This window comes from Necator americanus, chromosome X (genome assembly GCF_031761385.1).
Source record: "Necator americanus strain Aroian chromosome X, whole genome shotgun sequence".
Classification (NCBI taxonomy): Eukaryota; Metazoa; Nematoda; class Chromadorea; order Rhabditida; family Ancylostomatidae; genus Necator; species Necator americanus.
Genome location: NC_087376.1, coordinates 29,627,840 through 29,772,018, shown reverse-complemented (window position 1 = coordinate 29,772,018; position 144,179 = coordinate 29,627,840). Strand labels below are relative to the sequence as shown.

At 36.1% G+C, this 144,179-nt stretch overlaps 18 protein-coding genes across 24 annotated transcripts; 11 read left to right on the top strand and 7 right to left on the bottom strand.

Moving 5' to 3' along the window:
* Positions 1-25,963: 25,963 nt before the first annotated feature.
* On the top strand, positions 25,964-48,256 carry RB195_025887 (uncharacterized protein; the record flags this gene model as incomplete). 2 transcript variants are annotated; one of them, XM_013454070.2, is made up of 11 exons in its annotated part: positions 25,964-26,047; positions 27,233-27,443; positions 28,427-28,620; positions 28,703-28,802; positions 28,888-29,083; positions 30,118-30,247; positions 31,003-31,148; positions 32,110-32,194; positions 32,279-32,382; positions 33,948-34,038; positions 36,814-37,077. In XM_013454070.2, 11 exons carry the CDS (start codon positions 25,964-25,966, stop codon positions 37,075-37,077), a joined length of 1,605 nt encoding a protein of 534 aa, XP_013309524.2. The 2 variants fall into 2 exon arrangements, with proteins under 2 accessions (XP_013309524.2, XP_064070095.1); XM_064214214.1 differs by lacking the exons at positions 25,964-26,047; positions 27,233-27,443; positions 28,427-28,620; positions 28,703-28,802 and adding exons at positions 46,186-46,295; positions 48,239-48,256 and having other exon boundaries at positions 29,007-29,083; positions 36,814-36,967.
* On the top strand, positions 38,889-60,136 carry RB195_025886 (uncharacterized protein; the record flags this gene model as incomplete). Of its 2 annotated transcripts, XM_064214212.1 has the most annotated exons (30): positions 38,889-38,947; positions 48,239-48,356; positions 48,558-48,716; positions 49,553-49,633; positions 49,723-49,836; positions 49,902-49,973; positions 50,029-50,160; positions 50,713-50,846; positions 50,940-51,033; positions 51,381-51,497; positions 52,922-53,095; positions 53,414-53,551; positions 53,613-53,729; positions 53,915-54,024; positions 54,266-54,446; positions 55,236-55,319; positions 55,402-55,521; positions 55,603-55,673; positions 55,802-55,952; positions 56,358-56,417; positions 56,495-56,581; positions 56,641-56,798; positions 56,860-56,971; positions 57,412-57,528; positions 57,611-57,709; positions 57,824-57,948; positions 58,372-58,568; positions 58,683-58,867; positions 59,328-59,393; positions 60,080-60,136. In XM_064214212.1, 30 exons carry the CDS (start codon positions 38,889-38,891, stop codon positions 60,134-60,136), a joined length of 3,489 nt encoding a protein of 1,162 aa, XP_064070093.1. The 2 variants fall into 2 exon arrangements, with proteins under 2 accessions (XP_064070093.1, XP_064070094.1); XM_064214213.1 differs by lacking the exon at positions 38,889-38,947 and having other exon boundaries at positions 48,267-48,356.
* Positions 60,137-61,140: 1,004 nt separating this feature from the next.
* On the bottom strand, positions 61,141-72,035 carry RB195_025885 (uncharacterized protein; the record flags this gene model as incomplete). Of its 2 annotated transcripts, none has more annotated exons than XM_064214210.1 (30): positions 61,141-61,264; positions 61,892-62,020; positions 62,080-62,216; positions 62,802-62,888; positions 63,074-63,200; positions 63,258-63,427; positions 63,650-63,808; positions 63,974-64,055; positions 64,248-64,343; positions 64,406-64,479; positions 64,552-64,607; positions 64,665-64,761; positions 65,323-65,445; positions 65,510-65,664; positions 66,293-66,386; positions 66,471-66,572; positions 66,650-66,778; positions 66,845-66,922; positions 66,995-67,087; positions 67,587-67,675; positions 67,731-67,851; positions 68,029-68,176; positions 68,345-68,551; positions 68,609-68,727; positions 68,879-69,008; positions 69,199-69,313; positions 69,479-69,654; positions 69,724-69,837; positions 71,824-71,927; positions 72,012-72,035. In XM_064214210.1, the coding sequence occupies 30 exons, from the start codon at positions 72,033-72,035 to the stop codon at positions 61,141-61,143; spliced, it is 3,459 nt and encodes a 1,152-aa protein (XP_064070091.1). The 2 variants fall into 2 exon arrangements, with proteins under 2 accessions (XP_064070091.1, XP_064070092.1); XM_064214211.1 differs by having other exon boundaries at positions 69,509-69,654.
* A 3,072-nt stretch (positions 72,036-75,107) lies between these two features.
* RB195_025884 (uncharacterized protein) lies at positions 75,108-78,983 on the top strand (the record flags this gene model as incomplete). Of its 2 annotated transcripts, none has more annotated exons than XM_064214208.1 (7): positions 75,108-75,242; positions 75,319-75,490; positions 75,568-75,644; positions 75,996-76,081; positions 76,326-76,425; positions 78,027-78,116; positions 78,885-78,983. In XM_064214208.1, 7 exons carry the CDS (start codon positions 75,108-75,110, stop codon positions 78,981-78,983), a joined length of 759 nt encoding a protein of 252 aa, XP_064070089.1. The 2 variants fall into 2 exon arrangements, with proteins under 2 accessions (XP_064070089.1, XP_064070090.1); XM_064214209.1 differs by lacking the exon at positions 78,885-78,983 and adding an exon at positions 78,758-78,865.
* An 8,210-nt stretch (positions 78,984-87,193) lies between these two features.
* RB195_025883 (uncharacterized protein) lies at positions 87,194-88,142 on the top strand (the record flags this gene model as incomplete). The annotated part of the gene is made up of 2 exons (XM_064214207.1): positions 87,194-87,247; positions 87,984-88,142. The coding sequence occupies 2 exons, from the start codon at positions 87,194-87,196 to the stop codon at positions 88,140-88,142; spliced, it is 213 nt and encodes a 70-aa protein (XP_064070088.1).
* Positions 88,143-89,024: 882 nt separating this feature from the next.
* Positions 89,025-94,310, bottom strand: RB195_025882 (uncharacterized protein; the record flags this gene model as incomplete). Its single annotated transcript, XM_064214206.1, has 6 exons — positions 89,025-89,096; positions 89,166-89,292; positions 89,370-89,535; positions 90,205-90,341; positions 91,000-91,117; positions 94,277-94,310. 6 exons carry the CDS (start codon positions 94,308-94,310, stop codon positions 89,025-89,027), a joined length of 654 nt encoding a protein of 217 aa, XP_064070087.1.
* A 7,147-nt stretch (positions 94,311-101,457) lies between these two features.
* On the bottom strand, positions 101,458-101,841 carry RB195_025881 (uncharacterized protein; the record flags this gene model as incomplete). The annotated part of the gene is made up of 1 exon (XM_013454067.2): positions 101,458-101,841. One exon carries the CDS (start codon positions 101,839-101,841, stop codon positions 101,458-101,460), a length of 384 nt encoding a protein of 127 aa, XP_013309521.1.
* Positions 101,842-102,031: 190 nt separating this feature from the next.
* RB195_025880 (uncharacterized protein) lies at positions 102,032-102,403 on the top strand (the record flags this gene model as incomplete). The annotated part of the gene is made up of 1 exon (XM_013454066.2): positions 102,032-102,403. The coding sequence occupies one exon, from the start codon at positions 102,032-102,034 to the stop codon at positions 102,401-102,403; it is 372 nt and encodes a 123-aa protein (XP_013309520.1).
* Positions 102,404-104,037: 1,634 nt separating this feature from the next.
* On the top strand, positions 104,038-104,349 carry RB195_025879 (uncharacterized protein; the record flags this gene model as incomplete). Its single annotated transcript, XM_064214205.1, has 1 exon — positions 104,038-104,349. The coding sequence occupies one exon, from the start codon at positions 104,038-104,040 to the stop codon at positions 104,347-104,349; it is 312 nt and encodes a 103-aa protein (XP_064070086.1).
* Positions 104,350-106,312: 1,963 nt separating this feature from the next.
* RB195_025878 (uncharacterized protein) lies at positions 106,313-106,684 on the bottom strand (the record flags this gene model as incomplete). Its single annotated transcript, XM_013454065.2, has 1 exon — positions 106,313-106,684. One exon carries the CDS (start codon positions 106,682-106,684, stop codon positions 106,313-106,315), a length of 372 nt encoding a protein of 123 aa, XP_013309519.2.
* Positions 106,685-106,874: 190 nt separating this feature from the next.
* RB195_025877 (uncharacterized protein) lies at positions 106,875-107,258 on the top strand (the record flags this gene model as incomplete). The annotated part of the gene is made up of 1 exon (XM_064214204.1): positions 106,875-107,258. The coding sequence occupies one exon, from the start codon at positions 106,875-106,877 to the stop codon at positions 107,256-107,258; it is 384 nt and encodes a 127-aa protein (XP_064070085.1).
* A 1,825-nt stretch (positions 107,259-109,083) lies between these two features.
* Positions 109,084-109,494, top strand: RB195_025876 (uncharacterized protein; the record flags this gene model as incomplete). The annotated part of the gene is made up of 1 exon (XM_064214203.1): positions 109,084-109,494. One exon carries the CDS (start codon positions 109,084-109,086, stop codon positions 109,492-109,494), a length of 411 nt encoding a protein of 136 aa, XP_064070084.1.
* A 2,509-nt stretch (positions 109,495-112,003) lies between these two features.
* Positions 112,004-112,315, top strand: RB195_025875 (uncharacterized protein; the record flags this gene model as incomplete). The annotated part of the gene is made up of 1 exon (XM_064214202.1): positions 112,004-112,315. The coding sequence occupies one exon, from the start codon at positions 112,004-112,006 to the stop codon at positions 112,313-112,315; it is 312 nt and encodes a 103-aa protein (XP_064070083.1).
* A 5,247-nt stretch (positions 112,316-117,562) lies between these two features.
* Positions 117,563-118,312, bottom strand: RB195_025874 (uncharacterized protein; the record flags this gene model as incomplete). Of its 2 annotated transcripts, XM_064214201.1 has the most annotated exons (2): positions 117,563-117,734; positions 117,906-118,312. In XM_064214201.1, the coding sequence occupies 2 exons, from the start codon at positions 118,310-118,312 to the stop codon at positions 117,563-117,565; spliced, it is 579 nt and encodes a 192-aa protein (XP_064070082.1). The 2 variants fall into 2 exon arrangements, with proteins under 2 accessions (XP_064070082.1, XP_013291140.1); XM_013435686.2 differs by lacking the exon at positions 117,563-117,734 and having other exon boundaries at positions 117,902-118,312.
* Positions 118,313-120,937: 2,625 nt separating this feature from the next.
* On the bottom strand, positions 120,938-121,321 carry RB195_025873 (uncharacterized protein; the record flags this gene model as incomplete). The annotated part of the gene is made up of 1 exon (XM_064214200.1): positions 120,938-121,321. One exon carries the CDS (start codon positions 121,319-121,321, stop codon positions 120,938-120,940), a length of 384 nt encoding a protein of 127 aa, XP_064070081.1.
* A 190-nt stretch (positions 121,322-121,511) lies between these two features.
* RB195_025872 (uncharacterized protein) lies at positions 121,512-121,883 on the top strand (the record flags this gene model as incomplete). The annotated part of the gene is made up of 1 exon (XM_013454063.2): positions 121,512-121,883. One exon carries the CDS (start codon positions 121,512-121,514, stop codon positions 121,881-121,883), a length of 372 nt encoding a protein of 123 aa, XP_013309517.1.
* Positions 121,884-123,528: 1,645 nt separating this feature from the next.
* Positions 123,529-128,962, bottom strand: RB195_025871 (uncharacterized protein; the record flags this gene model as incomplete). Of its 2 annotated transcripts, XM_064214198.1 has the most annotated exons (14): positions 123,529-123,699; positions 123,875-123,979; positions 124,036-124,123; positions 124,188-124,298; positions 124,389-124,508; positions 124,568-124,742; positions 125,167-125,314; positions 125,371-125,439; positions 125,511-125,588; positions 125,650-125,743; positions 125,894-126,012; positions 126,433-126,541; positions 127,378-127,512; positions 128,949-128,962. In XM_064214198.1, the coding sequence occupies 14 exons, from the start codon at positions 128,960-128,962 to the stop codon at positions 123,529-123,531; spliced, it is 1,536 nt and encodes a 511-aa protein (XP_064070079.1). The 2 variants fall into 2 exon arrangements, with proteins under 2 accessions (XP_064070079.1, XP_064070080.1); XM_064214199.1 differs by lacking the exons at positions 125,894-126,012; positions 128,949-128,962 and having other exon boundaries at positions 126,467-126,541; positions 127,378-127,448.
* Positions 128,963-133,582: 4,620 nt separating this feature from the next.
* Positions 133,583-137,966, top strand: RB195_025870 (uncharacterized protein; the record flags this gene model as incomplete). Its single annotated transcript, XM_013454061.2, has 8 exons — positions 133,583-133,693; positions 134,837-134,959; positions 135,403-135,496; positions 135,703-135,832; positions 136,339-136,413; positions 136,532-136,661; positions 137,087-137,173; positions 137,859-137,966. The coding sequence occupies 8 exons, from the start codon at positions 133,583-133,585 to the stop codon at positions 137,964-137,966; spliced, it is 858 nt and encodes a 285-aa protein (XP_013309515.1).
* Positions 137,967-144,179: the final 6,213 nt, after the last annotated feature.

The window sequence follows — 144,179 nt, the reverse complement described above, 5'->3', positions numbered from 1 at the left end:
TACTCTATTGGTGAAATAGTTGGGAAAAATAGTTGATTCTTTAAATTAATAGACAAAGTGTTGATTCCGAAGGAGATTCCCGCACTCCGAAATTTCGTGGATCTGCTCGTCGGGTATTCATATCTTTTTTAAATGATATTTAAATATGGGCAGGTGTAGCGCAGTCGGTTAGAAGTTCCGCTGCCTACACGATCGATCAGAGTTTTGAATCCGCCCTAGTGCTCACCAAGCCTTTCTTCCCTCCGGGGTCGATAAATTGGTACTGGACTTGTCTGAGAAGATAGAAACGTTGATCTGACACATCGGCTAACGCATGCAAGTCACCGTACACGCCAGTTACACGTTCGTGAACCTCAAACGATTCTGAATTGAAGTGGACGTGGGGGCGCATCCCAAGCGGATTGATTAATGCTAAACACTTTATCTTTTGTCCTTTTATTTAAAAAAAATTTGGCCTGGAGTGCGTTTTTCAAATTCTCCGTTATAAAGCTATGTTTGATTTTCTTCGGTCCATCTATTCCTTGATCAAATACTTTGAAAATCAGTTACAGTTACTTTCAATTACACGTTGTTGTATTCTTTGTACGTTATGAAAAATAAATACATATTTGTGTATATATTATTTATACATATTTATGGCAAACAACGATTCGTTTCCCGAAATGGAAAATGGTTCCTGTAGTAGTTAATTTTCGTCAGCAACGTTTCGTTTACGACAAAAATCCTTTTTGATCGTTATTGCTGTCAGAATACAAAGATCACCCGCTGCAATAATCCGCTCGATCCTACTTCCACCTGCCGTATTCGTATTGGAATTTGTTTGAGGCAATCAGAAAATAAATCCCCGTTGCAACTCCTCTACAACATCTGCATATATAATCCGTATTTATAAGGCAATCATGTGATGTGGAAATGTTCCTTTTTGTACCACGTCGACATCACATATTTAGCATGTACCTATGTAATAACATCCTCTTAAGACTTCCATACCTCTTTCACTCAAATATAACTTATTCTATGTGCGTGGAGTCCTGTTCGTTGTATGTTTACTAGTTTTTTTTTCTTCTTTGGTTACGTAAACTATTCCCATTGTATCATTGAGTCACATTACCGCTGCTGATAAACTAAGAAAAAAAAAAAGGCAATGAAATGAACAAGTAAGCGTTGTTATTAGAATGAAATGCAAATAAATTCTGGTCTTTTAGCTAAAACATTAAACAGCGTGAGTGCAAAGATCCGAAAATGTAGCACTACAACTGAGAGATCAGTTTTACGTCTCTTACGCGAGAAGCACTGCCCTACTCATAGAAGAACAGTTTGTGGAAATATCTGAGAGTAGACTAAGAAGTATGTCCACCGGAGAAACTGCCTAGCAGTTTCTAGGCGAATAAATTTTTCGAAAATTTGATAATTTGTAACAGGGCAATTAACCACTTGAACGAGAAAATGTAGGAAAAATTACGACACACCTCAGCTCAATGAAATAGGGCGTGAAGGCTGGAGAAATCAGGTGAAGGATTGGAATCAGTCTCTTACGTACCTCTCCATTTCCAGCGCAATGTTTTAGTGCAATGGTACGGTAAGGATAACGATTGGGATATCCACATAATGTTTGATAGTGGAATGATCAGGTGTTAACACTTTCCTCATACGATTCAGTGCGTTTTTAATTTTTTTTTATTCAAAGAGTTCCATTAATATCAAAGAAAAGAAAGAAAGAAAAAGATGAAATCGCCTTCTTGAGTAGAAGGTGTTCCTAATTTTTTAAATTCAGCATTGTTTGTTTATTAAATTTAGAAGTTTCTCGTACTAGAATATACTTGGCGATATCAGATAGAGTTACAAGATAATTTTGACATTTTTGAAATCCCAAGGGGCAACGGTATTTACAAAAACAATACACATATTAATAACAATCTCATTCAGTGTGACTTATGTTTTGTCGCTTGCAATGCTCTTTTTGACTCTTTTTTCATTTCCAAATGTGGGGAGATCCACAATAAACTTTCTAAAATCAAACGTACTGAAAGAGCATTTTTGTCTGATCACTGTGCAAAGTTAGCAAGTATCCATCACTATTTTTTTTTGAAGAATTTTCTCTTGTAGGATTTTTACCCCTCTCAATTCTTCCTGAATTATTTGAAATTTTCTAAGTTTTTTACTCCAATATCTGTCTCTGCTTAAGTTAATAAGCTGAACACTAACGACCATTAATGAGTAGAGTGCTCTTTACATCGGTGGATAAAAAAAAGTATTCTTCCGTCTTTCACCACTTCTAAAAGTGCGTCCCTTTTATTTTTGCTGCCTAATATTTCTTCCTTGAAACTCGCATGTATCTTTCAGAGGAATGCACTAGAAATTCATAAACTTTGAAATGTTCTATCATCACGTGCCTTCGTTGAATGCATGCTAAATGAGCTGAAATTAAAACACTTTTGCTCTTTTTTTTCTAACGTTATCCATTACAAAATTAGCGAAAATTTTCAAGAATTGTTTCTAGAATACAGTAGAGGAAGGAACTGATTCTAGAATTGAAATCATATAGGATCATATTCGTATTCTCACATAAAAAAGGTTTAAGACATTCATATGACTCTCCAATTTTATTTTCATAAACGTCGTCACCAACTGGCACGATTTTTTAAGGATTTTATTCGAACGTTTTGCACAAACTATAAACATATGTGGTTTTTATTATATACGCAAGTTATCCATATGCACGGCAGACTTTTTAGAGCGTTTTTAATAAAATTATGGGGAACAATACCTTAAAAAAGATTGGGAAAGGTATTCAAATCCGACCATAGTGGTCATTTATAGTTCATTCTTCCAAATTTGTATGAACACTTAATTTAAAGACAGTGAAGAGTTTTTGAATGGTTGAAATTGTCAAAAAAAAACTTGTATCCAGCCAAAGAAAAGATCTATTCATTTTGTTTTCGGCTGCATAATTTCGCCTTACAATGTACGGGACCACTTCTCCAGCTCTCTTATGTATGAAAAATATGTTGCGTATTCCACAACACAATTTCATTTTCTCTTTTTGAGCGATTCGAAGAAAATGTTGCAATGAGTTCTCAGAAGCGACATTTTTTCCCGATTTTTCCAGCCATAACTATAAACCTGAGTGTAAGCTCTTTTTTGACATAGAAAAGAGACAGAATATGTATTTTTTTCTTTTCTAAACCGAATATAATGTATAGCACAAATACATTCAACCTTTATTTAACAAGAAATTCTCAAATGTAAAATAACAAGAATTTCTTTTTTGCTTTTCGAAAAGAAAACTAATCAACTAACTGTCATATGAACCATTTCTTCATGACAACATGACATCTTTCGTGTTCTCTGCAGCAACTTTTTTTCTAGAATTTATTTCTGAAAAATAGAGTGTCCCTTTTTCAAAGTCTCTCTTCAGACACATGTGTTGCGGCTGGCCAGATCGAAACATTTCCAATAACTGCATATAAGCTGTAATTGCAAGCTGCACCGAGAATTGAGAATTTGATGCATCCTGCTTCTAATTCCAGGAAGTCCATTTGCATGTTTGCTAGGTCATTTTTTGTTGTTCCACGCCAATTTTGATCCTCATTATCTATACACAGAGTTACATTCCGTAAATGGAGTAGAAGATAAAATTATTTCTGCATTTGATTCCTGTACTTTTTCTTCCCGACCTATTCGAAACAGATGTTCATTTCATAGGTTCCTGGCTGCAAAAGAATGAGTGCCTTGACGAGGAGCTCTCAAGATCAAAGTCTTTAGAGGCAGAAAAAGTGGAATACACTTAACAGAAATGGATAAACACTTTCAAAACTCTTTTACAGAACGAGGTTTGGGAATTGCAATCAAATAAGAAAATTTAAAAATTTGAAAAAAAGGTCTGATTTTGAGCTTTTCGTGTAGTACTTTACTGGTGGTTCTTTTTTTTTCTCTGGAAGCCAACAGCACTAGAGATATCGACAACGTTCCAGAAACGTTGTGGAATTTTCTTGAAACTCACATACCAACTCTTTAGTTAATTGTTTAAGGAGCAGTTTTTAAGTGCACCAACTCTTCCGTTCATGTAAATCAGCAGTCACGAGCTATGCAAAGACATTTGTTGAGTGAAACTCGACAAATTTTGACTAAAAAAAAGGAAAAAAAGCATCCATCGCATTAGACGGCACATTGATGCAATTTTGTGCAGTAAAATGCTTAACGCAATGCAAATATTTCCTCAGTTTTGAATATCCTCGTTATAATCATGTGGTTAATGAGAGAGATCCTAGTAAAGTTGGTTGATGATGTATTTTTTGCTTTGCATTTTTGCTGTCTTCGGATGCGAGAATATGTGGTAGTCTCTAAAATAAGTTTTTATTATTTCCCTTCATGTGGTCTCGCATGGTCTTCGACAGCATCCACTGTTAACTCTTTATCATACACCGTACGAAAACTCCAATATATCTTGTATATTACAGCAAATTCAATATTTACTTTTGTCATTTCCTTTGATGGTAAATTTATTTTATCCTCGATGAATTCCTTTACTGAGTTTTTAAATTCAAAAATGATACATTAGCGATTTTTCGCTTTACAGGTAACGTTGTTAGGGAACACGTTGTCCTGTTCGTATCCCTCTTATGTTTGCATGAAAAGCATGAAGTGTTTCTCTGGATTGGTCGATGGCAAAAGAACTTTTCTCGAAGTCTGCGTCCAAACGCATCAATCTCTTCGTGCCCTCTTTAAGAAGTGAAAGTCACGGCAGCACAAAAAAGGAGCACTTTTGCATCTTTCACACGATACTCTTTTCATTTTTTTCCGGAAGAAAACAAAGAAACTATCATTTTACGCTTAATCCTTCAAAAGAGGTTCTGTATCAACGGCGGATTGTGTGAGTATGAAGAGCCTTCGAGGCAAGGGTTTCTTCTGATCATAGAGAGAAGTTAAACCACCTAAGAAAATAACTTTCATGGAATTTGTCTAGAGGATGTAGAGTGGATAATGTTTACTGTACCATAATACATTTAAAAAAAATTAAAGTGCCAAAGAGTTTGAGGAAACAGTTTGAAACCCTGAGCAACAGGTTCTCTCTGTGAAAATCGGGACGAACGTCGGCCTTTGCTCGAGGCACTAGTAGGGATGCTAATGTGAATGTTTGGGTAGTTGCGTTCTAGTGAAGTGCATACACTCCAGAATTACACCAGTGTCATGGAGTCAGGATATCTTCGGGTTCTGAAGTGGGAAAAAGCTCAGCAGGCAGTAGATCTCTGCAGTCTTTGCCCGGTTAAAACGTAACGGATTTCGTTTTGTAGTCAGCAATGATGACGATATCTTCACAAATCCATGTAGACCGCACAAAGAGACACAATAATGATGTCCTCCAAGTGTCAGTTGTCCCATCCTACTAGAACTCTTCTAATAGAGATCAGCTCCAATAGGATCTGCATCCTTTCAGGAATATATTATGAATCAATTATAAGAAAAAGTATCATTTCACTACTTAGCTTCCTAAACTTGTGATTGGATCAAATAGCATTTTCCATTATTTCTAGCGGAACGTATTTTATTAACGGGCTGTGCAAATGCACATTTCACCTAGTGCAAACATTTGTACTGATGTGGTGCACAAAATGAATTGTCCACACGTAGCAAGGACAATTTATCGTCAACGACTGAACTTATTTTGCTCCTCAATAGTGCAAATAACAAATACAAATTTGCGAGGAACAATGGCAGTTTTCAAGGAAAATTGCCAAAAGGATATCGAAAGAAATCAATGCTGACGTGTAGCACATGTTTGCTGCTCAATTACCTACTGCTTGTGCAACAAGTCTGGATACTTCATGATTCAAGGATGTTGTGAAGTCGTCTATTCAATAGAAATGTGAGGTGGATTTCTCAAAAGTTTCAACTAAACCTTCGCCAACATCAAATAAAAGTTTAGTTTTGTTTTGAGGTTTTGAAGAGGATGAAAATCTCAGTGAAGTCCTCTGATTTTTTTAAATTCAATTCAACTGAATTTCAGTACTGTCATTTATTCCATTTGCATGATATTGCTTTCAATTTCAAATTTCTCGTAGAATTTTTATGTGAAATCGTTAGTACATCTCCTTCATCTCCATTCTCATGAATTTCTTCTTTTAAAACAAGGAAATCCCAACACACCTCATTAGAATATCCTTAATAATCGATTTACACATGAATTTATTTGGCTGTGTTTACAATACCTCATCAAGAACAGCATGCCCTTGTTTACCTCATCCACCAACGCGTTTGTACAACTGTTCCATTGCTACTGTCCGCTTCTTTACCTTAACCCTTTAAATGTAACTATCACGGATCTAAAGAAAACTTGTTCTCTCACTTCTAAACTATTTTAGGACCTATTTGGTTTTTTCGGATATGATCGGTTTCACGAAATTAGCCTTAATATTCGAAGGGATCTTATTAATTCAGCATGGATTTTCTGCCCGACATTGATCGGTTTATTTTGGAAAATTCTATGATCCAGTAGAGCTCTTTTGAAAAAAAATTTTCTTGCTTCCATCGTTCGTGTTTTGATTGCATCGCTCTAAAGTGGTGTATTCATCGCTATAGCACTCCTCGGATCAATTCTCCACACATCCCTATGTGCCGCTTCAATTATGAACTACTGCTCTTCTTGTTGTAGAACGCAAGATTCATTACATCCCCCATCTACCTCATAGCACACCATCGGTCAACATCATTTAACGTCATTGTCAAATATTTCGATCATTTCGTGGATTTATAGCCAGTTATAAGGGACGAGTTTATAGGCAAAACAAAACTTGATTTTGTGCTTTTTTTCTCGTTAATCGTATTCATTACGTCAATGAAAAGAGATGTGAATGTTTGCTGACGGTGCACTTTTCTGTGATGATATTTGCCGAGATTTCCTATATCCTAAAAAAAATAAGGTACGATAGAAATCCCGAACATAGCAATAACATTGCTCGTGGACAACAATTTCATTGCCTATGGTTTCTTAATTTAGCAACACCAAAAAATGATTTACAAAAATTTATTAATCCTGAAGACAATTACAAAAAATTGTCAAGCATATTATTTGTAGTGCTACAGTGTTATTTTTCTGAATCTACTGAAAAAATCTACCACTGCTGGTATGTGATAACTGATAAGAATTTCCGGCAACTGCACGAAATCCTAATCGTGTCATCGCATGTTCATTTGATTCCGGTATTCCTCTACTGCCACAATGATCCAGTAAATTTAGCAAAAATTTAGATTTATCCACCACTGTAAAATTTCGAGTAGTTCTGTTTGTGAAAGAAATAAAGAATTTGGTGGATTATTCGCAAATCGCTGCATATTTCTGTTAACGAAAATGTTCTGGACTGGTACACGTCATGATTTTTCCATGGATGTATGAAGATCATGACTTCATGATTTTAAATGGTATGGAAGTCCTTTAATATGTTTATTGTCAATATAAGAAGTCTAGCTGGGAAAGTATTTTTTTTCACACGAACCTCTTCGATCCTTCTTTAATGAAATGTCCAAGAGCGAACGGAAGAGATTGTCTCGAAAAAGTATCATCACGTTTTTTTTCGCAACGAACAACGTGAAGCAAAGATTTAATCGTGTTCCGAGCGTGGTGTCCACGTCAAAAAGAATTTTGATACAAAAATAGAATTTTGACACGATATTGAAGCAGGCGTGCAGGTGTATGAACAAGATTTTTCAGCACCTAAAGGGTGGTGTTCTAAAATGTTTACGGTGCCTAACTGTCGTAAATGATGTCTAATGTGAAGGTGAACCCTATTACAGTATATGAAAAAAAAAACTTAGACTTAAAAGTTAAGAGCTCTACTGCCTCTTTTTACATTTAAATTTCTCAGTAAAAAAAAAGACACTAAAACGACTGAAACGTATTTGACGACTCAACAGTTATCGTGTATGAGAACACTTATTGTCGCGGCAAGAATTGATTCCAATCAAAATTTCAACCAAAAAAAACATCAATTATGGGAGATTGTTTATGACTAAGGTGCTATGGCGTGTTTTTCTCAACATAAATATTATGGTATTCGGATTATTTTTTTTTTCACAACAACAAAACCTACCTATTCAGTATTTATTCATAAAATCAATGTCTCGCTCTATTTTGAATACTTGAAATATGCTGCAGAAGCATATAGATGCCATATCCGGAAAACATCCGCTCGAATATGCGAACGATCGCTGGTGTTGTTCGACTAGAGCGCTACCTTCTAGAATCCAGCTACATTCATTTCTATAACAGCTCTAAGTCTTCATAGTGTTAAAAGAAAAGAAAGAAGCGAGTTTCCAAAGGGTATGACTTTATTTTCCTTCACTTAGAGTCCCAAAATATTCTCTTTTTTCGATAGAAGTCGTATAATTTCAAGGAATGGTTAACTGTCCACCTTTTACGGAATGAAACTGTGGACGTGTCTTGATATTGGCCTAATTTTACGTACTATTTGTAGATGTCACGCAATTTTGTTGCAAATTTTAAGATGAAGTTAGGCAGCTGCACTTATTATTGTGTCTTTGCATGTCTTTTTTTCCCACTTTTGATTTTGTTTCTGTATTCTGAGATTGTCAACGGCTTCTGTTCCGGGAGCTGCTGTAAGGTAATCACACAATCACCGCCAACCTCCAAATGAATCAACTTCAGAAGCTGACCGATGCGATAAGCGAAAAACACTCAGAACCTCTCCAACTCGCATTGCTGCATGACAATGCGGGACCTCCCTCACATGGCAAACACGGAAGCTTCTGGAGGGGCCTGGGCTGGACGATCGTGCCCCACTCCCCTTATAGCCCAGTTATCCTGAGGCAACATTAGCGCGAAAAGTGTTCGACGACCTCATAAATATACTCAACTAGTTTTTGCCATCCCAGCCCTTCTCCTTCTGGAAGATGGGCACTGAGACTTTGCCCATTTAAGTGACTAGATGTCGCTGACAATATAGGTAATTATACTACAGATCCTCGACTTGTGCCTATAAAATAGAAGGCATTTATTTTCTTCAAAACTGGGGGAAAATGATATGCGAATATTTTCATTCAAATTCATTGCACTTCGCTTTGCCTATCCAGAGTAGAACACACTTTTGTACTTATTCCAAAGTTTTAATTGAGATCTTACTGCTGCAAGGAAAATTTTGGAAATTATGCCTAAAAAATTCGCTCTGCTCACTGGTCGAAATGATTTGTTATCTTCTTCCTCTGCCCTTAGACCTTTTGCGTCCATTTTTCCTAAATCGGAGGAAAATCCTGTATATCATAGAAACAGCTACAGAATATTTCACGTTGCTTCACTAAGAAAAAAGCAATATTTAGGGTCAATGTTTATTCTAAAGCACCTATTTGTTATTGCTGAGATAAATATACTGTAATAGAATAAAGCAAAAGCTTTAGTGAAGAAAAAATGTTACCTGTCAAGAACGTGAACCCTGAAGGGGGGTTGAGGAGTCACATAGATCCTGAAACTGTGGACCACTTCAAGCTGCAAAAAAGTATTTGTAATTGTTGGATTCCACCGCGTATGCTCATAGTTTTTTTTTTTCGTTACAAATTTCGATCAAAAAACATTAAACATGATTTTCAAAGACTAAAACTTGTCCGTGTTAAATTTCGGATTCTTACAGTTCCACTAAATACGGCTATTCAGTAATATCTCACCGATTATTTCGACGTATGATGGAATTATTTTGTTGAAATGAAGATCTTTGAACAAGGGTTGAACTTTCGATGTCATCGGTTAGATTATTAGCATTATTTCCGAGCAGAGATTTAAGCAGACAATTGCTTTTTTTCCTTAGTTTGGATTATTTATGAAATCGGAAACGAAATGTTGCAACATATTTCTATAATATTGAAATTAGTACTTTTGTGTTCGCCTATTCTTCTGGAAAACTAATACTCACTGGGAAGAATATGTATTTCTGCAATGATCTTTGATACGAGTTGTTCGCTGTTTTATTGCGAATCTGTTTTATCCAATAGCTCGTAAGAATATTGGTGAACTCGTACGGATGTAATTGGTTTAGTTTTCGCGGATGGGAGATATTCGTCAACGCATATTGGATAGGTACAAACTACAAAGATGCGAGTCTCAGTTCCCTTTTCACATTTATAGTAGTTATTTTTTTTTTGTTAATCTTTTTTCTTCCTGAAATGTTAATGAGTCCTTTTTTTGTTTGTTGGTGTTTGTCTGAAATGATCGAGATTTCGCCGAACTCTGGCTAATGCAGTGTTGGATGTTGGATTTCGCCTAATGACGTCTTGCAAGTTCCACGGAAACACACACACACACATATCCGTCTAGGGTACGTGCCATCAATTTTCGTAAAAGTTCCCTTCTTTTATTTATAAGTATTCGAGTCGATATAACTCTCATGGAATTTGAAAAAGGTCATTATTTTACTTTTATGTAGGTCATTCAAATAGTAAATGATCTGAAATAACAGGACAAAGTTGTTAATAAATATTGTAATTTCTTAAATTTGTACATATAAAAGGAAAAAAGTTGTGTTTTGATCAAAGGCTGGTGGCACTGGATTGGAATACCTAGAGAAATATTTTTACTTATTTCTTCTAGTGCAAAATTAAGAGTCTCTGGAATTGGAGATCCTTTTGAATGTATGAAATTAAAAAAAAATGAATAAACGAACAGCTTCAGTAAATCAACTCATTCACACCGTTCTCTTCTCAGAGATTATTGTAATTTACAAAAGAAAAAACACATCCAGTACACTTATTCTTTATTTACAAAACTGGAAAAATTTAAGGTTAAAGTGAAAAAAAGCTCTAAAATCCTTTTTTATGGTTGCTTATAAAATTGAGGCTTTGACAGTTCGTTTTGTTTTAAAACAAATCCGTACCTTTTTTCATTCAGACTTGATCTATATCAGTCCCACATACGCTTCCTTTAATAATGATTGGTAAAATGATGGCCAATCGGATATCCGAACGAGTTTTGTCAAATCAATAAAGATTAGGTAACTTTTTTTGAGAAGAAATCTCGCATTACCTTGTAATTCTACGCATTGAAAGAGAAAATTTATTTGGACTCAAAGAGTCATCCTATATGTTTCCGTGAGCGAGGAGGAAGTCTACTAAAAATTCTCCAATTTATTCCACTACTGCAAATATAGTAAGTGTTATTCTTGAAATTTTTTCCACAAAACTCTCCTGTTGCTTTTCTTGTGTCAGGAAATTTATGTTATTTTTTTAGTCTCATAGCAACGGTGTACGTAAATTGAATTTGTTCAACTAGTGGCTGTCTCTTGATGATTTTCTGCATAATTTCACTTACATGCTTTCAATTAAATGCCATTGGATCCTAAAATCTGGAAATGGAAGTTCCGCTCATCTCAACATATCTTAAAACTACGTGCACCGTTTTGCACCAGTGCTAACTTTCTTTCAAAAGGTTTTTTTTTTCTAAGATTACCGCTCTTGAATGTATTTGGTTTTGCTCCATAATCTTTGCTAAGAACACAATTTATTCGCGAGAAATTCTTGAAGACACCATAATTGAGAAGATTGTGTCCTGAGTGCAAAAATTTATCTTATGCGCCTCTCGAACCTCACACTTTTCACTGTGAGAGGACGTTTTTCATTTTTTTGTTGGTGTAATTAAGTACTTCTGAGGAGCTTTTCTTTTCAAAAAACCGGTTGTTCAAATCTATTGCAATTTTTCAGAAGAAGTGGCAGTCTTTTTGAAACATCATCAATAGGGGCAAATGTTTTTTCACATTTCACAAGAAAATCCAACAAAAACTGCAAGAGAATTGAAAATTCTCGATTCTATGAAACAAAAATATTATCACAAGAAAATCCAACAAAAACTGCAAGAGAATTGAAAATTCTCGATTCTATGAAATAAAAATATTATCGGTGAGCTGTGTGCGATACGTAATCAGCATGGATTTTTTAAAATTCCAAGTGAGTGTTGGTTGTGAAAGTGAAAAATACGGATTGTACTATCCATAACCTTTAAGGAAATTGATTGGGAAGTGATAAAAATGTTCTACGTAGTTAACAGCGCCTCTTTTTGAAACATCATTAATAAAGGCAATTTCTTCGCATCTCACAAGAAAATCTAACGAAAACTAGTAGAGAATGGATGATTCTGAATCCTGAGAAAAAAAAATATTATCGGCTGGCTATAGTGGATTTAGTCTGGAGCAAACTCCAGTAACTCCCTGTTGAAATAACTAAAACATATTGCTATTCCTGAGTTAATAATCCAAGTTTTCTCTTGAAATTTTCTTTGATATTCCATATAACACTATATAGACAGCCATTCCTTTTCACCTAAGTGATAAGGTGACAGTTTTGCTCTTCAAGAAAATTCCTACTTTAAACTAGGACACATATCATGAGGATATATTAGTGTACCGAACTGGAGTATAAAAAAGGCTATGAAAATTTTTTTTGATTCGTCCAGAGAAGGCATATTAAGCATATTAAGCATATTTATCACAGTCTGTATGAATAGCAAGATCATCGACATATTCTCACCGTATGAATATGATTTTTACGCACCGAAATTCAACAGTAACAAAATCCCTCGATAATAACTTAATGGAAAAATATTTACACTATTTATTTTAATCAGTTGTTTATTTTGTTTTTGACCCGACAAATGTTTGTTAGTGGTGTATTGGCAGCTCTAAAATCTTTTAGCAAATGAATGAAGCGGCACTTTGAACGAACTTCGTTGTCGGACATTGCTCGGTCTCATTAAACCCTCACCTTTTCAATCTATACATCACTTTTTCGAACTTTTCCATTCAACTCCACATCGCTTCAAAACTCTTTCTATTTATTCAAATTACTTCAGCAATTTTAAGGGAAAAAAGTTGGAGCGCTTGGATATGAAGAAGAACTCTAATCAAATATGTTTGGAAAATTTCAATAGACTTCGAAACTTATTATCATAATCGCATATTTTGAAATTTCAAATTTTAGTTTTGCGGTTAGCTGTCACAATTCAGTCCGCTCTGAAATTTTTCCTTCAACCCCTTCTTTTTTCAATTTTATTTTATTTCTTCCAATAACGCGGTGTTATGTGCAAGGAATTTCATGTATTCATTCAGTAGTCGATACACATTCTCCATCGTATCCTTAACTTCAACGCTAAGAATCCACAAAAAGTTGTATCTTGTTTTACTTCTTTAAACTTCAACACTGTAAATTCCATAAAGTTGTTCTGGAGGATCTTTTCACTCAAAGCACTTAAGAGTTGAAATTTGTTCTTTGTCTTCATTGTAAAATTATCCAACATCTTCAACATTCTTCTGGTATACGGTATCATTTGTTGTCGTCGGTTTAGACATTATTTCATCAATTCACATAAGATATTTCCATTATTTACTGAAAAAACAATCGCCCGTTCAGCTTCTTTAAAACTAGAAACATGGATTCTTCAATCCGGATTGCTTATTGAATTGAACTGCAGTCTCAAACGCACACATTCCTTAGGCGCAGGGATTTTTAGTCAGTCGTGCCTTTCACAGCCAGGTATGGGTGGAGCTCTGATAGTTTCTTTTGTTATGAGGATTTCCGGATAATTCATTCTACCATTTGGGCTGCTGGCTCATGGCTTCTTACTTTACTTTGACTCTGGATTACGGTTATTCCCGGATTGTGAACTTTCTCAAGAATCTGTTTCGCAGCTGATTATACGTCATAGTTAATCCAAATAGATGCATTGCTATCATCTCATATCCCATATTGTCTTTCTCTTTCGAGTTTACGGAGACTTCTACGGAAGGGTTTTCCGGAATTTCCAATGTTCAATCCGAGACGAAGTTTCCAAGTATCACTTAACAAAACAAGCGAAACGAAAAACGAAATACACTCAACAAATTTAGAAATAAGAGTTATCGGAGATATCGGTGTCATATGCTTATCCAAGGATAGAACTCAGTGCACTCATAGGATTGAGGAAAAAACCACTTTACGCGGATATCATTAATATCATTACTCGTATAAATGTGAGGATTTGCCTTGTCTGATAATCTCACAGCTGTTACACATAACGCCTTTTCATTCTTTCAATCGTAAAAGCGTAAAGAGTTATATCGTCGGATGAGCTAATGCATCTGAGTGCTAATTTTATAGAGAGTTTCCCATGTCTTCTCTGATATTTACAAATCTACTTACTACTCGAAACAGCTAAGCATTGAAGATTCTTCTGAATACTGCCTATGAACGTTCGTCTTTCTGTAGTTCATGACTTCAATGGCACACTGAAAATACCATTTGAAAAAAGGATGTCCTGAAACGTTTGCTCTCACCATGACCTCATTGCTATGATTCGCTCCCTTCCGTGAAGATGCCTTCCGTTAGTGCCTGTAGGAAACTAAACACAAGAGCGTTCTTTTTTTTAAAATATTTTTTTCTTCAGATAAACGTTGGTGCTTTATCTCACTCTTATATCAATTTTCTTTTGTTTTTGTTCTTTCATTTTCTTTGCATTTATTTCCAACAAAGTAATTTTTTACTAATAAAGCAAGAAGATTAATCGTTGTGACTGTAAATACAGTAACAGTTTCGGCATATTCAGGACATATGGCATTCTCTTTGGTACATCGTTGAGTTATGGTTGATAAATATGACAAAAAAATCGGTTATGACATTCTAGGATGCATCAGCTTTTCCGCATCCACAAAAGCACACATCAATGGTTTTGTGTGATCTGTAATCCATTACTATCGTTTCTCCGAATACTCTCCATTCTAGGAACTTTCTAAAAGTAGCGTGAGAAGTTTTCCGAGGCTACAAGGATGACAAGGTCATTGATTCTCTTAGAAGCTCATAACACATTGGATTTTCTTGGCTAAATGATAATGATTAAATGAGATATTTATTTCAATAGATAAACTACTCCTAGTTCGCAATAAGACAAGAAGCATCATATGGAGACGATGAAATTGGTTTTTCTCAGTTTTTTTTATAGACTGACTAACTAAGAAAATTAATAAAACAATTAATAAAATTAGTTTAATTGGACATCTGTCTAAAAAAAAATCCATTCATCATCAATTCTTCAAAAAGTGCATCTATTCCTTCATGCGACTGCAACTTGGTAACGTCACCTCATCGAGCAGGTGTAATTACCGCCAGAGTCCATATATCCGTAATATTTGGAGTGCACTTTCACATATTCTCTATTCTATTCCTTCCTGCTTAGAATAGTGGCCGTGGATAATTTGACGAGTATGCTTCTGGAAAAATATTCCCATCTCTTACGTTTGTGTTAAATTAGGCACAAGTTCGGTCTAATCTTGCTTTTCGCTATTCTTATGGCGTCGTTTTACGTCTAGCTAACTGTTAGGTATTCATTAATTTTTGTTTTTTTATTCCGTCTAATGTTTTTGCTACACATCAGAATAGTTGCCATCCTTACACATCATTGATCATCTGTCTGGTGAATCCAGAGAAAGCCCGTGTACCATTTTATCGGTTGCAAGATGGATATAGAGTTTATATTTCCCTCTAATTTTTCCACCTTTCTACCCAGGATTTTCTATTTTTTACTTCCAAAAAAAAGCCAATATTTTCTCGTGTCATGGTATTTCTATGAGGCTAGTACTATTGAAAAAGAACATTTCGATCCGTACATGTATCGTGTTGAAGATTTTAGATGTTTTCGAAAAATTTTGTGTCTCTGGTTTAATTCTCATCACAGCTCTTACGTTTTCCCGGACACCACAGCATGTTGTCGAATCCTTCAAGGTCTCTGTCCTTTTCTTTCTGTAAAGGACAATTAATACATGATGAATGCAGCAGCGGTTATACATATTAAAACATTTCCAGAACAAACGGCAACGTTCTCTTGTCTTAGTGTTTCTTTGCCTGCTTAAAAATTTCCCCATTTTTTATATATAAGTTTCATTCCATCCAAAAAAAACTTTCATTGTGTAGTTATATTAACTTTTCCATCAAACGAGCATTTTTAAAATATTCGCTGGAAATATTGCGTGCTTCAATTTTCTTCAAAATTGCTGACTCTTAGGTTTCTAGAAGGAATTTGTAATATAATCAAGGTTTTTCGCAACTAGAATATTTTAAAATCTTATTCAAGCTGAGTTGTCGCAAAAATCACAATATTTTTTTAAATGGAAACATGTGTATGTTTTCATTACTACTCCCTAAAAAACATCCTGTGAGATGCTCGATCAGGAAGTACTGTTATTATTTTTGTGTAACTGGATGTTTTTCGTTTGGACATGTTGGCACAACTTCGATAATTTCATCTTCTAAGGCATGTTGATAATTATCTTAACCAGCTCCAAGAATCAACCCATTCGATTTCTTCTCTTCGGTACTATCTCCTATTTAGTATGCTCTGAAAAAAGAATTGTGGATTACCTGGATAACTTTGGATGACTCGCTGTTCCCTACTTAAGCTCTTTTATTCTCAAATAGCACTTGCCCTTTTTCTTGAGCTTGCAATATCAATATCAAAGACATTTAGAAACGGAAGCCTATAGTGTATAAATGTGGCTGCTAATCTCCGCACGGTATTTTGCAGTTCTTTCAAAAAAAAAAGATCTACTGAAATAGCTTTTTTTTCAAATGTTTTCTTTTCAGATTCACTCGCCATACCATCAAACTGAGCAAATTTCCCTCGCTTCCGATTAGACCTCAAAATTTATGCGGTAAGCGACGTTTTCTTAGAACATTTCCTACCACATTTACAGGGGAAACATTTTTCAAATTAAAGCATTTTTGTACTCAAATGTCGAACAATCTCAACATTTGAGTGTCACTACTATTAGTCAAACTTGGGGATCCTAATAATTGATAAACGATGATAAAACTGAGAAAAAACACACAAAAAACAAAAAGCACAAAAAATAGATTATCCTGAAAGTCGTCAATAAGTCATAAAAAAGGGATTTAAAGAAAGAGAAATATGATATTCACATTAAGCAGTTGCATAAATATAGATGCGATTTTTCCCCCTCAGGGAATACCTCCCTCTTCATCAATTCGCTCAGAGGTAGCCGAGCTCAATAATACTTTTGTAGATGACTTTTCTAGTTTAGAACATTTAAGATGGGAATTCTGTAAGAAAACATTTTATTTTGTTGTCGGTCTGGTGAAATTTTCTTTGTTCGAGTATATTTGTGATCTGTTTTTGATCAACATTTATTTATAGACTGCCACTATGTTGATGACAAAGTTTGTTTCAAGAACATTTTTCAAATACAGCGATTTAATACCTTTTCCATTTTTTAAATATTTGTGTATATAAGCAGTGTAATCGTTACATCATATTTAACTGGTAATGAGAGTTGTTCTCAAGAGCAGCCCTCACATAACACACCAAACAAATTGCATGGATATGCTTTTGAAAAATATCCCTCCGGGAAAATGAGCTTAACATGAGACTCCCGGCTTCATCAATCACGATGATAAATTTTTGGAGACAGTACAGTGAACTACATTGCTCCGAGCTGGAGCCCTTCCTAGCGGAACACTTTGCAGGGTTTCCCTAGGATTTTCCTAACTTAACGTTCTCATCTAAAAAAATCCTAAAATCTTCTGTAATAAATCAAACTAACTATTAGAGTTAAAAATTATTCTTGTTCTTCTCGTATCCAAACAACTTCTGCTTGTAGCTTGAAAAACAAAAACATCCAGAAACTTTTGGAGATCCTTATGCCATTTCGATTTGATGTAGCAATTAGAAGACAAGCACTTCTGTCAAACTCTCTGGTGTTTTGTTTTTTTTTTACGAAAAAGCCCATAAGTGAAAAACAAGTTCACCGCTCTCACCACATTTCTTGAGGTTCAAGTACCGCAAATTATCGTAATTTAGCAAAATATAAGATCAATATTATAAGATCAATATTATATGTACGTTAATACAACATATGAGATCAATGTTCAATAATCCAAATATACTCTCATATGTGGGGGTGAATGGGAATCGGAAAACTGGATATTTGAGAAGTTCGCACTCTCACCACGACACCAATGTGCTACTTTTTTTTCCAAGTAAACACTCGAACGGTCTCTTTCCAGGCTTCTCATTTCCACTGACATTGATACTAGTACTTTTTCATATTTAGTTCTTTTTCATTTACAACTTGTACAACTTTTTTTATGACTATTGTTAGTGAGCTGGGGTAAAGTGAAGGGGATGTAAATCGACAGTAGGATTAGAGAAGTGTCAATGAGTTTTGTGGGCCCGATTGTCATATTGTTCTCTATTTGAACAAAATTAAAAATATGAGACAGTATAATCGTTTGTTAAGTCCATAAAATACAATTTGTGGGCTGGTTTCCAAATCCAGACATTAATGTGGGATTATGGCATGAATATAGGGCAATGGAGAGTTTCGAGTCTATCATTGTAGTATAGGAATAAGCGATTAGTGTTTTTTAGAACTTGTATTTCGCTCAAAAATGTTTCATATTTAAGTTAACAATGCTACTGTAAAAATTTAAAAATTTCCACATTCACACAGCTAGATGTGCATTAAGCAAAATAGTAAGTCCATGATCTAAATATTTCCAGCTTTTTCAGCGAAAATTTTGAAAAAAAAATTAAAAAATCCATCAATATAGCAAAGCAAATGGTTTGGTTTTCCTTTTTAGGTTTTTTTTTTCACATCACAAAACTGAATGTAGAGCGATTATTAGTGGATTTCTGGAATTCCCTTTGACGGAAAACAAATAGTAAATGGAAATTTAGGAAAAACTGCCTGCATACTAGGTTATTCATTTACCAGCCTGAACGTCCGGCTAAAGCCGGACTTCAGGCTTTTTTTGATGTTCGTTCCGCTCGCCTTCACCAAACAAAAAGAAATAACAGTAGTGACATTTTTTGTAAGATTAGAATTGGTTTTTTCTATCAACGCTTACCCGTCGCACCCCATTTTAGTGCTCTCTGGCTCCGGGGCACGAATTCGACGCCGTAGTACCCGTCTCACCCAATTTTACCGCGTTGAGGCTCCAGCGTACCAAACCAACGCCATAGTATCCGTGTCCCTCTCTTTTTGGAATTTCTTGACTGAGACACACACACACACATACACAGACGCACATACCTGACAGAATAAGCCCGTTATTATACAGCATGATAGTTTGCAAATTTGGGAGTATACATTCACATAAAATTTTATTTACCCTCACTAACATATGAGAGAAACTAACTTGCCTTATGAAAGCCAACATACATCTCGACATAGCTTTGCACAATGGATAAAAAGTAGAGTGCTCGTCTATCAGGTGCATTGCGATGGTTCGGCACCTCGCCGGTGCAGAGTTTTGCATCATTATGAAGTATTTTCGTGACACACAGACAAACACACACACACACGGACTAAGCGCGTTATTATATAGCATGATGTTTATGTACACACTGAAATTTTTTATTTTAAAATGAAAATTCATGGAGATTTAATTAATGAAGTTGTAGTGGAGATGAAAATGTGTAAAAACTATTCTTTAGGGCGATGACGTCATCTTTTGGTTTATATTAAGGCACATAATTAGTTGCAGTAAGGAGATTTACGCCTGATTTGAGATGCTATCCTAAAGCACCGCAGGCGGTAGGATTTCCTAACAATGTTACCGAACCACATTGAATGCACATAGCGACTGATGTCTGCCGGACTTTCCAGCTACTGGTAAGAGTTTTTTTTTAATGCAAATAACATCATATTTTTTTCAATAAATGATTGTTTGTTATTTTTCGCTGTGATAGCAAAAATAAGTTTGTAAAATATTTCAAATAGTTTTGATTTCCAATAGTTGAAATTCCGTTTTAATAAAAGCACCATTTATTTCCTATCGACGTGGTTGGCTTTGTTTTGAATATTGAAGCATACCCCAGAAACGTTTCAAAATCAGCGTGTTTATGTTTTTACAGTATATTTACAGTATGCTGCATGTTTACGTGTGCATATGGGTTGCTGACGTTTTCTAATTGTTCAGAATATTTGTCCTAGACTAGATGATTACGAATATTTTTATTAGGAGCGAACTCATCTAATTATTGATATCCATTCAGAAAGAATAATTTCTGGAAAAAAATTCTTCACAGATCATATTTGAATCACATTTATACTGCACTGTTCCACAGAACAACAAAATCTTTGTGCATATAACGTCTACTTGGAAACAAAATATTCTCTTCTTTATTTTTTTTTTTGAAGACTCTATGGATGAGTTCTGGAACGCACATATTTGCTCTTCCACTCCACAGCATTCCTCTTCCGCTTCCCACTCATTGCTATATTTAGGGAGCACTGGAAAGATTGTTTTCGATGCAGACCCACATCTTACTATATGATGCAGAAGCAACTACTCTAATAATTTTAAAAAATAAAATAAAACAAGTTTTAATTTAGGTATAATTTCATAGTCAAAATAATCATAAATGTCAGACTTTGACTATAACAGTAATAATTAAAATAACGATAACATTTATTTCTTATCAATAATTTGGTACTATGAATATAATAACTGTTTTAATAAGAAGAGCACTAATATACTACTTATTATTCGCTTCATTTCGTTCCATTAATGCAAATTTTGTCAAGAACCTATCCTAATTTTTCCCCTTCTTCCTTCATTTTTGTGTGATTTTAGGAGGATCGAATCTTCTGGTATTTTGTTTTTTATCATCTCATGCCACTCGTTTTTAAAAGAGTATACAAATACAAATACGAAAATTTCCCGTGATGTAGGTTAAATCATGCGAACAAACTTTTGTTGAACTAATTTGTATTAGCACAGAATCTGAAGCACATTCTCACTGTTTATTTTTCTTCTCTCAAAAAAAGCAACGTTTCACATTGTCCTCATAAATACATTTATGAAGGACAAAAGGATATGGATAAGCCTACCATAACCACTCTTCCACTTTTTCATCCACAAAAGCTCCATGCTCCTTAAATGGACGAAAGCTTCATGCTTAGGAATACTGCCATATCCTACGGCTGATTGATTTCATTCAAAAAATATGGTCCTTTTACTGGATGGAGTGTGAGCACTTCTCATCACTTCAAAACTATTTTTCCTCATGGATGACCTTTAAAGAATAGAAATTACATGCCTGCTACTGTTAGGAACAGTTTCCAATATAAGTTGATATGTTTTTTTTTTTTTGCAGAAGAGAGGCAGTATTTAATTTATAAAGAAAAGGACATGGCCTCACTGAATACTTCATAACGATAACATTTCAAAAATCATTCAGAAATGAAAAAATCAAATTCAAAAATCATTTAAAAGTCATTCCAATTGTTTACAACAAAGAGATTCAATTCGTTGTACAGGAATTTTGTGGAACATTTTGCTTTTCATTCGCTTACCATTGAAAAATTACCAGATCTACGACCCACTGCTGGCCGATAAACGATGTTTTGATGGCAAAGCAATCACTACATGTCAAAGTGTTTTTTTTTTTCTGCTTTGACAACAATGAGATTCTTGTTGCCTTAAGCAACATGTTTATGTTGTTTATGTGGACGAGGAAACCTTCTCGCAATTGAGCAAATCACTTTATTAGAAGGATTTCCATATACAAACAAGAGGAACAGATTGTTCTAATAAATGGAATGGATATGTATTTGGATCCATGTCCAGCTTATAACGAATACGCCAATATAACAAGTAGTATTCTTTAGTTGCCCCATTTAAGTCCACCAGCCGGGTGCGACAATGTCAGTAATGATTTTTTTGATGAAACAACCTTATTCTTTTTTAAACCACGTTTCCTAATTATCCTATCATTTTGACAAAAATTTTGCCGTTTCTTTTTCTGCATTTTTTTTATTTCAAAAAGAAAATCATTTTCTTCAAATCACTGTCTCTTTACAATTTTAGAAACAAAAACATTCTCGAAGAAATAGGCCGAACTGTATCACTGCGCATAAAGGGGCCAGATAGGTCCCAGTGTTGTTTAAAAAAAAACTTTGAATTGAAAGCATTTTACTCTTGTCCGAATACTAGTTTTGGTTAAACAGCTCGTGAAATCGTGAAATATTTACCATCCTAAGAACCCGTGCCTGAAAATTGGACAAGAGTTATTTGCATTTATCTTTTAACGCTAGGCCATTGAGACAATTCTGTGTGGATTTTCATGAAAGTTCTTCATTCGTGGATTTATTCGAATCCATTAAGAGCGGAAATTGAGATTATGGAAGAATATTTTCTCTGTTTGTATTTGAATCTCATATTGTTGCAAATCTAATATATAATCATCAAGTAGATTTATTTTTCGTTAAAATCAAGAAAAAACTGAGTGCTGCTGTATGGTCATAAAGCACCATTCGAACACTCGAAATAGTTCAAAATTGTGAATTATCTTTTTTTGAGTGCCGTGCTCTCTCCTGATTAAGTTCAACTTGCAAAACTGAACGGATTAACGGATATTACATGTTGCGTTTTTTTTATTGTTGGCTTATTTTAACAGTGAACGAAGTAAGAAGAAAGAATGAGCGAAGTTTCAGCTCTCTTATACATCTAGCTTTGACTACAGTATTCCATTACCGTATTATACTAATTTTTTTTTAAATGAAAGCGTAAAGAAAAAACAAATTTGCTTACTGTAGTCGAGTACATTTCCTGCTTTTACGGATTATGGCTGTACTGAGAGTACTCTAGAATTGAGAATTGAAAAAAAATTTTACTTCCAGTAATTTAATCTGAGTTTTTCTGAGTTTCACATTTTCTATACATTTAACATACATTTATATATGTTATACATTCATTATATTATGCTATTATTACATTATTATTTTACAAATAATTATGTATTAATAGCATAGTATAATGTGTACATATATACAATAGCATAATATAATGTATACATAATTATTTTACAAATAATTATGTACATTTTCCGTACAGTTGCTTGTTTTTTCTACAAAAATTTCATCGTTGTTACTATTAGATAGAAATTTTAATGGAGGGATATTTCTCAGATGAAAAGACCGAATTCATGGTTCGTTGGTTATACTTTGAGTGAAATAGATTCAAAAATTATTTTTTGGCTTCTAATTATCTTGGGTTACGTTTGAGTGTATTCGAATTAATAAACAAATAAATAAACTACTCATTCAACACATCACGAAATCCACACCAATTCAATCAACACTTACAGCATTTCCATATTTTTGATGTCGTTGTTTTTTTCTAGTGTATACCTGGTGTCACACGATTGTTTTTCCCGAAACTGGTAAGTAATCATGAGTTTTTTTTTGTGGCAACAAACGATTAATTTAGTTATTCCACTTTGCAAACATTTTTTGTGCGTGTTTAGATAAAAGTGCAGAGAACGGTAATCACTTTTTTCTGCATTAATATTTAAATGCAAAACTGGAAAATTAATTTGGTGGATTTGGAAAGTTTTTAGGTAGCTGTTGCTCAGCTATAATTAATTACTTTATGAAATGAAATGTTTGAATTTATTTGCTAACATTTCTGTTTTTTTTTCAAAGTATTAAATTCCTTATCTAGACCACGGAACTTCTATTATTCTATTCTATCTACTAAAATTCAAAAAATCACTTTGATTCAAAAATTAATTTAACACTCTTCAAATAAGTATGGCCTTATTGCCATGCGACTTTTGCTTAAATTTATTAAAATAAGAAAATTAAGGTTTTATATTTGTTCTCTCACTCTCAGAAAGTTTTCTAGTCCAAAGATTTATTAACCGCCCGAAGTTCGAGTCAAAACAGCTCCTTGAAGGAAGAGGAGGTAAGTACATCCATTCATACATCATTATTCCAGCAATAAACCATTTTGGAATTCCGCATAAATCTCTAAGTCTCACCGACTGGAATTTTCATCAGTCGTTATCAGCTCCACTTAGCTACTAAGAAATCTTGATTCAATACAAAAATTCGTTATAAATATATAAAATAAATTTTTTGCTAATTGTCAGCAAGCTTAGAATTCACATCTAACCAACTAAAATCTTATCTTTCCTAGACAAATAGGTTTTATTTGAGAATAGTGCAGCGTTGTTAAGTGACGTTCAGTAAATGAGAAAGTGTGAATCTTTTGATAATTTAGCAGATTGTGAATAACGTAAAAAAAAATTCTCTCATCCCATTTTAATCTCGAGACCTTATTTCTTAAGAATACAGTGGATTACAATTTTCAACAAGATTATAACATTGATCAAATTTATAAAACAATCTATATTTTATTCGTTATAAAAAAAGAATGAAAGTAGATTGTGCGCAATACTCGGATCCATTGACAATTTTCGGATACTCAGAGTGGGCTCTTTCTTGTCCAAGCATTTCCCTGAGGGTTTCATCATGTGCGGTGGGCTGTTCACCTGAGACATTTCTCCCTTAAAAATAAATGTCTCTACTTTTAAAACAGTCTAATTATTTTCTAAAAACATTTTGTCGACTATATTGTCTCATATTTTACCCTTTGGAAATTAATTTCTATTCGCTTTCGTTGACCCTTTCCAATTTCACACTATGGCGATAGAATAACGAATTTTTCATTCATAAAATAAGGAGAGAATCGGTACTAATCGATGCATACAGTAGTGAATTAAGAAGTGTTAGAAATATTTTGATGTAAGAACGCTTTAGAAATTTTTACGAATTGGCAAAGCTCCAATATGTCGCTTTCAAGTGATCTACTTCCGCAAATATGTCATAATGAGCTTCCGAAGCCTCTTGAGCAGCTGAATATGAGCGAATAACAACCGAATACTTCTAAAGAGTCATTTTTCCTATGTCTAGACCTTCTAAATTAAAGAACTCCATCAAAATAAGCAATGTTCGACTGCTCTGACCACGTAATTAACAGATCCGAAGTTCTGATTCCAAATTATGGTTTCACCGCTGTCTTTTTAAGGATTTTTCTGTGTGTTTGTTTTTGCTTTCAGAATAAATTCATCTTAGGTAATATAGATATTCGAAACTTGAATATGAGAATCACGAACGTTTATGCAAGCAGAGGTAGTGCATGAATAAGATATTCCTGCTAACCGATATCCGAAGGAATATGCTATTGCTCGCGAACTAAGAATTTTGTATCCCTATCTCCATCCAAGGTAATTTTATTCTTCATATTTTCATTTTTTCTGCTTCTTATTTACAGTTTATATGCTCGATAAAGATGAAACCTTACTTCTCTACAGTTCTGAACTATTACTTCAGATGTATTAATTTGTGATTTCATTTACGAATTTTTCATTGTAGCATTATTTTTTTTTTTTTTGCAATGAGAGACTTTTTTATGCATACACCTCAAAAAAACCTTTATCGATTGCAAAAAAAACGAATATTCCTTGTCCCTAGTTCACCACATCCACATGTTCCTCCGTTCGAATAATGATAGTGGAACGTCATGGTCCCGCCCTCATTCCCTCCTAATCCCCGTTCTCCTTTCTCCACCGTTTCCCTTGTTAAGCGCTGCCCACGAAGCTATGGATGGGGTGAGGGAAAGAGGTGGAATTCATGGAATCATAATACTGATTCCGGCAGAAAGTACATGACTATTTATTAACGAATTTTATCCTCAAGCTATGTGTCCTTGTTTTTTTCCTCTTTTGATGTACCTTGAAGATTTCCAGTGCTTTCATCGAAGTTCACTCAGTATATCCAATGTTTACAAGTAGATTTTCTTCACGTATCCGCAAATACTATCGATATCCTCGAGTCCTCCTAAGTTGCACTTTTTCCTTCGTCAAATCTTGTTCTTGCTCGTTATTTTTCGTGCCTTTCATATCTTTCTCGTTCAATATTTGTACGAGCCTCTTTAGTCAAAAAAAGGGAATGACTATATTTAGAAGTTGCACGACAACATAAGAAGAAAACTATCGGGTGCTCATCTCCTCATCGAGGATTGTGGATCGCCCCCTAAGTACGTCCAAGGCTGTCGTATTCACATTACATGAGCGTCTATACAGATTCACTATTTGCTATGAATTCAAAATAAATAAACTTTTTAGATTTTGTGCTAGATGTCCTACAAATCATATGCTCGGATGGATCAACCATCTTGTATATACGATCGATCTTGTCGTATTGTGAGCATACCGTCACAGGTAATTGATTTTAGCACATTTCTTCTTTCTTTTATTTCTCTTTTTTTCACTTTATCTCTGTTCGTTTCCGTAAACGTTTTTTGGTTCTATGGTGTGGTTTTTTTTCAAAACTACTTCATTCGTTCTTGGCACAAATTACATGGTTAACATTGTATTTTAATCAGTATTTTTGGATTTTTTTTCGACATTTTTTGACATCCACCAATTCACTGCAATAGTTTTTACGTAGATAACCAACATTTTAAGCAGTTCCTGGATATTTATCCCAACGTTTCTAGGATCGATTATATGACTGACACAGACTATGTCTACTGTCTTCCTAGAAGTCTTTCCCCGTCGTCGTTCATAGTACCATAATTTTTGATCACCACGCTATTTCTAGTGTCGTGAGGGAACTATAAAGGATTCATGAGGATGCTGTATACCTCAATGTACCTCACGTAACATACATATGTAATCATAACCCAACGCTATCCTAAAGCAACATGACGATCATAAATGCGAAGAGGGTGACTTGAATGTGAAAATACGCGATGTCATATGGGACTTCCAATAGTAGCCTGGATAATTTTTAATAGTTCTGATGTTTTCGGTGGTGTCTGGCTCGCTAACTGAATTTCATGCAACATCAAATTCTATTTATTTACACGTTCCGGGTCTGACACACACCATAAGCAAAAAAAAACCCTTTTGGTATCCTCGGAAAAAAACGCTGACACGAGACGATTGTGCAAAGATATTTCAGCTTTTTTAAGACTTTTTTGAGTGTTTATAGAACATTCTCCAACAACGATATATTTGAGACTACTGTATGCGTAATTATTCATACAATGAACTAAACGTACACTTTGTACTAGCGTGCATTTACGAACGTGAAAAATGTTATGCTTTAGAAAATCGATAAAATGATAGAAGTTTTTTTCTGGATTTTTGATCTTTAGCGCTTTTTTGTGGATAAGAATCGTTTGCTGATTTTATATACAGTTTTTTTTTCGCATTTTTAAATGATCCAAAAGTTTTAAGAACACTCATATCGTGCTGCAATATTGTTGCAGAAATAATAGCTCTATGCTTACGCGCAATAATATTAACTTCCAGAAAAACTTCTCAAATCGATGGATCTCCCTACAAAATGATGAAATATTGAATTAGACATTATTGAACTCATTTTTTTACTTGATTCAGGTACCAATGCACTGGGCGATACCACTATATGGTTATGTGATGCCAGTAATTGTTATGTTAACATTGGCAACAAATTCTTTTATAGTAATAGTATTATCACATAAATATCTACGTACTCCAACAAATTATGTGCTATTAGCAATGGCGGTCTCGGAATTGTTAACAGGACTATGTGTTATGCCATGGTTTATGTATTATTTCACATTGTCAGGTGAGATCATATTTCAGAATTCTCGAAAGAAAAAATTAGGCGAGAATCTTCTCAAGCACGATCAGTCAACATCGTTTTATTTGCACAACGTAGCTGAGTTTCAAACTGTTTCAAATTTCTCAATAACTGCAATTTTTCGACTAACGACTTATTTCATGCAGTCTTTTGCTGTATCCTAATTCCCTACTGTCATGAAATTGAAGTTGAACTTTCTTTGTCGTGCTAAAAGTGCATGGAACTAAAAACATTCGCTTTTTTTGGCCCTATGTTGATTCCAAAAATGAAAGGAGACCTACAGTAGTTCCATTTACAATGAATGCACCGCAAGAAACTCCCTTAAATCATACGATTTACTTATAAATGAGTTTTGCATAATTTTTACAACGTGACTTTCACAATTTTAGAAATAGTAGCAGAGTTTAGAACAGTACTGACTTTACCAAAATCAAAGATGAAAAATGAATCTGTAGTTTTTTTTTCTATCATTCTTTTATACATCACTGAAAGTTGAATTATTGATGAATTTGCTAAATACTGAATGATTTTATTATTTAATTCATCCATTTGAAAAAAATATACATCTATCTTTGCTGGCTCCCCTTCATTTCCTTAATTTCTGCTAACCTTTCTGATATCCTTGCCATCCAAGAGATTATCGAGGATGATTACATGGCAATCAGAATAAATTATACCGCTGTCATAACCTATAATTTCCTATTCAGTTAATAACATAGTTTATCACATTATTTTTTCACTAAGAGTTGTTTATCGCGTTTAAAAAGTTTACATTTACGTTTCTAATCAGGTAATTTAGAATTGTGTAGACAGCGGGCGTTCTTTGATAATCCAAAGAACCCGCTCTATAGAGATGGTTTAGAGATCAACATATTAAACTTTCTACCCCAATTAGATATTTAATAAATCCAACAATTGATTCAGTGGTGCTATTTCCAGGCTTCCAGGATCTGTGTTCATACTTTTAGGATTTGAAGCGGACATTAAATACGGTCTATCTTCATTTTGGTGTAATGCTGCACCGTATATGGCTGCTGTATTACCGTCAATATTTCATACAACAGCAATTTGGTTAACTGTTTATTTGGCTATACAACGATATATTTATATTTGTGTACCAACGCTTGTTCGTCGATTTTGTACGATTCATCGCAGTAAACAAGTAAGTAATGAGTTATCAATTATTAATAATTGGATTTCGTTGCTTTGTTGCGTTTTTCCCCCCCACAATTCGAAATATTTAGGTGATATTTATTATTTGTATAGCAGCTGTTTTTATGTATATTCCTGATGTATTAGCATTTGAAAATGAATCGCTTGATGTAATGGATTATAGAAAAAATGGTATTTACCTTTTAGGAATTACTTATTAATTACTTATTACTCCTTTTGTACTTTTATTATTAGAGTACGTATTTCCTTATTTCAGTGACAAGACGTATGTGTTATCGACGACAAACGTGGTTATTACGAGCAATTGGTCTCGATGTATTCTATAATCTTACATTTTGTGCACAAACTGTATTTGTACATTTAATACCGTGTGCAATGCTTGTGGTATTCACATGGAAACTCATCCGAGCGATTCAATTAGCCGACAAACGACATGCTAGCCTTCTTTCTAAGTACGTCTTACTACATAGAACTGGAACTCCTTTTAATGACTCTTTTTTTATGGAAAAACTTTTTTATTCTTAGAAGATCTGCATGAGTGATTTGCTTTAAGAGTATGCCTTTGTCTGGATATATAAGCAAAATATGCTCCAGGAGAAGACAAACCACATTGATTTTAGAGCATAGAGAGGAAGGAGAGGCTACACATATAGAAGGAGAAGATTCCAGAATTTCTATGATGAGAAAATCCTTTTAGAGCATCGACAACGCTTTGCGTGAAGAAAAATCAAGTATCCTCGTTGTGTAGAACGCAATATTTCTCAGGATTCGCTACGAATTCATCCCGTTACCTTTGTCCACAAAATTCACCGTCCTCGTATCACACATTCAACAATATTCAACTCTGTACCCACTGCTATACTGGTATACATCTATTCAATCAAGCGGATTGTTATGAGTAGAAAAACCAACAACTCCACTGAGCGTATACACTCATTCCACGGCTACGAACAATAGATGTAGAGTATTTTTGAGTATGAACGACGCGACCACCGGAAATTTCCCCCATCATTTCGACCCACAAAAAAACGCATAAACGTAAACACTCATGAAAGAGAAGTGGTGTGAAGGATTCACATTTTTTTTCTCTGAATATGGGATCCTACCTCTTATTCTTCTCAAGTGATCATTCGAGAGGCAGAAGTGGATGTGAAGAAGTGTGAACGTTTACGTGTATTTCTATGATGTTTGTGTGCTCATTCGAATTTTCTCGCCTCTGCGATGAGTAACTTAGACGCTGGCTGTTTGTGGATTTGCCACAAATGAGGAACTTGCATAGCCATCCTCCGTATTGAGTGTGAGTTGGGATTGTATATCAGCGATACGTGTTCATTCAGCGGTAAAATGACAAGGATGGATTTCGAGTTGGTATCCAGTGAAAGAAACAACAGTTGTTGAAAAATAATAAAGATACGGATAGATAAAGGAATTTACATATTTTTCTGAATCTTTGATCCTTTATCTGCTTTAAGGATACATATTACAGATCAGCTCGTCGAAGATTCTCTGAACCACCACCGTCGACGGATTCCTTGACACATGAAAAGAACTTTCCAAAACTTCTAAAAACACAAGAAAGCGTTACTGAGCCGAAACGAGCTCAAGGATTGAAGCAGGTGATCCGAAATTATACTCACTTTTATATCTGAGTTTGAAGTCTGCTCTGCATTATCAGAACTTACTTTGAAAGTTAACCGCTCGCATTGTTTTATTTGTTGCTAAATCAGCTTTGTATTTCTTTCATAAAACGGTGAAATGTTTTATCCTCAAAAAGCAAAGGGAACAGATTGAAAAATACTAGTAATCATACGCAAAATTGCTCATGAAAATTCATTTGTTATTTGTCAAGGATCAGTCAATGAGGAAAAAAAACATATAGAGAAAGAAATTAAACTTGAATACTAATTATTTGTGACCGTTCTGTTCAATAAAAGTGCACCTCTCTCTCTTTTTTTTTGTCTCTTCCTTCCCAATCCTTAACTATTTTTCCTTTATGTCATCAATTGCTTCTTATGGTTATTCTTTTTTGTGGAGTGAAGAGTCCCATGCTCATCTCAATTAGGAAAATTTTGTTCTTGCTGAAAGGAGTTGTTTAGTTTTTGTGACTGCAAAGAAATTTTCATAATTATTCCTATGTCTCATGAGGTCTATATTTTCTAGAGTTTTCTTTCACTTTCATTTGCTCGCTACCTCAATGAGGACCAACCAAGCCTTATTTTCTTTTTGAACCACTTCAATAATAGGATGAAACGTCTAATGATTTCGTTATACGAGGGAATATGTACTCTGAGTTGGCGATAACTCAATTCTAAACATTAAAATTGGTCTTGTTTATTATGTGGACGATTTTACTAATATGATTTTCTTTCAGAATACTCGAATGCTTATCGTGGTTATCGTATTATTTCTGGTGACGGAAATTCCTGCGGCATTGATATTTATTATCCACGTTTTGTCAGTATCGTTAAAGTCCTACGTGATCAATTATCAACTTCTAAACGTTCTACTAATTGTGAGGTGAGCTTATAATGATAGGAATTACTGTAAACATAGTAAACTTCTGGAAAAAAAAGAACATAAACAATCGTTTGATTGTTTTCACCGCCAATGGCGTGGAATCGTAGAGGGAGGAAAAAGGAAATGGATTGTGGGAAAATAGGCTTCACATCCAAAGGCACGCCATCAATTTCCCAGATGTACGTTTGATTGCAGAGAGGAGTGAGTGAGAAAGTAGTTACTCATACTTAGGGCTCAATGAGAGGGAAGAATAAAAAATGTTAGAAAAGAGGATCTAAAACTAAAACGCAAAATTTTGAACTTTTTCGCAGCTTCAACGCGGCTTTTTCATTTTTTTAAGCTAGCGTTTTTCCTTGAATATATGAAAAGTCGACTATATTTCTAGAATCCCAAAAATTATGTTTTTTACTAGCGTTATATCCTAGAAAATGTACAATTTCCCTCGTTAGCAAAAGCCTAACAAGGAAGTACATTAGATATTCCGAAATTTTAACCGGAACAACAAATTTTAATGCGTTAAAAATTCTGGTAAAAAAAGATGGAAATTAGATATGAAAAACGTTCTGGATTATTCTTTTCTTCACACATCACTAATAGCTTTCGTCTACATATCTTTGTTACTTGCATTCTAAATTTACAAGTCGTTCACGAAAATATGTCAATTCATTGTGATGTAAGCAAATTTTTAATCTATATTATGTTTACGTGTTCAACTCCGAGACAAATTTCCGATATTCCTAGGCTCAAATCTCTTCATCGTTACTCCTAAAATAAATGAATATGCGTTGATCCACAAGAGAGATCAGGAGATATGCGTGCTTTTTCTCAGGAAATTAGGAAGAAATTCCACAAAATTCGTTTGTTGAACCCATCACCTTCAGCCTGTTTCGTTCCAATAAAAAAAAGAATTCATTTAATGAAAATAGTAATGAACATCAGCTAGATAGCTTCTCTGCTTCAGGAATGTGCTCATTGTTATCTCGTATCCATTCCGTTTTGCAATCTACTGTGGAATGTCGCAACAATTTCGCGATGTGGTTAGACAGGTGAATAAATTTGAATCCATGAAATTTAAAAATCTCCAAAAATTCCCCGTATAAAGTAATGTCGTGTTAGCGTAGTAAATTTAGATGTTTACTGGAAAATTATTGCCAAGAATTGTACATGACAAGGATAATTCTACAACAATAGCATTGGTCCATACAACGATCGACAAAGAAAGTGATGAGAGACGGTGAGATCATTAGATATTGATTTATGGTGAAATATATGTATTTTTACATACGTTACAAATGATAAAAAATAAAATAAATGAAAAAAATATAAAATAATAAAATGAATGATAAAAAATTGCATTGGAAAAGTAGCAAAAGAGAGTCTGGAGAGACAGTAACTGTACAGTATCATACGACTTCCTTTGCTGTGTGTATAAATATGCGCTAAATAGTTTTTATAGTTATGAATATTGTCGATTTTGGATGTCTTAGTGAATTTTGACAAGGACTAAGTGGCAGAGATAAAATTACGTAAAGATTCTGAGATAAAATAAATAAATTATAAAGATAAGATAATAAGATAAAGTAAAATATGTTTGATATATGTAAAAAGGACAATTGAGAGGAATATACTTTCAAAATTAAGATTTTTTTGGGAGGACTAATTAGAAATCAAGGGATTCAAGATTTCTCATTTTTTAGTGTTGAAAAAAATTGTAATAGTTTTTTATATTCTTTGAAATACACATATTTGGTGGCGCAGGAGCAAATTTACGAGGTGAAATCTGAGGCATTGTACTCTTGGTAAAAGTACATAATTTAAAAATATTCCTATGTACTATTATTTTAGTAAAAATCACTAGAATATTTCTCTTCTAAACCCCTTTAATATTTAGGTCTAGTGTTCGTGTCGATTAAATTTTAATTGCTAATTTTTTTTGTCAGATAGAAAATGAAAGCATAGAATTAATATTGAACACTTGACAAGATTCCTTGTTCACTGCACTTTTCCACAACCATACTCACAATTTTTTATGGAATTTCAAAATGTTCCTCTGTAATTTTGAATTAGCGAATTTTGAAGCAGATTTGAGTGATTTTGTGATTGGCGCACGTCCAGAAACACATTAGAACAATCGTATTCCAGAAATCCTTTACCATATCTTTGCGGTTCATAGCTATAGCGATTCTTTTTCTTTCTGGAACTTTTTTTTGAAGCCGAACGGAGAAAGTCTATTATAAAGTTTTACTTCTATTCTATGTTCTGGAACTAGGAAATGAAATTTTATTCCTCATCAGAGGGAATTTATAGAAACAAAATTATCCCACGCAAACATGATGAATGAACTTAAACGAAACTTTGCAAAAAGACAGAACTCATATACTTTTAGTACATCGACAGAAATAAGTTGGAACTTAAAAACGAACTATACAAATATTGTTTAAAGTGCTTAAAATATTAACAAATCAATATTTACGTAAATTACAATCTATCATTCCGTTATAAGGTATTTATAAATTGAAATATTGGCGACCTTTTCAGCCAATACGATAGCGTACGCCCACTCGATGCATTGACAACGAAATAACTAGACGTTAATTACTTTGTAAGAAATACATGTCTTATTTTATCGAGTTTGGCTGCTTTTCGTGCTTTTTCTAGCTTTTTTTGGACAAGTTTTCCTTTGAATTTCTGATCCAGAACGCAAATACTGCAAACTGCATGAGCTTAATGATACTATGGCATGAATAACAAGTTCAACAATTATCCATGCACAAATGGATAAATATCTTTTTTTTACAGCAATTCTTCTGCTATTCTTTGCTCAAATGGATTGATGTCGACATCTTTATCTGCTTTTCCTATCAGAAATATGATAAAAATTAGCGAAAAAGTAAGTTTTAATTAAACTTTTAGCGGGGATTTAGCGTCTTTAGCGCGTGGAATTGTTTGAAATTAAATCCTGATGACGTCGTTGTGTTATCCGTTGATTGTTCAAATACGATTATGTAAAGAAGTTGCTAAGAATGAGAGTTTGTTTGAAAAAAAAAAACCTACGCCTAATCACATTGAGATTGTGGACGTAGAGAAACGTGCGGTTTGTTTAGGTATCTAATTGAGAAGGCGAGTTAGCAAAGGCGTGTAAACAAGCAGACATCTTTCAAACTGCTTTTTTTCCTGTCTACGATCCGTATTTGAAGGGAATAGTCGGAAAATTTTTGCATTTTTATCTTGAATTCTACTCAACTATAAACATAAATGAGAATGAAATGACATCCTTCAAAGAAAGTTCAACAAATGACGTTCGAGTCTCAAAAGTTCTCTTCTTAACATTTTCATTTCTAAATCCACAATATGCTGTGAAATATCGCTATGTAAACGAGGTTTAGGTAATTCGATAGTTAGATAATTAGATACTCTTATCCACAAACAATATTGTCACTATTTTCTGGATTTCGGATGTTGATGTTTGGGTGGTACATTGAGGATTGTAATGACCGGGTGCGATTGCAATACATATGAAATTATTGCAATCATAGTAAATAGATTAGTATAAATAATCTAACTATCCCTAAGGATGCTAATTTCCACGTTCTGTAAAAAGACTGAGCTGGATAGTTTGTAAACAATTTTATAGAGTCAAAATTACAGAATTTATTTCTCTTATAAGCACTATAATATTAGGTTGCGCAGTGATTCATAAGAATTTCTTTTCCAAATTGAAAAGTACAAGTAGAATTCAAAAGTAAAGGGTAAAATACATAGCGTTGTTCAATCCACATGAAGGTGCACTTGCGCGTTCGACCTCAATTAAGAATCGTTTGAGGACAACGAACGCCTTTATAGCCTTACAATGAGTTACGGGGACGAGCCGATGTGTCAAATCAGTGTTCTTATCCTTTGAAACAAGTCTGGTACTAATTTATCGATCCCTTAAAGAAGGATGAAAGGTTTGATTGGCACTGGAGCGGATTTGAGCTATCGATCATGCTGTCACAGCCGAACCTCTTACCAAATGCGCTACATCAACCAGAGTTTATAAACATTTCAGAAATATTTTATATAACTAATCGAAAAATAATCTCCCACTCTACAAGAACGTTCTATTCTAGAATTTCATTTAATTAATTTTCTAGACGATTAAGGTTGGGGTGTCTTTCTAGACGATTAAGGTTGGAGTGCCAGGAGGAGAAAATGGAGGATTTTCGACACCACTGGTTTTTTTTTGCATTTAATCGAGACGATAAGGCATTTGATGCTGAAATTACCTGCTGTGTATGAAGAGGGAGCAATTTTTGAAAATAGCGCTCATCATTAAGAAATGATTCTCGCTTCAAAATTAAGGATTTTAACTTTGTAAACGGATCACCAGTTGATCCTATTGTCATAAGTCGAGCAAAAAATCTTTTTTTTTCTTTTTTTTTGCGAGAAAAAAAAACAACTACTGCAAATTAGTTGAAAATATGATGCACTACACTGTTGTTGCTCGCATCGTTCAATAGTTTTTCTATGCCAACTATTGGTTTTTTTTTTTTTCTAATTTTTCTTTTGGGTTCTCCAAGCCTTTTTTGTTCTGCTGTGGATTTTCCATAATCTCATCGGATGACGTTCATATGCAACATAAATCTCTCGAGCAGCTTCTGCGGTCTTATCACCTCGATATGTTGCAAAAAATTGAGGATGTCAAAAATAGCTGCCTTTTTTCAACTTATCACTACATTTTAAGGATCTGAGTAAACAAGGATCAATAACGAAGAAAAAATTACAGCAGGAAAATATTGTAGATTAAAGAAATTCCTAACCTAATGATAAATAATATTTTAGAATTACTTTTCTGAAGTTTTTATGTGCATTTTTCGCGCTGAAGAAAAAAACGCTTACAACCTACATACACCTCTACGCAATAGTTACAGAAATATTTATCTGGAAATATTACAAAAACCGTTTCTGCGTCAGATGTGTTTTAGTACATATGTTTACCGTATTCCTATAATATCATCCAACATTTTTTTTTTGCCTCCTTCATGGTGACGTTGATTTGAAATATCTTAATTTAACTCTTTAATTTGAGAGGTTTTACATATTGGTTGTTAGCTTTTCTTAGAATTATCATCATTATTATTATTTTCTTAGAATTTCTTGTATACTCAACCATTTAATTACTCTAAATTGTTAATGAGGAGGAATTCATTCAAAGTTATCCAAAATCATTATTTCGCTGCCACGACATGAATTCGTGCACGATAAATTATCAGAAATACCTTTTTTAATTACTACTCCCCGTTTCAGATGATCGTAAAGATTGGATTTTTGGTCACTGGCTAAGCGTTCTAGATGTTTTCTTAGTGTTGGTAATCTCGGGAGCGGCACCTATGCATCGGTTAAGCATAGATAATTAACTTCATTCTGTAGAATAAATATTATAATAGCAGAAAAGAATATGTAAGTATGTAGTAAAGGTTATAAAATGGTAAAAGATTTGTCTAGGAGGAGAAAAACAGTGACCCGACACGTCAGCTCGCCCACGCAATTCATCGTGAAAGAATGAAAACGTGTTCGTAAACCACAAAATAATAACACTGTGAATGATATAAAGCTAATTTTAAGCCGCTGTAGTCACTTTATAAAATCCTTTTCCTGAACAACAATAATCTATGAATTATTCTAGGGTATTCAATGCGGATCGTCTGCCCTCGAGACTCCAATACCTGCTGTTGACTCATGTACGAGGGAATTTTGCTTGTGTGATAATAACGATGCAGCGGAACGTCGTCATCAGAAGTTAACAAGCAAATACGAATTATGTGATCGTTCAACACAGTGTAATATCCGTATGGATTCATTCACGCCGGAACGTAAAACTTCTATTATACGTACAGATCTCGGAGAGAAAACGATCATTTGTGAAGCTATGTTCTCACGAATTGTTTAAAAAAATTTTTCCCATTTTTATCGAATTTTTTTTTAAATCCAAAACATGTACTATTAACACTCGCATTCCTTGTTTGAAACTCTATTCTACCAATCAATCCATACGGGATCTCTTGTCGGGAAGAACAGTGTTATGATATGATTTTACTTCATACTCGAATCTTTGATTGTGTAGCTATTTAAAAGAGTCAAATGACTATGATGAGGTAACGAGTGCAGTGAGTATTTCTTTGTATAACTTTAAGAGAACGCCATCTATGCCTGTTATCCTCAAACCTCACCAAAAACCTAATAATATTTATGCAGTTTTTTTTCCCGTGATCAATCACATGACGCGATGAGATCTCTAACCACATAAATCTGCATATCTCTATCAGTTCAGGCAATAAGTTAGACAAGATATACGCGCTACTACAAAAGTATAAACGCTGTTTTAGAATTAACACAAGTTTAGAAGCTTAGCTTCAAACTGAGCGGATTTTTCGTGTAATAACGGTCTCGTAGATAAAGTTTTGGCGTCTAGATGAAAATTGTGGATATGAGAACAATATTTTAATTCTGCACCGAAATCCTGAATCTTAAAACCAATCATATTAATGTGAAATGGGTACGAATGCTTTTTTTGTTTATTTCGGGTATCCATGATCGTCACAATAAATCATATCAGAAATTAACACACTCGTGAAAAAACTCTTCTCTTTTTATTTTCATCTCTGTTTATTCGCTTTTTCTCTTGTAGAGATACAAAGAAAATTCGTGATGTGCATTGATCTACTTAAATTTTCCTATCGCATAATGAAAATATGCAAATAGTATGTCCTCAATGAGGAACACTAATCATCCTATATCTGTCATCCTGTATTTTTTATCATGTTTTCCAGGGTTTTAACTGTGATTTGTAGTACAATTTTGTTTGATTTCACTATGAAATGAAGATTTCTAAGAAAAAAAAAATATTCGATTGTTGTTGATGAAAAACAAAAGTACATCTAAATATCATTTTGTTGACTAGTATTGAAGGTCTCCACCCTCTTTAAGAATATGAAGAATATCAAAAATATTAATACGATATTTTAATTCAACATGTACAAACAGTAACTACAGTAGCTACTTCATTTGACTTATGTTGCTGAGAAAGAATGTTATTCTTCGTGGATTCGCTACGTTACAGATTAAGATATATTTTAAATCTGTTGCCTGAGGCTTATCTTTGTCAGCCTTCCAGAAGAAATTTTTGTAAATTCACATTTCCGGCATGGATATTCAGTGACTATAGTTTTACGACAACGATTTTCCGTCATTTTTAGAATTCAAATTTCAAAAAAAAAATAAATAAAAAAAATTCAATTCTCATATTCAAATTGTTTGAGTTTTACGGGAGCATCTAGAGATTTCTGAGCATTCATTCTCCCAGATGTCTTTAAAACATTTTCATATCCGAGCAAGCGATCATAACTTTAATTATCAAAATTATGATTAAAGTGAACAGGATTGAACTGTAGGTTAAAATTTTTACATTTTCATTAATAACAAACTTCTGGACATCTTTATTTTTATGAGATATTGGAAAGGAAAAAAATAACGAAGTTTTACCCTTATAAACGGCGAAGACTATGTGCTAGTCTGGCGTTCATTATAGATCCCGAGAATTTTTTTCCAGAGACCACCACGTGCTATGAGTGTGATCCGGTAGATCACGTACAACGGAGGTTTTGACCTGTAGTCAATTGATAATTTGTGACCGTGACGCATTCAGCACTAGTGCTGTCCATTTCTGGACATTTGACATTTATCCAGAACTATTCCAGTGCTATGGACGCCATACTCTCAGAATCATACGGCAAGATTGTAACTCCTGTCGACTATCCTCAGTGAGTCTGTGGTGATTTCCAAGAAAAGTAGGAAGTTTTGACTTGATCGGCCTGCTCAATGATCTATTGACCGAACAGACAAAGTGGTGGCCCTCAATTCCGGAATTGACATGGAAATGAGTGGGCGTTTTGAAGAATAAGTCGTTGACATATTCAGCATTACAATCTCTGGAAAAAAAAGAGGAGGAAACAGGAAACGAGGGAAATGAGGAAACATTAATTGTTGATAGATATCGATAGAAATCCTGGTCTACAGCTCACCGCACTCGCTGAGGGAGTTTATCAGCAGTCATCATATTGAGGGCAATCAAGGATAGACATTATTGATTGACATGTGATGCAAATCTAATTAAAATGGTCCTGAAACGATGATATATAAATATAAATTATAATAAATGAAATATAGGATATTATAAAAATAAATGTTTAATATATTTATTGTATAATATATGTGATATATGTGATAAAAATAGAATCCCCCACTAATATGCTTATATGAATCTTTGCGATTCACAAAAATCTCACACGTTTTGCCTCTTTAAGGGAAATCATTAGTCCTTAAAGTTCGTTAATGAGCATCCGAAGAATTTGAAATTGAATTGCAGCTGTTCATAATGGTTCTACTTTGAAAAGACACTTAATAACATTAAATTATTAAGTGAAAAGTTTATAGAAAGATGCTTTTTGCAATTTTCGACACGATCTTCTCATAAATGCAGCATAGACCTCTCGCCTAATGTAAAGTTTTCAAAAACGAGGGGGAAATTTGTTCACATCGTTCCCAGATTTTTTTTAGTTATGGCGCTATTTTTGGTGAAAATCAAGCTCTATTCAATATGTTCAGTAATTCCATTTTGTTAGTGGAATATCTGGATAAATCCATAAAATTGTCATCTGAATTTACATATTTTACTTGAAAACTATGATATGTTTATCAATTTCTAGGGATGTTTTCACCTAACGAGAAATGATCGTATTAATGAAGTAAGCATTATCGGAATCCATTCCATTTATTTCAGGAAAGTATTATACGGTACTAATTGCTGACTACAAGATGTTTCCCTGATTCTTTCGCTCTATTTTCTCTTTATGTTATTGGGAAACTTCTACACAAATATTTTGATTTTTGAGGTATCCTAAAGGTGATTGGATTAATCCTTAGCCAGCTACAGAATGCAAGGATTTCTTACATTAAGGGTTCCCTGCTGTTCTTTCTATAATGTTTTGTGGTGAAGACCAGCACAAAGTATCTCAGCGAAACTTTGAAGGGAATTTTTAACATTTTAATACATTATCTAAATGCTAACACTCTATTTTTTTTTACTAATGACACGAAGATTTATGGTAAATATCCTAAGTGACAAGGCAATCCGTAATAATTTATAATGGTCATACTGACACGGAACCCTTCAGTATCCAGAATGTTAGTTTGATTTGGAAAACCAATTTATAATGGTTATAACGACACGGATATCACTGGCTAAGATGTAATTCACAAGCTATTAGATTTCTGGAGAATCAAACACATCCAATGGAATTTTGTGGCGTGCGGTGAACTTGTAACCGTTCGAGAAACAAGAGAAATCCTCACGTGATAAGGATGCATCTAATAACTCCAAATTACGTGTATGAAAATTTTCGTTGAAACGGAACATTGCAACCTTCAAAAGTGACGGAAATGAGGATTTTCGTTATCCTCTGTAAACACCAAGCTTTTTTTGTGGACTAGTTTATTTCCGGACAGAGGGACTTTCTGTATCTCTGGACTCCTAGAAATTACAGGTAGAAAAAAGACTTTTAACTTACTTACTTACTTTTAACTACATTGTTCTTTAATTTATTCAATAATTTCGACAAATCACTCTACTATTCCTCTACATATTTCCTTATAACTGCGTAGTTTTTTTTCTCTACAGCCTGAAAAACATCTTAGACGGCGTCTGCATCTTTATGGACAACTGGAGCATGCACCTCGTCGAGGTATGTTAGCGTATCCCTCGGGGTATCCGCTGGACACGTAATGTCTCGGAGGCATTCGCGGAGAATCCACTGGGACCTCCTTTACCGTTCCCCGTGCAATCAACCAAAGCACATAGCTCACCACTTTGTTTTTTTTTTTTTTACTTACAACAATTCTGAAATGGTTACCACGAAAAATTCAGGAAGAATGCCAGTAAAGTGGAAATAACTAGCGAGCAAGTTCTCGCGATTCTTCAACATTACATCGAGAATCGTCAATTCCTTTATTTTTTTTCAAAGCCTTCATTTTCCATCTTTTTAATCGTTTACATCAGTTGACAATTTTTATGCTTCAGCAAACAACATTCACTTAAAAGCTTTCCGTAAAATTGCTCTGGACGCATAGGAATCCATGGCGTTTTTCCGTTCTTTTAAAAAGCACAAGTCAATTGAGTAAGGTTTGTAAAGCAGTGTCCTGTGGGAAAATTTATTTTTAAAGGAGTTATTTTGCGAAGAAAAGAAGAAAAAAAGTAGAAATTTTTTCAGAAAGTTCAACACTTTTCTAAATGTACAAGAAATAATGACAACACGATTTGAGGCAGCCTTAACCGCAATATCCGCAATACCGTGAACGCCCTGGTGACGGTCCGTACCCGGGAATAAACTTCTTCCAGAGGTTCAAAGAATTTTGATGCATCCGGGAAATTTTCAGGGCTTTAATCTTGCGATAGACCATGAATTTGTCTCATGATTTTGTGCACAAATGTGGAAGAATAAATAAATAATGGTAAATAATAACAATTTATGTGATAAAATAAAGATCAGTTAGAAATAAAACAAATTTCCTTAAGTAGTGGAAGCAGAAGCCTTCGTTATTCCCGAGAATTCTCACGGGTTTCAGGAACGGAAACCATATCATATATATTTCATTACGGAAATCTCTTCTCTTCTCGAGTAGCGTGAGTAGAATTTGGAATTCCGCGCCCTAATTACTCACTATATACGATATTTTAAGGAACTGAGAAAAGATTCATCCAGAAAAAGTGTTTGAAAGGCAGAAATTCCTAGAAACACTAGGTATATAAGGAGAATAGTCCATGAATCTTGAGGAGCTGAGAATAAATTTGATCCATATTGTGTTTATCTCTATTCCAAGGAAGTATTGGAGTATATGGATAACTTTTTCGTTCATAGACACTCAGGTGAGACGATCAGATACCGCTAATCGCGTCACTCCAATTAGATACAATGTCATTGGAATACCGACAATCCAGACAAGACATATATAGAAAGATAGAGAAAGAAGAATGTTACGAAGAGAAAGAAATAATATTCATCTCGTAGCTGTCTTTCCTCTTCCTACATTTTCCACGAATCAATCGAAATTCAACGCTTCTCCTACTCTATCATCGCGGACTTTAACAAGTGTAAGTGCATTTTTTTTTCCTCCACCGTTCCCCACTAGCACTTTCGTTGCCCTTTCGGATACGGGCACTTTTCCAAGGCTGTTTCACATCGTTGTTAAGTGTAACGGAAATAAATTAATGGTTTTCATCAGGAGAAAATTCTTCTTATATAATGTTGGTAATGGTGAAACATTCGCTAGAAATGTTATGACACAGTGCATAAATATCTAAGAGGTGTCTTTTTCTAGCAAGGATACCCATACTGGATCAGAATAGATCCCATAAAAACCTCATTCTTTGACATCCAAAAAGTTGAAGGTGGATTTATGCGCAACAATTTCATTTGTGATCATGTGATGAGCAGAAAAAAATCAGAACTAGTGTCAACAGGATTGTACATTTATTAAAATGAAACCACAGAAGTTTATTTTTTTTTTTGAACTGAGGTCTCTACATTCGACATTCATTCGTCTTTACATTCATTGAATATTTATAAACAAATTTCAAATGCTAAGTGCAACTTCCTCCTCTTCCCGTTATTTTTTGCCCCACAACATGCACATCGTCCAATTCAGAGCCCTCATGGATTCATTACTGTGAAAAACTGAGTTCATTCCATTTCCTCCCCTGTTAGCAATGAGAGTTCTAGTTCTTACATAAACGCGTAACCAATTTTGGTAATGGAATCAAAGTGTGCAATGAAATTTTAACACTCTTTCGGACGTACTTGTCTATTTCCCCAAAAACAAAGCGTTTCGAAACGCTGAGGAATTCTTCGGATGTCCCAGCTAATTCCGTACAAAATGCGCCTAAACACTTCTCCATTCACCCTTTCCTAACCTAGTTAAAATCCTTCAAAATGAATGTATGAAAACCGCTTCTGGGTGGTCCCAACACCTCAGCGTGCGGCGCGCGGTCGCGTAGCGTTCACCGCAATGATATCCGATTATACCGGGATACTGCATGCGCAATTTGCAGGTCATTGTAAGCTTAGGAACTTTTTCTTAGCTATAACGTCATCCTATGCTATGACAAGGCTTCACTGGTTTTTCTTTGAAGATGTTTCTCCTCGTTCTTGCCTGGATTCCTCGATTTCAGTGATGCGGATCCCTTTACTTCTGCTTATCCTCATATGGAGACCAAATGTAAATTTCATGCTAATAATGTTATTAAACTGTTTGTGCCAGGAAATTCTCATATGCTTATCCTGAAGCATTAATCTACAGATCTTTTTATGAGGATTACAATTTTGCAGATGAAATTGATGGCTATGACACTTTTTTCGGCCGCCTGTCATACTCTAGTTTACATAATGTCTTCTATCAAAATACTAGTTCCTAGTACACTTCCAGGAAGCGAAAAAAAAACCTGCCCGTGTCTCGAGAACTCCAGTATTTCAAGGTTAATCCTTGAGAACCCTTCAGACGTTCAAGGCAGCTTTTAAATCCTACACTAGTCAGGAAATGGAGTGCAGTCACTGTTGTTCTTTCTTACGTGGATGTGAATAACTCTCTCTAGAACCTTATGATTTCTTTACAGTGTTATTTAGTAACTTTTCATTCTTTTGCTTAAATTACGTTGCATTTTCTTAGTTGGTCGTCTTTTTTTGTAGTAAAATGCTTTTTTCGAACTCCTTATTGCGTATTTTGCATGCTAATCCATGTGGCAATGTCTTTGATTATCCTTTAAGAGTTTAAGTCCTTTTAGGAGTATCTCTGAGTGAATCCCGATGCATCTCAACAACTTTTGTCTGCGTTTTCATCCAAGACATCAGTATATACGAAGACACATTGTTTTTTACTTCTATTGTGTATGTATGGGTGCAGTCATTTTCGTGGTTGTCCATTGTTCGACTATGTGGTTTGTCCTGAAGCTATATTCGTTCCTGACTATGTCCATGAACTCCTTGCTAGCCTTCCCCGTATTATTTTAACTGGAAAAGCAATTCCGTTATGAAGAGGGTACTTTTTTCCTGAATATATTTCGTATTGGATATTTCTTTCTTGATTTGTTTCGAGTGATAAGAAGGCCAGGATCACCCACATTCCATATCTGCTCGTGGTGCCTAACCTCGTTTTCTTTTTTCACCTCACTGAACTTATTAATGCGGTCCGCTTTTGCATCCGAACAAATACCTTGATTGCTCTTAGTGAGTCAGGTTTTATGGCGAGCTATTCGAGTGTAAGGAGTGATCAGGAGCGAGGGAGGGTCGGACGACTGATCCCTGTCGGCTTGCCTCAATGTCTATGTGTATGTGTGTCTCTGTGTGTGTGTATGTGTGTGGCTTGGGTGCAATCGATGCAAGTATGTGTTATGTCCGAGGGACGAGACTCCGCTGACCGCTGACTGGCCTCAGCTGCCTAGATAGCTGGCGTTCTCTGACGCTCAGAAATGCGGGTGTCATTTCGGATTCGCTGAATGGTTTCATTTTTTTTTTCAAAAGCATGTTCTCCTTTTTCACCGCTGCATGGTCGTTCGATATTATCCTTGCCGAAACACCAGAAAGATCTTAGGAATTGCTCCCCATTGCCGAATATTTGAACATCTGGAGATATTAGTTGGGAGGAAGTTCTTCCTAGTTCATATCCACCTTTACGAATTTTTCTTCTGCAACGTATTATGTTTCTTCCTCGTTTTCCTTCTGCTCTGAAAAATTATTGAAGATTGTCTCACTCGCTATCCATTTTGTTAGTGGATTAATCAACATACTGTGAAGATGTTGTGGATTTCAAATGAATTCTCGATTCTGCAATGTCCAATCCATCTTTATGGAATTTTCGAACCACTTTTTTTTCTCCCAAATCTACCTCGTATTGATGTTGTTTATTATTGAAAGTAAGAGAACACCAAGTTTTTTGCTTAAGTTCTAATTCGTTTTGTTTTTCTTCTTTGTGTGGATATCATTTTTCTCATATTTCTCTCACGTACCCTTTCAGTTAGAGCGTTCGGCATAGATTCCTAACATAATCTATTTTCTTCTTTTTCAAATGCACTGACAGCATGCCTGAATAGTATGAATAAATAGCCCTCTTGAGGAATACATTATCGCTACTTAATCAATTCCACTGACATCAAAAATCTTATAGTATTATATATTAGATGATTTTGTTTGTTGCTGAATTTTCATGTATTTTAACGTGATATTTTTTGTATTTTTGTAAGATATTACCTTAGAAAAACATGAAACTCTTCTGGTGAATACGAATTAGATGAGCGTGCTAAGATATGGTTTTTTAAATTTTTTTTTCAGTAATCCAGTTTCATATGAGGTCGTTAAACACAAATAGCATCGATAGTCATCTTTAATGTGTAATGTAAACTTTATCGGATTGTTAGAGTTGTCTTTGTCTTGCTCTTGTTCATCGTCTTATCTGATATCGTTAGTCATCTAGGATAAACGATGTTCTGACGTTATACTCCTGAACTTCTTCTTATCGCTTCTCCTCTTCTCCACATTCACTTTTCTGCTCAGAAAAAAAATTCTAGGAATGAGGTAGAACTTCATGAAACGTTGTGTATGCTTGGAAGTCTTTATCAAACGTTTCTGTTTTTTTTTTCCACATTTCAAGCATCTGTGTCATAGGCAGCGATACCGCTCTTCATCATTACTTTCTTTTGAAGGAATTTCCAGGATTTCTAAATCTTTGACGACAGATTCAAGAAAAATCAGTTGAAATTAACGTTGTTTTCTATCAATTACTGTGAACCACCTTTTAAACCTTATTGCGGTCCTGTTTTTTTTTTCTTCGTTTTTTTCGATAGCTGAAACTGTTGGATTCTGTCCGTAATTTATCCTGAAGACGTGAACAATATCTGTTCGTAGAATACCACTTTTCTATGCTACATTAATTCGTATTGGTTGTGTTGTTTCAGCGTGTTACCCCCTCTTGGCTGAACGCCCACATCCCCAACATCGTCATCATAGCGATGAAGTAACCAGCCCCACATCGCACATAAACCCGGACGTCCAATCTTCATTCGGCGTAAGCATCTGATTCGTTTGTTGTTCTTTCTTTTTTTCTTAAAATCTCTTACCTCAACGTCGTCATCAATGTTCATAAAACTTCATCGTGGAATTTCTCCTACTATCATTCACACAAACATCATACCGTATATGATCGTAAGGGAAAAAAACCCCACGGAGATTCGCGCGACATTACACGAAAATCTAGGTTGCGATCTAGTAGCATTCATGAATATTCATTCAATTCAACGATTCTCCGAACATTTGTGAAGATGAGCGGGCGTGTTCACATCGCAGCGATCAGACGTATGGACGCGCTGCGATTCGTCGTTACAACGGTCAGCCGTCGTTCGCTCGGCATCATAACGTAACGAAAAGCACACTAGTGAACAAAACGATGCACGGAGGCCGCCCGGGCATAGTCAGTAATTTTCGTGCGCGATTATAGTCAACAAACATATGTGCACGTGCTTTTTATTGCTCTTTCTTTCTTTTCTCATCGTTATTCGACAATTAGAACTTCTCCACTTATTCACCTAAATTTTCGTGCATCCACAGTAATTTTGCGATTTAAATTAATTCAACGTATATGGTGTAATTATATCAATTAGTCGTCTATATGTATAGTTCGGAATGATCTACTTAAGTGTACGTGAATTCGTGCTACCAATTGTAAAACGGATCCTTGCAGGTATTAGTTTGCGAATCGATTATGATTCATTGTAAGGTTACTGTAGGCTTTTCATTAATCGAAAGGCGTCGAAAGCTCTTTTGCTAGGATGCATTCCTGGAATTCTTCCTAGTAGTGCAGACAACTTTCTTATTTCAACCTTCTTACCTGATGACCTATGTGTTTAGCAAAAAGAAATGAATAACAGCCGTTTCAATCGGTGTTGTTGCTATTTATAGTTTTTCTGCTGGTTAAAAATCGATGATTGATTGGCTATTAATGTTTAATGTCTTAAATTCACATATAAAATAATTAATCCCCAGTCATTGTGTTTTCTATGGGGTAGTTGAGTGCTGTAAATGCAGTTTTAAGAACGAGAAGGTGAAAAAAAGAGATGCTCTACGAAGAGGGAGGGAGGGAGGGGGGTTGATGTTCGGTTGATGTCTCTTATTCGCATCTGGAATAGATTCTTTTTTTTTCTGTTATTGCTCACCTCTTCTGGACGAATTGTGGTGAAATTCTATGTGAAATTGACTTTTTTTTGTTTCCGTTGGTTGCTACGGGAAATGTTTACAAAGAAAAATCTAGTGTCGCATATCATAGGATTTGTTTCAATTATTATTCGTATTGGTTTTCTTCATTTCTACCAGTATTTTTTTTTAAAGAAACAAAACATACTACAGTACTCTTGTGGAATCTGGAAATGTGAAGTATGAGCTGGGTTGTTCGAGTTAGGTTGGGGTTTCAACAAACATAAAAAGGACTTTCGAACTTACTCTAAAGTTTTTTCTCGGATCCATACTTATTAATTAAAACATCTATCGAAACGACTATTCTAAATTTATTCCTATTATTCTTACTGTTATTATTACTAGTTACAGACCAGTTATTGAGCGTTATTTATCGATGTGAACCTCCTATTGTTCCATTGTTTTATTTAGTAATAGTCGGAATCGATCGCTAACTATGGCAATCATCTAAATTTGCGAAATATTTGCACGCAAAATTTGAATTCTTCATAAGCAATGATGACATTTTAGTGCAAATGTTGTTTTTAATTATAAAACCACTGAAATATTTGTGTAACCACGAACCACTAGATGGCTTTCATACGACGAATATTCGCAAATATTCCAACTTTTTAACAGTGTCTACAAATTAGTTTTTTCCTCTTTGATTTTAGGCTAGATAAGTCCGCAATCCATCCAGAAATTCACGACTTTTTGTTTCTTAATGTTTTCACGTTTTTGTTTGGAAATTGTTCTTACAATTCGATTTAACTAGTAATTTAGGGCGATGAGTTGGAATAATGGTGCGATGATGTGCGATGTAATGCCAACGATCAGCGAAGATGGTGTCGACAACGTTACGACAAACGATGAGCACACACATGACGCCAACATTGAGCAGGTGGGCGGCTCTGTCCCATTTTGTTTTACTGCCTTCCCGCTTGTTTTAGCTATTGAAGGAACATGTACATGGTAGATGAGAATTTCTTCAAAAGCTTCTTTTTTTTTGTATTGTTCGTTTTCTTGACGAGAATCTCGTTCTCAGCGCGCCGTTCTTTGAGTTTTCCCCTCAAATCTTTCCCTATTTTTTTTGACGTTTCAGCTCATGGTTAACATGCTCGAAGATCGCGACAAATTACAAGAACAACTGGAACAGTACAAACGTCAAGTGGAAGAGAGCAATCAACGAGTTCGAGATCTCGAGAAAGAAAAGGAAAGTCTTCGACGCCAATTCGAAATGCACACACAACATTTACCGAATGTAAGTGGCGGTTACTCATTTTGACGGCACTCATTCCTCCATTTAAATGACGTAATTCGTATGTGCGCATGTGTGTGCTACTCTCTTTTTGGGATTGTGTTAATGTTGCACGAAAGCCCGAAGAGGTGGCTGTTGGACTAGTGCAAAGCAGCAATTGAAAATGGAGGAATGCGGAATCAGCACGCTGACCGCATCCGCTGCCGAAATCCAGAGTTGTACGTGTGTGTGCAATAGAAGTGTGTGAGGGTGGCGATATGGGGACACGATGACGAGGTTCGATGGTAATGCCGGATACGAAGTAAGCTGCCAGCACGCTCTTCCTAGTTGTCATGATCTTCTGGATAAGCTTAGCGATGTTGAGTAGGCTTGCGTAGTGTATGAGTGTGTGTATGCGTGTGTGTGTGTGTGTGCTACTGCGGCATCTTATTAGCCCGTGAGGCGCACTCCTTATTGACTCCGGCCATTCGCTGGCTAGGTAATAGACAGCGGTTTGTCCCTCCTCTCACGACCCTTCAACCGACCTCATCCAGCCAATATTCCACGACAATGAGCGATGACTGGTGATGCACCCGCCGGTGACGCTGTCGAAGTGGTGGCAGCATCGAGCTCGGTTCGTTTCGGGCTATGTCGCATTCTGAGATCGCTATCGGGTTCCTTCCTAGTGTTGTCTGTAGAGTGATACAGTAACCTGGCTAACAAGATCCCTCTTGACTCACTGAGGTTTCGCATCTGGGAACTCGTATTTTGGTAGCTTTCTGCAGTTAGTCATACCTCTTTGATTGTCCTAGAAGGACATCAAATGGCAGGGCTCGTCAAAAAAATGTGATTTATTCTAGGAACTGCAATCAATGACAAAAGAGCTTGTGCAGATCCGTGAGCAGTTACTAGAAAAAGATGAAGAAATCGTCGAACTCAAGGCAAGTTTGGCCAGATTCTCACTTTCCCGACATTCATCATGTCATAACTCTTGCTAGCCGCTTCTTTTTCTAAATCCACATATGTTTAGGCCGAACGAAATAACACCAGATTGTTACTAGAACATCTGGAGTGCCTTGTCTCTAGGCACGAGAGGTCATTACGAGTTACCGTGATGAAACGACAAGCTCAAAGCCCGGCAGGGGTGAGGGGAATACCATAGTTTCCGCGAAAGAAATTTGGAAACAAATGCCGACGTTTTTTTTTCAGGTTTCTTCGGAAGTAGAGGTTTTAAAAGCTTTAAAGAGTTTGTTCGAACATCACAAGGCTTTAGATGAAAAGGTATGATAAAACGGGAATTCCTACGGAGACAAGCGGTGCACAAGCTATGTTTTAGGTTAGGGAACGCTTACGAGTCGCTATGGAACGAGTAGCAACATTAGAAGAAGAACTCACCTCAAAGGGAGAAGAGAATTCAGGACTCAAAGCGCGACTCGCCATGGTCGCCGCCGAAGCTGAAGAAGCTCAGGTAGGAAGAGTTGGCTGTCTTTTATCCAGATGATACAGTATGCTTATTAGGATGAGATAACACGTTGAAAGAAACGGTGAACATATACCTGTTCTCATATTTTTACAAGTGTTTTTGGTGCAGCAATATATTTTGACCATACATAGTTTTGTTATTAACTATTATTATTTCTTTCTATTAGTGCCGTACATGCCAAACTTTTCATAACAAAGAAATCCCCAGTCTTAATATCGTTTCCTGTGTAGATACGTAGCTATGTTTGGATCTTTATGGATCTATGAAAAGGTGTACGAATTAGGAAATATGGATTTCATTCCTGGATTCGAATTCGTTCTTTCATCTACAGTAACTTGGTGTCAGTTTTTTTTGGCCAAATATTTTGGTTACCGCGGTTGTTGGATTGTGTCTGTGCCCAAGATTTGCCGCCAAAGACCCAATATTTCGAGACAACAACGAAACGATATATCTATCACCAAGTGGAATTGGTTAATTTTCAGCGCAGTCATCCGAAGGTGATAGATTTATTTCTTTCTAATTATGTTCTTTTTTAAGGCCAAAGGCCAGAAGACGAATGGCGCATTGAGTAGCGAATCGGCTGCACGCCTTGTCGAAATGCAAGAAGCCTGTGAACGAATGAAAGTTGAACTGACAAACAGCCTCAAGCAAGTTCAAGAACTCAGTGCGAGGTCTGTTATTAATGGAACCTCGAGTTTTTTTTTCTCTCTAAATCCATGCAACCGAAGGGTAAGAATTCCCGCCCGATATTTGTTTCTATGCAGGAATTCTGAATTGGAAGCACAATTATCATCTGCTCAAAAAGACACACATACATGCCAGGAACAATTGACGAAAGTGAAGAATCAACTACATGAGGTTAGTTAAATATCCCTTTACCATGTGAGGTTTATTTCCTCGTTTTTTGTCTCTGTGTTTCTTTCTTTTTTTTTGTTTACAATGCTTTATTATATTACACTCTTATATTACTATATTCGTACCAACATCGAAGGCCTAAGAGACGTGGATGGCATTTAATCTCCATGTTTTTGATGACAGACACATCTGATCAAATTGAAAACCTCAAATTCATGGCGAGTGGAGGGGAGGGTGGCCGCATCATTTCCGCCCGTTTGAACATAAGATTGCGCTAGGCGTATTTTCGGAAAAAAAAGTATTCCTGACCGAAATCCACATCGAACGAGTGTATTGATGTCTATTTTCAGGCTGAAGCACAACGTAACGATCAGGAGGCTCGAATTTCGACACTGGAAAGCCGTTTCCTATCGGCACAAAGGGAGGCGACGTGCATTCGTGATTTGAACGATAAATTAGAACATCAGGTAAGTGTTATGTTGTGAAATTACACAAAAATATACTAACAGATAATTTTTTTTCAACTATGGTGTATTACTTTCTTTTTCATTTTTTTCTTTAATATCTCGGATCTGAATGTACGCGTCCGTTTCGTTATGGCGTGTTGAGAATATTTAATGAAAGCTGGCATTGAGAAATTTGAGATCGGTGGGCGACTAGCATGTAAACAAGGACAAAGTGGGGTTCTCTTGTACGACCACAAATTTTGAATCGTTACAAATTTCGATTAAATCAAAAATTATGTACATAGTCCACGTTGTCATAAATAGTTGTTGGTAGTTTGAGGATTTGATCCGAGAAGTAGCTGAAAAGATAGCGATTCTATCGAACAGTGTGTAATTGATTCATTGCGCTAATTTTTTCTTCCATCCACAAAATCCGTGCAAGGGAATATCATGTACTTTTGTAAGATTTTTTCTCCGGGAATGTATCTTTATGTGGTGAGGTATAAATAAGAATTATATTTGAAACTAAAGTTGTCATTGCCCTCAATGAAATATATCAAGTTCACTGACGCATCTTATTCTCAAAATTTTCACTCTGACGATTTAATAATGGAATATTTCACATAAATTTGTAATTATTCTGCTCACGCTTATTCAATGAAAAATCAGCATCGGAATATTACCAGTGAAGAAGGGATCCACCGATGTTTTTTCAGCACTGTAAAGCTAGATCAGTTTACAATATGAATCCGCATGAAAATTTTCGAAAAAAAAGCTATATCCACAAAATCCCGACCATAATTGCTTTTTATAAAGAAATGTGATAGATTTCATAATCCACAGATATGTTGAAAAGAAGAAAACTCCATGGCCTTCGCGTTGTATTCCACTTTATTCGATGTATCCTACCGTATATTTTTGTGAAGTGAGGGTGTTGATATCACCCTACCCTCAGGATTGGAGCGTCCCACCCATAGCGCCGTATTTACATATTACACAGATTGGCTGCAAAACGATTAAAAATTGTTGCACATAATTGTCCACGCACTATTACACTAAAACTCAAAATTCTCCGAGTTATCCTGAAATAATATCGTAATCGTAATCAGGACAACTTCATCTCGAAAAATGTCCATTTTAGTGTTATTTCTGCCGCACAAATTTGTCAATTACATCCCACACGGAAATAGCTACAATTTCCGCACGAATTCGCTTTTTTTTCGAAACGCTTTCATCTTTCCAAAAGGTCACAGTGAATGTGTGGATTTTTCTGATGGGGGCTTCGTTCGTTTAAAACCTGATTTGTATTCACGACAATTTTCACAGACCTTTTAATAGAGATTTTTTAATTTGAAAACGAAACGAATTAATTTTTAAATTTATTACTATACCTTGGAAATTCGAACATGTTTAGTTATAGTTTTATAATAGTTTTTGTATTTTAGTTGGCCAATAAAGATGCAGCTGTGCGATTAAATGAGGAGAAAGTGCGTTCATTACAAGAACGGCTGGAACTCGCTGAAAAGCAACTTGCTCAAAGTCTTAAAAAAGCGGAATCATTGCCATCGGTTGAGGCCGAGTTGCAACAACGTATGGAAGCATTGACTGCTGCTGAACAGGTATGTGTTGTTGTCGTTTCCCTCATGTAAACACGTGTGTCATGTGAATATCTCGTACAAATAGCTTCCACACATCAAATAGTTGTCGTTTATTTGTTACGTACAGCTCAACTTGTAAGATATAGAACTCATCTAAATCATATCTCTCAACTTTTATATCCTGAAATTACGAATATTTAAGCTTCTATCGGAATCGAATGATCGATTACAATTACATTTAAAAGACTTGAAAGAAAAACCCACCACTTTACCTCCTTTTTTTAAGGATATATAGATCCCAACGTGCACTCTCATATCACTCCCGACTGATATTTTCAGAAGCAACTATCTGCTGAGGAACGAGTTCAACGATTAGAGCGACAAGCCCTCGAATCATCAGCTGAACTGGAAAGAGCCTTTCAAAGGGAGAAGATGAATGAGGAGCATAGCCAACGATTAAGTAGCACTGTTGATAAGGTAATATTTACTAGTATCATGTAAATATCACTTTTATATTCTAAAATTACGAATATTTAAGCTTCTATCGGAATCGAATGATCGATTACAATTACATTTAAAAGAACGTATGCAAGCTTTGGATGATAAGAATCGTCTCACGCAACAGTTAGAGAATACGAAGAAGATCTACGATCAGGTTTGTGGACAGGTCTGGTTATAAATTTCTCGGGATTTAATTCGTTTCACTATTTTTAATCACTATCTATTCTTTCTATTTGAAATGTTTCCCATTTTTGATTAATTGAGACAGATTCTTTTTTTCACTTTCTTGGATTAGTTTTTCTTCTGGTTTTTCTTCCATCCTCGGCAGTTTTTCTCCAGGCGGAAAGAACAAAAGAGCGCCTCCAGCGTGATAACGATGCTCTTCGACAGGAAATTGAAGCACTTCGTCAGCAGTTGTACAACGCTAGGACTGCACAGTTTCATTCCAGGTATTTACCACTGTATTCACTGTTATTTCCGTGTTTTGTCAGTTTTTTTTTTTTTTTGAAATTGTCGTAGTCCTCACTCAATTACATATGTTATTCTACTTATTACCTAAAGATTTACGTATGATTTAAAGTTTGCGCCTGGAAGAAAACGAGGTCAGATCTCTGAATATACAAGAAGAAATGCATGAAATTACTTTACTGTAGTGGCGTTTTTTTTTTTTTGGATGACGGGTATTTTCAGGATGCATGCCGTGCTACCACCACCGCTTCCACTTGTTATACCGAATGGAATCACAGCACCATCTCCACAAACTGTTGTATCACAACCATTTCCACAAAGTTCTTACGCTAATTCTACACCACCTGGTTATGCTACCGTAGGAATTCGTCGACCTAATAAAGGCAGAATTGCAGCTTTACAGGTACATAACGGTATCCTTAAGCAATTTTAACATAGTTTTTTTTTTCAATTTACCTTTACTTGCTATTGCAATATCCCCAGTTTGCTATTTTTTTGTTTGCGATTTTATTATTTTCTTTTCAAATATAAAGTATGTAATGGTTTATCGAAAATATTTTATTCTTACTGGAAAAATTTATTCTATTACCATTGTCAGTTTTTGAGGAATAAAAAAGCCACTTGTTTTTTTTTTCTGCACACTGTCTTTTTATCCGCAACCTCTTCTCATTCGTTTGATTCCACAACGTTTTGACCATTTTTTTTTCAAGGAATATTTAAGTTAATGGAAGTTTAAAGGAGGGAGAATCGTGTGAGTTTATCTGTGTTGAACGCTGTACACCTTCCAACTACTCATTTAATGTGTTTCCTTTCGAGTAGTAATCCGTAATCACATCCATGTATTTCAAATCGATGGTAGATGTGATTCCGGTTACATATACTTAATTTTTTGGGGTGAAATTCAATCCATACTGACTTAAATTCTCCATGAAACTCTATACTCTTTTGCAAGAATGATGCAACATTAGTGTTTACAAATAGTGTTTTAAAGGATTCCTCCCACTTCTTTCTCAACGTAGTAATTGAATTGACTGTTAGGTCGTAAAGGTCGTGGCACGAAAACATAGAATTGCTTCAGAATTCCGTTCACCTTTCCTTTTTTCATATCTTTAGCTAGCAAAAAAATCATTTTTCCATTGTTGTTGGTTCAAAAGTTCTTTATTTTAAATACTTATCCACTTTCTTTATTTAGGAAGATCCTACTAAGGTTCAAACTCTCAACGAGCAAGAATGGGATCGTCTACAGCAGGCACATGTTCTTGCCAATGTACAGCAGGTAATTCTTAGTGTATTCTTTTTTTCAACCCTTTTCTTTTTTTTAAGTTCCAAAATCCATCCTCAACTCTCGTTTACTACAGGCATTCTCATCTTCTCCATCAATGTTGGACATGGGAAGTGGTACCACATTGCAGCGAGGTGCAGGTCCGAAACAATCCTCACAACAACCGGATCTCCTCATGAACACTATGCCTCAGCAGGTTGAATTCATTTCTATCTCTTCCGTCATATTTGTTTTCTTCAATTTTCCAATAATACATATTGACAATTTTTTTCTTCAGGGTACACAAGATGCACATGTGCTTGCCTCAATGCTTCAGGAACGTTTGGATGCGATTAATTCAGAAATTCGGTTAGTATTCGTTCTATCAAAAATCCTAGATTTAGTACTTTTACAAGTTTGGTTCCATCTTTAAGAAGTGACTCAATTTCAGCTACTTAACGTTTTTTTGTGTAAATTTTAATTCTCTCTTACTTTAGCATGATTCAAGAAGAAAAACATCATGCAGAAAGAGCAGCTGAACATCTTGAGTCTCGAGCAAGAAACGAGTACATTGAGGATCATCTCAGTGCTCGTAGTACTCCTCGAAATAGTCCCCAACACGATTTCCTCATCAACAAATACAATACTGTAAGTATTTCATTGTTTTTAAAATTTCCAACTTTGTTTCATTTTTTCCTCTTTCTTTGTCATTATAGCGTCGCTTTCAAGTTATTATTTCTTTTCTATTAAACTATTGTTTTGCGCAAGTAATCCCACGACTTCGTGACTTTTTAACTTTCTTTTTTTTTTAATCTTTTCGTAAATAATCTAAAATCTAAATCTAATGATCTAAAGCAAGGATTTTTCTTTATTTTTGGCTAAGAAGACTTTTTGTGCGGTTCCGTAGAATCTTCTTCATTTTTTTCTCTTCGAAAGATACTCTTCTTAAATAATGTAGTTCCAAAGAAAATGCTTCACCTCGAAATATCCTGTATTCCTTCGGAATATTGTTAGAAAAAGTAGTAGTACTGTAAAAACCTTCCTTTTTTTAAGTTGCCTGCGAACGCATCAACTTCACATATGACGAGGGACATGGATGTCTACGGTCATCCGGTAATTTTAATTATTATCTTAGTTGTTTTATTATAGTTTACATATTATTGTTCGTAGTATATTATTGAAAACATCAGATTGTTGACGATTCTATGGTGGGCGATTTGGATTATACGCCAAGAAGACGTCAGCTTCGACTTGACCATGTTCAACAGCAACTCCAGGTTGATTCCTTGTTCTTCCGACTGCACAAATTTATCGAAAAACCATCGAATGATTAAAGGGTCGTTTTGATGAGACGGATCGAATGAGTCCAGCTTCGTCAGTAGCATCGTCCACTGACGGATTTCCGACGAAAAAGAAACGATCCTCGAGTTCTGGCGGTCTTAAGACGTTAGGACGGTTGTTTAATAAGAAAAAATCACAAAGTGATGCGTATAGGTACGGAATTTCTAACTTATATAATTGTTTCGAAGAAATAAACACAATTTATTTGTTTTAGAAGAGATGCGGGTGCTTACTCGGATAGTGAAATTTCCTCTGGAAACGATGGTTCCGGTCGAAATAGCGATTTCGATAGGCGAAAAAAGAAAAAGCACGAGTTATTAGAAGAAGTGAGTTTTTTTTCTCTCCTAAATTTTGCTTCCGCATTTTTTTTTTGTTTTTCCGCTTCTGCGAAATCTCTAAGTACCAATTTGCTTCGTGGTTTTTTTTTGTAATTTCTTCTCCAGAATAAATTGTTCGGTAGTTCTTCAGCTTAACACGGGTTTTGCTTACCTCGGATTAATTTGAACTTTTGATTCATTTTTATCTCATACCTGTATTCTTACACTGATGATCCGATTTTCCAACAGAAGCTCCTTACTGAAATATCTTGAACTTTGAAGAAAATGATCATAATATGGTCAAATTACTGTCAAGGCTCTACAAGTTTGTGGGATTTTATCCAAGATTTCATGGATAGTAAACTATTTTTATAATGATTGATTTAGTACTAAGCGCATAGTTTTTGTGAAATATTTTGTTAATCGATTTAATATTGCTTTAATTAAAGGCGATGAAAGCTCGAACACCGTTTGCATTGTGGAATGGACCAACTGTTGTGGCATGGTTGGAACTATGGGTAGGAATGCCAGCTTGGTACGTGGCTGCTTGCCGAGCAAATGTAAAGGTAATTTTTTTTAGTGGACGTCCAGACTTAATCCTATTTTTATGGACATTTATACTTATCATATCCATCCAATATGTTCCAGTCTGGTGCAATAATGTCTGCATTGAGCGACCAAGAAATCCAACGAGAAATCGGAATTAGCAATCCACTTCATAGATTAAAGCTACGGCTTGCTATCCAGGTATGTCTAGTTCCAGAATTCGCCAGACTAAACGTTCCAGCAAAGCAAAAAAAAAATTCTTAAATGACCTTACTAGAAATTCGAAGTGGAGTTCGAGTTTTTTTTTTTCTTAAGGAAATGGTCTCGTTAACATCACCATCTGCTCCACGATGTGCTCGGATGACTTTAGCTTTTGGAGATATGAATCATGAGTGGATAGGGAATGAATGGTTGCCAAGTTTAGGCCTTGGGCAATATAGGTACGTCGCTTAACTGTTCTTTAAAGTACTAGTAATTCTTTTTCCTTTTTTCTCTCACCAAAAAATAGTACAAGTTCCAGTTTAAAACGCTCCATCAACTTTCATAATTCAATTATAGTACTCCCCGTGTTCAATGTCAGAACTAAAATAGTTTTGTCCTCTTTCCTTGTTACTGGTTTCTGTTGCCTATTTTTTCGTGCATGTAGTTTCCAGGGAAAAAAAAAGCTTTCGGCGACAACTTCATTCGAAGTCACTTCAGCTTAGTGAAATTCGACTTGCAAACTTTTTAAGTCATTTTTTTTTTGAGGATTTCTGACTCTTCCAGTGTAATTTAATATCCTCGAATTTCGCATGTTCCAAGTTACAGCCGCAACAAAAAAAATCTGTCCTTCATGTTTACCAGATCGAATATCTCTTTTGAAGATCCGCATTTATGGAATGCTTATTGGATGCACGAATGTTGGAACATCTGTCAAAACGTGATCTAAGGACACATTTACGTATGGTGGATAATTTCCACAGGGCCAGCTTACAGTACGGTATTATGTGTTTGAAAAAGTTGAACTACGATCGGAAGACTCTGCAAGACAGGCGACGAGCATGTGAAAGTGTGAATCGAGGTTGGTTGAGGATGTCATGTGGATCACTAGCTGCTTCCTTTTTTTGGATAATTCTCTTGTAATTTAGTTTTTCTATGCCTCTAGAAACCCTTTTTAAGTATTTTTTCTCTTCAGATCTACTGGTTTGGTCAAACGAACGAGTACAACGATGGGTGGAAGAGATAGGACTCGGAGCATATGCTAGTAATCTCACCGATAGTGGTGTACATGGTGCTCTTATTGCTCAAGATGACACATTTGACTCACAAGCTTTCGCCCTCTCACTCCAAATGAGTCCACAAGATCAACACGGTCGACAGGTAAGTAGAGAGAGTGTTGTTCTTTTTTTCCCATCTTAACGCTTTTGAGATTATTTTACTGGAGAAAGTGTGAGATTGAGTTAGCTACGTTTTTACGTCATAGAAATAATATTACAAATGGTTATGGTCCTTAAAACTATCATAAATGAATAAATTATGGATAGGTGTAATAAGCGGAAATATATTGTGATACCCATTCTGGATTCGGTTTTCATCCTAGGTGCAATAGGGAGGAGCCGGATTCTCCTCAGGTGAAAAGGGTGTAGCTCATGGGGTGCAGCTTAAGTGATGCGGGTCCCTTAGCCAACGGTCCAAAAGTGAAGGGTCCCTTGTCCAAACATCCAGAAGTGAAGGGATACGAGTTTCGTCTCCGACTATCGAACTACTATATTAATTTGAAAGTACTCAACTGTCGCAAATACTTTTTGTGTGAATCCCTTCATAATGGAGCCTATTTCAGGTTCTCGAGAAGCACTTTGCGGTTCTAGTTTCGGAATACCGTACACCGGCCCAACTTCGTCATCCGGTAATGGTGCCGTCTTCGACTAACTGATTTTTCTTTTGTTATTGTTGCATGTAATCGCTAACTTCTGTCGAGCGTACATTACCATTATGACGCGTCAGGGAGCACCTCTCTCATCTTTTTTGTTTTTATTTTCTTTTCATTTAAATCACATGCTATCTCATGGCCTCGCTATATAACTTCCATCATCACGCGGGTTCCATGCTCAGTTCAGTTTGCGTTTCAACCGCAGGAATACGCCACTACTTAAGATCTCTAACCTAATTGTGACTTTTGTCCGGCTTGCTTAACACTGGTCGTACGTATACTTATTTTGCTTCACTCACTGTTAAGTTATTATAAATAACGATATAACAAGTATAGTAGTAGTTTATATTAATTATTATAACAAATGTTAGAGCTGGCATCAGAGTTTCGTCCGTTAATTTAGATTCATTCGAAAGAGATTTGCGTGTGTTTGTGTTGCTACAGTATAACACATTCCACAAAATCATGACATTCATAGATTGCTCATTTTTAAGTTGTGATGCATATTAGTTTGTATGTGTTGTTGTTGAATTTATATCGATTTATCGATTATGTGAAGGTGTACGTGGGCGTCTCATCTTTTACCGTTCGTTACACGTTAATCAACGGTATCATTAACTGTGAATTACATAAATATTGTATGATTAGCGTAAAGATTTCAGCGCGACGCTAAAAAAAAGCGTCGAAGTGCGCACAGAAGCCCGGCACCTAGGGAGTAAGTAGATGATTTATGCACCAATCATTAAATGAGTCTTTCAATGTGCTTTACTAGTAACACGTCATTATTTTATTTTATTTTTCTGTCCGTCTCTCTCTCTCTTTCTCTCTTTCCGATTATATATTTGACTTATATTCATGTCATTTTCCCTCAAGCAGGTCGCTCTAGTCATTTTTTTTCGTTCTTTCCTCTTTTTTTTCATTAATTAATTGTTATCGTTTTATGCTCTCACTATGCGTATACTCATTTACAATTACTGTTTTTATGTTGCATTTTTCTTTTCATCATTTAACTGACATACGACAGTTTTTGTTGTTGTAACGTCGTTAACTTATTGATTTGATTGATTGCACTTCTTCTCATCATCGGTTATAGTTTTGTATACTTAAAGAATTTATATGTATACTACCATTATTGGGTTGCGATCTGACGATAGTTTTGTACAAGAACATTTATAATAAATTTATAGTTAATGCCATGAATTAAACCCTATTATGGTGCCTGATGATTTACTAGCAGCTTTGCTCCTTGTAACAATTAATTTCTCACTTGATCATTTTGTTTAAAATGCATATTGAGATGCTAATGAAGGCGTCAAACATAAAATGTTCTTTTTTTTTTCTTTTTTAATGAGTTGTTCAAAAAAAACAGAACGAAAAATGAAGTAACGTTTTATAATACTGATGATATGAGGTAAAAACAGTTTTCTGTGTGCCTATCGTTCCTAACAAACGACGACCGACAACACATTTTGAAGAAGACACCGAATTATACTAACTAATAATAATAGGCAGTAAGCATAAAATTTCGCATATAGACAACAAATTGAATTGATCGTTATACATACAGTCGAATGCCGTGATAAAAACGTCCTGAACAGAGATGTAAACGGCATATGGTAGTGAAATGCAAAGGAGGATGGTGATAGGAGGGCGTTTAGAAATCCCCACCGCCACGTTAACGTTTTACATCATGACATTATTCCAGGTCGTCTGGATTTTCAGCCTAGAATTTCCATGCTGGTCGTTTTTCCGTATCTCTTGGTTCTTTTCGATAACGACTGAATAGAGGTCGTGACGGTGAACCTTTACGTTCCAATCGTTCCGCATCGCTAGGCATCAAAAGGTTCCTAGAAAAATAAAGGATCTAGGAATCTCTGGAAATGTGATAATCTGAGAAGAAGAGCTATGAAAAGTAAGTAATTTCTTAACTTTCAGAATTTCTACATTTTTTAGAGGAAAAGACGAAAAAAAAGCTTATAGGTGGGGAAAAATGGGAAAATAAGAGGAGATAATACCACGAATAAAATAAACTGTCAAAAATGAATATATCAGAAGCAATGTCTGAATTAGCATACGGCAAACATTTTTTAAAATTAAAAATTTAAAAAAATTAATTAAAATTAAATTAAAATTGATAAAATTATCATTAAAAATAATAAATTGAACATGGCGGGGCGATTTTGCGAACATATTTGTTAGCACATCGTAACTATTTTATTTTATTTTATATGAAAAAGCTACCGTAACCATGTATATTGGTGGATGAGAGAAGTTATATTTCAAAACGAGACCCATCAAGGAGTAGAAGGTCAGGAATTATGACCTACCATTAGGTCGATGTTCGACTATCAATCAATCGAAATGTTAAGAATTTTACCTTCTTTGGACCACTTACTTGCTTACTTTACCTTCAACTTTTCTATTCCTGTACACTAACAGTGATTTTGTTAGTAAATACATCTATAAGAACATACCTGCTTGACGTTGATGGTGTCGTTTCCAGATTGTCCAAAGGTGATCGCGTTTTTGCTGGACTTCGATCGCGTAAACGTGTCAATAATGACGGTGATTTTGAACGCATTGGTGATCGTTCCTTGATAATCCTACGACACGATCGATTAATTGGAATATAAAAATTTCAAAAAATAGTCAACTCACTTACTCTCGAGCAGCTTCTTTAGCAGCTTTTTCCGCTTTTCTCTCGGCTTCTTTTTTCTTACTTCGTTCATTCGCTTCATCACGTTTATCTTTCATTTGGCTGACGAAATTTTGAAAAACACCGCCACTTGTCATACTTTGCTGGAAAATGATTTGAATAAAAGTAGTCGTTATTTATTAAAGTTATGGGACTTTCCACAAATCCAAAGCATAACAGAGAGGTTGCCAATGTTCCTTATTTTGTACTTTAAAAAATTACGCTTGCTGAGTTTTCGTACGTTTGTTTTTTTCTTTCGTTCGTTTTTTTTTGTTTTGGCGCCCGGGAATTGCAATAAAATAAAGATGATCTTCAGTTGACCTCAAGTGTACATGGCTAAAAGACAGGAGCGAACAAAAGAAAGAGGAAAAGAATGACGAAGACAGAAAAAAAAGAATGAATGCACATTCTGCACATATTTTAACACCATCACTGCAATCGTCTGTGTTTCTAAACATTGAAAAGAAAAAGAGGAGGAATGACTCATAGATTCGTATGAACCGCATCAAACGAAATATTCCAGGAAATCGAGGAAGATGTTAGAGATTTTTCTTCGCAAATAGAGAACAAAATGTACAGGATGCGATTGCTGCCACAGAAAAACAGAGAAAAAAATAGGTACATAATATTTGTGATTCCTAATTGCTTTGTTAAAGATTTAGATCAGAAGATCCATAAAATTTCCTTACCGATCGATCCTTTTTCTTTAACGATACGTCTTCTGCAGATTTATCTGGTATTTGTTCATGAAGTTTTTCAATTAGATCGTTCTTCATCTGAAAATTCACGGATCTATTGGAAATTTTCAATTTTGTTGCAAATTTGTATCTAGGATAAGTTCATACTTGGGCAGAAGGGTGAGATTCCCCTCGTTTTTGACAAGAAATACCACTAGACTTACATCTCACTCAAAAATTCCTTTTTTTAAACATTTTTATAAAATTACAAAAAAAGTTCTTACCTCTAAAGCATGCTCTAACTCAGCGATTCGGGATTTGAGCTCTTTTTCTCTGGCCAAATCCACAATTTGTACTGGAGATGGCGGTTTTAAAGGATCGGTCTGGATTTCCATGCAAAACGTTTCCGGTCTATAGTAAAGGATATTTTTCAGGGTGAAATGAATATTCTTATCCTACAATCCTCACTTCTGCTCTTCTTCGCGGCTAGCAACGAGAGCTGTCATTTCTTCCTGCATTTTTTGGATCTTCTCATCTTGTTCTATCTTATTTTTCTTCAGCTTCTCTTCTAATGAGATGATTGTTGCTTGATTTACTTTGAGCTGCTGCTCCTTATCGGTAAGCAGATTCTTTGTTTCCTAAATGTTTTTTTTTTAAATTTTGAGTAAATTGGTTCTTAATCGGTCAGGTGGGTTATCGGCATCTTGGAATAGAAATTTGCAAAATTTATCATTTTAGTAGTTTTTTAAATTGTTGACTGCCATTATCATGATAAAACGCTGCTCGAGTTCTCGTTGGCTTTCGAAAAATTTCAAAAGTTGTTCCTACGATATACTAAATACACTGCAAGAAAAACGTACACCGATGTCAATTTCCATTTGTCCCATCGCTGTCTCCTTTTTCCGGACCTCTTCTTTCAATTTTTCAACAATGCTGTCGACCTGCTTCTTTGAGCTCTCGTTACCGTTAATTTCTTGCTTCAACCGTTGTATTTCTTGCTCCATTTGTTCTTCACGTTGCTAAAATAAAGAATATATATATATATATATATATATATATAAAGAGTATTCCAGAATTTCTATTCAGTTTTACGTGCAATCAATTTTATAAGCTTTGAGCTCTACGAATGAACCTTGGTTTTTCCTAACTCAAAAAGGATTCAACAAAGAGAAGAAAAAACTTACTTTAAATTGACTGACGACTTTCTCGTGCTCCATACTAAGAATCCTAGTTTTTTCTTCAGCATCTAGATTCGACGCTTCTAGTCTGGAATGTAAAAAAGTTCCATTTGGTCTCACATTCACCCATATTTTGTTTTTTAGATTTTCATCAACAGCTCAGAGTTAACAGAATTAAATTGGATGGAGTGCTTGATGAAACGAAGTGAGAACGGCTATGATTAAAGAAGAATCCATAAACATCTAGGAATTAATGATGAATCAAAGCGGAAGCACTCACTTCATTTCAGAACGATCACCGATTTGTTGCAATTCAACGGTTTTCTTATCCAATTCTTCTTTAATTCCTCCCATTTGATCGAGAAGTTCATTAACTCTGAAGGATTAATCTGGATTTAAAGAAAACAAAGGAAAGAAAAAGTAAATTCGATTTAATACCGGACGTGCAAAGCTTCAATCTGACTTGTTTTCTCAAGATTATCACTTTGAAGTATTGCCATCTCTTCTCTTAGCTGAAAAAATAATAAAATGAAAGAAAACTAAAAGTTAGGATTAGAAGATCGTCTATAAATTCCCCCTCTTACTGCTTCATCCGAGTACTTTCTGCGTTCTTTTTCATTGTGAAGTTTTTCGTTTTCTTCTAAAATTATATTTACAGTGAAGGATATGATGGAATATTAAGGAATTAAACAGAAACCTATCAATTTTGCCGCATCTTCCTTCAAAGATGATAATTCTTTCTCCTTTTCGATAAGTGAAGACATCAATGATTTCAATTCCTCGCCTCCTTTGCTCTAAATTTCCTCGCTTAAATATTCATCTGGAAGGTGTTGAAGAGGTTGTTTTTTTCCTATTTATAATGTATGATGAGGTAAAAGCTATTTTTTAATGAGAACATCTATCAAGCAGAATAAATGTTGGTCATCCTAGCGTCTACAGTATACCGACAAGTTAGAGGTAATATTTAAAAATTGATTTTTATACTGTTCCTCCTTCATAGGTTAGTTAGTTTGACTTCTTCCAACGAAACCTCATAAACGATTATATAAAATTGGTTGATGTTTTCCTTATTTTTTTCAGACTCGATTAGAAAAAAAGTATTTTGAAAAAATTAAAAAATTATGAAGCTAAGATATTTCCATTTCAAAAAATGACGGTAATGAAAATATTTGATAAGCATTTATGGGTGCCTGGAAGAAGTTGCCGAAAAGGAAATGAAATCAGGTGCTTTAGTCTATCTTTGGACACTGTATCCACTTTTCTGTGTTTCTCTGCTCTTTTCAGGACAATTCAAAATTATTCGCAAAAATTCTGACCAAAAAAAAAAACTAGAGAAATCTTTAAAACACGCTAACCTCCTCCATGCCGTGGATTTTCCCCTTCAACTCTTCATTTTCCGCCTGTAATTTCTTCACCACTTCGACACTTTCATTTTCAGCCTCTTCTTCTTTTTCACGTTTTCTTTCATACTTAGCTATCTGAGGAAGTGAGTGTGAGTGAGTGAATGGTAAATGGTCAGCAATCAGAATAAATTCTTCTAACCTCCGAATGTAATCGTTCTATTTCCATGAGGCTATTCTGATATTCGTCTGATGACAGCATTTCACTTCTAAGTTCATCCTTGATCACTCGTATTTGCTCTTCGGATAGACTCTGTTCCTGGTCGACTCGTCGTCGAAGTGCGGTAATCTCCTCATCTGAACACAAACGTGGAATCAATGTATCCTTGTTATCGTTAAAAAAATACAAAATTACTACTACAATTAATCGAGAGAATTTTTAAGTTATGAAAAGTAGTTTTATAGATATTATATGAACTCAAGAAAACAATAGGTTAGGTCCAAGAAAGGAAAATTTGGGCTAAACGATCAAAATTTCGTTAGAAATGGACTACACCTCTTCAATCCATGTTTTCCTGGACGTGAAGAGCAGCATTAAGAGCGAAAATTGTATGGATATCCATTTGATCACCCTTCTCCTGTTTCCATGTTCGAATTCTCTTGACGTCGTAATTTTTAGAGAGAAACTAAGATGGACCTTCCCAAATAGAGTGGTCCAGCCATTAAGGAAACCTTTGTGTTGTTTTCCCATAAAAATTTACTAGTACCAAACTTCATTACTCTTTCCTCATTAGAAAGAATTCCTTCGTAAGCGTAATCATATTCCCAGGATTGTCGTATATACATGTGGACTTTAGAGAAAAAACCATGCGTAACGTATAATACAGCTGGATGTTTAGTTTCCAATTCTATTATTACATCAAATGATCCAAGAAAACGTGGATTTTCTCGGATCCACAGCTTCGTAGCATTTTAACCGTCATACCTTTGCTATTAATTCGTTGACGATATTCTTCTAATGTTCGTGTAAGTCCTGCTGTTTCATTAACAATAACATTGAGTTGTTCCGTGAGTTGATCCTGAAAAATAGAGAACGCTTTTTAACCGGTCACAATATTACAGTTATCCAGAAAATTGTGTTCATTTCATCAGTTTACTTTCACCTCAGTCTCATTTCCATCCAGGAACTTTTGTTTCAACGCAGTGACTTCCGCTTCAAGTAACGTCTTTTCAGTTCTAAGAGTTTGAATCTCGTGTTGTGTAGCCTGGAAAAAAATTACCAAATGGAATTAATAAATACGTATTTAATTCCTTTTTTCTTTAAACTTTGAAATGATCTGACTTCTCTTAGTTCATCCCTATCCAATCGAGCCGAATGTTCCAGATCCTCCTTCAAACTAGTGTACTGTTCCTCAAGTTCATTCAATTTACTACTAAACTCTTTTTTCATCGCATGTTCACGAGCTTCAGCCTGAAAAAGAAAGTTTTATGAGAAAATCTTGAGTTTTTCTTAGAAAATTGAAAAATCAACAATTACCTGCTGCCGTTCTTTTACCAGTAATCCCTCATAGTGTTCTTTGGTCGCTTCCTTTTCTTTCGTAACACTTTCGAGCACCTTAAAATTCATGCAAAAATTGTGCATGATTTTTTAAAATGAATACTGTACCCACAGACACACAGAACTTACAGCTTCAAGAGCGTTCACTTGGGAATTTTGTAATTTTGCTTGGCTTTCACTTTGACTTTGAAGATTTTCACGCTCCTTTTCCAAAAATTCAACCTAAACACGTCTATTTTCAGCTAGTTTTGAATATTGAGAAGTAATAGAATTACTACATCATTATTTATTACATAAATGATTAAGATGAAATGATGAGAGAATGTAATACTCATCCAAGTCTCCGGAAAATATTAAAGCATGGTCGAATCAGTAATGGCTTAAAGAAGTGATCGGGGAAAGGTAGAAAGAGAGAGAGAAGGAGAAAAAGAAAGGGAAAGAGAAAGAGAAAGAAAGGGAGAGATTGGAAACGGAACAAAATACTGTTATCTACAGATCACGGAAGGATCACGGAAGGAAGGAATACATCTGGGATTAGCATTTCCGGATGTTTAATAATTCTGACAGATTTAGGTCTGTTTACTGGTATGAAGTTGCACTCATGAGGAATAACAGTAAATTTATATTCTGATTCTTCCATATATGCCTATGGAACGGAAAAATGAACATAGCAAACATTGAAATAAATTTTTGACATCCAGTATAGCATGGATCTACGAACCTTATTCTTCAGAGCTCGAACTTCAGTCTGAAGATCACGAATCACTCCTTCAAGTTTCGTTTTTGCAGCTTCCACCACATTTAGTAATTCTAAAGGTTCAATTGTTTTTCATAGCGAGGTGAAAAATATAAAGATTGGACCCACTTGATTTTTTTCTTAGCTCCTCTTCTTGTTGTTGAAATTTCACTCTATGTTCATTAAATTCGGCAACTGACTGAGATAAACGTTTCAAGGCATCGTTGGTTTCAGTTCGAGCATCATCCAACTTAACAAGCGATTTTGAACAAAGAATTCATAATTATTAATGTTGAAAAAAATTGGGAATCAAAAGAATGAAAGTGCCGTCATGATAAAAATTAGTTTTTTTCTGATTTCGTGTTTTTTTCTCTAAATAAAGATGTATGAGACCCTCACAGAAGCTTGTCAAATAATTGTTCCTCACTTCTTTACTGATCGCTCGAACTTCAGCTTCTTTCGATTGGAGCTTCCGTTCCAATGCTGTCACTTCATTTTTACAGCTAGCCAACTCATCTCGACTTCTACGGGCTTGATGTTGCAGTTCCTGTAGACGATCATGGAACTCATCCTGTCTAAAATTCGTAAATATTAGAAAAATGTAGGGGAGAGAATGTGAAAAGTTTCCACATCGTAAGACGGGAAATCATTAAGCTAATAAACGCCTCAATAAATGCTACACATCTGCAGTTTATGTAATGTTTTTACATTTTATAATTGAAATCTTTTGACGTGAAACTCACCTCGCTAAGAGTTCTTCTTTCAGCGCATCCTCGTGATCTCTCAGTGCTTCCAATTCTTTTGTGTACAACATTTTTGCGGCGGTGAGTTCAGTTTCATAAAGTGATTGCGCTCGTCGAAGTTTCATCTCGAATGTTTCGCCTAAGCGTTCCTTCTCGGATCGTAGCGATTTTCTCTCCTCTTCTAATCGTTGAATTTCAATCATATACCTGAAACTTAATCGAATATTGAATAATAGGTTTTTATAAACAAAATAATTTACATACTTCTGTTCTAGATTCAGCAATTGTGATTCGGAGAAACGTTGCTCCAATAGTTGAATCTCTTTTTGATGCTCTTGTCGTAGTTTCTCTAACGCTTGTTCCTTCTCACGTTCAAATTTATCCTGGAAATATTTTCTTTTCGAAATAAATAAGCTGTTACTCATAAGCTTCTCATGTCAAAAACAAGCTTATGGAAGCCGATTAGTTCGACTGAATCAGTTCCGGGAGAGTTGATCAAAAATTATTCCTGAACATTCAAGTATATAAACATACCTGTAACGCTTGGAAACTCTTCATACGAGCCTCAAAATCCTTCTTCGCTCCTAATACCTCCTCAGAGAGTGCGATTATTTTACTTGAATATTCAGCTTCGAGTTTTCGTTCACGTTCTGCCACACGTTCTCTGGAATTGTTCCTTCACTCATTTGAGTTCTTTCTTATGTTTTTGTTACAAATTAGTCATAAAACTATCATACTGTAATTATTTTCTAGAATTTTTTAAATGTAATTCATGGTGCTGCACATTGAAGGTGTCAGCGCAGTAAAATTAGGACTGAAAAAATGAAGTGATCCAAGAATTAGGATCAGTTTACCTGTATTCACTAAATGTTCCCATTACATTGTATTTTTGGCGTTCATATTCAGCCACAGTCTCTTCAAGTGTCTGGATTTTCTTCTTCAATTCCGTTTCTCGCACTCTTGGAACTCCTATAAATAGGAATTTTTTAAAATTTTTTCGTTGCATATTACGTATTTTTGCACTACTAGTGAAGCTGAACTAAACTATGCTAAGCGTGTTAGTTGTATGAAAGCCGGATGAAAGCCACATACATTACTATTACACTACTTAGTATAGTAAAACGGTTCAGTTGCCTTTTCGTGGTTCATTGTCCGTAATCCTACCATTAGCACTTGTTGCTGCCGCTACTTTTAACATAGTAAGTAAAGTTGTAGGATCATCGATTTCTGTCTTAGTACTACCACCATTTGATACCGGTGATACGGCTACAGGTGAAACTGATGGTCGTACAGGTGCTGCTATGGGAGTCCTAGAAATAAGTCAATGAGCATATAAAAAAAAACTAGTTGATACTCATAATTTCACATCAAATACCTACCGTACATTTCCACTAATACAGGTTAACGGTAGATTTTGTGGTGGTGCAGGCCATGCTGTAATATCGGGACGAGAATCACGTACTAACGGTATCGCTACCGCAATCGCCGGCTCTCTGGAACTACAACCAAGTCTTTTGACATTCAAAAAATTTGCGGTAACTGTTCCGTTTAGGACCAAACACAGTAAAATCAAAACTAGAACTACAGAAAAAAATGGCATAAGCATTTTTGGAGCACATATATCTGGAGAAAAAAAAATTAAAGAATTTCAGGAAAAAAAAATTGAAGAAAACAAGCTGTAGAATAGGCTTTTCTACAACCTACTCCCTTCAAATCTTTCCCTGAAATAACTTTCTTGTCTTTTTTGTCTTTTTCCTTTTTTTCAAATTAATTTGATTTGATTTGTTTAGATTTGACAGTTTTTGTGAGTTTTTTTCTTAATTCCTTCACAGTTCCAGAATTTTCTCACAAGAAAAATCGGTAGGTTACTTTAAAATTTTTTCCCTTACTGTACGCAGTTTTGCGTAATTATTCAGTGCAACGAAGAGTTCATAGCAACTTTCAACTCCTGGAATACCCTTTACCTCTTAATTAATCCGAACTCAAAGATTAATCAATTTTGATTAATTTAGGCATTAATTGATTTGAAAATTATGTTTGTTCCACAATATCAAACTTCTTTATTGTTCTCCTCTTACTCAAATTATAAGCGCGTTGTCATTCTTCTCCGGCGACAACTATAATCCGTAAAAAAATTATATTTTCCAGAGAAAAATGAGAAAGTAAAGCTATTCATATGATTGAACAACTATTTCATGGACTATTTATTGTTGATAGAAATTCATTCTAGAAATTTAAATAAAACTAAATTCTTCGAAAATCTTTAATTTTAGTTGCTTGACTACTGATTCCTGTGGTCAAACGTGCTTTTGTTATTCATCTCCATGGTCCCATATAAATATTTCCTCATAACTTTTTCCTCATCATACATCTTGTTCAGTTGAGTTAAAAACTGTGATAACAGAATGAGCGGATGGGATGACGTAAACCTCTGAGTAACATGACACCACACGGTCGCTAAATGACGTCATGAAATATTTTACAGATATTTTCTAAGCTAATTTATGATGATATTGAAAATTGTTCACACATTGTAAACTCAGTTGTCATATGTCATGTCCTGAACATCATCGTATGAGGTCAGCAGACAACTTGAGGAACATATTGTGGCAAATCGTTCATATCAAACTCGTAATGTACTTTTGACATACGAGTATAACGGATACGACACGACAGTTGGCTTTAAGGATCTGGCAAATACCTGCTATCAGTATCTCGGATCTATAAGTAACAGTAGAAAAGTGTCCACGATTTTATGTGCACTCTTTTCACTGCTATAAATTTATACTTTACCCGTCTCGTGTATGAGATCTCGATCAGCACTAATCCTGAATCAACTACCGCTACTCTCACTATTCTTTCGTGTTAATCATATGTATTGATTGATGACGCGTGAATAGTTTCGGGAGTGTGGTGAGGGCTGTCGAGCTGCATCAGGTGTCCGTCGGTTCCTGTGTAACACACTGGCGTGTCATCGCCCAAACAATGACCACCGATAGACGAATTGTACTGAGTCGTGTGCTTATCCTCCTCATACATATAAACACTCCAGAGAACCTTCTCATCACCGGATGAAAGATTAGCAAATATTCTGGGTACTGTAGGAGAATGAATGAAAAGCTAGTAGCCAATAGAATGATCGTAACTCGGCAAAACTACCCATTTTTGTGGTAAAGTGGTAGAACTTGGTTCAGGAAATTCACTCGTTTAAAATTAATTGAGCAGTTTAGGAATAGGTTATAATTACTAATGCACGACACTAACTTCCTCGCATAATTATTCATGAAAAAAAAACAGATCTCTAGAGAAAATGTGGATTTGCCTGCTGCAATATGCAAACAAAAAAAGTGAAAATAAAAAGAATAATGATTCGGGAATTAGTGAAATGTATCATAATTACAGAATTTAGAAGACTAATAGAAAGATCTCTAATTTCGTGAAAAAAAAAACTGGCTATATGTTCTAAAATGAGAACCAACCCATTTGGTGGCCGAGGAGATCGACTGGATCGACGTGGTGATCGCGATCCAGCCGGTGACGCGGACCGTATTTGACCATCTAGTTCCTCAGAGAAGTATCCAAGCTGCAAAATATCACAATTTTTTAACATATATAAAATATTTTTGGATTAATTGGTCCATTGTGATGACAAATATTAAGGACTTACTCGTTCGCGTAAACGTTCGGACATGGTTGGGCATATGCCCTATTAATAACGTGGATGAAGTGAAGCCAAGACGATAGGAAGCTTCCTGTATTCTATGAGAACTGAAATTCAAATACGAATTTCAGAACGTTCGAGAAAAAAAAACTAGGATTACGAAATCCGATTTATTACTGGAAGCGTGACAAGTCAGCTTTAGAAGAAAAAAATTGATGAGTGAATGATCATAAGCCGTGCTCCGACCACCCACATCATTTCTAGCAATTAAAACGACAAAGGCCATTTTTTTTTAATATATTTGTATTTGGATAAACATAACCCGAGTGGGAAGACTTGTTTAGTGACAGCGGTGAAATATTTGACTACAGATGATTATATGAATTTCTGCCTAGCAAATGTGGGATTCAGTCTTCTGGAACAAATCAATGATCCCCAGTGGGATTTGAGGACATTGGTAGGGAAGCACGGCGCTGTAGAAAAACAAAATTCGAGTTATCTGATTCAGTAAAACAATAGAAAAATGATCTTTGAAATGCCGACGGATACGATTTGATTGTCTGTAGGAAGACGATGGGTTTTGTGGAGCATTCGGAAGAGATTGTGGAATTCTGGATAATTGTAGGAACTTGAGCAGGATTATGATTTAGGAACACTAAAAAAATGACTTGTAGGAGACAGGTCGTAATTTACGGATGTCAGATTGATGAAAGTTGTAAGTAATAGCTGTAATATATAGTAGTAAAATAGAAATAAGTGAAATAATCTACGTGTACATGTGAGGCGATGGCTAAGATCGTCTCGTCCGTCTCTCGGATGCAGTTCTCGCCCCGCTCACACACACATACACACCTGCCGAGCGCCTGCTGTCCTCCGTTCCTCCGACTCCTCATCGCGATCAACCGACTTCCTCCCTTTCCCTTATCATCCCACTTCCCGGATCTATCAACTATCACACAAAACATTGAATATGTCAACTTTGCTAAGAAAAAAAAAACGAAATCATGACGTTGTTCTTTTGCTGCAAAAATGATGCATCGGGTCGAATTAGTGAACTCTCATCTCAACTCAAATCACTTTCAGTCGACCATCCGAGAACAAAATGGGACCAACACTCATAAATGCTTTTTTTTTTCGTTGATAGAACTATGTTTAGCAAGTTCAGTTCTCTGCCATGGGCTTAGAAATATTGAATAGCTGTGAAGCAAAAAATAAATATATTTTTGAAATTTATGAAACGATTAAGGAAAGGATTAGATCATTATTTCGGTGCTCAAAAAAGTGCAAAAAATAAGCATTGGTCACCTGAAGTTTTTTTTTTTGCTGGCCTTTACTTGGTTTCTTGATTATTTGATCCAAAAGGGATTTTATTCACTCTTCACTAACCCAGTTAGGACTGAGGTGAATACTTCTTCTTACACATTACAACACTTTTAGTTTTACGCAAAAAAGCTCAGAGTAATGTTATAAAATTCATTTATACCGAGTTATTTTTTATTCACATTATTAGTATGAACAAAAAAAAAACGAACGAACCAAAATAAAAGACAGTGTTATTTCAGTTGCATGAAACAGGGATAGTTGATAATTCGAGGAAACCGTGTGATTGAGGACTTCGAAGCGTACATGATGTAATGTATTTCCGGAAAGACGGGAGAAACAAAAGAAAGGGGATGAGACTGAGCAAAGCATGGCATGTAGAACAGTTGAACGGCTTCGAGAATGTTCACCACAACAAAAAAGAAAACACTGAGCTTTTCCTGTACTTACTTATCTATTCAGATGTCGAAAAAGGATGTACATACTTATTATTAAGTTAGAAAAAAGTTGGAAAATATTTCTGGTATAAACTGACGTCACTAAGCTTCTATTCAAGACACTCTGACACTTTTTAGTTTCATGATCCTCGGAAACAAATGCTGAGAATGATTCAGCCCTGAGCAGTCCGTTAAAAATTTGCAAAGAAAAACAATCAGTGGAATTCTATGGAAAGTCCACGGAGGAGATCCCAGACAAGTGTCAGATGCGTACAAAAACCATTGTCCAGGTGTCAGATATTCGCCGCCCGTCAACTATTTCATGGATTGTAAAGAATACCAACTAATTTTTTAGACCTTTCAAAAATCCTCATAAATTCATATGAAGCAGTTTTTATGTTAAAATTCCCCAACGAAACTGTAGTAGTTCCAACCATACTAAGCAATTTTTGTTAACCACTTTTTAACTTCATGGATAACATAGCTTACTAGAGTAAGTGACTTTTAATAAAGTTAGTTCTTCTTGTTCCTATATCGACTATAACTTTTTGAATATTTTTAAGGATTTCTGCAGCCAGATTTGTTGAATGTAAAGCGTATCTACGGCTATGGTTTGTAATCCCTGTAAACTTAAAATACTCGTAGATCCTTAACACGATTTCAATTCCTGATTTTATCAGGTATTATTATTTATTTTCTTAGCACGAATTTTATTAACATCCAGCCATCAATTTCAACAGTTCGTAATTGAACCACTTTTTTTCAGAAAAACCCTCACTGCTTTACTTTTTTTGCTTGAAGACAAAACTTACTATTATTGATTTTTCAAAATGATCATTAAACTTTAACGAGTATTGTAGTAGTAGAAGAACATCATCTAACAGGAACTCATTCCCCTGTTAGGATCTGTGGGGGACCAGTTCTCGTTGTTACTAGAGATCGTCAAGAATCTGCTAGAAATTCATCATTAGTTCTGGAAGATATGATTATGACACCAGTGATACAGCTGCGAATCCCTCATTTCTGCTCATATTTCCAATAAAATATGTAAAAATTGAATATTGAGAGGAGAATTCCTTACAAAAGTGTAAGAAAAGTATAAGGAGGTACACATTGAGTGTTCACAGCTGAGGGTACGGTCCAGAGACTACAGTAAGCTGCGGTGCAGTTCCATAAACTCTTTGATAATGAGCAAAATTTTTGAAAGTAACCGTGAAAATATTTCCCAAGTTCCAGGAGATTCATTTTTTTTTACAGTTCAAAAGTGTCTTTTATAGGGAATTTTTTCATCTCTGCTACTTCCTGTCCCACACCCGACAAGACACTTCACAATACAACGTGCATTATGAACGGTGCAGTCAAGATCATAATAGTCCTGTTCGTTACCCACGAGACATGTCGTACTGTATATTCATCTAATCCGGACAACACTACAAAATGTTTCGAGCAAATGAAGAAGGAGAAAATATTAGCCATAAAGGTAGATAATGAGAAAAAAAAAGGATTTCTCGTTCCAAGAAAATAATGGTACTGAATATTTAATGATACTGTTACAGGATCGTCTTTCAGAAGCATTAGCTTTGAAAAATTTCGACACACTGCGTGTTTCAAAGACAGTGAAATCAAAGTTTTTATCAATTATTCATGGAGTGGAAAAGCATGAACGTCATCTTCGAGGAGTTGAAGAGGAAGTGGAGAAGACATTTGTATTCGCTGTTGATCCTTCTCGTAAGCTTCGTCTATTCTAAATAATGTATAATAACGGCAAGTAAATTATTTTTCTAGAAAAAAAAAAGTTTTTCCAGGAGGAGGGGACCACGGGTCATCATTGGTGGCACATTTTCCAGTATCAGAGCAGACGAAACAGAGGACGATCGCTAAAGTTGGTCCTAAAACATCCTGCATCGTTTTTTTTCTTAAACTGAATACGCTCAAAAAAAATTATAGCTTTCTTTCATGTCACTCTTCAAGTCTTTCTCTCCCCTAATGCTGAGTTAAATGAGGCTAGAGAAGTCGAAATTGTGGTCAAAGAACGGCTACGGAATGGCTTGGTAAAGAACTAGTTAGTTACAATTTAAATACTTATTTAAATTCTTTATTATTTATTCAAATCCATGCAGTTTATGGAGTTTAAATATTATTCATAACCATATTTGGTCGTATTTGGTAAATAATGTGACATTATCGTGTATATTTCATTCTGTATTTATAAATATTTACTTCCGCTTTCCAGGTAGGTGATGAACCAGCAGTAAAAGCTGTACATATCCACAAACCTATGAGGATTTCAATCCAGTTGAAGCCGGATGATCTGCAGCGGTTAGTGCTTGCCGCTTGTTGCATTTGATGAGATCAATTTAAATGTGCTTCCATGTTTGAACGATTCTTCTCTGGATTGCAAAGAATTGGTCATGCAAAATATTTTTCAACCAAAACTCCAAATTTTCAATAACATTACTTTATTATATCCAATTTTTAAAAATTACTCCTCACAAATTTTACTTGTAAATCTCATGAAACATAAGAACTTTTGAATCCTTGATAATTACGAGGATTCTTACAGGTGGTGGACAGAAGATTCCGTTATGGGGTTGTTTGTGGAAGCATTTGTGGACGGTTATAATATTGCGATTCATCCGCAAACCATAAGTGACCCATCTGAGGTTTGTTTATAAATAACAATATGGCTAAGACAACGAAAATGTTGTTTTAACAGTATCCATTGTTTTTTTTTATTTACAAAGAATGGATACATACCAAGGTACATAGATATGTCTGAGTTCCGTCGTCATGGAACTTTCTGGACTTCTTTTTTTAATTAGTTCCGTCAACTTTCGTAAAAAAAAGAGTTTAATGAGAATATTTTCTAACATACAGGTTATTTTTTACTGTTATTTAACGCTCTTATAGCTTTGAATAACTTGTTTTTAAACAGAACTCAAGTTATAACCTCAATTCTGGAAAATTGTTCTCTTTCTGTCATTCATATTTTTCAAATGCAGTTTCCAGTAACTCGAGATTCTGCGCAAGTCTTAAAAAAGTCAAAAAATTTAATTCTGTTATCGGTTCTTCTTGCCTGGTCATTTGTAGTTTTTATGATCATAGAGAGGTAAGGGAAGGATTCTTTTTTCGGATGGTTATTAGCATTTGGTGTCAACAACAAATAAAATCACAAAAGTTTTCTAAGTGGTTATTTTTAACCTGTTTTTAAAAGTAAAATAATCGGATCATAGGATTTTATAGAACATGGTTCTTGGCATCCAGCTCTACTCTTCCGTCTCAGCAAGATCTCGACGAGAAACAAATGTTTGCATGGAGTCTACGATGGAATCAGAATGCTGTCTTCACGACCTTTATGTGGGTTTTGTTGGGTTTTCAGTGATATATTGCCTGGAAAATCCAGAACTCTTATATTCGTTATAACAAGTTCATTACTGTTTTGTTTTCTTGAAAGCAACAGAGATTTGACTTCTAGAAACAACTGAAGGAAACAGAAACAAACGGCTAAAGTGTTTACAACTTTGAGACTCCGAAGATCTCATAACAGAGCTACTCAAGAAGACTGTATCGGCTCTTTTGGATGGATACAGAAAATCTCTAGAGAATAAGAATCTTGTAAAGCCAGACAGGATTTTTCTAAGAAGCTAAGTTCTAGTAAAGCTGCCTTAGTTGCTTTTTTCCTTGTTTCCTTTGAAATTTTGAAATTCCGCGTTTTTTCCGTTTTTGTTTCGTTCTTTTTGGTTTGTAGATCAAAATTTATCGATATCCCACACGTTCACGTAGGTCAACTAGGAAGACCACACAGAACAGAATTCAGAGAAATATGACCTACTAAAAAAATTAAAAGAAGGAGACCGAAAAAGAGTACAATACGATGAAGCGTTGATTTTAAAAGTGCTTCTTTTTGAAAAACTGATCCTGTTAAGTAGTCCCTGATCAGACAGATATAGGGAATCCAGAATTAAAAAATATTTTTATTGACAACTCTCTTAACAATTTTTTTCAACTATAGCTTGTTCTCTTTTATTCGACCATATGCTTCATGTTGATTTCACGTACACTTCAAGCGACCGGAAATGTTCACAAGTTGAGTGAATTGCTGGACAACAACCAGTACAGTTGTTCCATGATGACGCAAATACCAGTTAACATTGTAAACACATTGTTCACGTGATATACCACAAATTATTATAGTTTGTCAACAACCAGTACAATGAATCTGAAAGAGTAATACCGCATTCAAACAAAACGAGGACATATTTAGGTGGATTTTGTGGAATTCGGTTGGGATTTCATTCTTGCTCCACAAAGGTACAATGCTCATATTTGCCGTGGAGAGTGCACAAAAAAAGAGGTTTGTTGAGTTTCTAGTATTTTTTATCTGCTAAACATTGCACTAAAACCTATAAACAATAAGAAAGGAGGAATTAATCTCAAATTCATGGATCCAGACGATTTTTTGAAAGCTTAATCGGAAATCTATGTTGTGAACCCAAGAGATTGTACTCAGAAAGAGACGGCGGATTCTCAATTAGTAGAAAAATGAACTACAATCGGTGATTTCCGGCCATGTCTGTCAACGATTCCTGAAAAAAAAAAATCTATATTTTGTCAAAATATCTGGGCTGTAGTACCACATCGAAGTATGTGCAAAACTGGCAAGACAATTGTTTGTCATTGCCCGAAATTTTCCAAAGGTTTTTTTGAAATGAATTTTCTATTGAGTAAAATTTCTAGAGTTAATTTTCTAGCGCATTAATATCCTCTCACATTAATATCCGTCATATCTGGTAGCCGATTTTCACAGATCCGGTAAACTGTAGAAAAGTCATCTCAGACACGTTGGGTTTCGAGTAATGTCGTTCCAAAAAAAAGTGGGATTAATTGAGGTCAATGAAGGAGATGAGGAATCAATAAATAAATAACGCGGGTGGTAAATAAAACAATTGTTTTAATCCTCCCGGACAGGTCTAATACCAATCTATCGGCCTTCAGAAGAGGCGAACTACTTGGTTGGATGTAGAGCGATTTCAAACCGTCGATCGGATAATCGCAGTCGAAGCTCTTACCGACTTCTCCACATCTCCAAACGGTTATTATTGATCCAAAAATGTTTCTTCAGCTTCCTTTCACTACACATACTCGTCTCGCCAACGAAGCCGCTGTGTCTCCTATCCACGCCAAACCAAACACTGTTGGTTGCTGTCATCCTTCTGAGTAAAATATTTATTTATTTTTTATTTAACACTGAGGTTTATTGAAATGTCATTCGATGCTTTTGTTTTTTTTTTAGGTACGACACCCTAAAAATCGTATATCTTAACCAGGATAATCAGATAACAGTGGCAAATATTAATGGAATGATCGCTAGGAAATGCTCTTGTTCGTAGTAATTTGAAATTGTACTTAAATTATTGTAGCAAGAGTTTATGTACTTTAAGTGTTTTGTATGTGTATCCGTGTTATTTCAGATTGTAACTAAAATAATTTCAATGATTAACACTAGATATTGTCATATGAAAGTAAGTGTTACCAAATGTATTATCAAATAAGTATTATTAAATTGCATCTTTCTGGAATGTAGTGGGATACGAATTAGCGTATTAGAAAGGTTACAGATGTATTGTTTGTATTATTTTATTCTACCTTCATTTTACCCTCTATTTTTCTTATTTTCGCCCTATTGTGTTTCATCACTATTAACATGGATTCCCAAGGTATCCGATATGTGCGCACAGGAATCCACTAAGTAAATTGAGAGCTTCATGTATAAAGGTTAAAATAATAAAAAATGATTTGTGAATACACCTGTTGATAAGCTTAACAATAACAGATTTGTAGTAATTTCACATTAAGAAATCATCAGAAAAAAATCATTCCTTTCAACATCCACAGCTGAAAAGAGTCGAGGAAAATCTGATGCCATCAGTCTTACAGGGAATTTCATTAGTTTCCTGAAGAGCTGCAAATGACCACGTGTGAAGAAGAAAGGTGAAAAAGTTGGAATCAGGAAAATAACTGGTAATTAGCTGAAATCCACGAAAAAAAAAAGATTTTCAATTTAAAACAAAAAAAAAACAAGAATACACTACACTACACTGTTTGTTCGAATATAGTCTAGGATGTCTTTACCTGTATTTAACAGCTTCATCTGGGATTTTTTCAATCAATAAGTGTACCTCCTCTTATGCAAGAAGAACCATTTTTTCTTCTTGGACTTCCTTCTTTGTTTTTGAGAAAAACTAACTTATCATTGAGACATTTGTTTTTGCCACAAATTCCTCTGGAGATATTTTTGAAGACGTTTTTCTCTTCCGTAAGGATGTCGTTCGATGTACTTAGTTATTATATCAGAATATCACTATTCGAAAATTACGACACAGCTTTGCGCAGCCATTTTCTTGGAAACAAAATCCATGGAATTGCTTCAAAATTCGTCATTGAAGGTCATACTTCCTATCTTGCCGTTTAGTAACTAAATGACAGGACGAGAACATGTTGTGTTCTTGTAGGAATCGCGGAAGGATTGCTTTGTGTTAGGATATCAAGAATCCTTGCAGTTCTCCGAATCGAACTTCCAGCTAATTTCACCCCTAATCACATATGTACTACCATACACTGTACTTTATTCATTGATTGATTGGCAATTTTATTAACGTGTTAATTTCGTGAGAATGAATTTCTTTCTTCAACCTTCGTGGCAATAAAATAAAGGCTTTTTCTACCTAAAAAGTTTCGAAATTCAAACTGAAATTAAGTTTTTTCGCTTACTTTCACTGAGAATCGTTTACTATTTTTAAACACGAAAAGAAAACAACAACAAAATGACGGAACACATATACAATAACATTGAACAAACGTAGTACTAAAGTATAAGTATAAACTTTTTTTCAAAGGTAGGCATTAATTTAATAATTAAATTATTGAAGTACTCGTCAAAAAAACCAAGTATTCCAGTGTCAATAAACTCATTTTAAAAATTAATTAATTAATTTGGGCACTCAAAATTACAATCCGAGTTTTAGAATGTTGTTTTTTTTTTAAAGAATCACTGTTTGTCCTCTTGTTTACAGCAAAGGTTGTGACGATAGCAGAAGATTTGTTTCGAGGACATCTAATTGGCGTCGTCACCCATTAGTTCGCCATTAGCGCAGTAATAGCGATTACGTGGATGTACTAGACGAGTGAAGGAATTCTGAACGTTGATCCTTTTTCTTTCGTATCCTCCACTTTTACACTTTCAACAAATTTTCTGGATATCATTAATTCATCATTGATTCCCAGCATTGTATCGTACAATCACCTTATCTTTTAATCGTAAAATTACAATTATCCTTGGAAGTTCCTTGGCCCATTGAAAACCGGTTAAACACATATGTCTGCATGTCTGCTATTTTTCATATATATTTATTCATTATTTTTCTCATATCACTTCATCATCGTCTCGTAAAAGGTTTAACGATTTGTTTATTCAAGTCCAGTTGCGTTTAATTACACTTTCCACGGACAATTTCGTTCGAATTCATTTTGTTCAGTCATGATTTAATCTTTTTCTACCACATACTATTCGTACACTATACTGAGTACAGAAACTTACAAATAAGTAAACAAATTACCGAATTTATTGTCCTCTTTTAAGATAGTCAATGTTTTGAGGGTTTTTAGCAAACATTCACTGATCATATATTATGACCTTGTTCCCAAAAAAAAATGGAACCGTTACAAGTATTATTACTAACTGGTTAGTTTTTAGCTAAAGGTTATCTTTACAAAAAAATTTCTCGACAAAAACGAATTTAAAGCCACAACTTTGGCATAACTTGTGCTTTCCCGAGACGTTTCATTGTTTTCATTACGGATTTATTGGATTTATGCAGCAACAGATCCTCCTCTTCCTATCTCTTCCAGCAATTCCAGTGCATAACACAATAAAATGAAAATTTTTGCATAGTTTCAAAAAAGTGGAAATTCGAAAGTTTCAAAGAAAGTTTTACACAAAATAATTTTTTTTATTTATTCACTTGCACCAGTGGTGCACCAAAAAACGTGAATGCACGTTCTCAGAATTAGAGCAATGAAGAAAAATTGGAAACTAATTTATTGGAAATGAAAAGTGGTGCACTCCTTTCCGTGGCGGAAAAAATATCAAACATGTCATTCTTCTTCTCCAAAAACTGGAAAAACCGCCATCCTTAATTTGACATCCATAAATCGTAGATGAGATTGCTACCACTGTTTTATTTCCGAGCTGAAATTCTTACACTGTTTAAAATTTAACTAGTAACGTTAGTTACGTAGTAAGAATTCCCCCTTCACATCTCTATAGAATATTAATTGACCACTTCTCTCATTTTACTTCAAAATCATAATGTTACAAATTTATTGCTGCCAGGATATATCTCAGTTTCGTTGTGGTTTGAGAAAAAACGCGGAATTCTAAGCACAATAGCCTTTTAATGATTATTATTCCAGAAATATTGTTGATGTATTCGAAATGCTGTAAAAGACTTTTAAAAAATCCAAGCTATACTAGGATGAAGCACCGAAAAAAAAAACTGCAAGGGTTTCTGTCTAGCAATACAACTTCTAGCAATCCAGATTAACAACCATATAAATGTTATCCATGAGTGAGCGTAAACAGTAAACAGCATGGCGAAGTAATGTTGTCATTTCCACAGCTCTCATTTTTATTTCAGTACGAGTTCCATGATGAATTCTCATGTAAATCTCTGTGTAAGCCAGGAACATACATCTATGAAATTGTTACCTCTATTGAATTTTTGTCTTCGCGTAGTCGTATATTCTCAGTGCATAATTACATTTCCAAGTGGTAGTATCCTTAAAATAATCCATATTGTTTACATAGTTGCCATCCTTGTGATAACTATACACATGGATTTAGCTTGAGGGACCTGTGTGTCACACGCAGATTAGGTTAAAGGCTGGGATTTGTTACATCTAACCCAATTATGACTCTTTTTTTGAAGAAAAATTTTTTATTTGGATTTGAAAAACCTAAAAAATAAGGTTTTTTTGTGTTTTGATAAAGTAAGATAGGATTGTTGTCAACCTGAAACTTACCGAAGCCCATTATTTTGTGTTTAAAATAATCATGGTAAAGAGGTCCCAAGTCGAACTAGAAATCTCCTCTTTCGTAATTTCTCATCCATAAAATGTGTACCTGAGGAGATATCTCATAAGAGTAGTAGCGAAATGTCACTTTTCAAAGTTACTCCTTCTTTAGTCCAGGAAAAAAAGTGCTTTACAATAGTTTTTTGTTCTTAATTTTAAATTTTATGAAACAATTATGATACATTTTTACTAAGGGTGCAAAGTAACACACATATCATCCTCAGCCTAGGACATTTACGAAATCCGAGATGTGAAGCGGGCCGTGCCTGGAATTTCTGGATCGGATATCATCGGGCTCTCAGGGGTTCGTACACATAGCGTTTTGTGAGAACTCAATAATTCAATATTTTAATTTATGTTGCAGTTTTTTTAGTGAGGAAAAACGGATAATAATATGTGGATTTTAAGAAGCTTATGAGTTAAAAGTTTTACAATTTCCACGAATCCACGTTGCTCCGTTCAGCTAAGCTTCTGCCTTTACACTCATTTGATTAGCATGCTGCTTGCTCAAGCGCGATTCTAAGGGAATGTTTGTAACACCGGTGTGAGTGAGAGGTTCTTGTGTTATCCTCCAACGTTTTCCTCACCGTTTCTCATGGAATAATGTTCCAAAATCCGATAAGTATTTCATTTTAAACTAATTTTTAGTTGTCTCATTGAATAAATAGTGTTTATTAATTGAATTTAAAAACCATGGACAATTATAATTCCTGCATTTTGGGAGCATATACTCAAATCACTTTTCTTTCAAAAAAAAATTCTTGATATCATAATCCTACGAGTTAATTTATTCCAAATATATTTTTGAAATCTTTTAAATAAAAATACGACTGTGTGAAATTTTAAATAGATATATAACCTATCCATTCATTTTTAAACCTTTCCGGATCGAATAACTTTCCTTAGTGCTCAAATATTTAGAGATGAGGTTAGGAGTTCAAATTTTGCCAACGCCTCCTTTATCTTCATACTCTTAACTTTGTTTTATTCTATTTTTTTTTTCTTATCTGTGCAAGATTTGTTTCTCTCTACGAAGTTAGCCGAAAAGCTGCAAAACACCTTCTCCCTTTCAAGAAATTCGGTCACGCGATAACAAGAGAACGCGAATGAAATTGTTGCTCCTTTTATTTTTCTTTACCAGTTCAATATGATTACTAACAAATAAAAAACAAATGCTATAGTTGGAAAGACATCTTTGAAAATATCTTATTTTCACTCTCTTGGAATAGAGAAAAGAAAATCTTGCTGCTAAATTCGTTTAATATTTCAATATCCAGAAAAATATGTCGTTTGTACTGCAAACAATAGCAGGTTACACGTTGAACTCTTTCATAATTACTGTTGCTTATGGATAGAAAAATCTGAAAAAAGCTTAGAGGAAACAATCTTCCTTCCTTCATTTCATACTATCGACGTCTGAAAATCCAGAATGATGGCGAAATAACTGAGTTCTTTAACGTCATTTTTTTTATTTATGTTCCTTCAGTTCCTAATGTTTACTTTTTATTTTGCATTTAATTCCGACTATTTTCAGTATGTATTCACTTATTTTATTTGTTTATTTATTTACTTTTCTAAGTTCTTCTCGATATTTCACCATAACTCTCAACAAGAATCCGACTTGTTCTTTCATATTCACATGCGCACTTCCGTATCGGATGCTAAATGTTTTGCTCACAATGGACTTATTCTTGGAGTCTACCTCCTTATGAACTCGCATCAACACCAACCACTCCTCTCAGTTTTTTTTTTTGTTTTTTATACACCAGAAATACTACTCTGTATACATTTATGGTAAGGTATACATGGATAATACTGTAGGTTAAATTCTACGAATTATGTCACAGACCCGTCATTTTTTTACATAAGCCCCTACGTCATTCACATTTATCCTTACCTTAGATACCGTTAGTACCACTATCAGTGGCTTTCTGGATTATATCCCCTTCTATTTGTGGAAATCCAAAATGTGTGCAGTGGATAATTGACAGGTTTATAAAAAAAATAGTCTGTTGTAGTCCGAGACAGTGATGAACAGAACTTCCTACATAAATTTTCAGGAGATGAAGTTGTAAAAATGGGACACAGTACGTGGTTCCATAGTATTTCATCGCAATTCCATTAAACCCGGAAACTTCTAGAATATGTGTACGTCACCTTTGTATACGTTACCATAAACTTTGTACATCAAATCTCATTTGTATCCTGAACAGTATCCATGGATACTGCTTCATTCATTGACTCAAAATCTCCTAAAAGAAATTAAAAGATAAAAATTCTGAAGGTCGAGTTGATTACATCCATGCAATTTCTCACTTCCTGACTTGTATTCATCACGTCTGGATAGTTGAATAGTCCTCTAGCATCAGCTAAATTGTTTAAAATAGATGTTACTATATAATACCCTATTAATTTTACAAAAATGTGATTGTACTTCTAATGTAGTAGACGCAGCAGAATTATTCCATCTGGAAAGTATACGATAACAATTAAGATTGTGCACTTCTGGAATAAGGATTTAATAATTACTACAGCTAGGTAGTAAAGATCAACGAATTTCTAGTAAAGTAACATTTGAAATGTATTTATGTAAGCATCGCCAACTGCTCCAATACGACATCATCCTGACAGTTCATCCTTTTTTTTTCAACATCTATTAGATTAAGGTGTGAGTTTCTAAAAGTTCTGTGAAAGTTCTGGAAGCGTGCGAGTACAACAAAAAATAAAATAAAATCACTTCCGGGAGAGTTTCTCTTTATAGTGGGTTTTATTTTTTAAGAAAAAAACTTTTTTTCTTCTTTATTAGATCCTTGCTCATTTTTTTCCACGGAATGTGCTAGCGAGTTGTAGGATTCTCAGTAGTGCATCAAGGACAGGATTGATCTACATGGATCTGCTAATTCAAATTCTATTTGTTCAGAATCAAACAGATAGCTTTTAAATTAATGCAAAAAATTACATTTTAACTGGAGTTTTCTTCGTATTCCTTAATAATTTTATGGATTAACATCTTGTTTCTGTTCTTCTCGGTCCTCATTCAATTCTCAGCCTCCATGTGCTCTCGTTTTTACTGTTGCCGCTTTCTTAATCGATAGTTGCGGTTTCTCTCGACAAATTAATTTGAAAATTTTAAAAAATCCATAGGATATGTGTTGTTCTTCTGGATGCTTCTGTTACTACGCTGTGATCTATGTTCTATATACCAGGACCACATTATTTTTAGTACTGTTCCACGATCAATGCGATAAACTCAGCACGTCCTGAAATTTTCCGATGTTCTATGCCTGTCTAGCGACATTCATTTGCTTCACAATTGGTTTAGTCGGAATTATTTTGTCATTTATCGATTTGGAAAGGTATGTGATCATTTAGGGTTTACGGTATATTCTGTATGGAAGAAATCCAATATGTTGTAGGATATAAGTACTCAAACGTTGTAAAATTAGATATTAATACGGTAATGACGGTACTACTTTATTATTTATACTAACATATTTGTGTGATTCTTCGTGATTAAAGATAATGATTCTTTTCTTTCACTTTAAGTCTTTCTTTTCTAATATTTTGATCAATTAATTATTAATATTTTCAATTTCAATCTTTTAATTATTAATATTTTCTAATATTTTACCGTTTTTTCTTTTCTTTTCTGTTATGATTCCAATATTTGTCGATATTTCTTTACCTTCTTTGTCTTTCCTGAATATTTTATGTATTTTAAATGATTTCTCAGCTGAAGATCTTCCAAGGGAACCACTTTCAGAAATTCAAGAATTTATTTAGGTGGAATTTTGGTCTCTATTTTGCGTTACTCTCCGTTGTTGGTACTACAGTATCAGTGGCTTTCTGGATTATATCACCTTCTATTTGTGGGAATCCAAAATGTGTGCAATGGATAATTGACAGGTTTATAAAATTATATAGTTAAGATTTTTATTATAATTCAATACTTACTTCGACTGGAGCAGCAAGAATTTCACCTTGTGTTTTTTTTTTCCCAAGTATCAAATATCCTTGGTTTTTTGAAACAGGATTGACGTCATGGCCGGTCTCAATTATTCATAAATTTGAAAGATGAATTTGATATGGAAACGGGAGATTTATTACATTTTGAATTCTTGACAACTTTGACAATGTCAGCTCTTCAAGTTTTTTTTTTCTCGGAAGAGGGGGTGGTAATCAATTTTCAGTAATAACTACACCCGGCGCAATCTACTAATGAAATGATTTGAAAAAACATTTTCTCGTCGTCGAAATGGCAAAGAGACATTCTTCCAGAAAAAAATACAGGTTTTAGGTATGGCTACAAGGCCGATCCTTGCCGAAATTGCCTTCTCCAATTTTATAGCAGAGGTAATTTTTTTAATAAAAAATTCCAATACATATTCTATGATGGTAGAACTAGGCGAACGCCAAAATTTCAGTAATCGATTTGTTCATTCTTCTCAAATTTCAATAAGCTTACACCTTTTATTAGCACAGTAATTGTCGATTTATTTATTTATTTATTTTTCCAAAAATTTATTTTGATCTTTATATCTTGACTGATTATTGAGCAAATGCATGTTCGAGGTTCATTGTGGGTGCACAACGTTAATAAAAATAATCCTCTATGAATTTCAATTAGAAACTAATCAGTTTAAAATTTGGCTAAAAATCATTGATGACGACCAATGCTGTCGGACCTGAAAATTCTTTTATCATTTTTTTTCGGAATTTCCCTTTTCCTTCACGAAGTAAAATTCCAAGCAGATATTTAACGAAGAGGAAGTAAATTAGGTACAGATTTTAACCAGTTAGTTAACATTCTGACGTCTACGTCACAATCTTTTTCGGACCACCAGAGTTAGATTTCAGCCAAAACAGAATATATAGTAAAAAAAAAACTTTAGAAAGGAGGCGTTTCTGGGAAGAAGAAGAAAGCAGTAACAACGGAAATGTAAACGGAGATAAGCGATACAGACGTGGTGCCAGGAAACGACAGAAACCACCTTTGAACAGAGCATGGACAGTACATGTTAGTACAAATTTATCTTTTAATTTTCTCCTTCGGAAATTATTTGTGGTTCTTATAGTAGTCAGTGTTTAGGCTCGTCCTGGAGAAGCTAGGAAAACTCAACGAACGTTCAGTGTTCGAGCACCTATAAAGAAACAAGAAATACGAACTGTTGTCACGGAATCAACATCTGCAAATATTTTACTTGCTGACTCAAGTGGTCAGGATTGTACAGATATAGAAATTGTTTGATAAAAAAAGTCAAAATTTCAACAACATCCTCCTTAAATTCTCGGAGATTGGTGGAGATTTTTCAAAAAAATAAGAATTGAGACTTGGGACCCAGTTTAAGTAGTGAAACCATTTCACTGGAAAAGTATTTTGCTACGTAAAAGCAAATGACATGATAAACTCATTACAGTAATCAGTGAAATCAAAACAGTATCCGTTATCCTGTACATTTTTTTAATATTATATGATTCGTCAAGTTTTACTAGTCTCCCACATACATAAATATCCATAAAATTCGCAATAAAATTCATAAATTCATAATCACATACTCATAAATATTATTTCTCATTACTTTTTCATGTGCTGTATATTTATTATTTGAGAAATAATGTGTCTCTGAGATAGGTTAGGATAGCTCATTGACCTGAATTTTTGGAACATTTTCATTATAACATATTACGAATAGTTTCAATGATTTTTTTTTCAGAGATTTCACATACTTTGTCAGGGAATTGTTCTCTTTCTTTCTCAACAATCATTTCATTGAATTTTTGAAATAATTTTTAGTTCCGAATACAAACAAGAAATGAAAAGCTAGTCAAGGAAATTCAACGGAAAATTTTACGAATCATAGCAGCAAAGCGGCCACATCAGAGTCTCTTCATTTAGAACAGATCAACGAAATAATCTATTACTATTAGATGAGCGAAAAAGAAAGAAAAGAAAAGAAAAAGAAAAAGAAAAAAACTACATATACACTATGTATTCACTATATACTAGCCTATACAACATACTGTATGTATCTACAATACAATAAAATGAATGATGAACTGTATTAGTACCCATGACAGATAAAATACTCAAAAATGAGCTCGTCAATAGCACCGGTTGATCAATGTACGTCTAGAAAAACATTCGTCTGGAAAAATCATTCCAATGATATGTGGACGATATTGGCTCTTGAGTGATTACAGGCTAAAAAAAATATTGGATACGAATAGTAAATAAAAACGAATGACATAATGAAAGATCCCGAAAAATTACCGTATACTTTCGAGCTTCACTCAAAATTGTTTCCGCTAAAGGATTTGGCATATTTTTCAACGCTTCCTGCATTTTATCAAGTCCATGTTCTCCAAATTTTTTGTACATGTGAGCTATGAATTTCGGACTGAAAAATATACATATTTTATATATTTTTATATTTTAATAATTGAGAGAGAGAGATTAAGCGAGATTGAACTCTACCTAAAATGAGCATTAAGCGCTTCAGCGATAGCATCGGCAAGCGTTTCCGGTTTAAGTTTGCAATCCTCGGATGGCATTTCATTTTCCAAGTATTGATATAATTCTCGTTGAAGCGATGGGATCTGGAACCGGTGTGAGCAATGGATCAGTGCAGCGAGATTTGTGTCTGAAAATGTAACGTTTACTATTGAATAGAACTGTAATGCGGAATTTCTTTTAATTTCCCCTACTTCTTAAAAAAAACAACTGATCAAATGAAATTCCTAAGGAGATTCTGTTCAGATTCTGCTAAGATTGCCAACTATGGAATTGCAAAAAGTATCCTAGTTTCTCGTGTAAAAGGCCACCTGGTCTCAGCAGGATAATCCTTGAAGTTTCTGATAGGAAATTGGGAGATTTTTTCGTGGATCCAATTTCCTTTTATTATGGAGTTTTTCTCACGTTCATCTATATGTTTGTATATTTATATTATATTTGTTTATTTATTTCATTATTTTTATTTTTTATTGTTTTACATATTTGTTTGTATATTTTATTCAACTTAAACTTAACTAGAACTTAACCAAACTTTTACTTTAATTTGATTCAATTTTCTTTTCTATGAAACTAGATTTGTACAAATAATTAAAATTAGGGTACATTAATGTTATAGAAGTTCGACTTTTCTTCCCAAAAAAAAGGTTCGGTAAGAAAAGCGGAGATGACGTTTTTAAAGTTATGTTTCATTCAGGATAAAACTAGCATGATTTACGGATTTGCAGAAATCCATCGACATGCAACTATGAATTTTTATTGTGGGGGGAAAAACTAACATGATAGTGGGAGTTTTCTTTACCTCCAATACGTTTTTGTCGCAAATAATTAGCATCGGGGCAAATATACTCCAACATTGCGACCACATCAGCATAGTCAACATCCTTGATATGTACACATCCTTCACGTGCTTCCGTAAAATTTTGATCGAAGCAAATCCTAGAAAAAAATACAGAAGAAATTAGAAATAAGTATAGGAGAAAGTTCAACTCTTCTTTTTTTCTTTGCTAATCCTCTGACGACATATGTAGTTGAGAAGTGACAGTGTTTCATAGGAAACAATTTAATTATCAATTTTAATTAAATGTCGCGTTAATATTAATATTAATTTCATATTAAAGTCAAATATATTGCAGTTTAATTTTTGCAATAATAACATGTTAATTTAAATGAATGCCTTTGGAAGAATTCGTGCATGACCTTCCATTAATGTCATATTTGCCAACAATTTCACTTTCTTTTTTGGAAATTCGTTTTCTCTGCTATACTGAACAAGTTGAATGAATCTTAAGCAGACGCGGCTATTAAAATTTGGTTAATTTTAACCGTCACCGGAGGCGCCTCCGGACTCTAAACCTCATTATGTCATCTCCTCAACATGGACACCTCCCTCTTCGCTCAGTTCCTTGCCCCAACCGCGAACGCATCGCAGTCGTTCATGTAAACATAAGTGAAGCTGTTCATTACTTCTCAAAGTGGTCCTGTTAGGAAAGAAAACTACAAATAATACTGTAACTTATGCACTCCAGGAGCGATAATTCCAGAAGACATAAATCCAACGAATTAACTTAAGACTTCTTAAGTAAGGATAAATCACCTGTTGAAGTATGGTGATAATTCCGCCATCCAATGTGCATTCACAAACAGTGAACCGCCACAGAGAACAACCTCAAATTGTCGAAGAGTGGAGGTTGACGCGAATTCACACATAAAAACTGAAAATATACAAAATCACACTTTCCTTTTTGTTGCAGCAGAGTAAAGGAGGACGAATTTAAAAAAAAAAACTAATGATTCTCCGCACAATATGAAACGACAATAGAAGAGAATTTTTCATTGAACTTATCTCAGATAAGAGATTAGAGATGTAAAATGTGAAATCCTGGCGAACAAAAATATTAGGTACACGAAAAGAATTGGGAATGTTTATTGGAAGCAGTTTTTTTTTTTTTTTACTTGAACTCGCCCCTTGTAAGTAGCCGCGATTATTGTCATTACTGTTATTCATTATAAATATTAAGGATTGAAATTAAAGTAAAAATAGAAGGAGAGTTGATGTAGGCGTAAAATAAGATTAATACTAGAAATATCTTCGAAAAAACTTGATCGAAATTCCAAAATAAAGTTAGGAAGAAGTGGTTCTAACAAGAATTCAGATATTGCATCAAAACAAAGCTAAAAGTACAACAAAATTGTGTCCGTAAAAATATGTTTGGACGATTTTACAGCGAGAACTAAAAATAATGTGTGAATCAACTATGGAACCGTTATGAATCATCAGGATCACATGTACTGGTCACTGCCATCCGATAAAAATAGCAGTAAAGTACGTGCGCATGTGACAAAATAAATAAATACCAATCATCCGGAAGAGAAAATAACAAACAGCACTTTAAAATAATTGTTATTGATTATTAAACTAATTGAAATGTTCATGTTCATAGTTTAGTTCCAGAATTTTTGAGATCTACATAACTGATTGATAGGAGACTTATAAACTGAGGAATTTTCAAAAATCAACTATGAACTGTATAGGATTTTTGGAAGACTAATGATAGAAGGAGTAGACTGGGATGCCGTAGGAGATCATTTGCAACAAATCCGGAAAAAAAAACCACAAATAACGGTTTTTTATATATCTCCAAAGGAGCATTTCTCAAAATTAGAAGGGATCCAAATTATTTTCTCGTAATCATTTATCCATACTACAACCAGAGAATAAAGTAGTAGATTTTATTAAATAACCTGTGATTGTAAGATATTCTGTTATAAAATATCTTCATAACATGTAATTCTTAATAAATAACAAAATTTTTAAATATTGAACGGAAAAATTTATTATTTAATTTGGTTAAATTTCTACAATTACCTTCCTATATTTTTATACTATCTACATTTACCTACTTACTTGTATGTTGTTATAGCAAAATGAAAATCTATTTCTAAGTTCATTTTGGCTTTAGTAGGCCTAACACAGGGAAAAATTGTGAAAATGAGACATTGAAGACTTTCAAAGGAAACAAACGAAGCATAAACTATGTATAATTGCTGCAAATATTCTTTTTTCTTTGTATTCATAAGTACATCGAAAATAAGAAACAATCTAGAACGTTCCAAATAGGTGAACGGTAAGAAAATTCTAAACAAAGGAGATTACTGTAAGTAAAAGGAAATCTTTAAAGTACAAGTATAAAAAATGCAGAAAAACAATGGCAAATTGGGGGCGATGACCTTAGAATGAAGGAAAAGTGAAGTAGAGCGTTTGAAATTCCAGTAATTCCTCATTTTTCAAATTTATATTGAAATAAATACAGTTATAAGAAGTTTTTTTTTTTTAAAGTAGGAATATTTTCAAATACAATGTTTCTATACAATATGGGAGTCTCATTAAGATTTGTCTAGATGAGAACTTGAGTAAAAATTAAATTCTCGATGAAATAATACTTAATACAGATATGATACAATCTAAAATACAAGAGAATGGGTTTTTTTTCAAAAGAGTATGTTTATGTACCTATATGTATTAACATTGTAGTATTTATATGCTATGAACAAAAAAAAAAGTAATACGACAAGTATCAGCTAATTAGTTCCACAATTGTAAAAACAGGTTATGTTTAATAGATAGATACTGTAAACTATTAAAATCGTTCCATTGTTATGTGCTGTTATTCAAAACGGCAGAATTGTAGAGAGTAGGGTCGGCTACGGTGGAAAGTGGAAGCATGTTTGGCGTAGAACTCAAGAATGTCACCGACGAATAGTTTGAGCGCAAGAATTTAAAGTGCGATGAAAAATGATGTGAAATGAAATGTTGTAAATTCGACCCGGTTAGCATGATGACACCGGTTAATGTCGACAGTTTAATCATCATCCGACGATCAGCCCCTGGTAAACGTTGTTTGCCTGACGAAACGCGGTGAAACGCGTTCGACATCACACGAAAACTCGTTTCATGTCAACTGGCTTCTCGTCAACTCTCTCTCTCTCTCCTCATTTAATCTCTTTAAAAAAAATAATAAGAATTTAAACTTGTACACGTTGAGATTTTATAAGCAAATGATTCATTTACAAAAACACTAACTTATTAGACATTCGACCTCATTTAAAGGCATCACCCCACGAATCTGAGGTGGTGCAGATTTCAGGTGGAGTATTCGTAAACAGGATGGGAGTCTACGGAGAGGTGGTTGATTCCGTCCATTTCTTCCCAATTGCCGTAAAAAACGCCCCGGAAGATACGGCTTCATTCGTTTTGGCGCACCATTTCGTACAAGAGGTTCGATTGGAGCGCGCCAGTCTTGTGCGGCGCCGCATCTTCCGGGCCGTTTTTTACGGCAATTAGCAAGAAATGGACGGATTCACCTCCCTCTCCGTAATCTCCCATCCAGTATACGAATACTCCACCTGAAATCTGCACCACCTCAGATTCGTGGGGTGATGCCTTAAATATTCATTGTGGCGAACATCCAGACCTCCCAACAAGAATCCTACAAATCCCATAAACACTCGGGGTTGAACCGCACTACTGATTCGCTGCGCTCACTACTGATCCAAAAACTAGCTATATCCTTTAATAATTAATTTCATAAAATATGCTATTTTCTGCCTTTTCCACAGAACTCTGCTTTTCCTTCCTCTTTTTCTTTTTTTTTTTCTTTGAAGCGCATAAAATGTAGTTTTTAATGTGCGTAGAATTAATTTCTTCCACATTCTCCACACTGCAACACGAAGAAGGACCATCCAAACGTGAAAAATCAATAAATCGTAGATTAAATTTTGCGATTAAGCACAACTCTGGTTCTACGTTCTTGAAAAATGAAGAAAAAACATTGTATTTAAAGATAAGAGGTCCTGCTTAGCCAGCTACATACCTCCTCTCTTGTAAACTTGCTCCTCTCTCCTCATGTTTCTTTCGCTCTATCAACTGTGTGAGAAGGTCAACTGGTTTATTTTCTCTCCTTAAAATTTTCCGGATAGTTTTTTTACTAGATATTGACGAAGCTTTAAAAAAATGAGCGAACCACTGCGAAACCAGATTGGAATCGTTTGTGTGTCAGTCGAATTATCAGAAGGGCACGTATTCAATTTGCTTACAATTTCATTACAAAAAAAAAATCGAGAAAAATTGAAGGATATCACTAATTAGTAAGGAAAAGAAATAATATCCTTATTGTACTATAACAGGAAGATTGAAAGTAATGGAATCCAGATATCAGAAAACATGATAGTGAATGCAGTGTGAAGAACTGATAAGGAAATGGTAGATGTTTTCAAAAGACAACATTTCTTTTTGGATTGATTTGAAAGAAATAGTTCCATGTCAAAAAAAAAGATGTAAGATAAAGAATTTAATAAAATAATAATAAAGGAACCATAACAAAATGTTAAGAAAATGAATGTGTCTGTAAAATTTCTTCGATGAAGATTTGAAAAACTTAAAAAGCTTCGCTCGACGAACGCTTCGCCAACTGTTCGAATCACTCAAACGTGTTTTCCAGAAGGATCTTCACTCGTTTTGTTGATTTCTCCGAAGTGCATCGCTCTAGGAATCCCATCAAAACACCACGTAACATGAACGAACAAACACCACGGACGTAAAGCTTCGTACGATAAGATAAAAGTACGAAGTAAGGTGAATTAATTTTGCTAAAAGCTATAGATTAGGATGATAATGAAAACAAATATTTCTAACATGATAAATTCCAAAAATACCAGAAAAAAAGTCAAATATACCAGAGATAGCACATTATGTAAAAGTTATTTGCTACAATAAGGTAATAAAAATAGTTGATCAACTGAAAACTGACAAAATGTTGGGTGAATAATCTGATAGTTTAGTCTAATAGTAGTCTGATAGTCTAATAATTTAGCAAAAATTACTAAAATTCCATAGAAATAATTCTTTCGAAAATCCTAAGCAATGTATCAACTCCATTTATTTCTTTTCACTTACACATAATGTAAAATATAATGTTTACAAAAATAGTTAAACACTTTTTTAAATCATAAGAAAGTGTAAAATAAACGTACAGACAGCCTTCAGAAGGACAATTTCGTAACGGCGTACAAAACATGCAGCCGTTTAAAACAATAACATTCGAGGAATTTTCTGGAAGCCGAAATTCGGCTCCTTACAAAGAGTAAGCAATTTGAATACAATAACTTGAAACTCGATAGTAAAATGTGGTGGAAAGACAAAGTTCCAGGCTGAAATCTAAGGAGACCTCTGCTGCAGCCGTAGAACAAAAAGTTTCGCTTAGAAAAATGCCCCAAAAGTACTCTTAACATGATCTGAACAAGTGACTACGGTAGAAAATAAATTGAATTAGTTGAAATGTCACTGCTAATTTGCAAAGACATTTTCAAAAGATTGAAAAGTGCTGCAAAACTTTCACTGACTCAGGAGGAACCTTTAAAGACCTTGTAAGGTCATCGAACATACACTGCACTTCGATATAAAAATAAACACACCGCTGGCTAAAACCAAAATATTCCGTCGAAAAAAGAAAAGTGACAGGACAGGAATGGCATGATTCGATAATGTATATGAACGAGGCAAATTGATGAGTGATTTTATTGCAAGGAGAACCTCTTTGAGGTGTCATTCAGATGTAGAAATAACCCGAAAACACGCACACGCACGTATGCTTTTGCTGAATATGCAGCAAAGAACGATATTTGTGGAGATCCTGAAAATCCATCACTCCTTCTTTCGAACACTTTAATGACGCATAACGATTCTTCAGCGGATATAACAACTGACACTGAACGAAAAATTACACAGAAACAGAACGATCTAATCTTATGTGGAAAAAGAAAATCCACACGAACATGTTTTCCAATCAGTACACAGAAGTAGTGAAATCGAGAAGTATTTCATTTCATTCCAATCATTTTATTAATATAGAGACACTAATGAGAAGTAAACCTTCATCTATGAGCCATCATATCTTCATATTTCGTTTCTATTCTGATGTTTTCTAAGAAAAAAAAAAAGAAAAATGTTAAGAATAGAACCAGCGCTAGTATATGGTTCGGAGAAATGAGGAAATAACGCATTTCTAAGGAAAGAAAAAATCTTTCAAATAAGATGTAATGGGGAATTTAAAAAAAAAACTATTAAAGGTCTATTCAAATGGGAAATGAGCAGAAAATCCGTTGATTTTACAGATCCACGGACTCAATTGAGGATAATATACACTCTTACGCCAGTTGAATAAATAGAAGCAGTGACTGGTTCCACAGTGGTAACAAAAAATAATTGACGATACGATAGAAATCTTTTAAGCGAATATTTCCATACATACAGGGATTATATGTGGAATTAAATGTCTCCACAATTATTTTTTTACTTATTTTGTTTATTTTACTGTATAAGGATGGATGAGGTGCCTTCCTGGAACTATTACAAGATATTAGATACGAGATTCATAGTAAAAAAAAATATAAGGAAATATATTGTTACCAATTCCTCCGTGCTACGTTAAATATGTTAAATACAGTAACCTTGTAGAGGACGCAATCTGAGCAATCAACAAATAAAAGAATAGAGAATAACATTATAAATAAAAAGAAGCAACCTTCATTTTCCTTTAAAAAAATCCGAAGATTGAGAAGAAATCGATCGACTGCATAGTCCTCCTCATAAGCGAAGAGGGAAAAAAAAATCTCGTAATCGTGTAAAAATTCCAATAACTAGTCAGTATGAAACCAGTATTACATTGGCTATGCAACGTGCGAGTGAAAAGAGATCAATAATGAGGGCATGCGGTGAGGAAAAACGGACGACGAATCGATCAGCCAGAAGACAGCTGTTTACGAAAACTAAAGTGCAACAATAGTTTCTTGCACGAATTGTATGTTTGTACAGAATAACAAAATGAAAGAATTGAATTAATTGCGCTATAAATGGTAAAAATAAGGATTTTTGTGCGCCTATAAATAGATATGGATTTGTGGAAGTGATTTTGTACATCTCTAAGAAACACTAAACAAGATAGCAAGAGATTCCTACAGACAGATGTGGATAAGTTAGAGATTCGAATCATTGAATCGGATGAGGAGAATAACTCTTGTGAACGAGGTAGTGCAATAGGTCAGACCACCCAGTGTGCATTAAACAGCAAAGTGATTGACCTGACCCTTACGCGCATTCTTCCGGACAACCTAACAAGCCAAGAAAGCACGGGAAAGGAAGGAAGACGTGCCCAACTAACGAATCCATCATCTCTAAAGGTAAGTGTTTTTAAGTAACAAACAAAAATGGAAGTTCTCAAATGCAGAAATCATAAAACTAGAACATTAAAAATCAATAAGAGAAGAGCTGATCAATTAGTAAGGACATGAAATCGTAAAAAGTATGACTTCTAGTTATTTTCTTTCGTGAAAAGACATTCATTTTTATTTTTGAAGACAAAATCCACAACAACACGTAGACTACTTCAAGTACCATGACTTGTAAATCAAAAACTAACGAAAATGCGATGTCCTTTGACACGATCCATACTATCTCATGATCATCTCTGGATATTTAAAAGAGTGCAATCCAGGAATTGCTGTTTTTTTTTTTGTAAACGAATAGCAATTACCTTTTTATGGAACAAACACTAACCGGTCACGCATAAGATCAGAGCATGGGAGAGAAACGATCACTTTGACCTATTATATCTTATCTTCTGTGATAGCAGTGATAGGTAGCCCTAAGGCATTTATTTTATGGATGGGTTAGGTAAAAAAAACTGGGATCAGCCTTAGTTTTATTGAAGGTAGCGTATCACAAAACTGTAAACGTTTGGCTTTATGCTGGCAAATATTGAGTATAAGCGTGGGTCCACACAATTTTCCTCAATCGTCCTGAAAAAGAACTGTATTTGTTCCAACCACGTATGTGAAAACACTTTCTGCACGCTCCACATCCACGAGCTAGCGGTTAAAAATCAATGAGGTCTCTTCATCAGCCAATTCAAGTAGAACCAGTGAATAGGCAGCTGAGAGACCGGGACCTGCACATAGAGAAGCGTTCTATCGCACGTCGTAGGAACAAAGGCGGTTCACACGCCATTTTTCAGGACGATTAAAGCGAATTGAGCGGAGCCACGCTCATAATCTTAGTCTGCACTCCGAACTCTATATTTTCCCACGTATTTTCCGTCTACGTCAGTTATGTGAAACACTGTCTTTAAACTCTGATTTCTAGAGCACAGAACACAACAATACCACGTAATAGTGAAGCAAAGGAGTCTAGAAGATTATACCTGGCGCCCTCACTTCTGGATAGCCACTATTTCTCCCAAATCCAGTCGATTATATATTATTTCATCTGCTCTACGTCAGAAGCTTCATAAAATGATCGAGGTTAACCAGGTATACGAGATATCAATCAAAGTGAACAACCACCCTAGGGATGAATTGCAAACAAATATTTGAAATCCGGAAAAGAAGTTTGGAAAATTTTTTAGGTTATATGAAATAGCGAAGGAAGTCTTTTACATGCATCGGAGCCCCATGGCGTTACCCACTGAAAATCATATTTGATCTGATAGAAAGAACGAGGCTTCTGCGAATTACGGCAATACAAAAGTTATGAAATAAAAAACATCATCAAATATTGTACCTTTTTTCGGAGATGTAATTTTAAAAAATTATAGAAAAGAGTATTTGGGAAGTCACTTGTGCTTGAACTGAAATCGATCCTCTACTGAAATTTTTCGAAGTTTTTTTTTAAGGAAAAGAAAATTGACATATGGGACCACCTTAAAATACAAGAATAAAGAGGAATGTTTCACTGTCATTCCTTTATGTCATTATCGCAAAGGACCTTTGATTTCATTAAAGTTGCTAGTTTTCTTGTAGGAGAGACAAGAATGGAAGAAAATCTTGGATCGCAAGGAAAAATTAGTCTCAATTAAACGTAAGTATTTGATATGGGAACTTATCAGCGAAAATTTCAAAATTAAAGGTACCGAAGGATATTACGAAAACTCAATTACGGAAGAAACCTCTTTTCTAATGTGCAATTTCCTGGATCGTACATTTGTTAGATCCATCAATTCTAGTAACGTTGATTGAAATGTACGGAACTTTCCTAACTAACAGATAACTAGGTGGACTATCGCTGAGGGTCAAGAGAACCGAAGATACGTTTAAAATCAAAGTGAGGTCTGCGTTCAGGCTCAAATCTAACCGTAATAGGAATGGAAAGAGCCAGAAGCATAATAAATGTCCCACCTAACAACCGATGAGGCATGGTATATTTCAATTTTATTTTTAATGGAACATTTATTTCTACATAATAAACCAATTACATAGCAGATAACGTCATGACAATACAAAAAAAACATGTCTGTCTCTTTTTTTGTAGCCATGACGCGTTTTTTAAAACACTTTTTGAAACAATCCGTTTGTAATCATGTCCGTGAGATTAAAAAATGGGATGTAAACAATCTGAAATAAAATTATAGGTACATTTATAGCGGTATTGGAGGATCCGGGTGATGTAAAATAATATATTAAACTATATAATATATTAGCATTTTGTATACTTATACGGGACTAATCTTTGCTCGTTTTAGTCTTTTCTGTTTTTTTTTCTCTATGTATTTACTGATAATATTATTAAATTGAACTTCACTTTACCATTACTATAAATTTTTGTATTCGTCCTTTGCCACATTCTTTTCGGGACACCATTAATCGTGAAAAAATACATAAATACTTTAACTTTACTTAACTTTTTAATACGACCGCACCGTCCGTTTCAACACATAACCTCTGCATCGTTCAAAGCAGTTTGAACATTATTTTTCAAAGTATATTGGCATAGCTGTGGAGTATAATATTAATATTATTGGTAGGAGAGAAAAGAGCATTTTGCCTTATTTCTTCCTAGCCATGTAGAATTATTTATAATTCACCGAGGTTAATTATTAAATAAAGCAATTTTTCACGTTGAACTAAAAATAAAACCACTCTTTTTCCTTTTCTTTAACTTGTAGCTCTAATTAAATCTTGAAAGCCAACTGTTCTTAAATTTGCTCTCTTATAGTTTTCCTTAATAAATTATATTCTACGTAGCTATTTTTCAGATCTTTGATCTTGCGTTAATCCGATCAATGCTGAGCCACCGGAGAGAAGATCAAACATCCTGCTCATTTAATTGATGTAAGGAGGTCATAAACATCCCAGCAAATATATTTTGGATTCAAGGATTTGAATTCATTGTTTCACTAAAGGTTACCAATTTAACATATTGTTTTTATTGGCTTACTTATAACCTGTTAAAAAGACGAAAAACGACGTACTAATCAAAATAATTAAATTTTTATGGGAACCGGTACCAGGTGTAAGATTTTTTTACCAGGTGTAACATCTGAAAAGTTAATGGGAAAAGAAATTGTCTAGCGCTAAGGAACAATCCGGTGAAGGCACTGGATTGATGGTGCTTCTTTTCTGGAGAATTGATTAATACATAAAACAGACCGCAACGTATAAGGCATTCGCTCTCAGGGAAAACACGAACTCATCCATAACTAATGAGCCTCAAACTTTGATGTGGATGCTGTTGAAAAGCCCATGAATAGTCCATAAAATGAAACAATAAATAACAAAGAAGAAAAGAAAGACAAATGCAAACACCAACCAAATAAGTCTTTTGCTTCAAGTCCCTGGAAAATCTGCTCAAACATCAGCTTCTACAAATTAATTTCAACAGCAAAGATGTGATTAATAATGATACAAGGAAAAGAGCGCTTCACTACAATATACCCATTTTCCTGGTTTTTAAACGCTGGAGAAGAGATAGCATTTAATGAATTCCTCCTTTCCGGCGCCTATTTCGGACACCATTTTCAGCCTTAACCACACAATTGAGAGAAGTACATCACCAAAGAATCGTTGGCTGCCACCATTTCCGAGCTCACACTTTCAACACTTTGAACAGGAATAAAAAACAACACAAGATTTATCACATTTCAAATAACTGTATTCGTAAACAATTGTGGCCCTAAAGAGGGCCGTTGGGTTAAAGTAGGCACACGAGTGCAGTGCAAGGAATTTATTCCTTGTCTCCGGCAGTCTTCTTGGGAAGGAGAACGGCCTGGATGTTAGGCAGAACTCCTCCTTGGGCGATGGTCACGCCGGAAAGCAGTTTGTTCAGCTCCTCGTCGTTGCGGACAGCGAGTTGCAAGTGGCGAGGGTTGATTCTGCTCTTCTTGTTGTCACGAGCAGCGTTACCGGCCAGCTCGAGGACCTCAGCGGCGAGGTATTCGAGCACAGCAGCCAGGTACACCGGTGCTCCTCCTCCGATGCGTCCAGCATAGTTCCCCTTGCGGAGCATGCGGTGAAGACGACCAACTGGGAACTGGAGTCCAGCACGCGACGAACGCGACTTGGCCTTTCCTCCGCTCTTGGCTTTGCCTCCCTTTCCACGTCCAGACATGATGGCGATCGAGAACTGCGAGATGTACACTCACGTGTGACCGAGGAGCGCAGCCTGCACTTATATAGGCGCCGCCTAACCGCCCGCCCCTACGCGTCCAGGAGGCGGGGCATGCTCCCATCTGTTTTCATAAGGGCGCGGGACAGTGAGCCGCGCCTCACCCACTGACTAACCAGTGAATTCCGTCGTCATGCCACCAAAGCCATCAGCGAAGGGAGCGAAGAAGGCCGCCAAGACCCAGAAGGCCAGTCGCACTGGAGACAAGAAGAAGAAGCACCGCAGGAAGGAGAGCTACTCGGTGTACATCTACCGTGTGCTGAAGCAGGTTCACCCCGACACCGGAGTCTCGTCGAAGGCCATGTCGATCATGAACTCGTTCGTGAACGACGTCTTCGAGCGCATCGCTGTTGAGGCGTCGAAACTCGCTCACTACAACAAGCGGTCCACAATCTCCTCCCGCGAAATCCAGACTGCTGTTCGCCTCATCCTCCCCGGAGAGCTCGCCAAGCACGCCGTGTCTGAAGGAACGAAAGCCGTCACGAAGTACACCTCCAGCAAGTAAACTTCCGTGCACTTGGTGCATGTCATTCTAACTAACCCAACGGCCCTCTTTAGGGCCACATTTTCTTGCCGAATGCTTATTTGCATATTTGTTGCTACAAAGAATAATAAACTATTCAGCCGAATCACTTTGTTGTTAATGAATATTCTACAATGCTAGTTACTGTGGTAGCTCAAAGATAGGTTCCACTGCCACGTTACGAAGTCGGTCATTCGGCTAAATGGACTTTTAGTTGGTTTTAACTTCGATGCATAGCAGGTTCCGTTCGAACCAGTTTCTAACATTGTAGGTTCTACGCTGGAAAATATTCATCCTCAAATGGACTTACTCATCAAATGGATTTCCGAAGAACAATTAAGAAAGTCATGTGCTCAATTTTATTTAGTTAAGAAATTACTTTTAATTGGGCTTGATTTTTTTTTGGAAGATAGTTATTGATATCGCAGTTAATAACTTTAGTTGTTTACATAGTCTTTGCAAGAATTGAGTGTCGGAAAGTATAGTCCTCAATTTCAAATCGATAACAAAGCAATGATTGCTCGAATCGTTCGAATTTCGCGCCAACGCCTATTAGGTGGCGTTGTTCTCCATGGTTTGCCCTGGATCGAATCTCGGATCGGCGTTCCGTAGAAAATGCTTTTAAGTGAAATATTCGGAACTACGCGAAGATAGATGGATACAAGAAGAAATGGTAGATTTGACCTCAGTGGAAATAATCTCGAATGAATCTGAAAAAGGGACATAAGCCGTAAACCGTACATAAGTTTTCATTCCTGTCCCCCTTCTAAAATATCCGAGGTAAGCGTGGATCGCAGCTTATTTTTGGATGTGTTCACCTATGCTCTTGTTTTGTTTCTTCAAGATGATTGCCCACGTTTTTATTCGATGTCGACTTGCAATCAGAATCTAAGGATCATTGTTGCTGAGCTGATCAGGTGACCTATTTCTTGGATTTGCATTATAACACTTTGTACTGATAGAAGAACTAATGTGATCTAAGTCGGCAATAGCGATTAGCAGTAAAAATAAGTAGTTCTTAGTAGAAATAATCCTATCATAACGGTATTTTCAAGTGAAATATTCATATGAAATGTTTTCCTAGTGGTATTCGCACCAATAACCCCATGAACACTGTGTTATGAGCTAGATATTTGGAAAAAAAAATAACATGTCGAATAAAAAAAAACGAATAGGTACCGTGATAAGTGTTGTTTGTTTGTTTATGAGCGCAGGGAGAATTTTTTTCTTGTAACTAGGCAATTCTCAGTCTTTTACACAAAGACAACTAGAACGATATTATTTCCAAAGTGTGATGAAAGTTGAGAAACAAAAAAGAACTAGACTACGAAGAAAATTCAGATTTCTGGACAGCTCAAATGATGCACCATGCTACTCCTGATTATCCTTAACTACTAACTACTTAACCAACGCTCCACTTTACAATATCATTTCTCCTTTACTTTGTGGTCATACAAATACCTTGCTCGCAATGGAAGCCCTCTGTACGCGCGACCCACCCGTTCGACCAAAGGGCGGAGTCGTGCGGGGTCTCAACGGGGTGACCCGATCGGGCGCCATATAAACCCTCGCTGCGCCCAGTCCGCATCTCATTCGTGAGTGCTATCGTTATCGCTATGTCTGGACGTGGAAAAGGAGGCAAAGGACTCGGCAAAGGAGGTGCCAAGCGCCATCGCAAGGTGCTTCGCGACAACATCCAAGGAATCACCAAGCCGGCCATCCGTCGTCTCGCTCGCCGTGGTGGAGTGAAGCGTATTTCCGGTCTGATCTACGAGGAGACACGTGGAGTACTCAAGGTGTTCCTCGAGAACGTGATTCGTGATGCCGTCACCTACTGCGAGCACGCCAAGCGCAAGACCGTGACCGCCATGGACGTCGTGTACGCTCTGAAACGCCAAGGACGCACCCTGTACGGTTTCGGAGGATAAGACGCTCTCGTCACGAGACTATGCAAACTCTTCTAACCCAACGGCCCTCTTTAGGGCCACAAACGTCTTCGAATACGTAATAGTGCATTTTGTGTGATGTAATAAATGTCATAATTGTGTCAGGGAGATTTACTATTGTGTATGCGGTATTCTGGATGTAAGCATTATGTGTTCTGTAAATATATTTCTTGTCAGCGGATGGATCCTCTGATCGAGTGATTCTGAGACATTTACGAAATCGTTCAGATCCAATGCATAAGTGAAATGAGTGCTTCGTGAGTAAGTCTGTGAGCAATTCTTATGTCCAAGAACTTTTTTCAGAGATGTTCAATGAAGTGATTGCACAAATATAAAGCGGATTAGAAAAGCTAAAAATGATCATTTTGCCATTTAACACATCCACGCTCCTTAACAGCATCCATAATCGTGGAAGTTTTTTGTGTTTTTTTAAAGGTAATATGCAGGTAACTATGAGAAACTGTAAAGAGTCTACCGCAAATAATTAAATTGTTGTTTAAAACGTTACCCTATAGAATTACTAAGTCTTCACATTGAGAAGAAAGGTGAATTTCGTTTGGCATAATGCAAGCACATTCAATACTATGAAATAATAATTTCTTTTCAATTTCATCTTCATTTTCTTCTAATAGTCAGTTTTTTTTTTCTTTCTTCTTTTTTGGCCTTGGAGTCAAACAGTATCCACTCCGAATAAGAAGCATTGTCCTTGTATAGATTTTCATTATGAGCCCAAATTCTATCAACGATATTATTGTGCCCTATTTATGGATTTCTCATTCTTCCGATAAAACATCTGCTCCTCTGGTGACCTTTTGTCGATCAACGTTGTTTGTTTGGGCGCGCATTTTTCGATTAGAAAAAAAAAAACGCCACCATCAGCAAATTGGCGCCAATATTTAAACTGATCGTACAGTTGTTCCTCCACTATCCAGGACATGATCAATTCACAGATTGCTAAAGGGGCATCATTATGTTCTCATTATATAATGGTACTGTATATGAGGTCGGAATTGTGTCAAGTAAGTAGAGTAATTTAGAGAGAAACCATTTGCAGATCTCCTACATTTCGTATTTTGTCCTGATGACGAATTAGTTCTCTGAGTAACTGTATTTTGAGTTTAATGTACTCAATTTCCGAATCAATCTCCAGAATAATTCAGTCTCAGGACTGATTTTTTTTTCCAAGTGAACATGTTTTTTTTTTCATAAGACCATTTTTTCTAAAATAACAGATAAGTTCCATGCCTTGAAGCATCAGCATGAGTCTCGTCACTGGCTGGATAAAACAAAGAAACGAATCTTAGAAGTTAAGGAAGATCTTAGAAGAGGAAGGAAGAACTGTAGCATATAACCTCAAAAATGGACAACATGTATGTGATCAGCAGAACACCTCAGACCCCCCACCTAGGCGAAAAAAAAATGAGTAAGAGGAAATGTGTGCTTTTGATGGACATTGATCACATACAAAATGTCTTGACGAAAATTCTATCGCTTCTCCAAATATCTCTTTCAGTTTCAATGTTGATAATAATCGGAACAAATATTTCGAGAGCAACTACATCTATTCCATGTTTTTCGAAATAGCAACGTGATAATTTGATCCAAAATACCTTCTTTATTCTTGGTCATATCTTACCTCCTGAGTTTCACCAAAGGTGACAGTAACCATCCAAGCAAAAACGTATTTAACAATTCAAACTGAAAACAAAACAAAAGAGAAAAAGTACATCAGTTCCACATAAACATCTTATTTGTATCCAACGTGAGAATATTGCACCTGTCATCATTATGATTTACCACCATATTATACAATACAAATTCAATAAGTACCAAAAAACGGTTTATTATTGAAATATAGATCTAATTCAAGCACTCGAACACTATTTGTGGCCCTAAAGAGGGCCGTTGGGTTAGTTAGAATGACATGCACCAAGTGCACGGAAGTTTACTTGCTGGAGGTGTACTTCGTGACGGCTTTCGTTCCTTCAGACACGGCGTGCTTGGCGAGCTCTCCGGGCAGGATGAGGCGAACAGCAGTCTGGATTTCGCGGGAGGAGATTGTGGATCGCTTGTTGTAGTGAGCGAGTTTCGACGCCTCAACAGCGATGCGCTCGAAGACGTCGTTCACGAACGAGTTCATGATCGACATGGCCTTCGACGAGACTCCGGTGTCGGGGTGAACCTGCTTCAGCACACGGTAGATGTACACCGAGTAGCTCTCCTTCCTGCGGTGCTTCTTCTTCTTGTCTCCAGTGCGGCTGGCCTTCTGGGTCTTGGCGGCCTTCTTCGCTCCCTTGGCTGATGGCTTTGGTGGCATGACGACGGATTTCACTGGTTAGTCAGTGGGTGAGGCGCGGCTCACTGTCCCGCGCCCTTATGAAAACAGATGGGAGCATGCCCCGCCCCCTGGACGCGTAAGGGCGGGCGGTCAGGCGGCGCCTATATAAGTGCAGGCTGCGCTCCTCGGACACCCGTGAGTGTACATCTCGCAGTTCTCGATCGCCATCATGTCTGGACGTGGAAAGGGAGGCAAAGCCAAGAGCGGAGGAAAGGCGAAGTCGCGTTCGTCGCGTGCTGGACTACAGTTCCCAGTTGGTCGTCTTCACCGCATGCTCCGCAAAGGAAACTATGCTGGACGCATCGGAGGAGGAGCACCGGTGTATCTGGCTGCTGTGCTCGAATACCTCGCCGCTGAGGTCCTCGAGTTGGCCGGTAACGCTGCTCGTGACAACAAGAAGAGCAGAATCAACCCTCGCCATCTGCAACTCGCTGTCCGCAACGATGAGGAGCTGAACAAACTGCTTTCCGGTGTGACCATCGCCCAAGGAGGAGTTCTGCCAAACATCCAGGCCGTTCTTCTTCCCAAGAAGACTGCCGGAGACAAGGAATAAATTCCTTGCACTGCACTCGTGTGCCTACTTTAACCCAACGGCCCTCTTTAGGGCCACAATTCTTTACGAGTGCTTTCTTGCCTCAATGTTTTAATAAAGGTTGTATCAATCATTGTGTGGAGGTACTCTATTGCATTCCGTGTATGATTTAAACATATGGGGATGTTGCTGTGAGCATTCTTCTAAATCAGAACTGAAAACGTCCTTTTTGTTTCACTTGTGTTTTTAGCCCTGTGCTTTAAAAGTAGAATTCCCTTGCTGCGAGTGTTTCTTTGATTGTAAACCCAAAATGGTTTATGGAAAGTTAATTTTGAGGAGCAAGATTTTGAAATTCTGTTCGGATCACTGGGTGGCCTTCAAAGTGATAACGTTTTTGACGGATATGTTTGATGAGCATTCCTTGTGCTGCACTCGTGTACCTGCTTTAACCCAACAACCTTAGGGGCATAATTGTTTTCAAATACAGTTTTTTTAATTATATAAAGGTTGTGTTCCATTATTATTCAGTTCTCATGGTTGATTGTGTGAACTGGGAAGTAATAGCAGGGAACGATTGAGTAATTTGTTGAACACAATGATGTGTTTTTCTAAGATGGAATTGGATTTGGAATGGATTTCTGAGACCTAAGAAGAGAAACGCAGGTGTAATTCCATTCACTTACTCTGACTGAGGTCGATTCTTGGAATAGTTCTTTTTGAGAGACAAGTTATGTTAAATGAAATTTCCGCAATTATGGTTGACTAATTAAAACCATTGCTTTTAATAGTTGGAAGAGATGTTCATAAGAAGAAGTTGTGAACGGATCCTTGTCGGACCTAGAGATCGAAGAGATCATAATCCGATTTTTTTCATATGTTTATTATTATTATGTTATTATTATTGTTATTCAAATGTTTTGAATAAGCAGCTCGGTTGGTGGAGTAAAATCTGTCTTCAAAAGAAAAAGCGAAGAATTTGTAATGGTATTCAATTACTCACATCTTCTCAATTTTTTAAATGGTGAGTTCAATCTCTGGAAAAGCAGTCACAGAAACTCCAAAAGTAGTTTTTAGAAATTTGTCATTTGTAGATGTGGAAAAACGTGTACTGATATTAAATAGAGGTGATCATACAATTCTATCCACGAAATATGTAGTTTAACTGGAAAATAAGTTTAAAAATCGCAGGATATTTGATAGTGCCGCCTTTCGTTTTATCAAGACCCATCACAACCGAAAAAAGAATCCGTTAAATATACTAAGAGGATTTTTCATAACGATATTGTCTGGAAGGCACTTAGGTGCAACTCATCCTTGATTAATATAACGGTCTGATATTGATCTGACATTCCAGAAGGCGATCAGAATGCGAGAACCACTGCGTTACTGGGTGGTCCAGGGGGTAGTGCTAATTATTGATCTATTGATCGCCTAAACTCTGGGATAATCAAGTGCAATACTTATTAGTCTACAAATACAGATGCGTAGTTGAGCATTAACAGAACATGCTGGTCCACCATAAACTAAGAAATTACCAATAATTGTACTTACCTCTTTTTCTGTGCGGCCTCCAGAACAACGGATGTTGATGACATCACTCTAGTAATTCTGTTTGTAAGATTCTCTTCTTCACTAGGTTCTACTCATATTCTATATAATCTTCAATTAATCCATTGCCCTTCTTCTGTAAGGTTTCATTAATGATTTGATCTTAGCCGTACGACGAATTTTTGCGCCCGATCCTCTGACCTGGATCACGAACAGGCTCCGCCCTCATCATTGACGCGCCTATAAAAGCGGGCACGGCGATGCGATACTACCGTTCTTTCAGAACACTCACTCAGCAATGGCTCGTACCAAGCAGACCGCTCGCAAATCCACCGGAGGAAAGGCTCCCCGTAAGCAGCTGGCCACCAAGGCCGCTCGCAAATCGGCACCGGCCACCGGGGGCGTGAAGAAGCCTCACCGCTACCGCCCAGGAACCGTCGCCCTTCGTGAGATCCGTCGTTACCAGAAGTCGACCGAGTTGCTCATCCGCAAACTGCCCTTCCAACGTCTCGTTCGTGAGATCGCCCAGGATTTCAAGACCGATCTGCGTTTCCAGTCTTCGGCTGTGATGGCTCTCCAGGAGGCCGCTGAGGCATACCTCGTTGGTCTCTTCGAGGACACCAACCTTTGCGCCATCCACGCTAAGCGTGTCACCATCATGCCCAAGGATATCCAGCTTGCTCGCCGCATCCGCGGAGAGCGTGCGTAAGTGCCAGACAGACCTGTGCTGACCGAATCTAACCCAACGGCCCTCTTTAGGGCCACATTCTGTACGAATACGTGTTGATCTTGGGATCGCTGCCAATAAGTTCTGTTGTGTAAATAAAGCCTTGGCAGTGTCGATTGTATTTGTTGATTTGGAGTGCTAATCTGATGTTTAGTGCAGATAAACAAGAGGACAATTGGTCCTTCAAAGAACGTCTAAACGTCCACGTTCTTTGCGGTAGTCTTGAGCAGTTCACTAGTTGCCTTCTAGTACGAAGTCTCGTGAACGTTGTGTTTCTTGAACCGAGAACTGGATCAGTGCCAGATTTGATTCCAAGGGCATGCTAGCCGAGATTTGTCATTGGAGTCATTTCCACGTTTCTGTTCTCCCGTAATTATTCTGTACCAATGTTTAGTACGCGGTGTTTTTATATAACCAACTTACACAATGTATAGGAGTGCAGGATACAGCAAATCATCGATTCCGTTCATGGACAATAAGCGAACAAATATTTCTGTTTGTTCAAATTTTGGCGCCAATGCCTGGCACGGAGAGTTTTTTTTTTTTTTTTATGGAGTGCTCTGTCACACTAAACGCCACCGTACAAGTAATCGTTTCGAGTGGAAGCAGAAAAAAGGCGGGATGCACAGTTTTGAATTTGAATAATCCAGAATGGTTCTTTACAAAGTGAAAACATGAAATTACGCAAAAGTCCACTTCTATAGATGTCTGAAAATATTCGGAACATGAGCGGATTGTTAGCTAATCAACTCTCAATCGGTCAGGATTCATTATCCCATGATATCGACGCCGTCAAAAAATTGGCGCCAACATTCGACTGGTTCTGCTTCAAGCAAAGGTGCGCAGATGACCCTGTTGTTCTCTGTTCATCCTGGATAGCTGTTTGATGCGTTCTTATTGCTGCCATGTATCCTGGATCAAAGATTCCGTCCAAAAAAGGCGATAATTAAGAGCAAATAATACCCTAAGAGTACTAATTGCTTTGTAGTGTTATTAGCCTTCTGGGCCTACGTTGCGGTGTTCAGAAGTATTATCCTGGCACTATTTTTAAGATTAAGTGCGATTATTAGTCGAAACATTGGTCCTTGGAGTAAATACATTTTCTAAACAATAAAAAGAATAAAAAGAGTGGTTTGAAAGCATCCATGCGCAAAGAAGTCATGATCCGCTCCACATTGCGTTAAAGATATCCAGAAATTTTGAAAGTGAATATAAGCCAGGTAATTGTACGATACAGTTACGGTACATTCATACAGTCAGGTCCCTTGTACTGATTAGTTGTGCCTCATCTTTGTTCAAACTACACATTTTCAACCGTTGGTTTAATCGCATTTGTTCAAATTTCGCGCCAACGCTTAGCACACGGCGTTGTTTACGAGGGTTTTGCTTCACATATCAGGATTATTCCACGCACAAAGGATGGCACGTGGAACACTTGCAATAAATGACTATAGTAGACCACCAAAGAAATGGGATATGGAAGGAACTTTCATGTAAATGATCCCGATTCAATCTAAATGAACAAGAGTTAACGTAGAACTCCTCGATCCTACAGAACCTCTCTGGAATAGTAATAGATCGTAGCGATTTTGATGTGCTCGTGAGTGTTCCGTTCTTTGTGAATTACTATTCACTAATCCTTGATGCCTACGACAATAATATAGCGGCAAAATCGACGTTTTTGTATTTTCTACGACATAATTTTTGTATATGCTCGATATTCCTTTATAGTGCTCGAAGTGTTCATGTTCTGAGGTGAAAATAGAAGTTATCTGCACTGATAATCTCATGAACTCCACCTCCTGCAGTGTTCGTAGTCAAGGTGAGGTGCTTCTATATAATTATTTCTGTATAATTATTATTATACTTCTGTATAATTCTGACTAGTGAACGAGTTTGAAAAACTGAGAGCAAGAAATTCCGAAGAGCAATCGGATTACTGGATTACGATCCAAACGAAATCAAAGTACATGACATTGTAATTGAAAGTCTTGAACGGGGTATTGAAGTGTTAACATAGATTGTGTATGTGAACTGTTTCCTTAATGGTATTCGCCCTGACTTCCTAAATATAGCTCGACACCCGGGCAATAGTAGGTTTTCTTAAAAAAACGAGTTGGCACCTGTGAAATGAGTTGTTCAGAGCAGTATTTGGGTGCAGGAAGAATAATATCTTAATATGAATAGAAAAATAGAATAGAATATGAAAAACTTTCTGGACAGCTCAGATGATGTCAAATAACATGCTACTCTTGATTATCCTTAACTACTAACTACTTAACCAACGCTCCACTTTACAATATCATTTCTCCTTTACTTTGTGGTCATACAAATACCTTGCTCGCAATGGAAGCCCTCTGTACGCGCGACCCACCCGTTCGACCAAAGGGCGGAGTCGTGCGGGGTCTCAACGGGGTGACCCGATCGGGCGCCATATAAACCCTCGCTGCGCCCAGTCCGCATCTCATTCGTGAGTGCTATCGTTATCGCTATGTCTGGACGTGGAAAAGGAGGCAAAGGACTCGGCAAAGGAGGTGCCAAGCGCCATCGCAAGGTGCTTCGCGACAACATCCAAGGAATCACCAAGCCGGCCATCCGTCGTCTCGCTCGCCGTGGTGGAGTGAAGCGTATTTCCGGTCTGATCTACGAGGAGACACGTGGAGTACTCAAGGTGTTCCTCGAGAACGTGATTCGTGATGCCGTCACCTACTGCGAGCACGCCAAGCGCAAGACCGTGACCGCCATGGACGTCGTGTACGCTCTGAAACGCCAAGGACGCACCCTGTACGGTTTCGGAGGATAAGACGCTCTCGTCACGAGACTATGCAAACTCTTCTAACCCAACGGCCCTCTTTAGGGCCACAAACATTCTCGAGTACCTAGTAGTGCATTTTGCGTGATATAATAAATGCCATAATTGTGTCAGGGAGATCTTCCCTGCTTCAGGAATAATTGCGTGTATTTGTATTGTGTATGCGGTATTCTAGATGTAGGCATCACAAGTGTGTTATAAATATAAATATATATAAAGTAAAAAGATAGATATATAAATATATATATACATAAATATGTTTCTCGTCAGTAAATGGGTCGTCATAGAGCGATTGTGAGACATTTACAAAATAGCTCAGATTCAGTGGATAAGTGAAGTGACTGTTTCAGGAGTAACTCTGTGGACAATTCTTATGTCCACGAGTATTAAGGATGTGCACGGTATAGTAGGAACTGCACAGGTATGGTCTATTTCACAGATGTTCATTGAAGTAATTTTACACATATGAAGCGGATTAGGAAAGTTGAAAATGATCATTTTGTCATTTAAAACCGCTCCTTAACAGCACCAACACTGGTGGATTTTTTGAGGTACTGTGCAGGTAACTGTGACGAACTGTAAGGAGGCTAACGCGAATTAATTAAATTGTTGTTTAATACTATCATGATACCCTATGGATTTACTACGTCTTCACATTGAGAAGAAATGTGGATTTCGTTTGGCGATACGCGTCCACATTCGAGAACATAAAATGTAGGGATTTTTTTTTTCCAAATTTCCGTTTTCACTTCCTTAGTTACTTTATTACCTTAGAGTTACCTTATTATGACTCACTACCAGCAGCTATAGCATTTTTTTTCTTTTTTGCCCTCGGAGTCAAACAATATCCTCCCCAATAAGAAGCGTTGTCCTTGTCTATGATGCTAGATGATTTCTGGATGAAACATCTGCTCCTCTGGTGACCTTTTGTCGATCAACGTTGTTTGTTTGGGCGCGCATTTTCCGATTAAAAAATACCCCTAACAGGGAATTGGCGCCAATGTTTGAACGATCGGACACCTGTCGCTCTAGTGTCCAGGAAATGATCAATCGATAGATTCCCAACGAGATATCGTTACGTTTTCTTCAAGCAATAGTACTGTTTATGAAGTTGGAATGAGCTGTTTTTGTATCCGTTGTTGACCAACCAACATGTCATAATTGTTTGAGTTTGAGCAGTTTGATTTCTACCAGGATGGTAAATCCAACTCTAACAAATGTTTAGTAGATGAGTCAAAATTAATTGAAATGGATAAATTATAACTGTGGATACTTGTGTAGTTTCCTTCATAACTTCAAGATATTAACCAACACAGGCGTACATAATAGCATAATGGTATGGATATAAAGCATATGGGAGAATCCAGAATATTTGGGATATACATCTCGGGGCGGATAGAGCGATTGAACGGATAGATCACGTTCAATTTCACCATTTCAAGCTCTGAACAGAGCGAACTCGCCGAAACCTCAGCCAAGAATAAAACTTTATAACAGCCATAGTGCCCTATAAAATTATAGTTATAGAATTATAATAAGCTCATATCCTGAAGGTGCACTAACGAGGACAAATACTGAATCCAGACACCGCTAGTGTTCTCGTCTCTTCTTTTCTTTAACGGAGTCTAAGAACAGTATAATTTGTTTAACAATTCTGCTTAGGATGCTATTACAGTTTCTTTTGATTTGTGTCAAGGATTAATCCTTTATTTAACTTTCGGATACCATTGTATGTGGAAATTTGCGACTTTTATCCACCGCTGATCTCAAGCTTAATGGGTATTACCTGTAGGTATGGCGTACTTCTTGCGCAATAAAGTAAAATGGGTCGGACAGACCACCTGGTGACATTGTTGTTGACATTCTCAGGCAACAGTCCCCTTATAGCAATGAGGTGCTGTGAATTACGACCTCATCCCTATCGCTTGGGAAAGAACGATTAGAGTCGACGAGGTCAAGAGTTACTGCTCCTCTGCAATACTTTAATTACTTTTTATTTTTCTTAAGCGATTTGTCAGCTTTCAAAACGGAATTTTAAATATTCCAAAGAGTTTCTTTAATATTCTGAACTGAAATTCCTCATAAAAGAAATTGAAACAGGTCATGAAGTTATATAAAAAAATCTCAATCCCTCAAAAATATAAATATGATGGCTGTAAAATCGCTGACGATTCAAATCTGGATTTTTGTTGTTTTTCACATTTCAGAAAATTCATAATCCATAGATTTATTATTTCTAAATTATTTTATGTCGATAGAAAGATTAAAAAAGTGAGAGGAGAAGGAGAAGGAAAAGAGATATGTCCGGGAACTAACTGCTTTTAGCTTGTACTTTTTCAGTGTCTTGGGTAAAAAAGTCTTGCGGATAGTTCAATAGAACGGTTGTCTTTAACTTTCACACTAACTTTGACATTTTCCTATTTGATCATCCTCACATTTAGGGTCGTAAGAAAGCATTAGACCAGTTTGCACCCCAATAACAGAAGCCCATCGTTAATTATTTGTCAGTTTTCCTGAAGTTGCAGTGATTTCTGGATCTGAAATGTCACTTCTACTTTGAACACCTTGTGTTTCAAAAATGCTAGTTCATTTAAGAGAATACTCTCCTTTTTTCTCAAGAACCGATGGATCAAAGATGGAACGGAATGAGACTTGATCCTCGACCATCGATCAGCGCACCTATGAAGAGGCAAATTTTCTTAGTTTTAGACGACAGAGGCAGAATTTTCTAAAACAACTGACACTATGTTGTAGGCTGAAAGGTTCTGGAGTTCTTCTTGGAAAATCCTGACCTTTATTCCATAGCAACAGGGAATAAAAAAAAGTGTTCTACTTAATAAGCGACAATTAAAGTGATAGAGATCCTTCCGGAAAATTGAAAACTGGATCGCCCTCAAAGTGCAAGTCAATGATCTCTACATTGTGTTGTACTAACTCTGTTTGGTAGATAAACGGATAAAAAAGGATAAAGTCACTGGCGTATCAATCCACTCGGGATGCGCCAAGGCGTTTTACTGGAATTCGTAATCGTTGAGGTTCTGGAACACTACTGACTCACAATGACTTAGAGTTTAGAGGTTTGGCAGATAATGATAAAAAAAAATTGAATATAGATATGAATTTTTGTACTGTGGCGCTTTTCCCTACTCTTTCAAGGACATCAGTACAACCAACGCACAAATTTCTCATGAATCCATCCATTCGTCCGTCTGATGACCGTTGACAAGGTCGCAGATTCAAAGCGTAATGCCCCGTCGAACGAAAGTGCACTCATCGGCGTATTGGCGCCAAAATTTGAACGATAAGATCCACTCGGTGTTTCATCCGGCACAGAATGTAAAAATGAATGCAAATCAGGGCACAATAAAATCGTTCAAAACCAAGTACATTACACTGTGAAATATTTTATCGCTCTAAAACAATTTATTTATTTTTAACTGGTAAGATTTTCCTTCACGATTAAAAATAGCATTATCGTGATGCATTACCTCTTTCGAGATAATGAACAGTCCCTTTCTGCTCAGAGATCATAGTTTAGCTTTTAGCGTGTCATAGCACCGAAAACATTCAGGACGTCTGCAATCCGGACCACAGTAATGGTCTGGATTCACAGAACGCTAAACCAGCATAACAAATCAACGATCCATATGAATTATTGTCTTGAAAACCTAATCATTAGCATTGAATTCTCAAATGCATTCACTTCAAATGAATTTTGGTAGATTCATATGAATCTTCCCTAAAATAACCACTTTTATGAAAGTCTTCAGTAATGCCAACTCTACACTGTGTGCCCATAGTATTGCAATATCAACAAGTACTAGCAAACCAAGTAATAAAGCAAATATTCCAGTCTGACAACAGAATTTATTGACAAAGACAAACAGCAAGAAAAACACGTATTCGTGCAGAATGTGGCCCTAAAGAGGGCCGTTGGGTTAGATTTGGTCAGCACAGGTCTGTCTGGCACTTACGCACGAGCACATCAAAATCGCTACGATCTATTACTATTCCAGAGAGGTTCTGTAGGATCGAGGAGTTCTACGTTAACTATTCTTCATCTAGATTGAATCAGGACCATTTGCATCAAATTTGCTTCCGAAATCCATTTCTTTGGTGGTCTACTATAGTCATTTATTGCAAGTGTTCCACGTACCATCCTTTGTGCGTGGAATAATCCTGATATGTGAAGCAAAACCCTCGTAAACAACGCCGTGTGCTAAGCGTTGGCGCGAAATTTGAATAACTGCGATTAAACCAACGGTTGAAAATGTGTAGTTTGAACAAAGATGAGGCACAACTAATCAGTACAAGAGACCTGACTGTATGAATGTACCGTAACTGTATCGTACAATTACCTGGCTTATATTCACTTTCAAAATTTCTGGATATCTTTAACGCAATGTGGAGCGGATCATGACTTCTTTGCGCATGGATGCTTTCAAACCACTCTTTATTCGTTTAGAAAATGTATTTACTCCAAGGACCAATGTTTCGACTAATAATTGCACTTAATCTTAAAAATAGTGCCAGGATAATACTTCTGAACACCGCAACGTAGGCCCAGAAGGCTAATAACACTTCAAAGCAAGTAGTACTCTTAGGGTATTATTTGCTCTTAATTATCGCCTTTTTTGGACGGAATCTTTGATCCAGGATACATGGCAGCAGTAAGAACGCATCAAAGAGCTATCCAGGATGAACAGAGAACAACAGGGTCATCTGCGCACCTTTGCTTGAAGCAGAACCAGTCGAATGTTGGCGCCAATTTTTTGACGGCGTCGATATCATGGGATAATGAATCCTGACCGATTGAGAGTTGATTAGCTAACAATCCGCTCATGTTCCGAATATTTTCAGACATCTATAGAAGTGGACTTTTGCGTAATTTCATGTTTTCACTTTGTAAAGAACCATTCTGGATTATTCAAATTCAAAACTGTGCATCCCGCCTTTTTTCTGCTTTCACTCGAAACGATTATTTGTACGGTGGCGTTTAGTGTGACAGAGCACTCCATAAAAAAAAAAAACTCTCCGTGCCAGGCATTGGCGCCAAAATTTGAACAAACAGAAATATTTGTTCGCTTATTGTCCATGAACAGAATCGATGATTTGCTGTACCCTCCACTCCTATACATTGTGTAAGCTGGTTATATAAAAACACCGCGTACTAAACATTGGTACAGAATAATTACGGGAGAACAGAAACGTGAAAATGACTCCAATGACAATTCTCGGTTAGCATGCTCTTGGAATCAAATCTGGCACTGGTCCAGTTCTCGGTTCAAGAAACACAACGTTCATGAGACCTCGTACTAGAAGGCAACTAGTAAACTGCTCAAGACTACCGCAAAGAACGTGGACGTTTAGACGTTCTTTGAAGGACCAATTGTCCTCTTGTTTATCTGCCCTAAACATCAGATTAGCACTCCAAATCAACAAATACAATCGACACTGCCAAGGCTTTATTTCCACAACTTATTGGGAGCGATCCTAAGATCAACACGTATTCGTACAGAATGTGGCCCTAAAGAGGGCCGTTGGGTTAGATTTGGTCAGCACAGGTCTGTCTGGCACTTACGCACGCTCTCCGCGGATGCGGCGAGCAAGCTGGATATCCTTGGGCATGATGGTGACACGCTTAGCGTGGATGGCGCAAAGGTTGGTGTCCTCGAAGAGACCAACGAGGTATGCCTCAGCGGCCTCCTGGAGAGCCATCACAGCCGAAGACTGGAAACGCAGATCGGTCTTGAAATCCTGGGCGATCTCACGGACGAGACGTTGGAAGGGCAGTTTGCGGATGAGCAACTCGGTCGACTTCTGGTAACGACGGATCTCACGAAGGGCGACGGTTCCTGGGCGGTAGCGGTGAGGCTTCTTCACGCCCCCGGTGGCCGGTGCCGATTTGCGAGCGGCCTTCGTGGCCAGCTGCTTACGGGGAGCCTTTCCTCCGGTGGATTTGCGAGCGGTCTGCTTGGTACGAGCCATTGCTGAGTGAGTGTTCTGAGAGAACGATGGGGAACAGTGCCGTACGGCGCCGTTATATGTAGGTGGTTGTGGGAGGCGGGGCCTTCGCCACGCTGACCCCTCCCGATTGTTTCCACCCCTTTGCGCGCCACTATTGATTTCGGATGAAAGTGACAGAGATCGATGATTGTTGACCTAAAATGAGGTAGTTCACACGTTAATGTTCAGGATTTACTGTACTGACATTTGACTCTGTGTATACATTGTAAAAGTGAAATTATAAGTTATAATAATTATAATAATAGTTAGTTACTAACTATAAGTTCATAATGTAAATTTTAGTAAAAGGTAAAATAATCTAGAACCTCATTCTCAAATCGTCAAGAATGATCACTTCTTTTTTCCAAGTGTTTCTAGCTATGTATAGGAAAAGTGTGCTGTTACATATGCCCCTAAAAAGATTGAAGGAAAAAGAACAAAATAAATAAAAAAATACACAATAAATGGAATTATGAAAATATTGTTTGTTTGTTTGTTCTTGTTTAGTCCTCTTCAAGTGCAGCACATTTCTTGTAACGAGTTAGTACGTTTCTTCAATCACACGCGAAAATATGTTCTCCGTCTAATTAAAGGCTGAACAATTGATTGAATGAATGACCTACTCGCTCTTTTAGAAATCATCACCAGTGAATGACTATAGATTTATGGGGATCTATCCAGCTATTTCCGGAAAATCATTCGATCTCAACAGGATATCCGTTATTTTCCATGTTGTTACAAATGGTAAATTGATGTACGATGAATTATAAATACTTGTTCAAAAATGCGCTACACCATGGGTGTTGCTAGAATCTTCTGTTTTTTTTTTTTTTTTTTTTTTTTTTTTTAGTTATTGCTCCCGGATTTGATCACTTAGGATTTGGTAATCTGCTTTGGATGAGAAAGTTGAGAAGTTATGTTTCAAATGTTCTGACTTTCCCGGTTCCAAGGAAGGTGAGGACGCCGAAACGTTAGACATTATAAACAAATCAGTCAACAATTTTCGTCTTTGCCTCACATTGCCTCATAACCTTACTAGAAACTTTTTTTCATGGATTTTTTGGATAGTTACATCATTTTCAAGTTATAAAATTGTTTGAATAAATGATATTTATTGTTTTGAGCAAGAGAATGGATGCCCCAGCCATTTTTTTTAGCAGTTTTAGCACTGACTATCACGTTAAACTACACAAGATTAAAGATTATCCATCTAATTTCCAAATCCGAGATTCAAACCATGTTCTTCGTATTTTCGGCAGCGATAGATTTCAAACGAAGCCTTCTTCTGGATCTTCTAGATCTATATTGAAGAAATAGGGTAGCATCCTTCACCCAAGTATGGATCAATAATAAAATGTTTAGTATATCAGGAGAATTTGTTAGAAATGACATCTTTAAGCGAGAACATAAGTTGTCCAATTGAATCCAAATAAAATATTAACAAAATGACAGTTTTTTAAAGTCATCCCGCACTTTTTCGATGTGCTCTTTGTGAGCTCTTCCTATTTTTCACTAATTTCAACCTCTCAGCTGAGATTCCTATCGTTCCAGCAGATATTGATTGAACAGATAAGGTCGAAGTAATAACTATCTCAAACAAAGTAACTAGCAACAACCAACTGAAGATCCAGGAACTCCCAAAATTCATCCTATTGCGTAACCTCCGCACAGCTTAAAGGCATCACTACACGAATCTGAGGTGGTACCGATTTCAGGTGAAGTATTCGTATATGGGATGGGAGACTATGGAGAGAGGGGTGATTCCGTCCATTTCTTCCTAGTTGCCGTAAAAAACGGCCCGGAAGATACGGCTTCACGCATTTTGGCGCACTATTTTCTACAGGGAGTTCGACTGGAGCGCGCCGGCCTTGTGCGAGGCCGCATTTTCCGGGCCGTTTTTTACGGCAATTAGGAAGAAATGGACGGAATCACCCCCCTCTCCATAGTCTCCCATCCCGTATACGAATACTCCACTTGAAATCTGCACCACCTCAGATTCGTGGGGTGATGCGTTTAAGGGTAAGGCTTGAATAAAACAAAGAACATCCTTATAAGGCACTTCTCCACCAAATTCCTTGTCTCTACAGTCTAACGGATGGAATGATGATAGAAACTGATGAAGATCCAGAGATTAATACATTTTTTTTAGAATCACAGCCGAAGCTTGCACGCAATCGATCGTTGCTCAACAAGCAAATCTACACTTCTACGGTAAAATATCCCTCGAAAACGTTATCACTTTGAAGGCTATCCAATAATACCAACAGAATTCCAACCTAACCAGCTTTTTCCTCAAATTTAACTTTCCATTAACGATGTTCGAGCTAGCAATCAAAGAAACACTTACAGCAAGGAAATTCTAGTTTTAAAGCACACGGCTAAAAACACAAGTGAAACAAAAAGGACGTTTTCAGTTCTGATTTAGAAGAATGCTCACAGCAACATCCCCATATGTTTAAATCATACACGGAATGCAATAGAGTACCTCCACACAATGATTGATACAACCTTTATTAAAACATTGAGGCAAGAAAGCACTCGTAAAGAATTGTGGCCCTAAAGAGGGCCGTTGGGTTAAAGTAGGCACACGAGTGCAGTGCAAGGAATTTATTCCTTGTCTCCGGCAGTCTTCTTGGGAAGAAGAACGGCCTGGATGTTTGGCAGAACTCCTCCTTGGGCGATGGTCACACCGGAAAGCAGCTTGTTCAGCTCCTCGTCGTTGCGGACAGCGAGTTGCAGATGGCGAGGGTTGATTCTGCTCTTCTTGTTGTCACGAGCAGCGTTACCGGCCAACTCGAGCACCTCAGCGGCGAGGTATTCGAGCACAGCAGCCAGGTACACCGGTGCTCCTCCTCCGATGCGTCCAGCATAGTTTCCTTTGCGGAGCATTCGGTGAAGACGACCAACTGGGAACTGGAGTCCAGCACGCGACGAACGCGACTTCGCCTTTCCTCCGCTCTTGGCTTTGCCTCCCTTTCCACGTCCAGACATGATGGCGATCGAGAACTGCGAGATGTACACTCACGGGTGGCCGAGGAGCGCAGCCTGCACTCATATAGGCGCCGCCTAACCCCCCGCCCCTACGCGTCCAGGAGGCGGGGCATGCTCCCATCTGTTTTCATAAGGGCGCGGGACAGTGAGCCGCGCCTCACCCGCTGACTAACCAGTGAATTCCGTCGTCATGCCACCAAAGCCATCAGCGAAGGGAGCGAAGAAGGCCGCCAAGACCCAGAAGGCCAGCCGCACTGGAGACAAGAAGAAGAAGCACCGCAGGAAGGAGAGCTACTCGGTGTACATCTACCGTGTGCTGAAGCAGGTCCACCCTGACACCGGAGTCTCGTCGAAGGCCATGTCGATCATGAACTCGTTCGTGAACGACGTCTTCGAGCGCATCGCTGTTGAGGCGTCGAAACTCGCTCACTACAACAAGCGATCCACAATCTCCTCCCGCGAAATCCAGACTGCTGTTCGCCTCATCCTGCCCGGAGAGCTCGCCAAGCACGCCGTGTCTGAAGGAACGAAAGCCGTCACGAAGTACACCTCCAGCAAGTAAACTTCCGTGCACTTGGTGCATGTCATTCTAACTAACCCAACGGCCCTCTTTAGGGCCACAAATAGTGTTCGAGTGCTTGAATTAGATCTATATTTCAATAATAAACCATTTTTTTTTTGGCACTCATTTTAGTATTGTTAGGTAATTGTACTGTTTACGAGTGTGTGTTTGTGAATAGTTGGTTTTGATCGTTTGTGGTTCTAACAACCACTGTCATTGAAGGGATAGAATTCAGCTGTTTGCATAGAAGTGCTTTTTTGTTTCTTTTCGAGTAAGAGTATGAGGCGAGGAACGCTATAACGTGAGTTTGTCGGCATCCTTTGTGAGTGTATTCCCTTAATCGAAATTTGACTGTGTTCGACTTCCACAGAGAGGAAAACTGAGCAGTTTTTGCTCCGATCCTCGATTAAACCTCCCCCTATATGAAATTCTTCTCTGTTGTAGTGTGAAAGGAAAACAATCATATGTTTGCCTATGTGTTATTGATTGTGTCCTGGACAAAGCAAGGATCCCTGATGTTCACCGTTCAAATTTTGGCGCCATATCGGCGGTGCTGACGTCGTTATCGAGGATTACGAGACCGCTTGCGCTGCCCTGTTCAAATTGAAGGTCAGCAGAATAATGGATGATTCAGTGTCAACTACATCCAGAGATCAGTAATGCCGTTGGAATTGTAGGTTTTTAATGAGGAGGTATTCCAGAATCTTTTGCGATTCTATTGGTTGTTGTGTACGAGAATTTACGTGTATTTTAGTCATTTAGTTCTAGTTTAATTGAGGAATTCTTTCCCTCAAATAGAAATAGAATATTTACACAAAAACCAAGCTACCGTATTGGATCATACCTAACCTCTTCGTAACTTGTTGCATTCCTTTATACAGTGAACAGTCCTATCTAAAGACGTTCTTTTGTAAGTTACAAACAAGGTCCTTTAAGTTCTAATATTAACTGATCGTGTTTTTTTTTCTATGAGCCTTCATTCCCCTTCATTTCCCTTTCCTTTTTTCAATTTACTAGTTCTTTAATTCACTGACCAAATATTCCTTAACAGCCATTGTCGTCCTTGACGAGACACATTTTATAAACTGTTAGGTTGCACATGTTTTTTACTTTTTTGAATTGTAAACAAGTTTATTTTTAAATCAACAAAAGAATTAAAGTTCACATCAAGAATATAATTAATAACAAGAACTGCCCAGAAATCCTGGATATCAGAGACACGAAATCCTTCATGAAGCTCGGCTGAGTGCCCGACTTAAAAGCACCACCCCACGAAACTGAGGTGGTGCAGATTTAAGGTGGAGTATTCGTATACTGGATGGGAGACTATAGAGATGGGAGTGATTCCGTCCATTTCTTCCTAATTGCCGTGAAAAACGGCCCGGAAGATACGGCTTCAGGCGTTTTGGCGCACTATTTTCTACAAGGAGTTCGACTGGAGCGCGCCAGGCTTGTGCGGCGCCGCATCCTCCGGGTTGTTTTTTACGGCAATTATGAAGAAATGGACGGAACCACCCCCCTGTCCATAGTCTCCCATCCCGTATACGAGTACTCCACCTTAAATCTGCACCACCTCAGATTCGTGGGGTGATGCCTTTAAGAGTCAATTTCCTTTACAATTTTCCACTTCATTTCCCTCAACGTCCTAAGTATCGAGAGTCTTGGATCGAAGGAGAAGATGTGCAGTGCTCGTGCATAGCGCTGCACTTCCGTCACTACTAGACTCCATAGCAGTACTTGTAGGTACTGAGGTAACAGTGGTATCAGCACTGGGAATAGGCTGTCGCTCTTCTTCAAGCACTGGCTGAATGTTCATCTGCAAAAAAAGAAAGGAAAGTTAGTGCGATGCAATCTGAAAAACAAGAGAAAGCTGAATTAGTTTGAAAGGGACGGCGTACATTATTGATTAACATGAAGGGACGAAGACGAACTAAGGTGTAAAATATTGCAATTAGCAAAATTAGCGCCTCTACTAGTGGGAATAAAAATACCTTATATTTCACCTTATCAACTAGATGTGTAGTTGAAAACATTGTCTGACCCGTTTCATTCACCATAGAAACAACACTGCTACTTCCATTAAAAATTGGAACATCCTGAAATATCGTATGTATGTCAACATCCCATAATCAACGGGAAAAAAATCGTGAACCTCGTTTTCTTCAGCACTTGATCGCTTTCGGCCAAAATTTCGTTCACCAAGAGATCGCATTAGTTGGATAGGTGATTTGCCTCCAATTCTGAATAGCATAAATCCTACACTTTGGAAGAATCACTTTCTGTGAAGCTAACTTTATAGCTCACTTAGCTGATACAGAGTTTAAGCTCTTTCTTGAACCGAAACGTGACGGTATAGTTTGACGAGAGTAGCCTAGTAGTAGGGCACCTAAGCCTCTTCTTTTCCTATATGATCTTCTGAAAAATTCCAGGAATCAAGGAAAGCGAAATGTTGTAGATGTAATTTTGTCTCAGCATTCCAGAGTAGTTCCCTTCAAGGTGACACACCTACTGCACACACTATCCACACCATCCTCATCCTCACAGCAGTTTCTTCTGCTCGAACCATCTTCTTCCGTAATTGGTGGCATCTGATCGACCTCCCACACAGCATCATGATCCGGGATGCTGAAATTTATTGCATAAAGTTGGATACAAAATCCGATACAGCAAAGCAAATGAATTACTTCATAGCCATCGTAGATCCAACAAACGGATCAGCACGATATTTTGAAGCTCCTTGCGTATATGGTAATTCGGCTCCGATTGAATCCCAGAAAAGATCGCGAGTGAGTGGTGGTTGTCTACCATGAAGTCCATCAACCATGAGAAGGCTCACTTGTAGGTTTCGATCGACAATCCCTGAAAAACAGTTGCAGGTGGAAACGTCAGATGAATACTTACATCTTGCGACTCTAGTGGATAACGGACATCCAGGACAGATTAGGAAGCTGGGATTTGTGGATGCCAGTACTAATCATGATGCAATATATAAGCCGTCTTCTCATCTCTAACAGCTGAGGACCATCTATTCTGAATTCACCTAACATTCTGCAGACTGCCCTTTATCGACAACGTGTCGGGGCTACCGAGCACTTGTCCTGAGAGTTTGATAGTGGGTGGTCTCTCTAATTTTCTTGGATCGGGATTCCATACTTCGAGAAGGGAAAACACTCCACGTCTGAAGTTCTGTGTATACCAGATCTACTACTGAACATACCAGTTATTTGACTTTTTCCATTAATTGCTCTTAATTATGGTGATCTATTCCAGAAGCGGAACTCACAGTTCAAATCGAAGTCGTCATCGTCCTCTCCGAAAGGACAAATCATTGACTCAGCTACTTTGAGCCATCCAACATAAAAGAAAAATTGAAACATTGAAAAAATTGGCAGGTAGAAGTCGATCGAATGAGGTAGCGGAGCATTTGAATCCTGAAACACTTGTGGAACGGCTTTTTTCTCGTACACCTGATAACTGTATAGCATACTTCGAGTAACAAGTACTGCCTTCCGAATAGACATGCGGCAAAAAAGCTGTACACCGCTATAGTTACAACCTAAACATCTAGTGAACATATTCTGGAATAATCAGGTACAAACCTGATTTCTAGGATAATATAATACATACCTGTGTATATACCAATGGAACTGATATCCAGTCATATGACCATATCATTCCGCAGTAACCACGGAATTCAAGACAATCCTGAAACAAAGAACTTCTGTTTACAGTAATCAATCCAGAGAATGTTAAAGCAATTTCCTACATCTATTAAAGTCTTCAGATGTAGATCGTCATGTATTCGACCTTCCTTACGTGCAGTGGCGGCCAATTGACAAAACCATTGAGATGGGACCCACCTGAAATGGATTTTTTTAGCCATGAGACAGTGCCGTTGTACAAAACATCAAATTTTAAAGCAATGTTGGCCGAGTCTGAGATCGGTTTACAAATGTGGGTTAAAATACACTCAGTTGATTATTTTAAATTATGGTAATATTTTTTTTTACCATATTCCATGCGGTGTTTGTGTGTTATCCAACATATCTTTTTCCTCCGAAGTCAGGATTCCGGCTTCTACAAGATGAGAGACTGTAGGAAATCGCCGTTTAATTACCGTGGAAATATTCTGTAAACTTGTACAATTACGGACAACATATTATTACTGATATTTTTTTCATACATTTTATCCTCCCATTTTTTACTTGTGAGCAAATTTCAGTCTTATTTTTTTCTTATTATTTCCACAAATTTGCGTTACTAGAGGGATCGGTTGTCATATAAAATGTTCAAAGTAGGACTTTCTGATCCAGAAAATTACATAGCCCTACAAAAAGAAACAAAACAGAAGTTTTCCACGAAATTGGGCGAAATTCCATTTTTTTTTCGCCGAAATGCTACTTTCTTTACCAATGATTTCACATTTTCTATCTCCTTGCACTTTCTTCACATTTTTTAAATAGTTTTTTTTTATTCACTGCCTTCATTCCATGAATTTTCATTCTCTTATTCTGAAGGCACCTTGACTGAGAATTTAATTCTCGCATACCTGGAATGTTAGGGCTGCTATTAGGTTGAGATACCTTGCCATTGCTCTACGGATCATCCGTCCTCGTTCATCACTTCCTTGGACATACGCTGACACTTCTAAGCATACTCTGGAATTTCCAAGACTAACACTGGCATAATAGGAAAGTTAGATCCATTAAAAAATCCCAATTTATTATATGAATTCTTCATCATAAATATGACCTTTATTGAGAAAAGTATTTTTATTCCATTCAAAACCTCGCTCACCTACTTACTTTACTTTTTAAACTTCATTAGTTCACATTCTTGGCCAGAACACGATAAACTCCGTTCTTCTTACCTCGGAGAGTTTTTTAAACGAAGTTCTTATGATGAATTTCTAATTTAACCTCAAAAGTCTGCTTTTGAAATAACCCCATCTATGCATCCAAAACCTCACGATTATTAAATTTATCAGGACCATTATTAAAAATTTCTGGAAACGATCATTTAAACAGGCAGTACACCACGAATCTGACGTGGTGAAGGAATCTGAGGGAGAAGCTAAAATTGGAGTTGTAGATTGCAGGATCCGTGGTAATTCCGCTCATATTTTCCTTGTTGTCGTAGAAGACGGCGTGGAAGACGCCATTTATTACGACGATTTCATTTGCAACGCGGGATCCTTCTGCACGCGCCGCATCCACTTGCGAGCGGTCAAAGATTAATGAGGTCTTCTCGCCAGCCTATTCAAGTGAAACCAATGAATAGGTTGCCGAAGAGATCCGAGCGTGTGCATAGAAAAGCGTAGTGTCGTACCTCGTAGGAAATAAAACGTTTCTCACGTTTTTTTTAACGACTATTAGAGAGGGGTGAGTGGAACCATCATAGATCCCACGATCTGCCATCCTGTCTCTAGCTTTCCCTCGGATTCCCTCACCACATCAGATTCGTGGTGTGTTGGGTTTAAAAGAACCTGGCTCACTTATCTGGCCAGGGAATATTCACATATTGTTGCCACCAACGACCAACAATGAAGGTCACATAGAATCCCATTACGAATGTAATTGGAACCACAGACGTAAATTCACGACAATAAACAGCCAACGATTCGAAAGCTCTGAAAATAAATTTAAAATTGTAGGTTTTATAAATTGACCAGTCTCCTTTTAAAATGATGGAAAAATCTCACCAGGAGAAAAAATATGCTCAAACTGGGAAATAGTCTGATTCCTTAATTAATTCCTTACTTTTAATTTGATCCCATTAAAAATTTGTCGCAGTGATAAATGCTATAAACACATATCGTCCCGAGACCTCGGCACGAGTTCCCAAAGAGTTTCTCTACAGTTACTACTTGCTTTTACAATTTTTAAATATCAAAAGTTGTTCTATACTTTAGTTGAGTTCAACACAGACTGCACCTGTCTTCGTAATTTTGAGAATCCATGAGCCTTTCCTCTCTTTTGGAATTTGATAAACAACAAAATATGTAAGTATGTGTGGAAATTTTGTTTGTATTTCGGAAAAAAGAAAAAGAATGATACTATCAATATAAAATGCATAATTTGATTTGCTTGTCTAGAATGAGGTTAAATGTGAGAGAGGTAGTCCATATGAAAAGAATGAGGTTAAAGTAGGAAGGATATGATTTTATAGTAAGAAAATTGGGCCCTACTACCTAATGTTTCAGTGGTGAACTAGAAATCTTTTCTGTGATGACATCAAACTCGGAGTTCCAAATCGTGCCTTGATTTCTTTAAAGTTTTCTCAAAAAAGTTGTAAATGATACCGACCGATACTATACAATATTTGTGCATACAGCACAATGATGTAAATCAACAAAAACGTAGAGATGGAAGGGAGTGTTATGGGGATAGAGACGACAATAACTTTTACTGGCTACGAACTGTGTTGAAGGCCGGTACTGTAATCATCTACTAGTTTTAAATTGGGACTAAAAGCATCACCCACGAATCTGAGGTGGTACGGATTTTAGGTGGAGTATTCGTATACGGGATGGGAGACTATGGAGAGGGGGGAGGGGTGATTCCGTCCATTTCTTCCTAATTGCCGTAAAAAACGATCCGGAAGATGCGGCGCGTGCACAAGGCTGGCGCGCTCCAATCGAACTCATTGTAGAAAATCACCCTTCTCTCCATAATCTACGATCCCGTATACGAATACTCCAGCTGAAATCTGTACCACTTCAGATTCGTGGGGTGATGCCTTTAAATAAGAATTAAACGGGAGAATACAACCATTGACTCTCCGAAGATTTACGGATTTCGGATATTTTGCTAGGGTCCCATGTTAGATTGTTGGAGTGACTTCTCTGTTTTCTAACATGATTTACATCATTTTTTTAACGCAAATAATTTACGCTTAGGTATTTTATGAGAATGAATGAATGATAATAGACATATGTAAATTAGTAGCACTTTAATAAAAGACGAAAGATCGTCCTCGCTTGAGAAGAAGAGTTTAATAAGAATCTTTTCGATATGAAGACAAAAATAAGAATAGAATTAAGGAATATTGTTGCCGCCTAAATACCTAGAAGATGACATATATTTGCTGCTATAAAAATTTCACCTCTTCATCTGTTCATCGCATAAACATCTGTAGAAGAATGCGATGAAATAATATGCAGCTAGAAAACAAATCATTTCCCTATACATTAATCGATATATCGATCCTCTCCATCGAGCCAGCAACTTTGGAAAACCCCAGAATCGAGCTCGACTAACTTCCAGAGTGTATGTAACAGTCATTTCAGGATCTGAAATGGGACCTAGATAACGAGGTGCTGGCTTCGATTTATTACGGAATATGGAGCATTTAAAGATAAGAGCTAAGCTCTCTCTCAAAAAAAAAACGTAAAAATATCTGGGAATTAGAGAATTTTATTCGCCTTCTGCTGTTAATTCTATAAGAATTTGAAAAAAAAAAGAATGAAATGGAAGGAAAAGGAAAAATACTTTGCATAACCAGATGAAAAACGAGATGTGAAGCTGTTGTAGAGAATCATATGTAGTCGAAGTATACACTAGATTATAGTAATGACCGTCAAGGAATAATTGCTGTTGAACAAAAATCCATCACATTTCAAAATAAAAATCAAGGTAAAAAATAAATGGGTGACCTCCTTAGCCATCTAGATTTTATATGTTACGGGAAAACATCTCGTGGAACTTTCCTTTAAAAATCGAAAAAATTTGCTAAATCGCGGGGTATTAATCTAATTTGAAAGCTTAGAAGCCTCCAAGGCTAACATCGATAATAATAAAAATGTAGCTTTTAATTGAGCATCCTATAATTCGTAAAAAAAAATAACCTTTTTAAATCTACTTCAACAATGCTCTTGCTGGTCACGGGATCAAAAATGTAAATTAATTTTTATTTCTGGGTAGTTCTAATTGTATCGTTATTATTGAAAGAAAATCTGGCTACTGTAAAGAATTAAGTAATACTTGTTAACTGAGAACGAAATAATTGAAATCGAGGCCAAATATGTGAAATACGAGACAAATGTATATTATACGTCATATGCAAACACAAATGTTGCTCACAAGGATCAAAGTGGGGTGCGAGGGAATCAATCATAACCTCGTTTCCCCTTATACTATATCTTACTGGAAAAAAACGTTTCCTCAGGAAAATTCTCGAGATAATTTCATTAAATTGCAAACGATGCGCATTCGAAATAAGCACCATCCGTGCTTTTTTTCTTTGGATTGGATTGCAAATTCTGGTGAGCTCTAGGGAGGGGAATTCCCAAATAAAAGGAGGAGCAGCTGCAATTTCAAAAACTGATAATTCAATATTGCTTAATTCTGATGATTGTTTTGAGCACATTATATATCCAGAGATTTATTGACATATATGAGTAAAGCTGGACTTCCAGAATATTCTATGATACATTTTAAGATTAGTTGTAGTGTGACTATTGCACCTGTACCTTTCTAAATGCTTTTTTTTTCACGTGCTATGAATAACTAAACAATACCAAATAAACATTGAACACAAATTTTATCTCATTCCAAAGCCAGAAAGGTTAAAATGTAAGGTTAGATAACAATTTACTTATGAAGAAATTGAAAAGAATTGGATGAAGGTTGTATTGTGGAATCTAATTCATTGAAAAATAACTTAAATTTAATCAGTAATTTTAGTTTTTCTCTCAAATTGATAATAGAATTCGGCCAAATGCTGTCTCCCAGATATCACATTAAGAGAAAATGCACTCGATCCCCTCCGTTTCATGTTTCATGCACTTTCATTCGGGAATCTACAGATCCACGCAGTTTATCCACAATTTCTGGAACGCAAGCGGTTCTTGGTCTCTGTGAAAGTTGTTCATCCGTTGTATTTGAGCGAGAAACTCGAGAATAAAGTATTCGATTACAGATAACGCGTAAATTTCCCGGATTCATATCAGTGAGTTATCAATAACATGGCTAAATCATTTTGAAACAGGAAACTTTTAACTGTAGGGTCTAAAATTTTAGTTATGTAGTAAGTTTTTGTATAAAATTCGTACATACTTCATAACTGAAACAAACTTTAAAATATCGAATTTGATAATGATAGGGAATATAAGATAATTTTGTAGTGAAAGAGTGAAATACTAAATTGGTGAAGAAGATCAGCGGATAAAGTCATTTAAATTCCATGAATATTAAAGGATCTACTACGGTGACTACGTTTTTTTTTCCACTTGGACTTTATCGCATAAAATTAGCGCTTTGCTCGAATGTAATTGTACGAATTTGAATTATTTCTGGAAGAATGTGGAAATAAATATTGTCGAGCGAAAATGACACATGTGCTTTCGAGTTCCCCTATTTTCCACAAAGTCTTTGAATCCATTAGAAACATCATTAAAATTTTTTTTTCCGAAAGTGTTTTCATCAATCCCAGGAGGAGAATGTGTACGGAAAACCATTAACACAAAAGGATTCTGCTATGTATAAATGTTAACAGCAATATTTTTATGAATTAGAACGAGTGAAGAAGAATATGAACGATATGTGTGTTGCATTCGAGTTCACGAGGCTTACTAGTAATTTGATGCGAATGAGTAGTGTAATGAATTGAACAAGCTGCGTTGTTTTCCCATTACATTTACGAGTGACATTAATTGAAGAATCCGTCTGGATGGCTCACATAACCTTGATCCGAAATCCTAGCAACAAGTTAGTTGCAAAAGATTATGAAGCCATCAACATATATATCCTCAAAGATGTAGGTAAATAAATTTGCAATGTAAAGTAAAAAAAAGACCACTGCACCAGAGAGTACACAACTCAAATTTATTCGTGTCCACTGCAAATTTTCATTTTTTCTGAAATATATCATCAAAAAAGGCTCTTTCTGGTAGGATTGGGAGTTCCTTGAAGAAATGAATCCTTATTCCCACGGCAAGACATCATAATAGGTATTGTCGCAGAAATTCGCTCATTCTGGAAGTAGGCAGCGATGGCAATGCGAACTCTCGGCGTTGCGGATCAACGAAGTATCTCCGATAAGCTAACGCACGCATTTGCCTGCAATCAATGGTCTCATGTCTGGATGGATTGGAAGAAAATAACGCGCTCTATCGCTACGCACATGCACCGATACGAAATGTCCGCTTGCTTCGGATTTACTCGCACATGTTTACGTCAATGTGCAGGAAGTTGTCGTTCTTGTTCTTTTTTTTTCTCAATACATTCCGTCACATGATTCCTTGATCCGTGGATTTGTGGTAGTGATTTCGAATTCGTGTTTGTAGTACAGTTTGTTGACATAATGTTTAGGTTAACATTTTTATTTCATAACTGAATTGAGCTGACTCATTTGCTGATGTTGAGGGACGTCAGCAGTTGTGTCAGTTGCATTTCACACTCGATTGGACTCCATTCCTGAGTCTTTTTTCATTCCTTGTTGTACTTTTTCCATTACTTTTCGAATTCTCGGACTTTGCCCGTTGTTTTTTTTTCTCGGAATTATACACATTTGGTTGTTTTTCTTCGTTTATCTTTTGTTCTCGACATTCAGAGCTTCTGGGATAACACTGAATGTGGATTTCCTTACTTTTTACTGTCTGTTATATGACTGATATGACTTGTTTTCTCCACTGTACAACCATTTGTATTTTTCCGGGTTTTTCTCCTTCGTTCTTCTTCCTAATGAACCTTGTCAGAATCTACGAATGAAGAAATTTGTCGAAAGATTTGAGGATACTGTTCGAAACAGTTCCAACTGGTTTGTGGATAATTTTCAATAATAATGTTTGTTTACATGAAGCATTGCAATTGTTATTCTCGTCACAACAATCAATGTTTCGATGATAATAATTTCATTTGATTTTTCCACATTATCATCCACATTAACTTAGATTATAATAGGTTTTCTTCAGCGGTTTTTTATCATCATTGTAGGTCTAGGATTGTAGTTTTTTAATTGGAGAATAACGGATCTACTGGTACTCTAACAAATACAAATGGAGGACAAATATGTAAGATAGTTGTAGTGGAGAAGGTAATAGAAATTGAGAGAGAAGTACTTAGCAAGGATAAAAATTTGCAAATATCGTACAAATAGTTCAAAATTGTGAAATGTTAGAAATTCAACACCTTTTTTTTTTCTAAATTCAATGAGTATGAATTGAAACTTATCTTGCTATCAGCAATACGAAAATTGGATTCTAATTATAAAGCAATTTAAGATAGGATGTTAGCGATGATAGGTGAAATAGGGGGTTTTTGTATGCATTCTTTGTTTTTATTATATTTTCTGTTTACTTTATGGATCCTATTGTCACGTAATCTCTTGTTCATTCTCTCATCTATGTAAGTGCTGTCTCTCTCACTCTTCCTCCATCTATCATTATTCACGTACCGCTTTCTGTTTGTTTTATTGATTATTTTGCTCATTTTAGAGATATGTTTACGTGATACACACGTTCCAAAGATGTTCTGTAAATCATCATTCAAAGTTTGCGAATTGGCTAGGTTTTCCTAAATTTCACACGCACTTTGGTTGTGTTGTAACCTCACTCTTTGACTTCTTCTTTGCTCGACTGAAGGATATTCTTTTTTTTCGTGTGAACTATTCTGTCACGTGTTGCCCCTCTACCTATTTTTTTTATTCACCTTTCTTCAAATCAAAATATGATTATTTAATATATAAATAATTTCAGAAGAATGGTCGAAAGGGAGCTGGTGAAATCAGATGACTATGAGGCCACTTCTCTTCCCCTCACTGCCCTTTGTATCGTATCAGATAAAAATAAATGTCCAAAAGGTTTTACTCCTGTAAGTTTGATGATTTTCTTTTTGTTTTCGGATTGTTTTAACGTGTTTTCGTTCACATATTGGCCAGTAAAAAAAAACTGTGAGTAAGATTGATGAATCAGATGTTCTTCACCCCAGTCGCTGACCATTTGCTTTGTCCACTTGAATAACGACGTAGTTTGTATGACTTTTTTTCCGAAATTACTATTTACATCAAGAGTAATGTGAAATAGATCTAGTAAAAAAACACTCAAACTAGTTTAGTGGTTATTCGTCAACATAGAGTTAGTTTACTTTCATTCATGGGATTCGCTCATACGAATATTTCCCATACACTACTTTGTTTATTTCAAGTGGTCATAAATATTGCCAAACTGCCAATAATGAAGTTTTTTTTTGATGGTCCGTCACCGAAATTCCCTTCAGCCGATGTGACTTTTAATTTAGTTTTCTAAAAATTTCTCAACTGTTCCCTTTAATTGCTACTCGTTTCTTCTGCTATCTCTTATTACTTTTCCATATTTCTTGAATTTGGATATAGAATAAAGTAAAAATAGTGTAGTGTGCCTTCTTGAAATGCTACCAGGAACAACATATATTTTAGTGAAAGGGATTGCCTTGAAGATTTGGAAGGCTTGTATTTGGAACAATTCCTGGAACTCTAGCTCTGAGATCTTCTGGCTTTTAATATAGAGAGAATTTTTTTAAAATCTAAATCTATGCTATAGAGTTCTCACTGGTTATGCGAATGAAACTTTTTGTTTGAGTTTCTAAGCCGTGCAACGTTAGAAGTGAATATTATTTTACATGTTTTAGCTACTTTTGCAAGTTCTTGACGTCATTTCACCTTTTCTTCAAAAGTCCTCCCATATGTAATTTTGAAGAGATGTAGAAACAGCGAATGCTGGTTTTTTTTTGTAGTTTCGTGACATTTTCAATCTGTTTATGGAATCTTTCATGTGATTTATTCATTAGTTATGTCATAGTTAAATCCATAGTTATCCCAGTAATATTTTCATTGGTTTTAAAGGGATGGGAATTTGCTAATATTGAATTTCTAAAGCTTTCTATGAGATAAATGTTTTTTTTAAATCAAAGTGCCCTTTTGAAAAGCTTGCTAGTCAAAGTGTTTATTTTAATTTTCTTTATGGTCGTCATTTTAAGATTACTCGATGCCACGATGATGGTAGTGATGCAGATTTGTGGCGTGAAAGTGCGTTCTCACTATGGTCACGTCCTGTCCGGTATTTAGCGATCAGTCGTGAGATTCCAGAAGCGACTATAAGAGTAAGTTTATTTCGTTCTCAATCCACACTTCATATTACAACTTGTTTGCTCCTTTACTTCAAATCATAGATGCTATAGCTGGAGCCGGTGCTCCAACTCCTTTCACTTTTGGACGATTGGCGAAAGAACCCCCTTCACCTGAGGAGGGTCCGGCTCCTCTGTCTGTATTGCACCTATGCTTGGAATCATCTTTTAAAGGAGCTAAATTAGTAGAGTCAGAAGTTGTTTATTCCAGAAATTTTGCCGAATATGACTAGGTAGTGTTGTGTCGTAAGATTAAATTAACATATTGGATGTGATGGTGCGGAAGGGTCGACGAATTTGTATTCGTTGACACTCCCAACCTAAACCTACAGTGCACAAAATTTATTTAGAACTATTTGACATTATATTTAAAGCCATTTCAATAATGTCATTTAAAAATTGTCATCACAAATTTTTAGGGTACAGTATCTGTAGTTACTGACATAACGGTGGTAAAGGATACAGATCCCATACCTCATGGATTCATTGCTATTGATTATTGTGCAGATTCACGTAAGTGCTATTTTGTTTGATTTTTTTTCTGTTTTCTTTGAGATTAAGAATTATACGAATTGGTCATTTAGTCTTTGAAAATAAATATATTCTCTTTACTTTACTTTACTTTCCATACTTTACTTTACGATACTTTCCATCTGTCGTTTAACGGCTATGTCCTTTTTTTTCCATCGGATAACTGCTGATGAGAATTGAATTTTAAGGTGAGAAATCGTTACGGAAACGTTTCATATGTTTGAAGACAGAGCCACGCGATTCTGTTGTGGATGCTGTTGGAGAAGTTATTATTCTGAATAAGCAGAAAAAGACACCAAGGGATTTCACATTAGCTGGGTGAGTTTCACCTAGTTTCTAAAGGTTTTTTTTTGGCTGCAGCTCTCAGGTTTTATTCAATTCATACAAGTCATACCTGGAATCAAATCTCCTTGCTTTTGCTAAGAATTTTAAATTGTAGGCGTTGTTGTAAATTTTCTGTATTTTTTCAATTAATATGAAAGTATCCGCATTGAGGTTGACAAAACTACAACTGTCTGGCTCACGTCACCTATCAATTATGATTATGTCAACCAGTAGCTAATTCAGTGACTTTTAAAGCATTAGTTTTCCACTTTCTGTTAGTTATTGTATTTTTTGCAAAAAATAAAAGGGTTTCGAAGTGCGGGACGACTTTTGAACTAATTCTTATTTACGTTTCTTTTCTAATTCCTGGGCGCTTTTCTTCCTCTCTCTCCTTCTAAAAGAAGAAAAGCTCTTGAGGGTTTATTAGCTGGATTGAAGACTTCATGCAACTTTTACCTTTTCGTACATGGTCTAAAAAAATTGATGATTATTTTTTTCAGTGAAGTAGACGGTGCTGCCATTTGTTTCCGCGTTGTTGTTGTCCCACCTGCCTTTGGACTCAAACACAGCAAAAGGTATATTTTTACTTGTTTATTTTCTTTTACAAATGTTCCTGGAAAGTGGTAGTTTTATTCTAGATAGTTTCTACAAGTATCTTATTTCTCTATGGCATTTGGATTTATTTCCTTTCAGCGACCGTGCCATATCCAACAACACTGGACCACAAGCTCCACCACCCATAGGTCTTTATCCACAGCTTGGACAGTCTGGGTCCACTCCATCTCTGGTCACGAAACCTGATGTAAATATGTTTACGATAAAGGTGGCGTTGTGTTGTCTTCTTTCCTAACCTTTGTTTTGTAAATATTATTCCTACCTCCTGGTGAGAGAAAAAAAAGAGCACGCGAAATCAATATCACACTAGTTTGCCATGTCCAGTCAGGTATTTCCGGGATAGCATATCCGTCGTAAAGCCCTGGAAGACAAGTGCTGCTTGGGGATTCCTTCATCTGGATATGTCACCCTTTGTTGGACTGTTTCGCTAACATATTTTTGCGCACTTTTTGTGGTGACTCGTTTTTGTATTTTTTTAAAAACAATCGCATGCACCTTTTTGATGTCGGACTACCGCGATTGCAGTATTTTTAATATTTTTTTCAGTGTAATTCTTTTTTCGTAGGAATTTGCATGGAAATGTTGTTTATCGAGGTTCAATTTTTCTTTTCGTTTATCTTTTTTCAACTTCAGAATCCTGCCATTACGAAAATTCGAGGTGAAGATGGCGTACCTTTCAAGCTGAACCCTCAGCTTGCTTCTAGACTGAAGGCTCCTGTGGTACGTTTAACCATTTCGTAATTTTATACTTTGCAAATATAATTTTTTTCTTTCGTTTCTACAACGTTCGAATCCAAACTTTATTGTACTTGTGTAGGCTTTTGGGAATCATGCATATATGAAAGGTTTTCATATGGAAAGATCCCAGAAGTTTAGTGAGAGATCTTCTTAGATCACTGGTGTTTCGTAATGAAACGGAGATGGTCTTGTTTCCCATAGCCGTCAAATTTTCAATAAATGATCTAAAACATGCACTTATTGAAAAATATGTGCCAATTTCGGTAATCAGTCTTTATCTTGGGGTCCTCTTCGAATTTGACGACATATCGTGGAACTGAAAGAAGCAAAATATGATGCTACAATTTACTATGTCACCAACTCTATTTTATTTTTTTTTAAATGGAGTGTAAAACGCATTTATTTTTCATTTTATTTCAATTAACTGAATTAGTGTATAGTGGATTTCGTTTCTTGGACTCTGGCACCCGAAAAACATTGCCGAAACTGCTGATCCACTTCTAGCCGCCTTTTAAGGCTTTGAAAATATTACAGTAGATACTTAGCCAGTGATTTCAAAGATTTAGATGTAGTAATCACTAGTCCCAGAATAAGGCTTGTTATAAGCAAAATTGACTTACTTTACTTTACTTTTACTTATTTTTTTCTATTAGATGATTTTTTACAGAATGATAATATTCCCGATCCTACGATCTCATTTGATATTCGTCGGTTGGATTCGGATGAGTTCAACTATTCGTTTGCTCTGGAACGGGCCACACTTGCCAATTCCTAAGAGCGACATCATATCTCGTAGGTGCTGGCCATTGGATCATGTGACTTTCTTCTTCTAAAGCTTTCGTGCTCCTTTTTTATTCGCCTTTGTTCGATGTGTATATAGCCAATCGCTCGGAATGTTCTCATGTACTGTGTTATTTACTGGTATGGCATTGTCCCGTCATGAAAGAACTAGGTTAGTCTTCATATCGTCACGATATCCGTATTCGTTTTTTTAAACTTTCAACTGCTTTTCAAAGTGAAAAAAAAAGAAATTGGATCGTACTATTTGCAGTTCCACATTATAAGATTCTTTTTTTCCTCTGTGATGCAATAAAGTATGTATGAAAAAAAATGATTGGTTTGATATATTGGGGAATGCTTCATTTGTGGAGATATCCTACTCCACGTGAGTACTCGATTACAACAGGAAGCTAACAACCACTACAGAATAACTCACTGTGATGTGTATGGTGATGGCTGTAACCTTTCTAGTAATACGGTAAGTATATCGAATGAGTTTTCTTTCTTTTCTAAATTGAAGTACATGAAAATGAACGATTTTCGTGACGTTTCTGAGATTTATAATAAACAGGAACTGGAGGGAAAATCTGATGTTGACGCCGCTGATACTGTTCCGTTGATTTCAAGTTAGAATAGTATCATCTCTTCAACTTCTTTCACGGAAGTAAGGTGATTTCTTTCGTCGTAAGAACTCATATGAGTCTGAGGTATTTTATTTCTGAGTTTCGAGAGTTTCTGGACGGGTTGGGGAAGGATCGCGTCATCATCCACGCTTTTCAAATGAAACAATAGAAGAATAAAAAATGTAGCTTTTTATTGATTTACTTGAGCTGTGGGCAAGATTTGTATTGATATTTATTAACAGCTAACGTTTCGGCGTTTCCTCCTTCGTCAGAGCCTGGAAAGGATCAAACCCGTCGGTGATTTATTCTCTCAAGCGCCACATCCACCCTACAGAGAACATACAAACGGCAGGTTAAAGGCATCACTCCACGAATCTGAGATGGTACGGATTTCAGGTGGTGTATTCGTACATGGGATGGGAGACTATGGAGAGGGGAGTGATTCCGTCCATTTCTTCCTAATTGCCGTAAAAAACGGCCCGGAAGATACGGCTTCAGGTGTTCTGGCGCACTATTTTCTACAAGGAGTTCGACTGGAGCGCGCCAGCCTTGTACGACGCCGAATCTTTCGGACCGTTTCTTACGGCAATTAGGAAGAAATGGACGGAATCGTCCCCCTCTCCATAATCTACTATCCATTATAAGAATGCTCCACCTGAAATCTGCACCACCTAAGATTCGTGGGGTGATGCCTTTAACTGAAACAGCAGCACATTTTATAGGGTTTTTTGTAGGGACCTCACGCCCCACCCCATAGTTTACCTACGTTTGTATGTTTTCTGTAGGACGATAAGGTGCTTGAGAGAATAAATCACTGATAATTCTCTGCAGGCTCCTGACGAATATGAAAACACCGAAACAATAGCTGTTAATAAATATCAATACCAATCTTAGCCACAGCTCAAGTAAATCAATAAAAAAGCTACGAATTCAACATCCCAGGATTCAAGGACAGTCGAACATGGGCGAATAGGAAATGGTAAGTACGTATTGTACGAAACAGACAAGGAAGTTAAAAAAAATTAGGAATGATAATAATAAATGAAATAATCGAGCAGGTGGTAATAAAATAGACTCCTTGATTCAGGAACGATGGAATGATCTTGAAATAGAAGAATGTTTGAAAAAAGATATACATAGTAGTACGAGAATTTTCTTTAAAAAATCAAGCACAAGCAGAAAATCTACTATACCTTGGTGACAGGATCTTCTTTGTAGTTTATATTATACGAAAATAATTTCGAAGGAATATTCGTTTGAAAAGGGTGCTTTTTTTTTCTTGGAAACCGCAAAAACGTTGGTATCAGAAATAATCGCCTTTTTCCTTCAGGAAGAATCTATCAGAAATTGTTGTGTCCTCAATTATCACATATTTTTAGCATCGTTATTTTAATATAAACTACTCGTTCCAAATGATACTAGTAATTGTCCTCGAACGACAATTTGTTAGTATATGAGGGTTTTTTTCGTGATGTTTATTGGTGGCATGGCTTGTTATGGCTTTTTCAGCTCATTCAAGCATGACGAAGCCTAAACTTTGCGTTCAACACTTACGTGTATATACTGAACGAAAAAAAAAGTCGTACTTTGTCGTTAATAGAAATTTTACTCCTGGACGGATTAGCTGGATTTTATTATTTCCATTTTTCTCGTCATTATTTACTGGTTTTGGTTGTGTTGATTGGATAGTGCCCAAGCGAATCCTCCAAGCATTCAATCTGTTTCTAGGATTTCTTACTTCAATTTTTCTTGAAAATTTCCGTTGTTGCCATATTGGTTTCGTCTCCACCATTGCTCTCACCTTTTATCAGTACTGTTCAGGTAGTACTATTTGTAGGAACGTTTGAATAGTTAAAATCTGGAAATTTGTTCTGGAAACGATTTTTTTCGCTGATGAGTCTACGTACTGTTGATGCAAACAAGGTAGAATTCATTCCCTTATTTGAAGGTTTTCTGGAAGATCTGATTGTAAAATGTTTCTTTGGCTTCATTCCACTATAAAGACTTACCTCACTTCCAGAATTTTACTTGAAATTCTCAAATACCCTTCATTTTCTCATTAGTCAAGCTGAATAATTTAAGTAAAGTTGAGGAAATCTTGAAAGTACTTGTCACTGCTATCTCTGGATACCTTCTCCTTATTTGCTTTCACCTTGAATAACTTGTTTATAAACCCAAATGTTATTTTAAAACTTCAGACTTCATTTCTCAGCATTCATGAATTTCCCTTCGCATTTCTGGATAGAAGAATTGAGGATAGTGAGGACAATAGTGAAGCAAACAACTATAGAAATTTCTCCTTGGTTTTTTCGCTTTCTCCCAGTTTTGACTGCGATTGATGTTTTCGTTTCGTGACGTCATAATTGTTGGTTATCGGTCTGAGGGAATCATGTGAGGTAGGAATACAGTAGTACTTATAGTACACAAGGATAGTTATTTATCTTGTCGCTTCGAGGTATAATCTATAGAAATATAATAATTATGATAAGAGTAACCGCTTAGTGCAAATTTTGAAGTTGTTTTTCTTCCAAAACTAGAATTTTTGTCAATTTTTGTCGAATTCTCAAGAAGTTATGAGTTACATCTGAAAGTATTGGATAATCCATAAGTTTTCCTCATACGAAATTGAATCAGAATTTTTGAAGATGAAGGGAAATCACTTATATATGGAAATTGCTCTATGGATGTTAGTGAAATGCCCGTTGTTTGAAACCTTCTCCAGGAAACATTATGTCATTCCATCCAGGTATAATAGTCATAGAAAGGATCGAAGACCACCCATAGTTTCACACTGAACGAACTTCTTCGACGCCTCAATGGACATTTAGTACTCGAAATCCGTTCGTGTCTTGGTAGGTGTTTTTTTTAACCATAGGATAAATCCAGATTCATAATATCCGAAATCTTTCTACTATTACGTTTGTTTTTGTGAATTGTTTTTTTTGGCTGTAGAACGCAGAAAAATATCCGAATAGACCCTGGCTGTATGACTTTTTAGGATCCTTATTTAATCAAACCCGTTATTTTGTCTTCTTTCATATTTTTAAAATTTAAATTTTACCTTTTTCAAATTTTAATCTCCTAACGGTTGAATTCAAGATGTGTTGCCATGTTTCCCATGTATGTATTTGTTTCACGTGGTTGTTAGAAAAAGGTAAATTGTGCTTGACGGATACCTTTCCTCTACGTTTCCGTAGCCAACTCGCCGACTTCCGTTGTCGTATGCACCACCGCCTTGTCCTCAATCATAGATAGTAAACAACCAGTTATAACAGAGTGTATCCACGTGACAAGAAATTATTCAAGACATCGTATCCGAATAAATAGCATGGATTTTTTTTTCTCGTGCACTATTATAAATTTTTATAAATTGTGTTAGCCATGTTCCGCATACCATAACAAAACTAATTATATTGAAGAGAAAATAAACCTGGAGAATATTACGCTGTTTAACATTAATTTGTATGGGTGGTCCCGGCTTGGGTGGTCTCTCTCCACCTGTATGGATTCGCTACTATTACTTGTACACACTGGGTGGTCCGCCCATGGTGACGACACTGGGTGGTAGAACAACAACACTGAACACGAAGCTGACATTGCCATGAAGAAAAAAGCGCTAAGAAAGGAGGTTTTTCTATTTATCGACGCTCTACAACTATCAAGGACCTTTTTTTAATAAAAAAAAAGTATGTTACGGGGCATAACTCCCGAACGTACTTCCGGAAGTGTTAAATTGAAAGATGTGTCTATGTTCGTATGCTACAAACAATTCAAATTGTTTGTGGCATTCAGTCTTTTTCAAATCTTTTGAATCTTCTTCCTCCTCCGTTTCTGGATTTTAAAATTTATCTTTTATATCTATTCATTTCTAACACTTTTTTTTGATTGTTCTCCTCTTTTATCGGAATTCGTGGCTTTTGCCTGCGAAACACAATGATTCTTCAGTTTGCAGTCAAATATTTACTCGCTTTTTCCCTCAACTTGAAGACAAGGTAGGGAACAGACGTGTAGTCTTCTTCTTGGATTTTTCGTACTTCTCACAACGTTTCTTCTCTGACTTGAATTTTCTGATTTTTCTCTCCGCTTTTTCGATTACGTTTTTTTAACTTTTAAAAGGCATTTACCTTTATCCACGGTTAGATCATTCATCTCATTTTGCTCTTCCTGGAGCATGTTAAACGGAGTAATTTTAACATGTAATGAAGCACTAGATCTAGAATTTTGGAAATTATCAGGAAATTTTTCCTGAAATTTTGGAAATTAACTTTATTCCCAATGTCAAGGTTGTGCGTTTGAACAGATAGATTTAAAAAAATGTATATAGATGGTAAAAAACCTAATAATAAGTTTTTTTTTGTTTTCTGTAATAAGAATACAAAAAAGTTGATATCATCGGTATGACTACTCGGATTCTAGACCGTCTCGCCCACTTGGCGAGTGAAAAAAATAGCTATAACGTTGTAAAGTTGGTTGCTGTTTGAAATAAATTACTAGTAATATGAAAAGAAAATTTGCTACCGCTATGAAAAGATTTCTCGGTATACTTTTTTAGTTGTCGACGTCATGTTACTAAATTTAGCAAAAAATTGCAATAATCAAGTTTCCGGAAGTACTTAGAGTTTCTTTTGACAAACTGGTTTCGTATAAATGTTTAGGGAAATGAGTTACATACAGTGTTGAGTTAGCTTTTTAACTAAATTAGATTTGCAAAAATTCAATTTAGAATGTGAATTTACTTCTTAGATACCTAGGGATAACATTAATTTTGCCAAATGTGTAGTTTTTAATTAAATTAGAAAAGAAATTCTCATTGATTGCGAGGTTAACTACCTTGTCGATTAATCCTTCGACTGGATTTTAATTGGCACTGAAAAAACTGATAGAAATCGTATGTAAATATACTCGTATACTCCAAATAATCTTGATAAACTTTGATGAAGGTTTGGCTGAAGTTACGCGGAAAATTCGTAAATGAATAATAACTAATTGCGAAAATTGTTAATTAAAAATCGAAGAAATTTTGGAATTAATTTGAAAAATCCATCGTGATATTTTGCACAGACTTTCTCTCTTAAAACGCTAGATTTCATTGCAATGGTTTCATGAAAAACTTCCCCGTTAAAAGAGGAAATAATTTCTTTTTTTTCACTCCTCATTAGGATTTACTTCAACAACAATCGTCATATGCATGTCTGCGCTGATTGTGTGCCAGTGATTATTTCTTGATTGGAAAAAGTCACCCTAGCAACTAGCCGTTACTCGAAAAATACTCACAGCACTGGCGCATTGAATGCGTTTTTCTTTATCGAAAATATCTATTTTTTTTCCTAAAAAAAGGATTTTCCTACATCTTTTGATATTTTCTTCTTCGAAGAATTATGAAACGTGAATTGCAGAATTGTGACATTATCACAAAAATGATAAATTTTTTATTTCTTTCTTCTAGAAAGAATCTGGAAAGATAAAAAAGTGTTATACTATGAATTACGCTTTTTTTGGTTTATTTCATTATAATCTTTCGGGAAACTGAACTCTAATGTTGGAGAATTTGACAAATTTTCATTTTTGTTTCCCTAAAATACGTT